Genomic DNA, 105,115 nt, shown 5'->3' on the forward strand with positions numbered 1-105,115 from the left:
CGTCAGCTAATAAGTGATTGTGAAAGAGAGTTGGAGTTGGGCTGTGTGTGTGTGTGTGTGTGTGTGTGGTGGTGGGGGGGGGTTGTTTGACCCAAAATGAGAACTGACCTCCCAACAATAAAAAAGGAATTTGGTTGAATTACGATTTTGGATTTTCTGGCAATTTACTGACATTATCATTCACTCTCCTCCGACTTAGAAAACAAATACCAGGCATTTAAATCAATGGAAATATCAGACGGGGAAATAAATGAATCGCGTTTTCAGGCCAAAGGGGGATTTCTGCCTGGTGTTTCGCTTAAGGAGCTGATATAATGAATAAAAAGCTCTGCCCGCTGTATCAGATATATCATGTTTGTAACTGAGGATTACTGGCAGCTCAGCGTATGTCGGTTTATGAGTTTAGACAGTGGCAAAGGTCAAACCGGGGTCGTGGAATAGCTGGAGCATCCGGAGCGCGTGCACGCCAACAGGCCCGCCGAATATCTGGACGGAGGCAGTTTTGTTGTAGAATCCACTTCCTGGAGAGTCAATAAGGCGATTTTTTTTTCTTCTTTCTTTTCTATTATGGGATGCATGACGACTGAGTTGAAGATGGTTGAAAACCTTCCATCTGCTCACATCTGCAAAGTGACGTAAGCAGGTTCCCATCACTTTCCCTTATTAATGTCAGCTCCATGTTGCTGCACAAACACCCGCACACATGTTCATAACGCACACACAGCAAGACTCTACGTGGGGGCCCCCCCCACCCAAGTTTGACCCGTGCGTGTTAAACCGACACACACGTAATGGGCCCGACTATCCCGCGCCGCTCGGTCCCGACTGGAAGAGGGTCATGGGGGTAGAAATGGAAGATCCACATGTCGCTTGTGACACCGCGAGCTCCCAAGTCGCCGAGACCAGAGGAGACCGGGCCGGGCCCCCACGCTGCACATTAACTGGAACAGGTGCAGCGTGCGGGGGCTTGTTTTTTCTTCATCGGCTCCTCAGGAAATCATAAAGCAAATATATTGCAGGAGGAAGGTTTTTCGGGGGTGCCCTGTGAGCAAACTGAGAGGGGAAATGGATCAACGAGCGGCCACCGGGGACGGTAAATCAACAGGCTAAAAGGAGAGTTGAATGTACTGTGGAGCCCCTGGGAGTCCGAGCCCAAGGCCGGGGCCTCTGTCAGTCAGGACCCGGTGCTAATGTCAAAGCCAGCTGGACCTGGCAGCACACGCCTATAAGGGAATGATTGAGCAGTCCGTGTCAATCGCCGGTGCACAACTAGAGGCCATCTTGTCACAATCTGGCCTTTTGGGGAACTTGTGTGGTTTTTTTTTTTTTGTTGGTTTTTTTTTTTGGTTCTCTTTCATGTCTTCCTGCAGGTTTTTACTTTCAAGAAAAAGATCCAATTTTGTTTCTTCAGTCTTACTTTTACGACTACCGACATAAAAACGACTCTTCCTTCAGAATAAAAGCTCGACTAGACGTCACGCACGAGGAGATTTATGCATTTCCAGCTCGTCTTCCAGGAGAGCGGTCGTGCGGGGAGGCTTTCCACACGCTCTTTTTTTGGAGTAATGGCTCGTCGCTAATCGATTTGTCCTGCCTGTTTAAACTCCGGCGAGATCTTTCCTGTCCAGATTTCTCAACCGGCTAGAAAACATCAACTCTCTGCTACTGCTCTTGATTCAATCATCGTCAATCAGGAACATATGGTGTTTCTGCCCGCCACCCCCCAACTCCCCAACTCCGGTATCCAGTGCCACACACACTCTTTGAGCCATTTTCTCTCGCTTAGTTTACAAATTAGAGCAGCTGAGGCTTACTGCTACTTCACACAGGCCAGTCTTGCCAATGGGCGTCCCGGTCCAGACCCGATCGCCCCGTGAAGGGTGCTTTATTACGAGCCGGACCCGCCCGATTTTCTCCGAGAGTGTTTCAACACATCGTAGAGAGAAACAGCTGTACTACAAATTAGTCGGCGCTGTGACATTGACAAATGTGCGGCTCCAAGTCGGGGCCGTTTCCCCGAGATCTCTGTTGTTTCTTGCCCACCTTCGGCGCTCAGACACCTCAACCAGGAGTCTCAAAAACCTTCTTAAACGCGATGGACTCCAGCAAAATAAGACGACTAAATAGACGTTCTGCGTGAACTCGCTCCGGTTAATCGTCCATTTGTCAATCGGCACGGGAACTCCGAGCGTCGTGCAACACAATATCTATCGTTAAGAGACGGCCGTCAAGCCATTGAGCGGCCGAATATGAGCTAACCGACACTTGGTGTGCCGAATGATTTAAAAGAACCCTGAAAGCGATCCTCGGCAGCGTTCTGCGGGAGTGTGAAAGGAATATTTGGTTACCTTTTGGGCGTGCGGCCACCAGTTTCTTCACACGTCATGAACTGGGTTTTTGAGGTATCAAACTCACACTAGTTGGAGGTTTCTGGTGTAGTGTTGGTGGAAGTGTGTTGTTTCAGTGGAAGGGAAGGTTTCTAAAAACCTCCAAGGAGGAGTGTACATTGATGGACGGTGTTGCAGTCATTTTATCTGCTGTTGATGGTGTTGCGGACGACTCCATCCTTCCTCTCCCACCACACGGTTTCGGGGTTTTATGTGTTCTTTATTTCTTCACCCGACCATCACTATTAATACCTTCATCTCTTCCTCTTCCTGCGTGTTCACTGTGGCTCATTTTATCCTCTTCCGTTTGAATTCCTTCTTTTGTTTATTGGTGATGGTAGCTTGTTTGACTCCCTGTAATTGGCCATAAAATATGTTTTCACACTCTTCTTGTCCACCTTTCTGATTTTTTTTTACCTTTGAAGACTTGATGGCAATCCCTCATTGGTCTCCACCCAGTAAAAGGAGATTTCCACATCATGCATTATACCTAATAATAATAATAATTATATGTTATACTGTGCAACCCAGGATAAACAGAACTGTTCTCGCACTGGAAGTCCTTCCCGTGCGAGACCTCTGGTGTTGATGCTTCCAGGGCAACACGTGGTTTCCAGGCGACCTGCTCTCTAGGTGTTTTGCAACTTCAACGAAGAACTTGAGCCGCAGAGAAGTGAAACTACTTTTGGGGTTTTGAGCTGCTGGAGCAGCTGGAAGGCAACGTGTTCCAAAGTTCACGCGACAGGAAAATAAAAAATGGTACTTCCCCATTTTTATACCACTGTACATATTTCAAACTAGATTCAGAAAGGTGTGAAAGGTGAAGGTATGAGGGTTTGGAAAAGGTACCTGGTCATTTTTAGATGCTTAAATACTACTTTCCTGTCTGATGATGAAATATGGTCACCTTGAGGTCATTTATTGGTCAATAACTTATAATTTCTCCAGAAAACTACATTGATACCGCAGCATCTTTACTTCCTCATTCTGACAATGACACATTTTTACTGCTTCCTGTTATATTATCACCAGCATTACAGTTAAATAACCCAGAAATTGAAATACTTTACACCCAGTATTAATAATTTATAAAAAAAATACTACAGGTTACAAACCCAAGGAATAAAAAAAAAAAAAGACTATAGACCACACGCTAACATTGAAGAAGAGAGTGATGGAGTGTTTTTGACATTTTCAGTTTGCACTCAGCAGGTTTCTGATGTGCAGCCAGGCTGGTTCCTCTGAGGGGAAACGTCACCGGCCTCAAAATAAAACCGATGAAGAGGTGAGGTGTTTTTCTTTCTGCCGCACCGAGTGGCAGAGACAAATACCTACCCATAAATTTAACCTGCGCCGGTCAGGATTGCTGACGAAGCATCAATAGGTGCGCCAGGAAGCCGAGCCCTCCTTCACCACAGGACCGCTCACGTGTCCGACCCCTCGGTTCGGTGTGATCCGCTCTCCACACACCCACAGCACCTGAAAGGGTCTTATTGTTATTTGAGTAAATGTCATTAAGAATGAGGTCGCAGCTAACGCTAGCGTAGCATCACCGGTGTGAAGTTGAGGGGAGAAACTTGTGTTTTAATAATAGAACGTCCAAATAAAATATGTAAAAGCACATTTAATCAATGGTTTTGATTGGATTTCTGTTGCTATTGCTTACGGATGTGCAAGAGAATAACAGTCAGTGAACGCAACATCTTCAATCGGCCATGTGGGAAAGTCTACGTTAGTTTAAAGTTAGTTTATCTAGCGGTGATTTGTTCTGGTTTTTTATAACTGGCGTTTTTGTTAAGGTTTTGAGACAGAAGTGTGAACGTTTTCATCGTCACGTCGGTTTAACTCAAACGGGTCGAGGTCGCGTCGAGGTCTCCGACTTCCTGCCCCTCATCCATCGAGCTTTATATGAAACGTGCTCCACTCATCAGTCGGCACATTTCCCAGATTTACGGGCTTTTCAGTTGAGCGATCGCCGTCACGACGAGGCCGCGCCACGGTTTTCTCCGCGCCAAGTTGACGAACCGTCACCGTCCTGGATTATAGACCTTTCAAAGGAAACGAGCACTCGCTGGGAACGATTTCATCCAATGCAAAACCACATATTTCATCCACGTTTCTGCCAAGGCGGTAACATAATCCCGCATCCCATTGGCAAAATTAATGTTTATGAGTATTTTTAATGGGCTACCTCAGACTGGGGCGTTTTTAAAAATTATGCCAGCTCTGCCGGAGCTCTGTGAAATGATTTCAGAGCTACAAAAGAAGCGTTATGTTCTACCACCTACACTATAATTGAGAGCAGCTCCCTTCAACAAGTCACGGGATTTATAGCGATGATGGAGAGGCCTCATTACTGAACGCCTCGGCGAGGCGGCGCTGAAGTCTCAACAAGCGAACCGGACCTCGGCGTTCACCTCGGTGTGAGTCAGTGTGTCTGCGTGGATGGAATTCCTACAAGGGTAATTAGCAATTAGCTTCATTTTAAAAGACAATAGAAGGCAATTGGTCTCAGCCGGTTGGTTCTTGAGGACAAACCTCAATCTGAATTCTACGACTTATAATAATAAATACAAAACTTTGTAGTTCCAATCGTGTTCGTGATGCTCAGTGATGTATGTTCTGGCCCTGCTTGGTCCTGCGTTCACAATGTTAGGATTAAACCTGCAGAAAATGAGGTGTTAGAACTTGGATTATTACAGTGAATTTTTAAAAAAATATGCAAATGTTACGCTTTTGTCGTGTTTCGCTCACGGCATCACCGATAGAATATCCCCGCATCTCCTTTAGAAAGGTTGTAAGTGTCTCATATATAACAGAAGTAAAGAGGAAAAGAAAGAAGCTTGTTTCGGTAACTTTGCGGCTGATCTAGACTGAAAGAACTCACATTTGTTGGTGAATAGAGGGGAAGTAAAACAGTTCTTCTAGTCACAACAGGAATTATTCCTTTTAATCACCCGTAGGAGAGACGATAGAGTTCATCTTGTTGCCGTTTGTTCTGAGACGGTTTGAGACTTTCACAGTGGAAACAGAGAAAGTCTCACTTCCTGCTCCTGCCGGCTCATAAACATCAGCTGTTCTGTTCCCCGTCCACCCAAAACTAATATCCGACTACACAAACGTTTGTTTTCACCAGAACGGAAAAATCAAGTCGCCGGCCGCATCGGCTTCACTCCTTTAAATTCACTCTTACCGCCTTCTCAGTCAATAAAAAATCACTTTCCACACTTATTCCAAAAAATTAAACGCTCAATTTAATCTGAGTTATTCTTCCTGGTGTGTTTTTTTTTTTTTTCCCCTGAAAAAACTCCAAATATCACTTAGAAATAGTCAAACATACTATAAATCTGCATAAATAATGTTATTTCATTACGGTCGATAAAAAGGAGGTTTCTCACCTCGGGGCGGTTAGTCGAACAGATGTCCAATGAGAGCTGGAGGAGGTCACATGACCACGAATGTTAGCGGCATGTAGAAATAAAGCTTTTTTTTTTTTTAATTTCACAATAGAATAAGTAAACGTAGTCTGTCATTTAGCTGATAGCATTAGCAAAACGATTCTCTCTGAGCGCCGTTTGGGTTTTTAAGGACTCCAGTATTTAAAAAATTTCCAAGAATTAGCAAAGCGACAGTAGAAATAAATGAATTTTCATGAAATCAAACAACATGTGACTGTGTGGGAATACCGAGCGGTGTCCTCCTCAGGAAAGCCCCGCTAAGCATCACAGCTGCGCTCAACGTCTCATTGCACAAATGGAAAATTCAGACAGATTGGATATTCAGTATTTTTCAAAAAAACCCACTCCAGCTGCATCTCAAGCGTTATTAGATGAAGACGTTTTTATAAGGGACGTGTCCGGGAGGCTTTTTTTTTTTTTTTTCCCCCTCCATGACCCCTGGGGGCCAGGCCTCTTTGAGGGTTTTACATACAGAGAGTCTCCTTGTAGCCGGGGAGATGAAATGTTGCGTCAACATGGCGTGGATGCGTGTTCGCCTGCTTGCACCCCTTTTGCGAGACATTCTGGGAGCCCTTTATCACCTTCCCGAGCTGTTGAGCAAAAATAATGCCCCCTCTGTTATCCTCATCAGCGGCGCAGCGAGTTAGTCTGAAGGGATATCCTGTTGGCGAAGTCGACGCATTCATCCTGCCTGCAGCGGTTTTGGTGACACAAGATTTACAAAACGTTCCACCCCACCCCCTTTTTTTTACCTCTTCACAATGCTCTGCATATAGAGTAATGGGCCATAGATCCTCTGTTAGTTCAGAAAATAACAAGAATTTTAAAAAAATTCCATGAGCAATAAAAAAAGTCTCCTAAAAAAAGAGGCTTACATTTGATTTCATGCCTCTTTTTAGGTAGAAAAAGTGTTTTTTTTCATCAAATGAAATGAAAATTTTAATTTTCACACGTGTGGCTTTTTTGGCACGTATCTTACGTCACACGTAAATACACCGCCGCCTCGAAAGAAACCAAGCGAACAGACCTTCGTACATCAGTGTGAAGGTTAGGTTTAGAAAGCAGATTACTCAACATCCAACTCAATGAGTTCTAAAACCGCTAAGAAACTGTTCTGTGGGCCGGGGGTATAAGGAGGAACCATTAAGAAGCTGGAGTAATTCAAAACATCCAGCGACCATAATGCACCGTGTGGTTTCTGATTTCTGGAAAAGTGACGTACTTAAAAACAATCGGATTTGAAAAATTCATCCTCCTCTTCATTCCTTTCTCCGCCTGTGGGAACAAACTCCACCGTGGGACCCCGAAAACCCTGATAAACAGCAGAGCGAAGAGTTCATCTTTTTCATTTTTTTATTTTTTAATTTTTTTTACCACTGTGTCTGAATTACGGTGCCGTATAATGCTATCGCAGCTTGTCCACTTTGTCTGACCCAAACCACGTTTTTGTGGTGAAGCGCCTGTCATAGCAACAAAAGCATGAACATCAGAAACCAGAGGAAGCCCGGTTTTCAGGCCACCCAGGTTTTCCAGGGTCCCGGTGAGCCGGGGAAAGTGTATCTTGGACGAGTCGCAGGACTACCCTTGCATTTCCTATTATTAATTTCACGCAGGCGACCAATCTGGCTCTGTAAATCATACCTGCGGTTTAGGAGGGGCGGTGCATCGCTCGTCTCTTCCCTCTCTAACCCACGATGCTCGACTCGTCGGCCTTCTTTCTGTGTGATAGTTTGTCTGGAGATCCCAGAGATTAAGCTTGTCACTTACGATGTAAGGCACACCTGACGCCGTCCCGATGGCCTGACGTCTGGGTTCTAAAGGCTAAAACGATGCTGACAAGGCTGAAGGTGTCTTTTATCCCTCGCTTTAAGTCCCGTCTTGTTTTTGGCACCACGGTGTTATTGCAGCATCAGAGCTACTTAGGAGAGGAAACTGTGGTGAGAACTGGCAACTCCTAACACCCTTTGCCCTTCATCTGAAGCAGGGGAGGCACACGGAGGAGTCAATCCCTCTCAAGTCAATATAACACAGACGTCTAACGGCGAGGTCAGGTCGGATTTGGTTCGCTCCTCGGCTTCTGAAGGGTTTTACAGGAAAAAGGACAAATGCAAAAATAAAAGTATATAAGGGCACTCAGTAGAGGTCGATCAAGTTAAAACCCATTAAATTACACTAGAAGTGTGCTTTTGAGAGGTTGTCCATCATAGAATGTCCATGCATCCGTCCATGAAGCTGCTTGACTTACTGTTGCTATGACGACCATTTACGTGACAAAAGCTTTAACTGACAGCTTTTTTTTCTTCGCTTTGCGTTCACTTCAAAACGTTTCCGAGGTGAACGTTGCTCGCATGGGTCAGCAAAAAAAAAAAGATTGGAGATGCTGCAGTACGTATGCCGGGCCAGCGGGTGGCGATGTAACAGCTTACAAACAGAATTCCGTTTTTTGTTCGGTCGGAATTAACGAATCAAGCACAAAGCTGGGCGCTGATGTCATCGTTTTCCGAGGAGTAGCGTGTTGACCCTTGACCTGCCAGCGGTAGAGTCGAGTTTTCACGAGATTTAGTCCCGTTTTTAAAAAGTTGTGTTTTTGGGGCCTTGAAAATGTTGTCAACCACAAAGATAAAAAGAGATGACGGAGAAAACTTAATAGAGATATTTCTGCGTGTCTTGAGAGTCCAAATGGAGACTCCCATTCCCCCAACGTTAAACAGATCGGTAGCTCGGCTTACACACGGCTAACCCTCCTTCACAAACCACACAGGGGCTATCATGTACATCTTTTGTTTAATACAGTAAGGCCATTCATTCCTCTTTTCTGTTATTGTATGTGCATTAATCCCATTTGAGAAAATTAGATTTTTATCTCCCCGGCGTGTTCAGTCCTTGGCAACGATCAGGGAAGGGGAGAAACGGGCCGTGAAAAGTCTCGCCGGATCGCCGGAGTCATTCATTCTGAAGTTTCTGGCGTGCTCGGCGTTGGGATGTGGCAGCTCCTACTGTGACACATTTACTTAACTGGAGTCCATCAGATCACAAGCGTTAAGGTTTAATAAGTGCAGATCTCCTGGGGATCGCAGAGAGGATGATGTGTTGTGCAGGAGGACCAACGTTTTAAAGTCCAGCGGTTTAAACATTTACCGCACTTGCATCTCAAAAAGTCTTTTAAACAGTCATAACAGTATTAAATCCAGATATTACGTTCTGGTTTTCACCCCGACTGCTGATGCATTCCTGCTGGATCGCTTTGTTTGTTGACGTGCAGCTGGAGGCGGATCAACGCGTCTGATTAATTACGCTGGACGAACCGGCCAATGAGGGATCAGTTTGGATGTCTGGCGTGCAGAAGATGCTTTTGTGTTTTTCGCTGGCGTGCGTTTGTCAGGATGACTCAAAACCTTCACGAAGGGATTTCTGTGAAACCTTTTGGGAGGATTTGGCACAAGACATGAATCATTTCATCTCAGTTCACGCCTTTGTGCGGTTTAAAGTCGCCAGGAAACCGGCGTACAGTCATGTGGGGTTAGAATTTAAGGCTACTTCCTGCTACTAAACACGTCTTAGCTGGATAGCTCACCAGGGCAACAACAGACTCTCATTTTCTATTTCTAAGCATCAAATTGCTGAAGTCATGCAATGTCATGAATTATTTCCATGAAGTGATGACTCATTTTGCAACAACTTGATTTTTTTGCGCCATAAAATTTGACGGGACGGCGAGCGTTCGCTGTCGGGGCCTCTGGACCGCTTCATCTTCATCATACCGATGTCACCATCCCGGTCAGGTTGACCCCGGCAGCGGCGTTCCTTCTTCCAGGTCTTATTTCCTCCTCTGTCTTTCTGATCAGCCTCATAATATCTATTTATATCTATTTTAAAATCACGTCATTCTTGAACAGAAACTACATTTTTCATGCTTTAAATAAGGTCTCCAGTGCTAAACTTTGACTTTAATTTATCCCAAACTGGGAAATTTAAATACTCAAATAAAATACTCAATACTTTAAATACTTTAAAATACTCAAAACAATAAAAATTCTTTGTTTTAACGCTCCACATTGGTCAGATCTTTGTTGACGCAGCGGCTGACAGCTAATGTTTAGATGCTAACCAGCGAGCAGCTTCGGTTCGGAGACAGCTGGACTCGTAAAAGACGGTCTTGGTTTGGAATGCGCCAGTAAAGCAGAGCGGTGGAGCGTCTGTGCGTGAATGTGTTTAGATTCAGTGTCATCTGAGTGCATTAGGATGAATGTAAACACCCAACGGCAGACATTTAGTGAAATCAGTCTGCATGCAAACCCCCGGAATCTCTCTCTCTCTCTCTTTCTCCGAAACGCGTTGATTTATAAAACCTCTCCGGACCGAGGTGAACGGACGGTGTTCAAATCATCGTCTCCTCAAGAATCCAGACAGATAGCTGGAGGAATTTTTAAACAAAGATGAAGAAATCCATCATATCAAAACCGTTTTAGGTTTTTATTTGCGCCTCTGGTATCTCTCATCTCTTTTGGAACATGACAGTAATTACAGCCATCAAGGTGCTCGTCTGGAGCCGTCAGCCAAGAGGCTGGAGGCTGCTTCTCCTCAGCCGGTCGGACACGGACTGCTGACATCACTGCGCCGTTTGTTTTAACACGAGGTGAAGTATGTAATGGAGATAATCGCAGACGGGGGCCAGATTTATTCAGAGTTGTCACCTGGGTCTAATTCATATGTTAAGTTAACTGTTTCTGGGAGGATGAGCTACTAAAAGGTAAAGTATGACAGAGGAAGGAATGTGTGGATAAAGTAATGTTGTGAAATGGGAGCGATGAGTCTGAAGTCGTATCAGTGATGCATTGATTTCACACACGAAGTGCGTGAGGAGGAGTTTGGGTAACGTCTCCAGGACGCTAATGGGGCTTTAAACTCTCATATGTCAACAGCCCGTCCTCAAGGAAGCTGATTTTATGGGATCTGATGCAAAATATTTCAAATCAACGGCTCCAAAAGTGTCAGTAATTAGATGGTGGACCCCAAAAGGAAAGGATTTCAGCTACAAGGTGGGTCCGGTTGGGGTTGGGGGTCTGGCAGTCCAGGGGCCCGAATCCATGACTGGTCTGGTGTAGGTCCAGGTAGGGCATACGTTCAGGTATGAATTGTTTAGTGTTATTTCTGGTGCCAAATTATTTACCACTAGCATATAAGGTGTAAAGTAGTACCTTGAGATACGAGCCGTTGCGCCGTCTATATTTTTGTTCAACACAAGAGAGAAAATCCGTGATACAAGTCGTGTTTCAGGACAACACAGCTAGTTGGCGGATGGATACAACATCAGTGAGACCGGATCTCGTTCTTTACCGTGTGTTGGCGGATGGATACAACATCAGTGAGACCGGATCTCGTTCTTTACCACTGGCGGATGGATATACCATCAGTGAGACCGGGTCTCGTTCTTTACCGTGTGTTGGCGGATGGATACAATATCAGCGGAGCCTGGATCTCATTTTTATTGGTGCAGTAACGACGTAGTCCTGGTGTTCTCGTGACTTTTGCGTTTCTTTTTATTCTTTATATTTGTTTACTTAATTTAAATATAATTATTCAGAGGTAAAGTCTGCATGTCTATTGGTTGAAAAAAGTGATTTTTTTAAATAAAATGTTTGGGGGTTTGGGGCTTTTTTTTTTTTACAAGCTAGAACAAATAAAAATGATTTTAGTTATTTTAAACAGGAAAATTTGAGTTACAAGCTCAGTCACAGAACAAATTAAACTCAAATCCCAAGGTACTACTGTATATGAATAAAAATAAATATCAGTTATAATATATGTGTTGTTCCACCAGCCATCAATCAAATGCAAGGCTAATTGAATGATAGCATTGTAGGCTAGAAAGTGTCATAAGCGACAAACATTTCTTTCTTTTACATCCTTGTAGTGTTATTATTCTAAGCCCTGGTGAAGCTGGTTTATCTTTAGCTGTTAGCTGCTGTTTGCTAATCTGTATCTGACTTGAATGAAGGCATAGCTAGAGCAGGAAAGTCAATAAAAAAACCTGATGAATTTACAGTTTATTTTTTTAAAACTATTTCACTACAAGAGCCAAAAAGAAGGAAAAAAAAACTACTGAGAATTTTTTTTTTTTATATGATGGATCTTACAGTTTTCCAGGAGAGGATGCGTCGAGCACGTCGGGTTGGAGTTCGGCTCGTGGGGGTCAAGTACCTTTTTGCTGCAGGGCACCCCGATGCCGACATCACAAAGTATTAGTCATCCGCTCTGCGCCGCCAGACGCTCTGAGCCACTCCAGAGCGTTCAACTGGCAACCGTCCAGCCCCACCCGTCCTGATCTACAGTAGTACGGACAGGATTTACGGTTATTTTGCTTTACAGTCGGATTCATGTGGATCGGATTGCGTCCATATGCGTTATTTACCGACCGAAGCCGCACGGATTCCAAAACACAGCTTTTATTATGTGGATGCAAGAAAAGCAATATCTTATTAATGCCTGTTTTGATCGGACAGAAATGTGGAGGAAAAAAAATAAATAAAAAAAAATCTCACACGACGTGGAAAACTTTTTGGTTTGAAGAATCTTGTGGAGGGAATAAATTTGAGTAAGTTTTCAGTTTTTCCTCTCAGATATGAAATATTAAACACAACTGCTAAAATTATAGCATTTTAACCACCTTTAAATGAAAAGGTTAATTATTTTGCTGCATGAAAAAACCAGCCTGACTGATTTGCGGAGCTACTCGTCTCGGTACCTCGGTGTCGTTTCTCATGATGTCAGCTTTTCCCTGCCATGTATTCATTCAACGTGAAATAGAGCAGCTAAATCAAGCTAAAATCTTTACAATACACACCCCCCCCCTCAATAAAAATTAAAAAAAAATTGAAAATGAAGAGGAAAACATCGCATTTGGGGAGAGAAATATAAATAACATCAACGACCGGCTGCAAAAATGGTGAAATGAAAAGTGACCTCCTGTCCCGCTCCCATTCATCAGCTCGGAGTCTCCACTAAAAGCAGCCTTTACAGCTGGTTGGCGCTCGCTTTCTTAAAATATGTTCTACTGGACGGACACGAGTGTCGATGAGGTGGTATTTCTCAGGCCCCCTTGTCTTTCCGTTATCACAGGATATGGAGTCGGGGAGCAGCGTTGGGGAGGACTGGAGCCCTAAAGCATGATTTACTTGACCTTGCAGTCCTGGAACTTGCGGCCAGAACCTCATTAATTCCCAGGGTCATTCCTTTTTGGACATAAATTGGTTAAAAAATATCGAACGACTTCCAGACAAAGAATTCTGAAATCCCTGGCCGCGCCCTTTGCCGACGCTCTTCTCCGAAAAAAGTTTCCAAAATTTGCTTGAAAAGTTTTTTTGCGCTCATTAAAGCGCAAATATGGCATTGTTTTATGTCATTATCAGCTGTGAATGATTTTTCACTCCCATTCATCCTGGATTCTTGGCCTGTCTTTTGTTTGGGGGGGTGGGAAAAAAAAAAAAAAAAGCGCTTGGAGGAACAGCAGGGCCGAGAGGAAAGCCCAATAAATTACACTAATGCACACATTTAAAGGGGCTCATATTCCCCCTGGCCTGTTATCAAGACTACTCCAGTGAGAATGTAAACTACCTCTTTCTGTCCCCCCCCCCACCTCCTCCCCAGGCCCAATATTTAATGTTATCATCCTTTAAACAACCCCACTGTTTACGTTATCACAAATAAAGGCCAGATTATTCCAACTTTTTCTCACTATTTCATTCTGGCTGCAGATTAGTCGGGACAAATAGTTGTCTAATGGTGCTGCTGGGCTCATTAATCCAAGGAGATAGACCCCGGGATTGTGTAAACACAGCAAAGCCGGGGCCTGGTGAATCACACCTTGAGTTTATAGAGGCAAGACCCGACGGGGGCGGCGGCGGCGGAGGAGGAGGAGGGTGGATGGCGGCTACTCCGGCCCACACAAGGGAAAAAAAACGTGGAAAAGGAAAACAAGTGTAATCCTGCTGATAAAAGCAAGGATTGTTTCAAAAAGTTTATTTGGACATGCGGTGCCTGGCCGAGGTCAGACCCTAATGAGACCGCGGCCCGTCCAGGAGTGGATTCATCACCGCCGGATTGGGGTTATCACCCTCCTGCCGTGCTGCACCACTTTTAATCAGGCTCCTCTCTGGTCACTCCCTATCAGCAGCAGTCCATCTATGGAAGCCGTCAGCATCCATCAGCAGATGCAGACGAGACCCGCCGCCCCCCGCCCCCTCGGAGGAGCCCCGATGAGGAGTGCATTAGTAAATTATTGCCTTTTGGTTAAGCTTCGTTGTCTGTCATGTCATGCGTAAAAAAAAAAAAAGTGAACGCTCACGTATGTTTGAGACGCCGGCGGAGCCCGCAGGACCCGTGTGACCCTGGAGCGCGTTAGAAAAGCAACACGTGTAGAATAAAAACGCAAATTTACAATAAAGACCTCAGAATAAATTCTGACTTTGGCCGAGTGCAGAATCCCAAACCGACGTCTTATTCACTCCGGGTATCAGATTATCCTCAACTGTGTGAGAAAAACACAGATGTGTATTAGATTAGCGAGGATTTCTCTGGCGTGAGCTCCAATGCACACAAACACACACACACATACTCAAGTGTCCCAGAATGCATTGCGTCTCCTCCGACTGCACGCAATTCAAGCACCACTTTATTTTATTTTGCGATCTTTACATGCAATAAAATCTTTTAAAATACGCAAACTCAAATATCGATCTTTGTACACACGAGTACCAGACCCCCCCCGCCCTCCCGCATCCCCAAAACATTTGGCTTCGACTTTATTGTGATTGTGCAGCTCGCCGCCTGCGTCTCCACCCAAAAAAGGATAAATAAAGATATTCTTCTCTAATGCCGCACCTCCCCAAGTCAGGAAAAATACACAAATGTCCACCACTGAGAGAGGGAGGGGGGCTTTAAATCAGTCATTGTTGATGTTTAGAGCAGTTAAGTCAATAATCTCCATCGTGCCACGATGATAAGTGATATTGCAGAGGGAGGCTTCGCCGTTGCTTCCTGGTGGCGGTTTGTTATCCCTAAAACCAACAAGTCGGATGGCGTGTCTGCGTTCCTGGGGGGAGAAACGACCTGGAGAAGCCAAGGATCGACGGCGAAAAATAAGGGAGACGGTGAGATTCGCGTGAGGACGTTGATAATAAAGGTGTTGTCTCCACGTCGGGGCGAGACTCGAGGCCCTGTGGGGACGTTCCGACCAACGCTCAGCGCGTCGTTCATTTCCAACAAAAAAAAATAAAAAAATCCTCCTTTTAGAAGAGTTTAAAAGTTGTAAATTGTCTTCGCTGCAGAGATGCATTTTCGACTCTCGCTATACTCAAAGCAGCTATGAAGGAAACTAAACAAGCGTTCCAACCGGAGAGGAACTCAAGAGACGACTCCAAGGCCGAAGCATCCCAAAACGTCTGAGTCTTCCTGTCCAGCTGATTAAAACGCCATTAAATCTTCTGGTCTGACATCACCGCCAAGAATATGAGAGACTGTTTGTATCTCCATTATCCCCTGAAAAAGGAAAAGTTTTTGGGTTTTTTTTAGACGCGCAGCAGCACGGGAACCGTTTCTCCAAAAGTGACTAAATTGAGTCATTCTCTCTCGAGATGAATCGAAAAGTCGAGCTTGTTTGAATGATGGAAAATCCACAACAACCTGTTTTAGCTTGGGGATGACATGCTGACCGTCCCCGTTTGGCGGTAATTACAGGCTGCAGCGCCTTGTTCGCGTCGGCTGCGTCCCGTCACTGGCGGTTTTAATGCGAGCCAGATGTCCCTTTGAGGCCTCCGTCCTCTCAAACAGCAACTTATGAAGAGGATCTGTGGCACGACTAATTGGATTACATACACACACACACACACACACACACACACACACACGAGTGTTTGCTTGAAAAAGTTAAAAAAAAAAGAAAAAAAAAAAGGAATGTGTCTCAATAAATAAACTTGAGCGGCGCTCAAAGCGGCGCAGTGCATCTCCATTTCCTGCGACCATTTCCTGCAGTCAGGAAGGATCGCCGTATGCCTCCGTCCACGAGCTCGTGCCGCGGGAAACATTATGAAGACTTTTTTTTTTTTCAGTCTGAAGGGAAATGAGGGGTTTTGAATGCAGCACAGGGTTACCGCAGGAAGAGGCAGAGGTGTGGCGATTGGAGTCCACAGGTCGTGACCCCCCCCCTCGAGTTGTAATGATCACCTGATGGATGTTGTGAGCCTGAGGTCAAATGTATGTCAGAGGAAAACGGGGAAAGAGGACGGCGAGCAGATTATGTGTGGCTGGGATTCGTCTGTGTGTCGAGAGGAAACTTTTAATCATTTTAATATTTCTTGGGACGACCGCCATGTTGGGAAAAAAAAAAGTGATTTCCTGTCTCATCAGGGGTCCTTGAAACATATCGAAGTTTTCCTGTAATCTGACAAAAAAAACCCCAAGCAAAAACAAGATTAAAACCAGATTAACGTTAGTACGCGTGTATGGATTGAAACTGGTGCAAAATGAATACATAATTCTATATGTGCGGGATGGAAACACGACGCGATTGGTCATGGCTACAGGTGCGGTCACGTGTTGCGTTCAAGTCACGTCAGATTTATCTCTTCTCCTCGCGGTTCATGCGTTCCAGGAACCAACCACAAAAACGAACAATTATGAACCCCCCCCCCATACTGATATTAAACCACCTTCTATCTGTATTACCTTTAAAACACTCTGACATTTTAAAGCACTTTTGTGTTTCACGGAGTCCAAGACTCGCGGAACGGAGCGCACTTCCGGATGTCGTCAGCCAATAGAATGCTCATACGGTATCACATGACTACTTACTAAAAATCCGCGATGAGGTGAAGCCGCACGTGTTGATGCTCGAATATGTGAGGGATTACTGTAAATTCGACAAAAAGTATTTTTTTTCTAGCTCTTTTTATGAGTTGCACATTTGTTACATCGCTAAACGCCTCGCCCCATCCCGTCCCACCCCCTCTTGTGTTTTCTCTATTTGTAGAAACATCACTTCAGAACACCTGCGATTCTTCATTGTGTCTCTGCAACATTTTAAGCACGACTGCGTTTGAGCGTGGTTTAACCGACACACGCAGGAGTACCTAAACGCACCTCAAACGCAGGTCCGAGGAGGGGGGGGGGGGGTTTGAGGCCTCCGTCCGTCCCGAGTGGGGATGACTCCATCTCCGCTGATAGAAGCAGCTGGCTCTGGTGACGCTCAGTAAAGTTTTATAGTCAGATATGCACAGACGATCCGTCCAGCTGTGGAGCGTCTTCTCTTCCAAACAAACCCCTGCAGGATCTGACCTCTCACCCCTCACACATGTGGGTGACAGGGCGTGCACTGGCGCGGTCGTTCGTGCACTTGAATACGTGCAAACATTTGCACACGCACACCAGAAAAGGACGTTTGCGCGGCGTTCTCGACTTTTGCATGAAAGCGCCGACTTTGTGACCCTCGGTAAAACGGCGTAAATCTTGCGTCGCGTTAAAAAAGTCGCAGCCGTATAAAAAAACGGCGTTCCTGCGACGGCGTCGATGCAAAGAAGGCTACTCGTGTAAACCTGACGTCCCGAATCTGGACGCCGCTTTCTATAAATCACCTGTTTGCTTTCTCGCAAAGCCTGTGGTGTCTCTCCTCTGGTTGTCGTGGCAACAGCCGTGTGGCACTTTCTCCGTCCAAATTGTTTTGATCAAAGGGTCCGGCGTTTAACGCTCGGCGGCCATGAAAGGCCCTGCAGCGCTTCTCCGCCATCGCTCCGTTTATTTTGGAACAAGAACAAGATAAACCCAAGTGACGTCTTATTTATTTTCCCGCTCTTGCCCTCTCCTCCCCGTAACGAGCGGGAGTCGTGAAGAAGAATTCCCCCATAATCCATCAGGAGAGAGTGTGTGTGTGTGTGTGTGTGTTCTGTGGAGTGTTGACGCCACAAACACATGTAGATGTAAACAACGGTGCACGACCGGGTCTGACGCCACGACGCCCGGGCAGATAATGAGCGGCGCTATCAGATAAAAGGGCGTGAGCAATGAGCCGCGTGACACGCTGGACTCTGATTGGTCCCCGGGGTGGTCGGTGGATTAAACTATTGTAATGATTGAATGATTGTCTGTCAGTGTGTGTGTGTGTGTGTGTGTGTGTGTGTGTGTGTGTGTGTGTGTGTGTGTGTCTGCTCTCTGCTGCAGAGGTTTTGTTTTACTTTAAGGGTAAAGAGAGCTTCTTCAGATGATAATAAAATCCTCTGCGAGCCGTGATGAAGGCCAAAAAGTGAACATTCGACATGCGATGCATCTAAACCAGGGGGGGGTCAAGCTCATTTTAACGGCTGTCCTCAATGGGCCAGATGTAACTAATAAAAGTAACTGAAAGTAACTCCATCTAATATATAAATGTAACTACTCCTTAATGTTAAATCTGAATTTACTACTTATTGAAGTTACAAACATTACAGTTAGACAGAAACAAATTTGCTCTGTTATAATAAATGCATTTAATTTGTTAGATTATTAAACCCACATAATCCATCAATCAAGGATCAAACTAACCAAGAAAGTAAAGAAAAATAACATCAATCACAAGTTAGGACGTTAACTTTGTTCAAAAAAACGTTTTTGTCAAAGTTCAAATGGGCTGAATTACTGCATTGTGGGAAATGTAGTTTTTGGTCAAAGCACACTTTTGACCTATTTTATTTTTAGACCTTTTCTGCTCTCGTGGGCCACATGAAATGATGTGGAGGGCCACATTTGGCCCACGGGCCTTGAGTTTGAAACATGTGATCTACAGAGAAGCCAATTTATACATTGGAGTTTATTTTTAATTTAAACTTACCTCTTTCATAATTTCAGTTGAATTTCCAACATTGTATTTTTCTTTATTTCACAGTAGGAAACTCTCTGATTGGGCCCTTTAGTGGACTCCGTTTGATGCCCCCCACCTGGTGTCCATCTTCCTTTCCTTGACCCCTGACCCTCGAACCACCTTAGACCCCTCCTGTTTGCCCTCCTTTTATTTTAACTTCAAAATGAGCCGGACGTTCGCTAGTTTACATTTTTATGGCACAAAAATCATCTTCTGGAAGAATTCCCATCAAATATTGAGCGTTAGAATAAGAGGAGAAGATGCTGAGGGTGACCTCAGGTGTTGTCTTCAGTAAGAAGAAACTGACGTTGGTCCCGTTAACACGTTTTTTATTGCAGCAGGAGAACCTGAGTTCAACCAGCTTTTGAGCGCTTGAGACCACACTTTAGAATTTATACGCGAAGCTTAAATCCTGACCATATAATACGATAGTCTCCCCTCAGAAGAGGAATAATAATTTCGCGCTTTGAGAGCCAGCTCTGAGGTTCTCTCCTTTTCACGGACATAATTTGGGCTCAGTCTGACGCTTTGGACCGAACGCCCGATTAGTCCGTAAAGCCGCAGGCGGTTTCACCCCCGGTTTGGAGGAGCGGAGTGAAAATTTGCTGCTGATGACAGGTCATTTGAAATGCAAGCGCGTTTTACATCCTCTCCTTTTTGCGTTTGCGTCTCAGCAGGCGGCTGGAGCTTGGCGGTAATCCCACCCAATCCCCCCCCCCCCCCCTCCAATCCCAGAGTGTGCATCACTCAATGAATTCAGGCCTTCGTGGAAAGGGCCAGTCTAATTAATACCAAACCTTCTGCACCCTGAACAAATTACAGCGTGCTGCCACACAGGTTCTGGCGCAAAACGACGGTCTGCAGCCTGCAATAAAACGGTTCCATCACGACCACATTAAAAACATGGCGGTAGGTCAGAGGATTCTGGGTTTAGAACTGATTACCGCTGGCCGGTGTGTTATTTAGGAGGCTTTAAGTAGTGGTGTCCAGGAGGTGGATCCTCAAAGGGATCATCCACTGTTCGAGCCATCCAAGGACGGCCAGGAGGAGACGGTTGAGACCAGGGCTCCCGTTCCGGGCCGGAGAGGGGAGGGGAGGGAGGAACCCCAGCACCCCGCTGGTTGTGGCCCGCAGCCAGAGCTGCAGTAGGTATCTCTGGAGCCAAGGTGGAGTGAGAAAGGAAGGGAGGAAACTCAGAGAGAAACCATGAAGAATGTGGAGCATGAAAATGTCTCCCTTGGTTTATGGCAGCAGGGCCAGGCTTCCAAGAGAAACACATCTTTAAATTTAACTTGAGATGTCTTTTTTTTCTCTCTCTCTTTCTTCGCTTCTTCCACTCCCAACTTGTTGGCAACGAGCTGGTTTTGAAAGCAAGTCCAAGATGCTTGGAAAACTGCGAACATGTTTAAAAAAGCACTCAATAATGTCTCTTTTCTCTCTATTTTTTTTTTCTGGGGGGGGAGATGTGGCGACAGCTCCTCTAAGAGGGAAAAGGGGGCTCGACTTTCAGCGTTGGTGAAGTTTTTGTTGTGCGTAAAGACGCACGGCGGCTCCAAGAGCGCACGGAGAGAAAAGACGCATTTATTGCAGGCGGATATGAATATTTCACATGCAATACATCAAACACAAACTCCCCGGTGGTGTTTAATGTGTGTTTCACACTTTCTCCATATCGACTTCACACTTTTTCTCCTTTCATGGGGAGAAAACAGTCCGACTGTGTTTGGAATAAAGGCCCATAAATAAAAGATTTGATACTGGTTATGACGATGGGGGCAGCTGGAAACATTTTGGCCTGCTATCAAATTAAAAAGTTTTTTACCATGTAATAATATTTTTCTAGTCTCCGGAGGAAGCCGCGTCTCACGCCGATGATTCAGAGCTCATTTAGGGGAGGAAAAAAAAAAAAAAAAAAGCATCCAGCCGATGTCGTAAATCAGCGTTTGATGGAACAAACATACCTCTGAAAGGAATCAGAGCCCCCCCCCTCCTCCTCCTCCTCCAGAGCATCGACACTCACTTGCGTAGTTTGCAGCGGCTGAATAAAACGCACCACTGATGATGAACGCGCAGTTTCGCTTTGGGGAGTAACGCGCGTCGGCCAACAGCTGAAACTTTAAAACTGGTCCTTTTATACCAAGATAAAACAAGCAGGATGTCTTTAGAAATACATGGAAAAACTGCAAAATCTAGAAGTATCTCTGCTCAGATGCTGCACATAAATACCCCTGTGAAGTTTCTGGGTATTTCCTTTTTTCTCTTTTTATCCTCTTGTCTTTTTTAATTCTGTACTTTTTTCGTAACAGAGATATAAAATCCTCTAAGCGATGACATCTGATGTACAGCAGCATCATATGAGCCTCAGAAATAGAATTACTGTGCGAATATAGCAGCAACACACACTCTGCTCCCATAGGGTAACATTAGAGGTCAAGTCGGAGCGCGTTTGATCCAGCTTTAAAGGAGCATTCCGTCTAAAAAAAAAAAGAAAAAGAAAGAAAACCCAGTCGTTCCTTTATTTATTTACATCTTTTAATCACTTTAACATCACATACATGCTTTTAATTTGGAGGATGAAAATACTTATATAGGAAAAAAGTATTTAAAGGAACATTTCTAGCTATAATTTCTGTAAAGGAATCGGAGGACTCTTCCTCCACCCTCATCATCATCACTGACGGCCTCATAATCATCTGTTTGATGGAGAAGGAGCAGATTCGCTGAAGTAAACCTTCGCTTTTATGCCGGTTGCTGATGCCAGCTGTAGTTTCCCTGAGTTATAGCCGAACATCAGTGCGCTCCTCCTCCTCCTCTTCCTCCTCCTCCTCTTCCTCGGGCCTCCTCTGATGCACGGCGACAGCAGAGGAGAAATCTCCCATCAGCCTATCAAACAACCTCACAGATAATACCTCAAAGCGGCAGAAACGTCACAGCTCTTAGTCGCATCAATCCCTCAAACCGCCTCTGAATTGGAGTAGGGGGGGGACCCCCCCCACCCCCACCCATGCCTCCCCAACTCACAGACATAATTTGTTTTACACAGTTACTTTTTCACGCCGTAAAATACTGGTGAAACCTGCAAAGGCGGGTTTTTGTTTTATGCGTTGCCTCGTCCCGGGGGTTGCCAAGAGGGACGTATGGGACGGCGTCTAATGGAAGGGGAACGTCTGACGTCTAAGAACCGGACCAGATGGACTTTCTCCTGTCCTGCTCATAAAAGTTCTGAGGACAGTTCACAAATCAGGGCCTCTCCGTATTTTTGCTAAGCATTGGGATTGTTATTGTTATTGTACATTTTGCAAATACTGGCCTAAATTTACGGCTCGTCGGCGACTCGACCCGCCCAGACATTTAATATGTGAGCGTTTAAACCGTTAATATGGGGGTTGATAAACTGCCCGGGGGTAGGGTGGTGGGTGGGTGGGGGTTTCCAGGCCTTCTATGCCGCCATTTTTTTTAAAAATTTGAATTAAAGGCGAAGATGAAGACGGCCTGTTGCCATCCACTTCATTAACTTTCACGAGGCTTCGCTTGGAGTTTGTGTCCTGTGCATGGAAAGGAAAACCCAACGCAGCAGGTATACCACACAGCCGGAGGAGAGATGGGATGCCCCCCCACCCCCCCCCCCCCACCCCCCCAACACCCCCCCCCAATCCCATGAAATGAAAAGTGAAATTCAAGATGCTAAGCTAAGACGGAAAAACTGCCTCTCTCTAGGGGTCGGTCCTCTTTCCGGAGAGGAGGAAAGCGGACCCTGGTTGTGGAGAGAGAGGCTTTGCGGTGGTCTAGGTTTTTGGGTCACTCACTATGATGTTGCTGCTAACATGACTACAGATACCAGAGGGCTTTGAGCTTCCTGGATGGGATGTAAAAGCGAGGGAGAGGAGCTTCGCGCGATGGAGAGAAGACGGGAGGACGTTTAGCTGGATGATGTGTGGAAAGTTCATCTCATCGCACTTTATTCCCATTCTGTGCTAGTTTTTAGGAGGATATTTTATTTCTCAACCCCCCCCCCTCCCTCCCCTTAAGATGTAGACATGCAAATAAATAATAATTTGATTCTGGGTTGAAACATTTTTTAGCTAAAAAAAAATAATAAAATAATGGAAATGTTGGGGGATAAATCATATTTTTGCAGCAGAATATCCAGTTTGTTCTTTTGTAAGCTTAAAGATGTCGACTGTGGAGAAACTTATAATGGTGATGTATTAATCTGGTGCTAAACAGAAGTTTTATGAGGTATTTTCAGGTTGAAAAATTGATTTGAATACTTTAAAATATGATTCCGTTTCTTTGTCTCTCCTGTTTTCCCCCCTTCTTCTTCTTTTTTTTTAACCATTAGGGACAAAATTGGGGGAAGTTGTCAAATTATCCTGCAAGAAATTGATTTAATAGTCAAATAGGAGGACTTTTAAAGATGCATTTGAGATCTAATTATTTCCCCTGTTTTATTTTCCGCTCCAGCTGAAAGAACTGGATTTAGCATCAAATTAGCACCTAATCTATTTTAAAGAGGCCTGAATGTGTTTTCTCACTTCAGAGCAACATGAAAAACTACTTTTAAACCTTTATAAGTCATTCGTAATATCGAGCTAACCGCCAGGAGGACTGGAACCCCTCCCAGGTAGAACTGGGGCGAGAGGTTTTCAGGATGGAGAACCCTCAGATCATTCACACCTCCCGTCAGATTAGAGCCACCAAATTAGATGAAGGTGAACATTCAACCCCCCCCCCCCCTCTCTCTCCAGCCCAGATGGGGTGACCCCAGTGGTGCCCTTCATTCTGTACTGGTAGATGATGAGCGACTGTGATTTCGTTGACCCCCGTCCGGCCCCCTCGCCCGCCTGGGGCGGCCTCCATTACCCCCCTCCCTGTGGTTACAGATGGATTGATAGTCATAAGAATTAACCTGAAACTTGGAGAAAGTGTTCCAGATTTATAGTCTCTTATATAATATAATTACTCTGACAGACACGGGGTGACTTAATAGAGGTTTAAATGGAGGGAGGGGGTCATTACATCATGGCAGTGAATGTCCTCAAACAGCTTTATGATGCTGCGCAGTTGGAGGCCGATGCAGGAATCACGCCGCTCTCTTTCAGGTCTTTGGGGTGAGGTCGGTTCTGGATGGACGTTTCTTCTTCTTCTTCTTCTTCTCCTCCTCCTAACGGCCCGATGCTCTCTGAGGTGCTGCTGGCTGCACAGGGAGTAGTGAGGGGCGCTATAAATGGAGGAGATGTTGATGCTATCTGTGTCTGGACACATAAAATATACTCATCCGGGTCGCCGCTGCTATCTGGAGTCAGTTAATGTATACAAACTATAAATTCCCCTCTTCCTCTCTCTCTCTCTCGCTCCCAGAACCTCGACGGTGCTGGAGACATTTACTCGACTGGGTTACATTAAGGCGCTCGCAGGAGGAGATGATGTATAAGTTTATAAGAGGGAGGGATGATCTGGTCCACTCAGCCATTTAAACTCTTTGTCTGCGGATCCAAATAAAGAAGAAGCTCAGTTTTCTACTCCTTTTAGTTCTCATTAGATTGATTCCAAATGTATTAGTGAGGTGATAGTGTTCATTATCACAGCCAGGCTGTTAGATTTTATTTTAATAGAATAAAAAACAACCCAGATTGCTCAATTTATTTATCTTTAAAAGTGGCCCACTTGCAGTTTCCTGTTTATAATAAAGCATTTTATTTATTTAGTTGCATATTTTAGAGCAAAAGACAATTTCTTCTTGCTGCTCAGACTTTTATCTATTTAATTAAATGCAAAAGCAAAAAAACAAAAAACAAAAACAATTTTAAATGTTGAATTAACATTAAATTTTATATTTTATTATGAACTTAATTTAAAATTAAACAGACAAAAAATATCTGACGCCTGATTTACCAGAAACTTCAACGGTTTAATAATAATAATAATAATAAAAATAATATTAATAATAATGATAATAATAATAATAATCTGATAGTAAGAAACATTTTATTTACAATATTTTCAGTGCAAATTATTAACAAAATATCACAATATATCCACAAAAAAAAGAATCCATGAACACGTGAGACGAGTGGTTCATAACCTATAATTAAAAATTCACAACCCCATATTTCCTCCAGATGAGGAGAAACATGATTCATGCCAAAAGCTCTTGAGAGGAAAACGACAGTAAAGGAAACACTGGAGGTGGCAGGAAGTCCCGTTTTATAAGCTGTGCTTTTATCATTTATTATAAGACGAGAACGAGGTGTGTGTGTGTTTGTGTGTGTGGGGGGGGGGGTCATAAAAGCCACGAATTGAGTGGGAACTGCGCTCCTCGTGTCCGGGGCTAAAACCGGAGGTCAGACCCGACGAATTAAGTCGCTCCGCGGCTTCCCAGGAATTAAACGGGGCCTGGAATCGGCCGCTGCGTAAAAAAAAAAAAAAAAGCCGCTCCGGGTGCCTTTAAACATCACTGCCGTTCTTCTGCCAAGATATTAAAAATACGCGCTGTTACAGTTCAGACACTCACGCTCCAGGCTGCTCTCGGATCAGATCAGTATCTGTGAGGGCGGTGTGTCCGGGGCCGAGGCCGGCGCCTGCGCGCTGCTGGCAGGCGCGCCTCCGCTCATGATCACGCTGGTTTTGTTGAGCTCAGAAACGTCCAAACGTCCGTCCGGGTTCTCCTCCGGAACCTCGTCCGACTCGCACTCGCTCCCGCCCTCCTCGCTCTCGCACTCGGACTCCGGCGGCTCCTTGGACTCCCTGCCTCCGGCCTCTGACGCGCTCTTCTCCGGCTGCTCCTTCTCCTTGTCCTTCTGAGCCTGGGCCTCCTTGGAGTGTCTCCACTTCATGCGTCTGTTCTGGAACCAGACTTTCACCTGGAAATAAACACGCAGCCACTGTTTATTACACGCATTCTGTGCGTCATTCACGTCAACCGCAGACTTTTACGCATTTAATCTCCTGCGTTTTTTCCTTAAATATTCAGATAAAATATAAGAGTGATAATAAATTATTTGTGAACATATGTAATATGATATAAATCATATTATTTTATATATTTGTTATGCACAAAAACACATTTTATATCTAATTCTTCTTTCTTGTAAAAGAAGAAAAACAGACGCTCGACCCAAAACATCAGCATACAAAAATAAAAAAATCAAATACTGTTTAAAGTTTATAAAACATGACAGAACTGTGAAAGTAGCCATAAAATATTCCATCTGCAGTGACACTTGAAGGTTGGCTGATGCAATGCTAAGTGTGATGAAATGCCATCAAGAGGAGTGAGTGTTGCTCAAGTTTGGTGGGACTTGTCACTCAATGGGGCGCCTCAGGTTGCACCAAAGTCATGATGCTGCTGGCAAGTGTAGTTAGAGGTCTGGATCTGCAGCCAGTTGTTCAGAATTCACTGTAAATGTGTTTTCTTTGAGTGTGAGGAGGGAACCCAGGATGAAAACACACTGGTGTGTTTTATTAGTTGATGTAACACGGATAAAGGTGCCATTTTTTTCTCTTTAACGTTGCAAAATAAGGGTTTTTAAACACGATCTCCTTAATTCTAAGAGACTGATGCACAACTGATGGAAATTCAGGCATATTTCAGGAGTTGGTGTGTGTTTGGAGCCAAATAACAATCCTGATCCAACCAGATTTCAAATGTTTGGCTGCTGCAAATCCTGAATCATTGAATCATTGATTGATTGAATTAAATGGGACTGCAGAGCCTCAAAGGAGGCGTGCAGAACTATCGGAAAACATCGTAAAGACATCACATCGATGTGTGCATTAAAACAGGATCTAATTCCTAATATTAGAAGTGTGAAGGAATTAAGTGTGAAGGAATTTAAAGAAAAATGTTTTGCATGAGGAACATCCTCGTCCAGCCTCTCTGGAATTTTTTTGAAAATGCACCATAAATGACGTGAAGGAGACCTTCATCCCTCCGGATCTACGTCTCACCTGAGCGTCCGTCAGCCCGAGCATGGCAGCCAGCTGCTTCCTGTCCGGCTTGGTGACATATTTCTGGATCTCGAATCTCTTCTCCAGACCTTTCCTCTGCAGGTTTGAGAACACCGCCCTCGACCACGAGCGTTTCCTCTTGTACGTCTGCGGCATGGTGTCTTTGGTGAGCACGGCGTAAGGGCCTGGAAGACACGAAGGGGAGGTGAGGTTTTTAGAAGCCAAAAATGAAGAAAAAAAAAGAAGAACAGAAAGCATGGAGGAGCACATTTTCACTGCAGGTGCCTCCAGATGGACCCCCCCCCCCCTGCAGCTTCCTGTCTGCTGCAGGGCCTAAACATGGTGGCTACCTGGGAAGGTGTCCTGAAACTGATGCTGGCCTGATTGCCTGCTGCTGCTGCTGCTGCCTAGTGAACTCATCATGGAGGGCGCGTCGCTCATCCCGGGGTCTATGGAGAAGTACTGGCTGGCCGCAGGCTGAACGGGGATATGGATCCCTGACTGACGGTTCGAGCTAACGATGGACGTGAGATCTGTTACAGAGCGAGAGATGAGTTATCGCAGTGACACAACCTCAGGAGGAGGAGAAGGGGGGACATAAATGGTCTGGTATTTAGAAACATCAACCAGCCTGTGCCTGGAAAGCGTCCTCCAGCTGATCCTGACCCCTGACCTCTCTGGTTTGGGGGGCAAAAGCTTTAAGGAGTCCCCACAGGGCTCCTTAAAGTGCATATTAAGAGGCTATTTGCGTTCTCACTGCTCTATAAATAAGTTTCTGAGTGTTATAAACTGACTTTTCACATGAGAGATGTGCGGTTTTAATTTGTTGTTTCAAGCTGGGACATTCTTACTTGATTATAGCATTTAAAAATAACTCCAAGGCCGTAAAAACACACTCCTTTTATTTGTATTCTTCGCTTAGAAGCGTCACTGGTCTTTTTTGGGGTAATAAAATATCTCCTCTCACCTCTTAGTGACGACTTTTCTCTGCCTTTTGGATCAAAATCTGTCGACAATATCCGATCAATTCCGAATTTGAGGTCTTTGCTTGAAGGCGGAGGAGCTTGTTGGGAGTTGAACGCAGTCCTGGAGACTGATGTCAGCTGTAGTCCGTGTCTGTGGTAGGGGGACGCCGGGCTCACCCTGGCGCCGTACACCGAGGGCTCCGCCGCCACGGGAGCGGGGCGCAGCGGCGAGGAGCCGGAGTGGCCCTGCTGCGCGCGGTGGTGGTGCTGCTGGTGGTGATGGTGGGGGGGTCCCATATGCACCATGAGGGCCGACGAACCCTGGATGTTCTCCGCATCTCCAGCTTGCAAAATGTCTGCGATGCAAAACGAAGGTTTCTTCATCGAATCCACAGCGAAGCCCCCCGCGCAGTACGCGGACCAGAGGCTAAAATTGGATGCGTAAAACGGGTTGAGCCCGGCCGTATACATCCCGATCACCTCGAATGCGTCTTAGTGCGTGTCAGAAGAAGGCATCAACGGACAGGGCATGTAGGAAAAAAAAAAAAAAAAAAAGGGAGAGTGAGCGCGTTTTTACGGGGGATAGATGACCGTCCGCTGCGCGCCAGTGCCAAAAACTCTCTCCCGACTCTGAAATACAAACCCTACAGTTCCACTGTGAAGTTCCTCCGCTGACACTGATTGGTTGCTTCAAGAACCAATGGCTGTTGCGCTTTGGCTCATATCACGCCCTTGTAAGCGAGGACGATGTGTAACACACATGATCGGGACACTTGGACCAATTTTGAGCCGGAGATGATGGATTGATCACTTAAAGAGAACCTCCGCCCATCAGCGCGCACAGAAAAAAAAAACATTATCTCCACTGACACCCGCCTTCATTTTGGTGTGTATTATTTTTTTTAATTTTATTTTGGGATGTAAATAAATTAAATCTCACACGCACCAGACTACAAACCACTTCGAGGAAAGTTTTGGAACAGTTTACTGCTTTTTGGAAAGAAACCGAAGAAACGAGGAACAGGTTGTAAAAAAAAACAAACAAATAACATATTTAATGATTAAACGTGAGGGGGGGGGGGAACGCGCAATCACAAAAGCCCGGAGGGGGGGGGGTCTATTAAGCTGCAGCTCATCCTGTTTTTGATGGGCTGTGATTCGCGTTAAATGAGCGGATATTCCTGCTAGATTTACCCCCGAAATAGAAGCTATTTTAGTATTTTTAGGATACAGAAGAAATCCTTATTTCTTCCGGAGAGGAGGAGGGGGGGTATTTTATAATGACTGTTAGAACTTCCCTTTTTCAATATTTGTGCTACTTTATCTCGACCTGCAAGTCGCACGGTGACGCAAATCCGTCCCCGCGCTCATAATAAACAGAGGAAACCTATTCCCCTCCGAAACGAAAACACAATTAACTTCAGAGACTTCATCCCCCCCCCCGCCCTCCCGTGGGGGGGAGCCCGGGACGACGACGTTTAGGAATGGAGAAAACTTATTTTCCATGCAGGGAAATTAGTTTTGATAGATTCTGGAGGAATATTTTAAATTCCCGAAAAAGAGCGTTTCTTTTTTTAAAATTTTTTATTTATTCATTTATTTTATCGGTTTCTATTATTTAAAAAAAAAGCCGGTGTTAGTTCATTTTAACTTTGATTTTAAACTTCTCCTCGCCTTCACACTGATCGGACACCTCCCCCCCCCTCTCTCCTGCTCCGTCTCCTCCTGTTTCTCCTGCATCTGCAGGAACAATGGCTTCAGAGGCCGCGTTCATTTGGTCTCGATGCGGGCGGATGGGCCGTGACCCTGACTGCCTCCTATCATGCTGTTTTCGAGTGACACTTTTCCGGGTTAAATTTAGAAATGAGATTTTCACGTTTTGCCCTCCGTCATGCAGTCAAAACAATCCAGGGAAGAGGATGCAGCAGCCGCAGCACGCCTGGAGTTATTTCAGGTGCTGATGGGCTCTTCAGTGGGAAGAGAGCCTCGGTGCGTAAAGCGGACTTTACGCACCGACGAGCCGGGGGTGGGAGGTTTGTTTGTTTGTAAAAACGAATACAAGGGAAATTATTGCTTTTCTTTAATGTAGAAATTGGCGTCATTAAAAGAGATTTTTTTTTTTTTAAAAGGGGTGCATGGACTGAGAATTAAATATTTATTACGCATTTAGTACCTTTCAAAAACAAGAACCGGTGATGGTGCACAGCTCACATCTATTTCAGCTTACAGTTATGACAAAAAAATAAATACAATTTTTTTTTGAGTGGACTAAAAATCGATGATGTTTTTAGATTGTAAGCTCCTAAACTGTGGAACAAACTAAAACACAGGTCTGAAAATCACTCCTATAAATCAGTCTCTGGCTGTTTTTTTATTTTATCTTCTTTAGAATATTACCTGATTCTAGTCTTTTAACTTTAACCCCCTCCCCATGCTGTTAATGTTTTTTTATTTAATTCATTTCAAGCCTTTAAAGATATTATTATTACAGTTAAACAAACCGGCAGCAGTTCTCTGAGTCAAAGAAGCAACTTGTTTTCCCCTCCTTTAATGCGTCCCGGGCTGCTGAAAGCCTCTTAAGGCCGGCCTGTCAGTGTGTCCCAGTCTGCCAGACGTCAAACCAGCAGCCTGCACCAGTAACGTGACTCTGACGTCACATCCAGCGGTGGTTGGTTGGTGCTCGATAACCTTCAGCAAACAACGTCTGAATTATTGGCAGAAAGGTTGGAAAAATGATCAGAAATAGTGTCACAGGGATGGAACGTGGAGAAAGCTTGTTCATTCTCTCACTGAGAGTGGAGAACACACACACACACACACACACACACACACACACACACACACACACACACACACACACACACACACACACACACACACAGTTGACTTTGGACTGCAGTTTGGACACTTGACACTCGTTCAGGGCGTCAGGCAGTAAACTGTGCACATCAGAATTCGTGCCATCGACTGCAGACAGAAATCCTGCAACCAGAAAGTGTCAAACATTCATGCAGAGGTCCGGGTCTGAAACCTGGTCCGTGCACAAATCACCCGGAACAAATGAAATATGACTTTTTCAGCCAGAGCTGTGCTGGATACTATTTTCACCTGTTTTCTCATTTCCAACGCCCGTCGTCTGTGGAGCTGTGTAAATGATGGCAGGTAGGATTACTGCCATTTCAGCGAGGCCCAGGTCCACGTTCAACACCAGAACCTTCACCAAGTCTGAGTCTAGCTGCTTCTGATGAAGATGAAGTTCAGCTGATGCTTCATAATCCGTCAGCGGACGTTTATTTGACCTCTGTGACTCTTCAGCTCCAAAGTTTAAATAAAAACATGAGAAGTTTATGAATGGCAATGAAAGGAGGAGAAATATTTCATCACATCCATATTTTCCAGCTCAACAGTGAAAAAGTTTTATTGAAGTTGTTAAATTTTGAGCACATCAGTAACAAAAAATGTTTTGCAGACAACTTGAGAACCAGAAAACTTAACTTTTTTCCCCCCTGACCTCTGAGGTTCATGCTGTGACCTCTTAGACTGACCTCTTAGACTTTCAGTGCTGCAGATGAAACTTCCGTGCATTTAAATGCACGACTGCATGAAAACTTTTACCTGCAAGAGAAGAATTACACACCCAGAATCCAGTTCTTATTCAAACCGCGCCATAGTTGAGAGCATTTTTGTTCTGATTGTTATTTCCCCTCCTGTTTAAAGCTGATAAAAACGACCGATCAGATATAACCACCCCAGCAGAGGCCTCAGCTCTGCTCACCCAGCAGCTCAAACAAAGCCGAGCCGCCGGCCTGGAGCTGAAAGCATCTGGCGGAGACTGCTGCTGGGGTCTGATTGCCCGCTGAGTGTTTTCCAGGAAACCTTATCAACCAGAGGAGGAAAACCGAACAAGCACCTCGGACCGTGAGCCCGCCTGGATCAGAAGCAGTAGAACCAAACGATTTCCATTATTACTCTGAGAATTATTGTTGCCCCCCCCCCCCACCACCACCTCCTCCTCCTCCTCCTCGGTGAGACTCCAGCTCCAGGCCAAGATGACTATTTCTGGCAATGTTTGCCTCAGGAAGGAACTTTCGCAGATTTAATGGGACCTGGGCCATTGTACACAGCCTTCTGTATGGCACGGTGCCATCGCTCCAACAGAGGAGGGGGGGGGACTGATGTGTGAAGTCAATCCAAAACAACACTGCCTTGTTTATGGGATCCTGGATGCAGCCAGTAGCTTTCAGATGCTGAACCTTCTCTCTGATTGGACCTGGAATCTGAATTTTACGTATTTTATGAACCTGTTGCAAAATTAAATCAAATTATTTGATCAAATTATTTTTCCTATACATTAAAAATGTAAAAATAGATCATTATTATCCTGATAGATCTTAATGCAGGATCTTGTTTTAGTACTGAATGCACTGTTATAATGGAACCATATTATAAGCATGTTTAATCTAACAAGGATTATTTTATAGATTTTAAGTCAAGATAAAAATTGTTTATATGACTGTAGAGTTTTTTTTTTTAAAAGAAAGTTTTATTACCATTTTAAAAGATTACAGTATTACATTAAAATACACCAGAGTGTGTAATGGGACACTTTGTGTAAAAGAAGAAAAATATGATTAAAAAATGTAAATATTTTTTAAAATTCTGTCTTAAATTGAACAAATTATAACAAACACACTCCAAATTTAGCTTCACTAAAAAGGAAAGTCAAACTATCAGTTAAAGTAAAAATAAGTACTTTGTTGCAAAATATAAATTAATATAATTAGATAAAAGTTTGTCGATTTAATGCTTATATTTATTTATACTTGATAATTGTGGAATCTAGAGATGAATCTGATTGGCTGCTTGTCTTTGCACACTACTCATCTCTAAATAGGTCTTTTTAAAAATTTGAATAGAAATAAAAAAGTCGATATGAGGGACCGAGGGAGGAAAATATTTCCATTTGTGGTCTTCGGGCTTCTGCAGACGGTTTAAAACATTAAGTGGTCATTAACCGGACACTGGAGTGCCAGACTAATCACACTCACCCCGGCCTGCCCCCAGCTGTAAACAGCCTAAAGGGGCTGCTTTAATGGAAGCTTTTAAATATGATGGTGACTCTATCTGCGCGCAGAGCCACGTGTTTACATTACAACAGATTAAAGCCGCCTCTTGTGCGGCAGGTTCGGGGCCCCTCCGCAGCTCCATGCGCGTAAATGCGCGCTTGAATCCCACGCTGGAAGCCGAATGCTGCAGGGGGGGGGGGACTAATGGAAACGCAAAAGGTCATAATAACAAACCATTAGGCCGGCCGCTGTTTTCTCCTGCAGGGTGGCGAGTTGGCATCCGAGGAGCGCAGAGCTGCTCAAAACCAAGTCATCCAGAAGAGGGGTTGGGTTGGAAACGTCATTTTTAATTAAGGGAAACATCCAGCATCAGCTCGGGCTAACCGGTTCGGTCATGGAGACGGAGAAGTGAGCGGCTGGATCATCAATTTAATGTGTTTAAGGGAGAAACTGCAATAAAAGCATTGGTTTTACTTTGAAAACCTGCATCAACATGCTTTTATTTCGAAGTAATCAGCACAGCTGTAGGACTTTTAATGACTTTGAATATTTCTGGCCATCCATCCATCCATCCATCCATCCATGGGGGAGGACCGGTCACTTCGGGACACTCTTGTTTGCTACCGGACATGTTTTCCGTCTGGCTCCCAGGAGCCTCTTCTGCTCCTCGGGTTTGTTTTGATTTGATTTTTCACGTCACGATCCACGGATTCCGGATCAGCCCAGCTGCTCCACGATCACGTCTCCCCCAAACTAAACGTGCTTCACCATCTGTAGAAAAATTGTTTGTAAAAGTGTCCCGAATTAATCAAGTTTCTATCCGATTTTGGTGCGCATCCTTACGTTGCCATGACGACAGCATATGTATATTTGTTATATAATTTCTAATCCCGCTTCACACCCGTAATGTTACTGCAGAGAACATAATTGATGTTTCCTCAGGACAGCAGCCAATCAGGAACTGGGCTGTATTTATATTAGAACACCGCCACCTAGCGGTCAGATTGTTTTACTGCCGTGACAAACGGACGTTAAATAGAGCTAAATAAAGACATAAATATCGACCTTAAATCAATACACTGCTACGATTAGTAAGAAATCAATGTGTGCTTCCTCAGTTAACACATTTCCCTCCCTCCCGCTTCTGTTCCTGGACGGGGGTCGTGTGTGCACGTCTCTGGGGATGCCTACGTTTAACCTTTGACCTCCGGTGAAGCCTGAGGCCGGTCTTCAGGGAGGATGTTGGGTTTAATCAGGAAGTCAGGGCAGGTGTCAGCTGCTGGTGTCGGGATCGGTGACACTGGACCCTTCACTGGTTGTTCAGAGATACCAGAACTGTTTTTGACAGAGAAATAACTTCATTTATCAGGCCACACCTTCTGCTTTTATTCTGTGAGATGAATTAAACAGAAATTTGTGTGACAGTTGCTTTGTAGGATTAATTTACAGAATAATACAGAATACTGTAATACAGCATGACAAAAAAAAAGACAGTGATGGCATTTTAAAATGTATTAATGTAAAAAAAAATCTTACATCTATTGATTCTGTGTCAACACAGGTTGGAGTAAATCTCTTTACATTGTTCAACAGGTGTGATTTAGTGACAGTTCCCTTTTCTTTTCTAACATGCTCCCCAAAAACCCTAAACTATTAAACAGATTTATAACGAGTGCAAATCTCAGTTTCGTCGATGGGTGTCCATCTGTGCAAGAATCAGAAAAAAAAAAAGAAGTACCGTCTATCAACAGTTTTTGCAATCAGCTTGATCCGGTTAATCAATGAGAGAATTACTGTCGTCACCATCGATTCCAAATAGTTTGGCGCAAACATGAGATCCAAATCTTAAAACAGACAATAAACGTGACCGTTCTATCGGTCATATTACCAGAAACGGCACATCGAGACAAAAGCTTTTGACGGCAGAATCAATGCGCCTCAAAATGTAAACGCAAGCAACATGAAGAAACAAGTTATGAGATGTAGTTTAAAAAGTTCCCATAAAACACAAGTAAAATAGATTTTTGTCCAGCTTTTAAAATTTTAAAATGCAACAATGATCTATTCTATTTAAGAATCTGCATAGAATTGAAAGCAACATGATCATTTTAAATTTGTGTGTCAGTAATTTCAATAAACATGTGCTTTTACTGTTTTCCTCTTCTGAGTCCTTTCAAAATAAGAGTCAGGGATAGTTTTTTTTTTATCACTCTCAGAGAGAAAAAAACTAAACTATAAGTTCATCATAATCCCTTTAAAAAAAACAAAAAAAAACCCCCAGCTGCTTCCTGTAAGGAACGTGACAGTTTAGGAATGATTCCTTTCCGGGATCTTATTCCTTGTCTCTAGTGTGTGAGGTCCTTAAAATCAGGCACGAATTAAGAATAATTAAAAGAGACTGGCAACAAACGTAAAAAGGGTGCGTTGTCATGGAGACGGTCCCAGGACTCCCCTCTGTTCAGCTTTAGCTCTGGTCGTCCGTCTGCACCCGGCCGTCACCCAGAAGTCTCTCCCTCTCCTCGGGGCTGTGCTCCTCCTCCCTCTCCACCAGAGCGGCGCAGCAGGGTATCCTGGCCAGCAGGGGGCGGTGCAGCCCGTTGTAGAGCACCGCCCCGGTCAGCAAGACGAGGAAGCCCAGAACCTGCAGGCCGTGGAAGTCCTCCCATCCCAGCGCCAGGCTGACCACCCAGATGACCAGCGTGCGCAGGCTGTCCAGGACCATGCGGGTGGTGGCGCTGATCTCCTTGGTGACGCTGATCCCGGCAAAGTTGAAGAAGGCGATGCTGGCGACGGTGCCCAGCAGAGCCACCACGATCAGAGGCTGGTGGCCCATCTGACAGAAGGCTTCCAGCACGTCTTCTAGGACCTGGCGGGGGTTGTCGCTGAAGTCGCCGACGGGGATGAAGTACATCGGGATGAGGAGCAGCGACAGAACGACGAAGCCGAACAAACCTGGAAAGAGCAGAAGTGGATTTGAAGCAGCCTTTATGTGGATGTGGTGAAATAGCTGACAACGCATCGAGGGAAACGGCGCCGTACCTTCAGTACCAACAGCCCGTAGAGGATGCACGTCGTGTTTGTAGATAAACTTCTCCTCCAGGACCATCTGCACCGACCCGATGATCTGCGCCATGATGATCAGCAGGTCTCCTGCAGGACGAAGCAGAACAGCGGCGTTCAGTTCACCGCTTTCACCCCCCGAGGAGTTACTGCGAGAAAGAAATAAAACGCTACCCGACCTGTGATGACTTCGCTGAGTTTATGCTTCTTGTCCTCGTTGCTGTTCTTGCTGAAGAAGTCGGCGAGGCCCACGATCACCAAGCCCAGCGTGGTGACCAGGATGCCGATCCACTGGCTGACGATCAGGCGACGGCCCAGGAACGCCACCGAGAGCAGACCGGTGAAGATGATGATGGCCCCGCGCAGCATCTGGAAGCTGGAGGCGCTGGTCATATTGAGAGCTGGAAAACAGAGAATTTCATTACATTTCTACACTTTTCAGAGATACTTAAAGGCTGCATGAGAAGAAAAAACACATCCGACTCTTTTTTGTCTTTAAACAGGAGTTAATCTCTTCATCCCGGTGGCAATGAGGTGAACGAACTCATTGAATGTGGCCTTTAAGGGGCAGAATTGACCTCAACTTTCAAACACCGCAGATACTTACTTGCTTTTTCTGATGAGGTCAAAGGTCACTTACCAACATACATGAGGGAGGTGGCCAACATGTCACACATGGCAGGCGGAAAGAAGATGACGGGGTTGAAGCTCCGGCCGGGGTTCACGCTCGGCTCCGGCCTCCGTCGGTCGTGGCAAAGTAGGATGTAGAAGGCAGCAAGGCAGCTCAGCTCACCCAGAAACATCCCCACGGCCTGGAGGGGGGGCAGGTCAGGTTAATCCAAGTTTATTAAAAGATTACTGAGCTAAAATCTGATAAATTTAGATCTAGAAGTAGCTGATGGAAGGAAACAACACGAAGTCCCGCCGCTAGCGGTTTAAAAGCTCACCTGTACAAACGGGTGAGAGAAGGAACGCTCCTTGTGGTCATGGCAACCCTCCGCTGATAACTTGTCAGCCCATCTGTCAGAGAATAAGAGGTTAGGGGCATTTAATGAATAATAAACAAAGTGAACAACAAAATGAGAATTTGAAACACTAAGATTAGATAATCTGAAATTATTTTGATATTAAAATCAATATTTTGATCATTTTTTAAAGCTAAACCTTCATCAAACACACATTTCTTAATAAAAAGGAACAAGTCTTAGTTTTATTTTGACCACACCTCATTCTTTTCCACTTGTTGTCAACGGAGTCAAGACGTAGCTCGTGTGCTCTCGTGACATTTCATTTCATTACCATAATTTATGTAACTTCTATGTAGTTAATTATGCACAGGAAGAGTATGCATGTCTGTTGGTTGATAATTCCCCCCCCCATAATTTAGAAAGATTTGTGACTTAAAATGATGTTAGTTATTTTAAATAGGGAACATTCATTTGAGACATGAATACTTTCGAGCTCAGTCACGGAATAGATTAAACTTGCATCTCAAGGTACGACTGTACTGTATTTATTCATTCTACAAGTAACTCAGGGGAAAAGGGATTACTGGCTAATAAAAGAATTTAAATAATTCGACTCTACTGATCACAAATCTGCTTTGGATCAACAATTTTCATCCCTAAAATGGGGATTTGGAGCCAGTCAGACCTGCTTCACATTATGGGATTGTATTTTAAAGGTGTGGAGGAACAGAGGCCTCTATAGTCACATGATTTTATGGAGGCGTGTGTGAAGAAGTCAGTGGGTACTACAGTCAGCACTGTCATTTAATCAGACATTGATGGATGGGCATGTGACCCAGTCATGTGAATGTGGTTGTGAAAGATGATGACGCAGCACTTCAGCAATGCAAAACATGTCGGCTCATGAATACGAGAATGAAACTAAAGCTCTGCCGGTTGATTGAATCAAAGCTGCCATGTTTTCCCTTCTTGGCTGCAACTGGTGTCAGATGTTATAATCAAGGCGTCGCTGCAGAGAAACTTGATCTGTTAGTTGCTCTTCACAACGCTCAGCTCACAAAACCCACAACAGGATGTAGAGAGAAGTGTGTCTGGTAGTAAAGAGCTGACATCACAGATTATTGGAGAAGTACAAAAAAGATGACTCTTCTTCTTGTGATAATAAAAGACATATGACATCAGATAGAGAAAAAAAACCAACCTAAAATAAATGATCTTAACCTTAATTCTAAAATGTTTAGACTCTCCCAGTTTTCTAAATATTCTTTTATTTTTGGATAATCTGATTGCACAAAAAAACAAGCCATTTAAAGACACTTTAGGGCAATTGTTTCACATCAAAAACCACCATCTGTTGTTTTAAAGTCCACATGATGAGCAGCCTTAAAATAAACTGTTTGATTTTTAATTAAAAGTCCTAAAAATAAAACTAAACTCAAAATACTGCTTCCTATTATTCTAACGGGACGTCCCATTCATACAACTTTCCAAGAAAACTTAGCTCGTTAGCTTTCGTCACAATTCCTGTTTACTCTATTGAGATAACTCTAGCCTTTGACTTTTGAATTTAACTGTCTAAATATTTCTTTACTTACCAAAATACCTCCTAAAAGAAGTTTATTCTTGTAAATAAGATTAAACTATTATTAAATTAGCTTTGAGACGAGCAGGAAACCTAGCTTCCCATCACACTAGCTGGATAAGGATGCTAGTCGGGAAGCTAACATTAGCTTGTTATGTAGCTAAATAGTGTCATTAGCTAGCAGTTGGAGTAGCTTACAGTTTAGTTATTGTCAATATTTTACAAAAAAAATCCCCAAAAGTCACTCAGCTCGTTAAATAAACCCAATATTTAGCGAAGAAGTAAAACGTTCAGCTGACCCAGATTTATTTGCGCAAAGAGCAGCTGTCATTCACCCATCTTACTCGTAAAAAACATAAAATCCGGATACTCACTTCGCTGCTAACGTGTTGATGGAGCCGGTGATGAGCATCAGCCCCGCCAGGAACAGCTGATATCTCGTCCAATTCATTCTTGTACGTGTGGAGGGGAGACCGGCCGAGAGCAGACCACCGCCGCCGACCCAGCGCTCTTATTTACGCTCTCGTTTTCTCCGCCTTGAACACCACATGACAGCTCCGGTCAGCGACACGTGCTGCGTTCAAGACAATCAGAAATGATAGGATTAGTCAATCTGAAAGGAGAGATAAACATACATGTACTTAATCAACACGTCATTAAAACATCAAACACAGGAAATGTAATTGATTGTGCTGTATTTAAGGTTTTCACTCACATTTTTTTATTGCTGTACTTCCTATATTGACAGATATTTGTTATATATGATAATGTAAAATGAAATGTTATGAAGTTAAAAAAGCACATGAAGTATGAGGATGAAACATTAAACCAATACTTTACAATTAATGTGATTTTAATCACACATTTCCACAGAGTGCATTTTTAGCAAAATAAAGTATATTCCTGAGCGTGAAATTAGTAAGGTTGTTTTGTTAATTTTGCACTTTTTAAAAAAAACATGAGGTAGAACAGTAGTGCAGCGAAATCTAAACTAAGACCTTTGTGTTCTTTTGTTTTTGCTAACTTTCATTAAAACAGTGATTGATTGCAGAGTTGTCATGGAAATGTAGTGAGGTATTGAATGTAGATTTATTCAAATCTAAACTGAGTTCTTCACATTATTATGTGGAAATTGGATGTGTTTAAGCGCTATATAAATGAACATTGATTGATTGATTGATTGATTGATAAATGATCTGGCATATCTTATCTGCATACACACAATCAAAAGAAATGATGGGCCTCATCAAGGACAACAAAGCCCGACTTTCGGGTGGGTCATTAAAGGCAGCATGACATGATAAACTAACAGACAGGGGTCAGAGATCAGGTTGTTTTTTAGGGGGTTTATTACTCCACAATTAACTTTCTGCTGCATTCTCAATGACAATATTAGCTTTTTAAAGCATAAAGTCAAAGAATAAAAAAAAAAAATCCTTGGTTGACTGACAGCAGATACTTATCCATGAGTTTACGTCACATCACGTGACAATATGGATCCATTAAAACACTTGAGTAAAGACATTTTCACTCTGTGTTTGTGTAGCAGCTCCAAATGTTATGACAGGATTGTGTTTAGCATCATTCCCAGTGGACATATTTATATATAAAGTGACTTTAATCATATTCAAGTGTAAACCTGTTGCTGCAATAATCTTTATGACTGGTATGGAAAACAGAAATATCTATTACATCATCTGACCTTATCATGCTTTTAAACACTGCAGGTGTTTATTTTTGTCACTACTACCAATCCAGGTCACTTAAATAACATTGTCCCTGATTAAAACCAGGAAAAAGAATATACAATATAAAGAATATTAAGAATATATTAAGAATATGTATGTTATGTTTCAAGTAGTTACCCTTTACTTAAAAAATATGCAACAAATGAGGGAATATGCAACACAAATCTTTACAAAAACGAATATTTCAATTGTATAGCGTGTTTATTTCTAGAGAAAATAAAATCCGACTCTGACAAGGACTGACATTAACGTACATGAACAACAGGGGGCGTTAAAGACCATAAAGAATGTGAAATTCAACATGGGACCGCAGTTATGTATAATAGTAGAGAAATGTACAGTGTTCTCTCTCCTGATGCCTCAAAGTTTATTTCCTGTATACTGTACTGCAGAGAACCCATGGTAATAATAAAACTGGTGATGGTTATCTAACTATAGATCCTTTTAACAAGTTATGGCGGAACCTTTTTGTGACGATGTCCATGACATTTAAAAAGCTTTTCATTGTGAAGAATCTGGGAAACAATCTCCTAGCTCTTGGTCTTCTGGGATTATAGTCTGTTTTTTCACTCCGTGCCATTTTCCAAGAAGTTCTAGTTGTCCTGTGATTTAAGGTCTCCATCGGATGTGGCTTGTTTTCAGTTCAAGTCCTCACAGACGTCATTTGACATTTAATCCAAGTTGCTTTCGATGGATTGGCGGGCTGTGGAGTCGATACTGTTGCCTGGAGAAACCTCTTCAAATGAAGTTATAGTGGTCTGAAACGACACTGGTCTGTGGTCCTGCTCCTTTGATTTCCATTGTTGACCTTTAAACTCATGGTTCCCATGGCTGATGGATAGGCAAATATTCCTGTAAGCGCTGTGTTGTTTGTCTACTTGATAAGTGTGTTTGAATATTTGCAACTACCCCCACAATCTGTGCTACAAAGGCACTTGCACCAAATTCCATCCAGTATGTTGGATATACTGGTACTGTACAGGTATTTTACTTTTATTACAGTATGAATGACAGCACCCCCTGCTGGAAACAGGAAGTATGCCTTGATTTTAAAGTTTGGGAAAAAAATTAGGGAAAAAGCCATTTGTGTAAAAGAGTAAATGTAAAACATTTAGTTCCAACAATCTTACCCTTTATTTTTCCACTTGGATTTAACATTCTTTGGATTTAAAGTTCATTGTAAATACTATGATTGAACCAGAACTGGGAAAAAACATGTGACACAGAAATGTATTCGCCAAGGATATCACAAGAATGTCCTGAGAATAATTCAAAGTACTGCAAAAATATTTGCCAAACTTCATCTATACCCATACTGCAGTTCTTTAAGTGCAGTATGGGTATAGATGAGAGTCTCAGCATCTGTGGCCACCATAAAAAAATCATGAGCGCTCATGTGCATCATCATCATTTCATGCTGAATGGCCTGGAAACATTTGATTGACAACCTGCAGTGATGTGAGGCTGGACCTGCAGGAGAGGAGATGTGACAGGGGAGCACTTTATGGCACGCACCTCATCTTAGAGGAGTCACATGGTCAGCTGTGCAAATCGGTCGCAGCTTGTTAAAGAAGCCCTCCAACTCCCCCAGCTCCGGGTCGACTGTCCAAACCGACCCGACCGTAGAATTATTCATGATCGCTCAGCCGTGCTCACCTGTACTGTACACACATATCCCAGCTGAACGTGTGACTCTTATATAAGGTGTTCCTGTAGAATTCCAGCCTGGTAAAGGCTTCCTCTCTCTGCCGTGGTTTGATTGTCTTCAAGTGAAGGAAATGATGATGATGGGAATGATTTGAAATCTACAAGATATCTGTTTTTATTTCTTTATGCTTTAAGTGCTCCATGTATATTAAAAAACCCCACCTCCCATTGTGTCTTATTGTATCACCTTATTTTATCATCTTATTGTATCGTGTCATGGTATCAGATCATTGTATCACATAATATCCCGTCATATATCGTATCTCATCATTGTAATGTGTCTCACCGTCGTCTTGTATTGCATTGTATCGTAACGTATTGTGTCATTTTATCATATCATGGTATCGTATCATATTGTATCCCATCATGGTAATGTATCGTATCTTTTATCGTAGCATCTTATCATATATAGTATTGTATCGTATCGTACAGTATCGTATTATAATGTATTTTATTGTATCGTATCATATTCGTCCTATTTGTCAAAACTAACATCTAAGATGTAAATCTGACATGATTGCTCCATTCCATTTTTTTGCTGACATCAGACTTTGACCAGTTAGCTGTCTGCAGCTCTGACGCAAGCAAGTCTTCTGAAAAAATAGTAATGGCAAAAACAAAAACAAAAAAAAATCCGTGACAAAGGTCAGTTCATTTTTAGAACTTTAAATTTTGTGCTATATCTTGAAACTTTACTTGTTGCGCTTTTCGACCTGTGAATTCCTGCGTCTGTAAATTTTAGCTAATCCTGGGTGGGGTGACCTGTCCCTTTAAGAAAGGGTGGCTTTAACCTAATCATCTCTGTTGCTAAGCGACCGCTCATCTTGCCAAGCCTCCTTTGATGACTGCTGGTGCCTCTGTAATCAATATTACTGCATTCTGCCATATATTTAATTTAAGTTTTAATGACTTTTATTGACTGCTCACAGATACATGAACACTCCCAAAGCAGCACGACTGAACATGTTGATTATTGTTATTACAATTACACCACAAAGCTCCACTAAAGACATTCTATTTTATCTGAAAGTCCACTTCTAAACAATAAATTACTGTACTTGTTAGCTGCTCTTGAACGCACCACCACCCTGAGACACTTAATCATAGTGAGATTTCCATTTTTTCCTCTGTCAACTTGGAACTGAATTGAACGTGATGCTGTCATTAGGTGTGTTCATTCTTCACTGCTATTGATGAGCTTACCAGGACTTCAGTGGGGAGCTGCAGTCCTATTGATTCAGAGCAAACAAGTTAATCAAGCATGTTTGTGCGGTGTTTATCCAATCGACAGTCATGATGGCTTCTAGCTTTCAGTAAATGACAATGACGTCTATCTTTTTTTTTTTAAGCTTTAAATGAACTTTCCCAGTTTAGGGCCCCGGTTGTAAAGTCTCTGTCATCTTTCATCTACCGCCGTGACTTCAATCCAGCCAACGTGTTGAGAAAGTGTCACTTTTTCCAGCACTGTTCTTGGCATTGTTTGGATAACATTTTACAGGACTGAAATTTACTGCGCCAGCTGTAAATACCAGCATAGAATAAACACGAACTCGCAGCAACACAAGCAAAGTCAGAAGCCCAATCCATATTTGGCAACGAGGTTGGTTAATTATTGTTTAAGGGTCGAGTTAAAGACAAAATAAAAAAATAATTTAAAAAAATCCATTCCTGGGGATGAATACGAAGGTATTTAATTCACTAACTGAAGACACGGCAGCGCTCGAGGAAATCAGGATTCAAGCCCAATTAAAAGAAAACCACCAGATGAAAAAAGTAGAAATTTAGTAGTAATGAGGAGAATGAGTAAAGATGACAACTTAGGGTTTAGATGGGAATTGATATAGAACTGATATTTGGTAAGATAAACCATGATTTTTTAATTATCCTAAGAATTCCTGCAGGGGAATCAAGTGATGACTAAATGGATTCTGTTGCATCAATTGGAAACAAGTTATAATGCAAAAATTTCTTGCAGGATGTGCAGAACAGTCAGCCTCTGCTGCTTTAAATAACCTTTTACTCGGCGCGGCAGCGTCACTGATGTCTTTACATAAAGGGAATAAAAGGCTGTGACAAGCTTTGCTTTTTGAAATATCATCAAGAGTCTGACATGTAGTTAACCAACCTGTGACCCCCCCACCCCACCCCCTGTATTCCCTGTCCAGCCATCTCCTCTGTTATCTACTGTATCAGCAGCACCAGGACAGTTGTCCTGATTATGCATCAGCTGCTGAGGCCTGTCATTGGTTATGCAATCGCTCTCCATGGTGCTCAGTGTGCTAGCAGCTAAAACCAGTGTGTGTGTGGTCTGCAGAGGCCAGAGAACGAACACACACACACACACACACACACACACACACACACACACACACACACACACACACACACACACACACACACACACACACACACACACAAAAGGATTCAGACCAACCACAAAGCAGATTGAGCGCCAAAAGTCATGTTAAGTGTTTCCTTCATGTTTGATTGTTGGGACCAAAATGCTGCGATACATAATGAGGTCGTTTAGCAAAAGAACATTTCTTTTTTTCTTTTTTTTTTTTACTTCTCCGCACTCATAATTTAACACCCCTCTGAACACATAATCCAAATAGTCAGATATAAAAAGGTCAGGGCTTGAATCTCTGCACATTTTCAGTCCTCGGATGATTTGAACACTTTATGCTTCTTTTTTTTTTATTCTAGCAGCCAAGACACTTAATGTTCTGTTTACATCTCGTACATTAAATCAAAATCGCTGAAGCGTAACTTAAGAGCTACTCGGGTCGAGTCGTCTTCTTCTCAGCGTTAAGAGTGGCTGCAATAATTTGCGAACACAATAAAAGTTTCCAAAAAGAGGAAGGATTTCACTGGCGTTCGTCTTTTACCAGGAACACCAGATCTTTCTTCTTTCTTTAACACAAGAAGGGAGGGTTTTTTTTACATTTCTGTGTATTATACAGAAACTACTGATGGATTTTGATTAAATTTGGTAGTTAGTAATGAAAAAAAAAAAGAGCTTTAAACTAATAATCAAACCAATGTGGTTCCAAAGCCTGGGGGAGGGTATTCGTAGTTAAAAAGTCATTTAAATCAGGAAAAACAATCAAACGTCTTATTGGTGGTGGCGGTGGTGGCTGATAACTCCGCTGAGACTGTTTATTTTTATTTATTTATTGCCATTTGCGGTTTTGCCCTCGGCAACTGAGTGATATAACATTTACTAAGGCGAGTTACGACTTTGGGAGGATTTTATACTTAAGACATAAATCAATTTTTCCAGGTTGTGTGAACAAAGAGTGTTACATGTGGAATCTTTAGAGTGCTTTTGTTCTGTTCTTTGAGGAATAATTTATTTTTTCATCCGCCTAGGCGGCATGAACACATCATGGCGGTCTCCTCCACGAGCTTTTGTGTATGGATTTCACCACAATCGCTTCGCCTCACGTCTGTGATGATTATCTAACCTTCGAGGAGCACGGGCGACTATACAGAGGGTACAGAGGCGCTGGCAAATTTTCCAGCAGATCTTCTTGGAGGACATCTAATCATAAGTGACACGGGGGGCAGCGCTGCAGATTTGATGTTAATCCACACTGAAGTCAGAAATATTTCTGAAGCTCTCAGCGGTTCTTCCTAGATAACAGGCCGGGGTTTGAAACTGTGCCGTTTTGGCTGTGATGTGACACCTATTCCCATCATTTACACACACCTAAGGACTAAACTGGACTGTACACATCCAATAAATGTCCTGCCAAGCTTTAAAGTCTGCAGCCACACAGTTTGCGTCCAGGAGCTGATTTGAGATGAGCTGTTTTTTTTCTTTAATCGGGTCTTCTTGTTTAAATGCATTCCAGATCTACTGCAGGATCTAACATTTGTATGTCTGTAACAGCGAGACATGGGAGGTTGAGAATGTTAAAAAAATAAATAGATGAAACAAAAACACTAATTTTTTTTTGGGGGGGGCTGTCAAAACAGATTAGAAGCTGCAAGGTTAATATCTTTCTGATGTAGGTGTTACTTATAAAAACGCTCTGACATGGAGAAAGAAAAAGGGTTTTGCGATGGAGACGGTGCGGCAAAAGGTGAAATATATTAAAGCTGCATATGAATAAATAATAGCTATGCTCATATATTGAATTTACAGATGAAAATTCCATCCAATATATTAAATTTTATGACATAAATCGATCATAATGGGTCCAGTTAAAGTCACAGCTAAGCTGAGTCACTGAAAATTAATTATAAATACATTATAAGTTGAGTACATTACAGAGGGGAAGAATCATTTCAAATTCATTACTTTAATTTTAGCTTGATGATGGATGATATGCTATATGCAGGATATAAATGTTGTTAATATACTGTATTTGTGCTCTATATACATGTAAAGTAGATGTAGCTGATTGGTTGAATTCAACAGCTTTCTGCTCTCTGGAGCTGATTCTGCGCTCCTGTTCTATCATAACAACCCCACAGATTCCCTCTTTAGTCACATACGGGTTCGGACCCCGCCCAGGCCCGCCGGTGATCCAACACCAGACGCCGCGATCACTATTTTATCAGCTGCTGGTTATTAAGTTTGGAGTGTTGAGACGAGGGATGTCTCACTCTGCTGAGCACATTCACAGACAGAAAAACCCACTTTTGGTATAAATAAAAGATGATTGGACCTCAGCAGGGAGAGAGCGCCTCACACACACACACACACACACACACACACACACACACACACACACACACACACACACACACACACACACACACACTGAAGCTCTTGTTCATGCTGTGTTCATGTTTTTTGTCTATTAAGAAATTCATAGCTTTTTGTAGTTGCATTGATTTGTGGTTTTCTCAGTCGCTTTGCTGCATAGAGGATGTCTGCTTAGATATCGATTTAAATAGAATTCAACTTAGTTCAAACACGTTTTTAAAACCAGTGCACATCCAGTCTCATACGGGAACAGGTTCCATGATTTAACCGCAACAATAATACACGTATTTTTTTCACATCACTAGATATTTAATCGTTGTTTGTTGTTGTTTGTTTGAATTTGCGTTGAAAGCATCATTAGAAGAATAATATAGAGCCTTCTGAGAGTTAGGAATAGTTTTTTTTATTCTTTGTTTAAGTTAATTAAAGATAAAGTTTGAATAATCCATCAGATGGAAGGGAGAAATTGGTCAAAGCTGTGAAAATTTGAGCATCAACATTTCTCCTGCGTCATCTTGAGTGACTTCCAATTAAGGTTAGGAAACACTCCTGACGCTGACGCCCCGCTCTCCTTTTGGGGGTTACATTTGGGAATAATTAGCAGCAGCTGTAGTTCAGGAAGTTTCGTGGGTCATTGATTTGTCACAGTTTCCTGGTTCAGTCCCAGCTCCTCCTGTGAGCTGGAGCTCCCACTTCCTCCCAGTGTCGGGGCCCAGGGGCGATGGTGGACATACTGGGTCGGGGGACTGGATCCCATGACTCACATCCCATGAGTAATGATTACAGTATTAGAGGAAAGTTTCCATGTTCTTTAACAACTTCCCTCAATTCATTTTTTTTTACATTAAAAAATTATTCATAATAAATTCAGGTATCTGATAAAATTGATCTCAACACGCCTAAAGTCTAATCTTACAATCGGAGATGGTAATAAATCCCGATAAATCACTGAAATACTGTAAATTTCTGCATTCTACAATGATAGTCAATAAAAATTATTTACTGAATAAAAACTTTCGTTATAATGGGAATGCATGACTTTACTGGACCATCCACACCAGACCCGGTTCCCTCTGAAATTCCATCTGAGTGGTAAATTTTTCGACTTGTTGAAGCCGTCAGTCTTCCTGTGTAGAAACACAAGTGAGTGGAATTGTATGATGATTTCTGGTGACCTCATGGGATCGGGGGGCCGGGGTCCTCCCATCCTTCTGGGCCACCTGCTGCTGCTGCTGCACATCGATGGAAACGGAATCGGTAACGCGGCCACTGGACCGCATCCTCCAGCATCAGAGCTCCGTCTGACAGCATCAACCCACGTGAGGAACATCTCAGCAAGAGTCGACAGCCTGTTTGGCCATGAAGCCAGGCGAGCAGAATGATTATAGGGGAGATGGGAGTTGGGGGCATGGGGGGCAGGATGGGGTGGGATAGGGGGGGGGGGGTTCTTAGGAGGCGGCAGAGCCTGCCTGAGGTCACAGTTATGTAACACCACAAATGTCAGACCATCAGATAAGACGAGAGCCACTCCAGCATCTCTGTCACTTGATGCCATTTTCTCTTTACATCAGTTGAGATAATCAGATTACAGCCAGATTACAGCGTGTCCCGGTGGAGTCAGGTGTAGCATGAAGGAATAGGGTGGATGTGTTCCTAATCCATGGAAAACTGCACCATTTTCTCCCATCGAACCTGTTTCCCGCTGAGAGCGCCTCAAACGTTCGCTGGGTTTTGTCTCGCCGCGTAAAAATATCTCCATCGCACCAAAACATCCTGATTTTAGTTTTAAAGAGAGCGTTTTATGGCCTGCATGCATGTTTTTAGGTGACTGTATTATATTACAGGTTGACATTATCACCAAACAATTATTTGAAAACATGGTTTGGCAGTTTGTTTGCCATGGCGACGCAGTGGTTAACTCGGTCGCGTCGCAACGAGAAGGTTTCTGGATTCCAGACGATCTGAACTGAATAGAAATTGAAATTTAGAGACAAAATAGAAAGCAAAAACCAAGTGTCGGAGAAAGTTTTAAAAAATTTTTTTTGGCATTTTGGGAGCAGCTTTGGAAACCGTCCTGCGCTGATATCAGGGACAGGAGACGTTCACGCCTCCATTCCAACAATTTATTGGAGTGTATATCGTCCCAATTTTGAGTTTCTCTATTTATCCTGGCGTCTAGTGTTAATGAGAGTCGGTGTTGTATCAGCATCTGGACATCATCAAAATGCTGTCGCCATGCCAACATGAGTCAACTGTCTGAGCTTGCAGTCAGACAGTAAAAACAGTGAAGCTGAGCCGTAATCACGTAGATGGGATAGAGATCCGCATTTTGGGATGAACGCGTATCTGCTTTCTCATATCCATCCAGTAAGCATGAAACAGCCTCAAGTAGGCTAGGCTAGTTTAGCATAAATACAGGTAACAGGACAAAGAGCCAGCCTGGTTGTGAACACAGAATAATTTGTCGCTTGACAAATATATTCTCGACACCAGATGTTCCTGCTGCTTCATGTGGGTTTCTTGTTGTCATGGAGACAGTTTTGGGCATCACGACTATAAATGTGTCTTAATTCAATGGTTGGATCATTGGTAGGAGTTGGTTCAGAGGTCGCTGAGGTCATTCTTAGCGTTAAGGTGGAGGAAACTCAAGGCTGGAACCAGGACTTCCAGGAAGGATTAAGTATCCGACCTGGGATCCTCCAAGATGAGCTGGAAGACGTTGCTGGGAAGCTGGACACATGGACTATCCCGCCGCCACCACGACCCAACCTCGGGGGTAAATCCAAGAAAAAACGGAAAAACGGGACATTTCCCAAGAAGACACACGTCTCCTTTTGATGGCTGACATCTCGTTGACAGTTCAATGGTTTGATTTCTGCTGTCAACTTCAAGAAAACACATAAAGCGCCTGTGACGGAAATACTAATCACCGATTGACGCCAATACGGAAGGACGAAAGGGAAAAACACGCCATTTTGCAACGCCGACAATGACATGTCAGATTGTGATGCAGAACATCTTGTTTCCTTCCCCAGGAGAGATGGAGTTTCAGCACATAAAAGACATTTCCTCCCCCCTTTGATTAACACCAAAGGGAAGAGAGAAGACCATTAATGGATTTCTGTGCTCCTGAGATAAAGGTCCTGCAATGGCAGACGGGCGGATTTTCAGTTTCCTGTGAAAAATGACTTCCAGTGGTAGCGAGACGTGACAGGACTCGACGCTGGACGTTCAGAGGTGGAGGCTGTGGAAAGATTAGAAAACCCATCAACTGCTAAACAACAACCGCAATCCTCCACACTTCCATTTATTCCTGTGAATATTACTCATTTTCCCTCTGAATTGGGGTTTATCTGGGAATTATTCCTTTGGAATGATGACAAGCTGTTCGTAATCTGAGCCGACAAATGAGCTCCAGGAAATGCATGAAGGGAAAGAAGAAGAAGAAGACGGAGGTGGAGGTGGAGGAGGAGGTTGTCTGTTTTCAAAATGTTGAGAAAAATAAATGAAATGAGTGGAAAAATTCACACATTTCTTTTACCTCAGGCACTTCAGATGTTTTGAGAAATGGCCTCATTAATGACGGGATGTAGTGTGTTTTCTCCTGCCAGCCCCCCCCCCCTACACACACACACACACACACACACACACACACACACACACACACACACACACACACACACACACACACACACACACACACACACACACACACACACACACACACACACACACACACACACCTTAAAGCCTTTCTTGTTAAGTTACAAACACTTGGTGCTGCTTCCTCTCTGGAAATCAGTCCCTTGATTTGACAGCATGCTGATTAGGCAGCGCTCCATTTTAACACGATGAGGTAAAGAATACCCCCCTCCCAGCTGGTTTTTCGTCTTCTGGAGTCTGATTTATAGCTGTGGCAGAAGCAGCGCTTCGTATTGATTAGCTACTGTCCAATTACAAAGCAGATTAGCGATTTGGCAGGCATTGGACATGGCCTTTAAATATTATTTCTTCCCTCTTTTTGTAAAAGTCATTTTGATTTAATGAGAGGAAAAGCCTTTTAAATCAGGTATGAAGTTAAAAGCAGGACAAAAAAGTAGCATCACGTTTTGCTCCACGTGTAATTTGTCTTATAAAACTCAATGATCCGTATATTTGGAGTCAATCGATCCCTGCAAAAGCATTCAAAACGACTACAACAGATATCTGAACAGTACGGAAATAGATTTGACCCAGTACCTCAGAGAACAACGTGATAATGATCAGGGAGAACCAGCGTTGTTCCTCTTTACTGGAATAAGCAACACATTAAGTCAGCGGGTGATAAATAAATCCGACAGATATTACTACAAAAATATATGTTTTTACTGTGGAAATGTACCTAACATGATCATGTCAGAATAAAAGTGCATCAGGTTCGTTCGCATCGGGCCGACAGTTTGTAAAGTCAGCAGCATCCAAGTGTGTTTCTATGCCGATGCATAGGAAGGATAGCACTGCGCATCGATATGTTATTACCATTGAGATCGTCTCATCAGCCTAAATGACCTCATATGTCCCCATAACAGCGGCAAATCATTATTTGATCTATCATTTTCCCGGGAAAATAAAGGGCCAAGAACACTCCCCTGAGGAACGCCGTCATCACTGTAAAGTGCTGGTAATGCTTAATTAGAATGGTTTTCCATGGGTTATACCTCAAGCAAGGTAGAGTTTGTACAGACTAAGTGTCATGTAGAATCTAACGTGTTCTGTCCACCAATTTTTGGAAATAGATTCCTGCAAATATCAACCAGCAAGCAGTTATTAATTTGGGAAGTTCGAATAGATCCCCTCCTTAGTCTGAATAAAATCTCAAGGCATATTCTGGTGGATCATAATCCCACCAGTTTTCATGGAAATGTAGTTTTTACTTCAGGCTGTCCACAAACCAACCTAGCAAGCAGATAATAATGAAATCATAACGGACCATAAACCCCTTCATCATAAAAGTAAACTGTTAAAATGCCAATCAAGTCAAGTCCAGTCAATCAATTATGTGTGTTTAAAGGTTAAGTCTGTAAGGGTTTGGTTTCATATTATATAAGCCAGTCGTATAAATCAGAGCGACAGGTGATGTAACCATGGAGATGAGCCATAGACGAACGACGTGGATCTGAGAGTAGCGACACGTCGAGCCTCGCGGGGCGAATGACAAAAGCTAACGTACATCACCGTCTAATAGTTCGGGAACTTTCTCCTTGGAAGTGAAGCGGAAGACTTTATGGTTTGCAGCTATACAGGTGACAGTGACAGTTATATAATACATATCACAATGGAAGGGGGTAAACTTAGTCACCCCCATCCTAATTTTGGTTATGTAACAGGACATGGAGACCTCCGTGAAAAGTTAGCGGTGATGAAAGCAGCGGTGACATAGACGTGTCAAACAGGCCCGGTCATGTAGTCGGTGTATGTTTTACTTCACATAGGAGATGGTTTTCAGAAGGGGAGAAAAGCATTTCCTGTTTTTTTTTATTATTATTTTTTTATAGCAGCATATGTCAGAAATCGAGTGAAAATGGAAAGCAGAAACCTCTCTGGCAGACACAAAAGGAAACGTCCTTCTAGTAAAATTATGAAGTGATGACTTCCAGGTTTTGGGATCTTGTTCTGAACTGTTCCACTCTGAGAAATCTGCACACCTTTATGAGATTCTATGTTTGAAATGTTTGAAAGTGGTACCATGGTTTCTTCCCCCTGTCCAAAAACATTCATTCATTTTCTTTTGACTGGTCGTATGTAGGTTCGCCAGGGGTGCTGGAGTCGATCCAGAAATGGCCACATTGACAGACCAACAACTATTCTAATGCGTATTCCTGCCTACGGTCAATTTAGAGTCACCTATTCACCTGTATTTTGTGTTTTTATTGGTGGGAGGAAGCTGGAGGCAACGTTACTAACAGCTATGTCGCTCACATGACATACAGCTACATCTACACCATAAGAGTGTCTTTGAGGGCAATGTGACCCTTGACTTGCACGTGGCCCATCATGATCTCCATTGGGATGAGCTCAACCCTTCGATGGGCTCTCATCCAAACGAGTGGACGGTTTGCAAAATGACTTTTCTATGAAATCCTGAGATCCAGTTTCCATCTGATGGGTCCAGCTTGAAGGTGATGATCCCACGTTGGCGCAGAGATTGCTCACTTCAACCTGCAATCTCGTGCTCGATGTTCGCCAACCGCCCCGCTGAGTGGTCTTACTAGATGATTGTGAAGACTTTATGTGCAAACAAGGGAATGAATCTGAAGCCTAGAGGGAGGAGAGCCAGACACGTGCAGCTGGATGACTGTTTATACAATACGAAACACCTGGTTTCTGCGAAGATCCTCTCTCGCCGAGGGAGTTTACACGAGAACCAGGACCCCGGTTTGGAGATCTAAACGAATTGGGGAGAAGAGTAATCTGGTGATACATTATCCGTGTGCAGTCGGAGGGTACGGAGCGCGGTGTGTGATTGATTCACGACATTATTTTAGCCACTGTTAGGACTGATTGCTGTGTGGAAGATTGATTTATACAAGAATGAGTGTGAATTCAGTGGATTAAGACTAATTTCAAACCCTTATGAGACGAGCAAATACTAAAAATACTCAACCTGGTCGACACTCTGATAAAGAAACAAGCGTTTTAAATTAAATAATATTTTATTATGATGAAAGAAAAGACATACTCTAAATGTATAGCCGCACACAGAGTCAACTGCAGTCTCAATGTCAACAAGGCAGTTCATCAGAATGTTCCAGTAGGAAAAAAAAAGGATGAACATCTAAACCGACATGAATGTTCTAGGACTCAAATGTTGAGACGTTGTAAGATAAAGCTAGAAAAATCAAATAAACATAAGAGCAATCCAACGTTGGTCTGAAACGAGCAAAAAACACTGCATAAAGACCCCTGTTGGCTAAATCAAGTGTGTTTAGGTGGGGATGGAGCAAAGACCCCCCATAAGTGCATGAGGTGCAAACTCTGAGGCCATTTATTTGTGAGGTGTACCGCTATTATTCTCAGTCATTTATTACACAAACATCCCAGACTGATGACACAAGAAAAGAATTATTCATTGACAAACCATAAAGTGATTCCGTTAAATAAAAAATAAAACAAATAAAGTCGCGCACTGAATTCCAGTGTCCTAAAGCATAAACACCAGTCTTCTAAAGGTGCAGCAGTGAATAAGATATGAGTCTCTATGACGCACAACATGCGCTAATTTATCAGAATATAGTGGTGCTGTGAGAAAACAAGTAAATGACAGTTTGAGAGACAGGAGGGAAAGACAAAGATTAAATTCAAAGTGATTTGTAGGAAATAGGACGGCGAGGTCTAAATAGTCTGCTTCCCTTTGTCCCGTCCCTAAACAAGACTTTAATTAAAACCTGTTTAATGAACATCAATTCAAACAATCAGTCATTCAGTTCAAAGACAGAACGAGTTCTCCCATGGACAGAAAAAAACAAAACAAAACCTGATGGAACAAACCAGAGTTTGGCTGAACTTCAGCAACACACACATTTTTGAAAATGTTTCCTGAAAAAAAAAAAAGAAAAAAAAAAGGAAAGCTTCCCCTTTAGAACTCCGCTTAAAGTCCAAATATATACAGATTTAATATGTCTGACATGAGTTTAACACTTACAACCGAGGGTTCACTTCTGAATGTCCCTTAAAGTGGATTTAAGACTATTCCATAAAACATTTCTCAGACTTTATTTACAGCTTTCACCCCTTCTGACCCTCTTAAAAACATGTCACAGTGTACTTCGTCCCTTTTCGTATTAGAAATAGAAACGGAACAGACGTGAAATTCTACCTCGTGATCGGAGAAAATGCTAAGTGTTATGTTAACGGAGATTCAGCGAGAGCGACACCCCCGTCTTTATCTGAATGGGGATGTAGCATTAGCCGTAGCGCTCGCCTCCATCTGTAAGGATGTCAGTCCTGAACCGGTTGTGCTTCGCTAACTGTGGTAGAACGCCCAGCGTCTTCCGTACCGGAGGAGCTAACGTACCGCACCTCTTGAGGAGAGGGCGTTTGGGCGACCTTGTGGGCCACACCTTTACGCGCCTGAAGTCCTGCTGGTTTTAAATGGAGCTCCTGCGTTTGCTGAGTCTCCTGTAGGTGTTGATGCTGTGCAGACCGGTGGAAACGGAGCTGATGCCCGAGTGGTGCTGCAGGCCGCAGACGCACCCGTTGGAGTGGAGGGGGTTGGAGAAGGCCTCCCCCTGCTCCACGTAGGTGTCCGAGGTGGAGAGGTCACGCGGGATGATCATGGGTATGGAGTATTGCAGCTTCTCTCGACTCTTGTACCAAAGGCAGGAGCACATGGACTGGAAGTGGAGCACCTCGGCGTAGACGTTACGGAGACCCCGACTCGCCGCTCCTCCTCCCCCGTTGCTTCCGACCACACCCCCTCCGCCGCAACCAGACGGCGTGGAGGATGAGGACGCGGGATCCACGGAACAGTGGATGTGTCCGCCCGCCTGGCCGTTGTGCGCCAGGAGAGCCCGCTGCTCGGCGTCGCGCTTCTCGTCCTCGGCGTTCATGGTCATGAACCTCAGCACCGCCAAGTTGAGGAAGGCGCCGATCACGGCCAGGCCCGTCAGGATGTAGATGAAGCTGAAGGCCACGTACTCCAGCTCCGTCTGGAGGGCGTTCTCGTTCTGCAGCGCCACGTAGTCCCCGAAGCCGATGGTGGTGAGCGTGATGAAGCAGTAGTAGAAGGCGTGGTAGAAGCTCCAGCCCTCAAAGTGTGAGAAGGCCATCGCCCCCACACACAGCGTACTCATGCAGGATATGAAGCCAAAGGTCACCATGTTGACCATGGACACCTCGGTGCGCCTCAAGCCAAGGCACTTCTTCAGCCGGTGGAGCAGACACCTGACGAAGGTATTGATCCGCTCGCCCACGCTCTGAAACATGACCAAGGTGAGCGGGATGCCGAGGAGGGCGTAGAGCATGCAGAACACCTTCCCTCCGTCTGTGCTGGGGGCTGCGTGGCCATATCCTGGGGGATAAGAGGGAGATAGGGGGAAGGTTACCGGGGCAGAATTAATTAAATCTACAGAGCAGAGGACAAGGGTCTGAGAACAGGAGGCTGAGATAGTCGGACCTGGACCGGAGGCGATTTTGCATTCTTTGAGCGGGACTTCTGATAAACTCAAAGACTTTGTCATTTCACGGCCGCAGAATGAAACCGAAGAGGAGAATGCACATCAGCGCGCTGGCAGGAATCACCAAGTATTGATGTCATGTATTCGAGGGAGAGAGCTTGAATAATTCATTGATAGTCGGCCTCTGCAGAGAGGCTCGACTAATGAGTACATTTGCACCTTATTACTTCTCTACATTCGACCAGAGTACAGAAACAGCACAGTAGAGGGTGTGTCGCAAGCAAACAAACAAACAAACAAACAAACAAAAAGGTATTTTGTACGTCTGTCTTTCTCCTGCAGCCCTTTGGGTAAAAAAATCCTAAAAGGAAAGTAAATGTTGTAAAGTCGATATCCTTTTCTCCAACAGAAAAGGCAAAATAAGTGAGAGATAAAATAGATTCATTATTAAAGGTCATAAGTTCTGAGACGTGAGGTAAAAGCTTCCAGTTTTTTCTGGTAAGCTGTTCTAGAACGTTTGGGATGGAACTCAGCAGAAACTCATGCCAGGAGTAATAATTTTGAATCGATCAATGATGCAGGGAAAGGGATAAAATAGGAGACATGATCATGCTTTCGTGATCCGGATTAAATTCTCTAAAAGTCTGCAATTTGAACACCTCGACGGCGTGCAATCGCGTTTTGGAACGTCGACGCTGCGTTACAACGTTCCAGATGGAAAGTAGTAAAAGCGCGAATCATTCTTTGACGATCAAATAAAAGCAGACAGTCCGATCCAAGATATAACTCTCAGGTGGAATAAACACGACTGAGCTGTCCTGTCAACACGAGGCCCGGGAGCGAGGTTCTGGTTCAAAACCAGTCTGAGGGACTCCAAAGGTGGGCGTCGCAGGTTCAGCTGGAGGTCAAAGGGCAAGATCCATACTCCATATGTTTATTTCCTTTAAAGCTTGAACTTCTTAGCCAACTTTTGCTAATAGTTTGTCTGTCAGGTTACTTTTAGCACTTTCAACAACCTTAACTTTTAGCTAATAGTTTAAAACAAGGATGTCAAATGGTTGACCTCTAAGGGCCAGATGTAACTAATAAATGTAACTAGATGTAATGTAAATAAATGTAACTACTCCTTAATGTTAAATAACTCTGAATTTATTACACACAGAAAAAATATGTGTGTTTGTTTCTCTGTTCTAACATGAATCCTTTTAATCTGTCAGGTTATTAAACCCACAGAACTCCATCAATCAAGGATCAAACAATCAATCAATAAAGAAAAATAACATCAAACACAAGTTAGGACGTTAACTTTGTTCAAAACATTTTTGTCAGTGTTAAAATGGTCTGAATTACTGCATTGTGGGAAATGTAGTTTTACTAAAAGCACACTTTTGACTTATTTATCTTTAGACACTCTGACCCATTATGCTCTCGTGGGCCACATAAAATGATGTGGAGGGCCACATTTGGCCCCCGGGCCTTGAGTTTGACACATGTGGTTTAAAGTGGGTTTTTTTCTGACTGTGATCAATAAATACTTTAAGCTAAATGATTACATGATACCCAATAATTAGCTTTTTGTTGCTGTACCTTTTGATGATTAGCACAATTTATACCATAAGAATCAGCTCAGTGATGTTACTGCAGGGGTCATGTGACGCAATCCCTGTTCGGCGAAAGCTTTTAAGTACTTTTATCATGTTTGCATTCGACTACTCGCGATCTATAGGACTCGCCGTCCATCACAGAGACGCAGCGTTCAGGTTAGAATAAAGGCTGAGCTGTTAGCCTGTCAGGAGCTGTCAGCCGTTTATCCAGACGAGGGAACGGCCGGAGTGACAGCGTCACTCGTCAACAATAGACGCAGGAACCGGAGGCGACAAGAGGTCAGACGAGAGCTCGCCCACTCCCACTCCCACACCCCCCAAACAGGGATGACAAAGTTATGGTGAGACAGGACGTCGCCACTGCCGTCTCCGCACACGTGGGGTACAATCATCGCCGGTGGCGGAGGAAAAGTGCAGCCTCACTGCTTTGAAAGGTGACAGAAACAACAGACCGGGTGAGGTTTGATTGACACCTGGAGGTCCACCCCCCCCTCCCCCAGCATTGATGAGCACGTGCAGCTGTAGCTGCGTGTTTAAGGCGAGATGGGGGGGAAAACGCTAAAGATCACCAGGGAAATTTGCAAAGGATCCTCTAAAATTAACTCATTTTCTCAATTTGTTTAAGGCTTAGTGTACACATAAAAGGAGTATCAAAGATTTTTGCTGCGACTCCCAGGGGCTCATTGTCTCTTAACCTAATTCCTGTAATTATCATGTGAAAGAAAATATGAAAATTGCATAACATCGAATAGCAATAAGAGCCTTTAAAAAGGCTTATTAGGCAAAACTAACAAGCAGGGGAAGGCTTGTAAATGTCAGCAGAACACAGGTGCAGCACACTCTAAACTCTCATCCCCTCCACTGCTGCCTCTCATTAAGGGATCATAATTTACCGCCAATCATTTAAAACCACAGCTTTTAGCAACAGGCTAGCTCTGATTCCAAAGTCATTTCACGTGGGTGAGAAGTATTCCCTTGAGGTGTCTTATTTGTTTGCATTTTATTCTCTAATTTGGAGATTTAATATCATTACCATCTATTTTTTTTTTTTTTTGTGCAGTTTTCCTTTTCCATATTCATCTTTAACAGTCTGGTATCTTCCAGCGCTGCTGCTCGTCTGGATAAATAGAAATAATGCAAATAAAAATCAGCGACCGCTGGCGTGTCTCTCTAATGATGGTGTGTATGCATTTCCTTTCACCTGCTGCATCCCAAAGTTTTCATTAAGCTGATTAATTAGGCGGCGGGGAGGGAGGGAGGGAGGGGGGGGGGATTAAATCAGGCTTTTGAAAATACATCAAAGAAAGTCACAGTGTGCCGTTTAGGCCTCCAGCTCTCCGTCGATTAAATTTGCAACGGTTACCAGACACACTTTCACCAGTTAGACGAGGTTTAAACCAATCAGTCAAGAGCATCACCTCACCTCATGAAGGCACGGTTACCTTGCATTTATCACAGGCTGCTTCACCATAAATACATTAAAGGAGATGCCATTGGGAATTTAAAAAAAAAAAAAAGCTCTCAAGTGTACAAAATATGCAAACGAGAGCACAAAAGGTGAAATATGTGTTTTCATATGTCAGCGCGTACGCGACAGCGGGGGCCGGGGTTATGAAACATGGCATGTTATTTATACATGCAAGTGCATCTAACAAGATGGGAAGTCTCTGCAGAGTCTCTGGAGAGGAAACACTCAGGATGTGGACTCTGCAACGGGAACGCTGGTGGCAGCTTTGCTCTCTGTTGTGCAGCAGTAACAGATGATTTCCTCAGACATCTCTGCACCCTGGAGGAAAAGGCCGCGCCGCGACGTATCATACCGTCATTGGTGTGTGTGTGTGTGTGTGTGTGAGCAATCGCAAGGTTTTTCACTGCAGACTGAGCGTTGCACAGTCACACAGGTTTAGTGAATGCATTTCCAACTTAAATCTCTTGTGTGGAGCATAAATGACCACCCTATGTCACAAAAAATAACACGTCTGTGCAGAGGATTTATATGAATGTAAACACATTTAGATCCTTAGATTGTATCAACAACAATAATTATAATGAAGCTTCACCTTCTGCTTTTCTACTTTAACGCTCTGGCTGCATGGTGGTATCTGGATCCGGATCATGGTAATTATTTTGAGTGATTTATTTAATTTAAAAACGACTTAAGCCTGATTTGTTCTAAATTAAAAACATATCAAATTATAAATGTTCCTTCGACTTATTTCCACTTCAAAGTAAAGATTTTCACGTCACGTGACCGTGTGACATCATCGTCCTCTTTCGTCCACCAAATCTATTTTTGAGAACAGAGGGGTAAAAAATAAGAATATATATAAACTGGAAAAACAAACAACTGCAAGGCTCTTTGTGGAAATGCAGAATTCACTTTTGATGAAAGGAAAAACAAAAGTTGAAGTTTGACATTCAAGCAGATAATTTCTGCACATCAGCAGTTCTTTAGAACCTCCTATTGGAGCACTGATGATTCACCGTTCCAGTAAGAAGACGTGATGTTTGTGTCGCTCCAGTGGTTCGTAAACATATTCAGAGGTATTGGGCGGAAACACGGCGTTCAGCCCAAACATGGCCGGTCTGCTTCCATCATCATACAGGTGGTCCGAGCGGCGTGACGTCACGTTTGCGTGCATTCGCTGCTCTCGCTTGGAAATTCCCCGTAAATCCAGGAATGTCCCGTGCACCAGTGCAAATAAACACCGGTCGTATAATTCGTTTGGTACAGTCTGTCTCTGAACGGCGGCCCCATCCGCTTCCCAGCATGCCTTTTGCCATCGCTTGCTTTCATCTCTGACTGCGTCGGGCCCAAGATGTCATCAGGCGACCCCGACAAACTGTAATTCTTGTCTGCTTGCAAGCACCGATTATTTCCAGGGACGACACCCAAAAGTCGACGACCATCCCGTATTTTTCCCACGAATTAATGTCTCGTCTTTATCCGCGACGACGTGGACCCGCGGACCCCCATCAATCCCCAGTCACAGACACCTCAAACTCCAGACGACCCCGCGGTTTGTTTATTCAGGCTCTCAAACACAGCTCTGGTCCTCTCCCGCCCCCCCCCCCGCCCCCACCCCCCTCCTTCCGTCCGACTTTTTTGTCCACATGGCCTGGCTGACGGCCGCTGTACAATGTCCAAGTGTGTGAAAGCAAAGGACTCTAGCACTGATGCGCTGGAGGAGCGCCAGCATTTAAAGTCACGTGTTTCCGGAGCACACTTCTGCAGGCTAAGCTAAATAAAAATCATCTGTAATTTTGCTTGTACAATGCATAGATTTTAAGTTATATCTACTTAGTTCAAACGTCAGTCACGCCCCCCCCCCCCCCTGAGAGTGAAACCCAGAGAAAAATACAAGAAGACGTAAAACGAATTCATCAAATCAGAATTTGGTGTCACGCCAGAGGAGACAGCTAATGGGCAAAGCATCCGTCTGGGTTCGCTTTAACTCGGTTACCCCACCCCCCCACCCCTTTTGTTGTTGGCTCCGACTCGGCCCCCGAGAGCGTGTGTGTGTGTGTGTGTGTGTGTGTGTGTGTGTATGCTCTCATCCAGCTCACAGCTGAGGCCCTGAAAGCATCAGAAGCTTGAAAAACCAAAAGGGGACCGGTGGTCAGATGAGAGCGCTGAGATGACTTGTGTTGCTATAAAACCCTCCTGTCAGCAGGCGATACACCCACCGCACCGCCATGTTCCCCCTGCAGAAGCACTTTCCATCAGGAGACTACTCCAAGCCTGTGTTGAGTCCACCCGTCTAAGTCATATGTTTTGCTTTGCGTTGTGAAAAAAAAAAAAACCCCATCAGGGTCTATTTCCAAAAGTGCTCCTCGTGTTCCTTTTTAGGGGATGTGAAAAGAAACCTTGGCAGGCCGGAGTTTTCCATGAGGTCAGCGAGCGAGGCATTCCAAGCGGAGTGTGAGATCTCTGGGAGGGCTGGCTAATTAGATAAATCACGTGATTTATGTAGCTGATGTACAGTTGATAACCGACCCGGTTTTAAAACAGCTGGAGAAAAAAAACGGGGTTCACGTGTTCGGGTGATGTACACAATGTGGGGGGGGGGGGGAGGAAGAGGAGGGAGGGAGGAAAGGGTCGAAGAGGATGGGAGGATTGAAATATGATGGGAAATAAAGAGGATGAAAGGATAGGAAATGGAACTGACGGGAATCTCTGAACTTAAATACGACTTATGCTTCACACTTTATGTCGAGGGTGCTGCTAATGTGGGAACGCCAACAGCAAAATTTATTTCCAGGCCTTTTAGGAGGTCAACTTGAAAATCAAAGACCTATCTGCTTCAGGAGCGCTCGTATGGGAAAAGAGAGAGAGAGAATGGGGGAAAACGGTTGTTTTATGGTTTGAGACCGGAATTTCTAAAAGGGAAAATGTGTTTATTTACATTATTATTTGATGTAAACAACAGGAGCGTGAATTATTCCTTCCTTTCACTGTCAATGAAAGGAAATCACTGTTTTGTGTAACCTTTAAAAATGCACCAAGAATTAAGCAACACTTGTTCGTGTTAAGATCCTGTGATGAAGATTGTGGACGTTTGTTTCCATGTTTAACAGTGAGCCAATGTAAATATGGAGCTAAGCTATTGAAATTATAAAGGCAAACTCTAATGTTCAATTTAAGAGGGCATGAAAAGGAAAATTGAGTCAGGCTGAGTGTTTTGAGTAAGAATTGTTGAGGTAAAAAAGGTGACAAAAAGAAGTGCATCATCTGCGTATATAGAGATATCTTATTTAATCTATAAGAAGGAGGCAGTTGGTTTAAGCATCTTCCTCTTCCTGCTGATTTTTTCTTAATAGAAGCAGGTACGTGAAATAGATATAGTGGAGACAATGCTAATAGCTACACATATTAAAGCTGCTAAAGGTAACAACTGGGTGAACGGTAATCAGGATGGGCTTATATAAGCAATTTGTTTCAGCGCAGTCCTTTTTTGGTCATTATCAATACAATCGAAATATGCATTGTTTTTAAATGTGGGGAAAAAAATATGAATTACCAAAATAAATTTCATTCATTCATTCATTCATTCACCGATTCATTCACTCAAGGTATTCTAACGACAAGTTCGTGTATCATGTAGCTGCGACGGCTAAAAGTAGCGGTTAAATGTTTGATATTGTGAGCTAACAGCCGGTGGATGAGTAAATAGCTCACATGAGCAATTGGATAAACAGTTTAAAAATGGCTTAAAGTAAAGCATAAATGTTTGAAACAGATAGCTGAATTTAATGGATGAATGATGTCATGCCTAAAAGCAGTTTATAAACAGCTGAATGCGTTTCGGCTACTTTAAAGGCTTTTACATCCGTGCTAATTTCGCCAAATGACACCATTAAGGCTCCAGCTGGAAAATGTTTGCCTCTGTCCAGGTGTTCTGTCTTCTGATTGGTTCGGCCTTTCAGCACAGTCATAGAGTTTTTAAGTCTATGTTTATGTCTCAGTTGATTGTTTGTAAATCTCACGGCATTCCCTCCGTCCATCCGTGTTTGAATCGGACCCCCCCAAAAAAAACGAGCGCATGGAGGACGCGACGTAGCATCGATGGAGGAGCTGTGGGGTCTAATTGCATCAGACAAAAAAAAAAAGAAGAAGAAGAAGTGTGATTAGTCACGGAAGCCTCTGATGATGATGATGATGATGATGATGATGATGATGATGATGGCGGCGAGGATGATGAGGGGTAATCTTCTGTTGGAATATAAAAAAGGCGGAGACACACGCTTACATCTAAGCTGGGAACCGAGTCAGGGCGTGAATCGGTCGACTCTGAAACATTTACACTTCAAACAGTAAATATTTAAAAAAAAAAAAATAATAATAAAAATAATAATTATATATATATATATATATATATATTAAAAAAATGTCCCTCTCACCCTTGTGGGGTGGTATCTGTGTGTCATCCTCAAGCTCGGGTCCTCTACCAGAGGCCTGGGAGTCTAGCTCTCAAAACTGCTGTCACAGCTAGAGATCGATATATATATATATATAAAATTATATATATATATATATATATATATATATATATATATAATTATAATTATTTTTTATCCCACGTGACAGAAGCATAGACGGCTAATTCTCCACAAACACAAACAACAATTTTATGCTTGTTAATCCTGAAGCATTTGGAGGAGAGATCTCGTCCACCAGAAACTGTCAAAACGCTCCAGCTCGGCGGCGTTAAAAAAACAAAACAAAAAACAAAAACCCCCCCATATGTGACAAGTCTGCTATAACTCGACAAGGCTGTTTCACACCTCCGCCTTGTGATTCGTGTGGCGATAACTGCGATGGCGTCATGTTTTATTCAGGTGAATGCTCCTTTTTATAAATAGCCGCCCCGCTCGTCGTTTCTCTTGCCTGCCGTTTGTTTCCTCTTCTCCCTCTATTCATCCGCCCGTCTGGGCCTCTAATTGAAAGAGATTTATAATTATTTGCTCTCTTCTTTTGAAGCCTGCGCGGCGCCGTCACCTGCATCCGTCACCTGATGCCACGTGCCCTCGTTCTAGACCGCTGCCCGTGCAGCAGATGTCGGGCGAAAAGAGGGGAAGGGCCCTCACGCGATTTTGACGCCAAAACGCACACGGAACGGTGCACAATTTAGACGAAGAACAAAAAAAAATAGAGCTCGGGGTAAAATAGGCCGAACACGTGTCTCCAAATCCTGAGACGGTTTAGTAGATTTTAGGATACGATGACGAGACAATGGAGGGTCATCTTTGTGTCTGAGCTGTTCGACTGTAACGCTATCATGTGTCGTGTGACCTTTCGTCATGACCTGATGCCATTCAAAGCAAGTAACGGATCTTACCGAGGTGTTACGTGAAACTGTAGCCGTCAACAAAAAAACTGTCTGTTTTGTTATTTATCGAGAAAAAAAAACAACCCAACAGGAATCTGCGAAAAAAACAACAAAAAAAAGGGACGTTTGACAAAAGTTTGCGGCGCCGTCGACTGTCTGTCGCAGCTGGCGATAAAACTGGAACGTTAGAATAAAAATTTGTCTACATCTATTATTTATTTATCTTCCACAGATGCATGAAACCCATTTGAATTCATCTGCATCATTTCAGCGATGTTTTAATGAGTATCACATCTGTGACTAAATAATTATTTCCTCTCCTCTTCTTTTTCCTTTTGGCTTTTCCCCTCAGGGGTCGCCACAGCCAATCAGCGTCCTCCATCTAACCCTGTCTTCTGCATCCTCTTCTCTCACCTTTTAAAAACGGCTTTTTTCCTGCATCGACGTCTGATTTCTCCTTCTGCTTCACGCAAATTAGAAGCATGACTTTGTCAAAAAACTGAACGACCATCCGTTCTCCGCTCTGCGTCCTCCGTGAGGTAACCGTCGCCTCGGGCCGCCCATATGGCGGACAGGTGCCACTGCATCAGCAGCACCTCCACGCAATCTGCAGGCTGACCTCAGCGGACGCCATCCCATAGTACCTGCTTTACATTTATAGGCTTTGTGCATCAACCTTCTTTAGGTTTAATTGTCCAGTATTTAAATTTTAAAGATTATTCTGGTGCAAATAATTTCAACACTTCTTGCAGGAATGCGTCTTGGACCAATCAGATCGCTTCAAAAGTCGTTTATATTGCCAGGAAGCATAAATACCCTTCACCGTTTCCCCACCCTCACACATGATGCATGCGTCTGGTGGGGGCTGACACCCCCCCCCCCCTTACTGACAGCTGCGATATTAAGATGATTTCAGATAAAATAGGTTAGCAGGCTGTTGTTTTAGCCCCAGGTTGTAGACAAATTTTGTTGGTTTTTTTTGGGGGGGGGGGTTGTTTTGTTTTTTTGTATGGATATTAAATGCATAGTCATGAGCTGGAGCTCTGATGGCGGCCCTCGGGGCAGGGGGGTGGGGTAAACACAACTCACCTATCACTATTATTGTTATTATCATTAGCTTCCGCTGTGTGACAGCACACTTCATCCAGGTTGGGCTCGCTGAGAGATTAAACAGATGCTGAGAACAAATTGGGGAACAAATTCCCACCCGGGGGGGGGGGAAGAGCCACAGTTGCTCGCTGCTGTCGGGCCGCATCATGCCAGCACTCTGAGCCAGTTTGGGGTGAAGCGGGGGTGACGTGGACAAAGCTTCCCTTTCTGGAATCTCGAGAAAAATCACGATAACGAATAAGTCTCACCTCGGCGTGAGGAGGCTTTCAACATGGAATGGTTTTTACTTTACTTTTTCCTTCCTTTTTTTTTTGGTTGGGGGGGGGGGGCACATGTGGGTCCCCAAGCGGAAAGCCTTCTGACGGCTCAGTGCACAGCGAACTCATGATCAGCAAACCCCCACCGCCTCATCCCAAGAGAAATGTGTGGGATATCTGTTCCTCAGGGAGAATCTCCATTCATGTGATCGCATAGAATAGCTGCATGTTGGCTTGGGATTTTATTATTTTATGCATTAAATAAGGCTTTAAACAGAATTTAGAAGTTGTTTACGTCAAATATTCTAAATCCAACTTACTTCAGTTCCTCTGACAAATATTATCTTTCCTTGCAGACGGATCTCCTCCTCAATTTCAGTTTATTTCTTCAATTTTAGCTGCTATCTTTCTTATTTTTTTTGGCACGCACACACATCAACTGACATGGAAGTATGAAATGTGTTCTCATACGTCAGATAAATCCTTCCAGACAAGCAGGAAACAGGGATCCCAATAACAAAATAAAAAAAGGGGGGGGGGGGACTTGAAACTGTCAGACCTCCTTACTTTTAGGGGAATTTAAAACATATCCGCTTTTAAATTTATCATGGAATAATTTCTTGAATTTGCCCTTGGTTTTATTCTATTTATTGATTTTTTTTTTATTTGGTGAGTAAAAGTTGTTTGATCGCACCGTCTGCTCATTGTTGTCGTCCTGCTTCCTGTGCTGCTCAATGAGGATTTCACCTTCAGATCTGTTTTACGTCATTTTGTCGTGTTCTCGTCTTTGCGACACTGGGAGAATAATTTAGGTGTGCATTCTGGGATGTTTTGTGCTGTGGGATTATAATGCTCTACTTTACATCACCACTGTGCTTCTGCATGGAGTAAAAGCAGATGGAAATAGAGTGAATGTCTCATAGCGTTGTGCACAAAGTGAAAATTTCCCATCACCATTCTTTTTTTTTTGTTGTTGCTTGGAGCGAGCTACAACGCGTCTAATGCATCATTTAAGAAAATGCTTTTTTTCGCCACCTTCTCCCGCATTTATATAATTTGCTAAACACAATGGGAACAATGTCCTTTCAGTCTGTTTGCGTGAAACGGATCATAATGCCTGAGCTGCAGCGGCGTGGACGACAAAAGCATTACATCACCCCACAGATTAAATCTGTGGGGTGATGGTCCAATCAGAGCCTCAGACCTCAGCCTGTGTTTGTATTTGAAAGACTCCAGTCAGGTGTGGTGATATTCTGTCGTAATGACACACAGAATGAAGAACATGCCTGCATGAGACATGAGGAATTCAACAGTTTGATGCCTCCATCTTGGCAAAACATTGGAGAAGGAAGAGAGTTAGGAAAACACGAACATGGTCGATGATCACGGCGGGTTTTAAGTTTGGATTTTAGCGGTTTTCAACTGGATCCATGCAGGTTATTTAATAAACCTGAATAAAAACAAACATTTTTCTATGATTGGATATCATTTGTCGGGTTCGGATCCAGAAAGATCTCCAGCTTGACTTCCAAATAAGTCCGTCCTTTCAGAATGCCAAGAGATCTCATGCGTGTAAAATTTCAATATATTCCCTTTGGGAAATAAAGGAGCCAAAACGAGTCACACAAGCTGTTGTAACGGTCCACTTCAGACATACGTATTACTATTAACATCTATAGGGGGTCAATTAGACTAAAGTCTGACTTTCATGGTGCATCCGTACCCCAAAGTTCTTCTATTCACCTTATTAAGTAAAAATGGAAAAAGCTCCATTCTGGCAGCAGCGCCTGTACTTTCCTTTCAAAGCTTTCCTCTCCTCAGCAACCTCCAAAAACAAAGCAGCAGTGGCCCACAGTCCGATTACCAGCATTGTTCCTGGAATCACGTCCCAGCTGAAGCGTCTCCACACGTTCCCTAATACCTTTCCTTTTCAGGTCAGGAGAGGAGAGGAACCCGGCGACACGCATTTATTCAGGAGACGGACTCGAGACGCTTCAGAGGCCCGATTTGCAGACGTCTGTTTCCTCTGCGACGCATCAGCGATCCGTGATGCTGCTCGGACGATTTAGACCATAACTAATTCACATGATATACATGTGTACGATAAAGAAGAGGAGGAAGAAGAGGAGGAGGGATGCTGTGTGTCTGCATCTGGCAAGATGAAGATGGAATGGGAAATAACAGGCGGCTTTTATTATAGTTAAAATCACCTGCAGGGGGAAATGAATAATCTACTAATTCCATTGATTATTTAAATTTCCCCAATATGCCTGGAGGATCGATCAAGATCTAAAGTTAATTAATGTTTTTTCGACGCACCCGAGATAAAAGTTATCTCAATGTTCCATTTACACTCCACGTCCTGCAGTGACATCACAACAGGCGTGGTAAAGATCAGTGTGTTCCAGCGTCTAAATAATAGAAGGACAAATAGATGGATGTACCATCGATTGCAAACAATGTGCCCAAAAAAAATCCCCTCCAACAAAAACCCGGTGGAGCTAAACACGACAGCTGAAATGACAATTACGTCAGTCAGGAAGCAGAGGTCTGCGCACGGGTTACGCAAATAAAATATGACACCAAATTAGGGTTAATCCGCTGCTAAAAATAGTCCCAGGAAGAACATGACTGTGCTGTAAGCTGGGATGTTCGGATGCCTGATAAAACAGTCTGGATTTGACATTTTTAATTCTTCATTAGAAGCCTTGAGGTGAAGATTGTTTGGGGTGTTGGTTTTCTTCTTTAATCATGCCACTCCGTCCTCGTGCAAAACCGAACCACCGGCGCCGACGGACTTCGTGATTTCACGTCCGAAACGTGGCGACACGTCTCAGTTAATCTCGAATTTCCACTGGAAGGATTAGGACATTAATCAAGCGGCTGCTGCGCTCAGCCCCCCACCCCCCACCCCCCACCCCTTTACTAAAAGCTCCAGGTTGTAGAGAGCCTCATAATTAAATATCCCCCAGAACATGAGAGGCATTCTTCCATCAGAAGAAGAGGAGGGGAGGAAAAAAGCTCTTATTTCTAATCAAATAAATCTGACACAAGTCACCGCGTCGCGATACAGCTGAGATCTGATGCGGCCTGCGATGTCTATTTATACCCAGGAGGAAACTTCAAGCGAAAAGAGATTGCGATCTCACTACTGTGTACTATTTTATTTGGTTAAACTCCAGCCAGCCTCCGGCGGTTGAGAAAGTCTAATAAATATAAAAGTCGTGTTTTGTTTAGTGAGTCAAGCGGGGACTCAACTTTCCATTGAGGCAAGCGGAGCATTAAGCAGACGCAACTCGAGGTAAACATTGGCCGACCATGTGAACGGAGCAGCGAGCGGCGGCGAGAGTCAACTTTCTCAGACGTTACCGCTTCAGATCCAGAACAGAAACGAGCTCCCCCAGCCAATAATAACTGTTGATGTTTCCCTTCCATGTGCACTCAGCTAATTCCTCCGATTCACTTGTTCAGTGATGCTGAACATGTTCAGCCTTATTGTTTAAGTGCTTTTAAATGAAAGGCTGCTGTAATACGTCTGGCTTGGTTTGCTTTGGGCCTGATTATGTATATACACCCGTTGAGTTATGGCGTGTTTACATTCCCTGGTGGCTGTGTAATATTTACCCTGCTGAATATCTGTTGTAATTGCTAAATAAGATTCTATTCAAATGCATTCATTTTGGGGCCCGACTTCAGCTCATTCCTGCAGAATTAGTTAGCTTTTGACATAATTAGCCTTTATAATGACAAGGATGGTAATAGTTCCTCCTCTAATGTAAAGAGAAACAGAATGAGATCGTTAGCAAAACATTAAAACCCCTTTTTAATAGAAAACAGCCCAAAGGCAACACATCAAATGAGATAGTAAAATTTTTAACTTTTTATTTTATTTTTTATTTTTTTAAAAAAAAAGCTAAAATAAAAGACCCTGTGGAGCTCTTCAAGATTAATTAGGTTGCCTGGCAACAGGTTGAAAGGAGCCTCCTAGTCCTTCTAAATACAACCTGATCACTCCATTGATCCGCTGTACTGCAATCAGCTGCTGTTCCCCTAGGGGGCGCTCACGAGCGAGCCTCAATGAATGTGGAGCTAGCAGTTATATCTGGACAAGATGACCTAAAATTTATTTTATTTTAGACAAATTAAGCATTGATTATACGACACAAGTGAAATTAAGGCATGCTAATACTGTTTTATCTTCATTTTATTTTCTGCTTTTCCTTAAAAATCGTTAGAATTCTGTTAATGGACGCGATTGGCCGGTTATTTATGATCGATTGGGTCAGAACATCCTTCCTCCGGTTTTTGAAATGAAGCTGAATGAAGATCTAAAGGAAAACTTTAAATAGGAGATATTCAACTGATTATTAATGCTGTAAAGAACTATAAAGACATTTGTGGTGTGTGATGTCACAAACTATTTAAATGAAGGTATTTCACAACAATAGAAAAATGCAAATTTACCGACTACAGACGATGACCAAACTCTGAGCTCATGTCTATCGAATCATCGAGAGGCAAACATCCAAATGATCACTGAAGAAAACGTATTTAACAAGAGCTGATTCACAATAATAAAAATACAAACAGAGCAGGTGATCTTGACGTGATATTTCTCTAACTGCAACCATATGGAGACTCGAAACAGGCTGATCTGAAAAAGAATTCTGTTTTCACACCCGCGGAGGAAATTTAATGACTTCAGAGATGAAACATGAGACAGACGTTCAGAAGTCACTTTTAAAGAACTCAGTTTGCTTTAAAAAAATTAAAAATTAAAAAAAAAGCATCAAAAGTACAAAATTCATACTTAAAGGGTAACTTCAACCAAATTAGAAAATAAAATAAAATGATGTAAGTTAATTTTATTGATAAATAACTTCATGAATTCAACTTGTCATTCATTCATTCTGGTGCATGTAAAGTCCATGTAGATTCATCATTGCTTGTGACGCCTAGAGTCACCTGTGTAAACCGCTATTAGCTGCAGTGGGTACCATCAGAGCCAATCAGAGGGTCTGATTTAGATGTTTAGCTGTGTTGCTTGGCAACAGAGACTCACACATGCTCCTTCAAACAAATGTGTGCAACTTCATTTTTTTAAGCAGCAAAATGTGTCAAAATTTGAGTGCATTTTTTGTTTATTTTTAATTTATGGTAATAACAATGCATTGACGTGCTCTCCAGAGACTTATATTAAAGCGGTTTTGTGTTATTCTTGATGATACTGTAAAAAAAACTCCAACTTAATGAAGACGGCAGACGAGTAAAACCTGGAAAAGGATTCCATTTCATCTCCGTTCCCGCACTGCAACCCAACAGGTACAGTCTGGGTGTCTGTGTAATATGAGATCTATTAATTCAGCTTGTATAAACATACCGTGATGACATATTGCGTGTCACGCTAACACTGTGTGTGTGTGTGTGTGTGTGTGTGTGTGTGTCAAGAAGAAGAAGAACACACACACAGGCCATCTGGCTGAGGGGGGGAACAATACGTTCCCGGATTGGTGTGTTATCGCGTCGTTCGGATGTCACACGTCTGATAACGCGCAGAGAGTCGTATCTGTATGAAAGCGGAGGTGACCTTGAACGCAGCACGAATGGAGCCCCCCCCCACCCCCCCACGGAGGTGGGTGATACTGTTTGTACCCAAAGGGAGACTTATGACACCCATTCCAGTGGGAGCTCCCCGCCCAATCTCCACCATCTTGACAACATTTTCTCGCCCAAAGCTCATTTTTTTTCTCCTCTTGCGATGTTCCTACATTCCTTCATCCACCCCCTGGCCTCCTCATCCTCCTCCTCCTCTTCCTCCTCCTCCTCCTCCCCTTTGTTCCATGAAAATTGACGACTGATTGCTGATTGCAGCTGCTCCTCCCTCCTTCACTTATTTTTAATTATTAGAGCAGCGCTGGAACCCTGGTCTTATCACGTGTTCACCGGTTTTCCATTAGAAAATGTGAATCTAAATGTATATTTATTCATAGCTCTGCAGCGTGTTGCTTGTTCTCATGCGTGTTGCTCATAACATGGTCGTTTTCAGCCTCTTCTTTGAGTCTGGTCGTACGTTTGTCACTCGACAAACTGCTTTTGGATCAGTTATAGCATTCCATCATCAGGGTGGTCAACACTCCTAAAACTGTTATAATAAAATAAAAAAAAACAGGAAGTAAAGCAATCACACCTATTTTAATTTTTTTACATGACAGTTTTAACTCCAACCTGACCTCATTTGTGTAATTAGATGTTCTGACCTCGGTCACATGACACATGCTGTACAGTTTGTACAGTGTTACTGCTTTGTGCCAAGAGGCCGGTGGAACCAGGAGGCTCTGGTGTTGTCATCAATACTTAATGGCAGGCTGAAACTCCAATCACTGTATTTGTGGCGGCCTCTGGACTCACAATTACAGCCGGCAGATACAGAAACCCGGGGCTGACTCAGTGTGCAATTAGCTGCCGCCGCGCGATAGAGTTACAAGTCACAAGTCACGACTGACAACTGTCCGAGTCGCTCAGTACACCGGAGGAGGAATCAGATAGGACGTGGCGGTGAGGACGGCTTCCAGGGAGATGAGTGGAAACATTTTCAAAGAGAAATGAAAGAAGTTATAATAATATTCACATTCACATACTGTAAAGCGGATCCACCTGTAGCTAATGCGGCTACCGTTAGCGCTCTAGTGACCAGATGTCACCTGTGGGTCAACATTACATAGATTTTATAAATTATTAAGGTTAATAATTCTTCTGTTTTGTTTCATTTTCACTTCATTTGACCTCTTATCCTTGAATTCCAAGTGATTATTTCCACACCGTTGGCGCAACCAGACCACTTCCTGTTCTCATCAAAGTAAATTTCCCAGTTTGGGATCAATGAAGTCTATCTTATCTTATCTTATCTTATCTTATCTTATCTTATCTTATCTTATCTTATCTTATCTTATCTTATCTTATCTTACTGTATCTTAACTTAACTTATCTTCAGTAGAAGCGTCTGAAAATTTGAGTTTATTTCTAAAAAAAAAATTTCTACAGCATCCTGATTGGATGGAAGATTTCATACATTTCTAAGAATGTAATAACATTTTTAAATTTAAGGGTTAGCCTATAGGCTAACACCGAGCTAACTTTGAAGGTGTTGTGTTGCTGCAGAGCAGGACTAATGAGCAAGAATGAAAACAAACGAATGCAGATTATACTTGGAAACGTCTCTTAACTCTTCCTGGAGCTCCTTTTCTTATTACGAGGAGCAGAATTTCACAGATGGAAAGAAGTTTGTCCTTCAGTCGAACTTCAGTGGAGCTCTGAAGATCTGACTTTAAGGCAAATTAAATTCAACTAAAAATATGAATATTTGGATGACGATGACGTGAGATCATTTAATTTATGGCATGGTGATAATATGCATTATCTGTATAGCACTTTACCTACAAATTCACCAAGACTTAAATAAATCAAATGCAGCCGACGTTTATTTTTGTAATTTTTCTACCTATACCTTCTTATCTTTACTTCATTTACATTTTTGCTGCTGGACTTTACTTGTAATACTTAACACCTAATTATGAATTACTTTCATATCCATCTAATAATTCTGAACTGAATGAATATGGATTTAAAGAAGCACCACCTGTTATTCTTAATGTTTTTGTTTTTGTTTTCGGCAACAATGTGAGAAAGAATTTTGGTTTCCCCACATAAAATCAAACCTAGGAGGTCACATCAACTTCTTCTGTAAGTCCTGACTTTAAAAATACAGATTATATTTGGAAACGGCTCCAAAGCTTCTGTCACGCTAATCCCAAAGGACGATTTGTGCGTTAAAATGACCCACAGCTATAAAAAGGCATGAAGATTTTGGGACAAAACGACATCTGGAAAAACGCCACGGCTGGGCCAACATGACTGGGATTGTGCCGTTGGCATGCTGGAGGCGGGGCGGTCCTCCAGACGAGTTGCCAAGGGTTGTGGATGCTCGCCATTCCACAATAGTGAGTCCACGCCAGTTTTTGCGTAGCCGGAGGAATGACAGACTGCCTGCCCTGAGGTCGACCACGTGAAGCGACCCACAATCGGGTTTTCGTGCCAGAACTACAACATCTGAGGCTCACCGGAGCCTGATGACATCACGCCGGCGCTGATCCGATGGGTCACCCAGTTTCTGGATGAGAATGACCTCATTATTCGACCCAGGTCTGCGGTGAACCCGGTGAAAACCTAAATGGCTGCAGCTCCGACATCAGATGATGACATCATCAGGAGGTTGTGCCAGTCAATGAGGAGGAGGATTACTAATCAATACTGAGGCAAATTATTGATCGTGAAAAATGTTTTAGTCTTGTCCCTTCAGTTTATTGGATGTTTTTGCTCTCTTGTGAATCTTTCTGGTTAAACTAGACAATCAATAAAAGGTCATCATGAATATTCTTGAAAATAATTTTCAAGAGGTTTTCACCTTTACATTTCTTTTTTAAACCCAAACACTTTCCCTGCAGCCTCGGTTCGAATTTAAACATTTACGCGTAAAACGGCGCGTAAAATCCGACGCATCAACTTCATTTGCGCGTTATAAAAGGCAAAAGTTTCCAAGAGCGGCTCTCCTACCTACCTATGGTCGTGATCACAGTGATGGCGAAGTAAAAGGAGCCGGTGAACCTCCACTGCACCCCGGCTTTGTGCGGCTTGAGCTGCAGCACCACCTTCTCCAGCTCGTCAAACTCCTCCGCGGACAAGTTGAACGTCTGGAGCAGCTCCTTTTTCCTCAGGTCCAGGTTCGTCCGGTGGGTCGTCTCCTTCTGGGACTCCAGAGCACCGAAGATCGCGGCACCGACGATCAGGTAGGTGAAGGTGCAGACGATGAGGGCGAGCGTCCTCACGTTTTGCCGCTTCATGGTGACGCGTCAGGGCGACGGGCGGAGAGTCAGCGCGGGTCTGGAGGACGGAGAACTCGGCTGGCTCATGGCTGTCGCTGCTCTGACGGAGCGGAGATGCTGTCTGATTACTTTATGAGGCGAGGAGCTGTTCATTCAGCACCACCCCTCCCTCCTTCCCTCCCTCCCTCCCTCCCAAGAGAGGAACCCCCTCCCCTCCCCCGTCCATCAATCCACCTCTATCTCCCCCCTTCTCCTCCCATCTCACTGTAAAACATCCCCAAGTGCAGATTTCATCTTTCTTCTTCCCAGGTGAACTATTCCTTTTGTTTTACACTAAGATACAGTTCAGAAATTTAAATTCCTTCATTACCCCCCACCCCCCACCCCACCCCCCCTGGGAATGAGGGAGTCAGGGAAAGTTTGTTATTTTGCGCAAAACTTTTTGGGAACATTAAATTACTGAATACAACCACTGGAATTTATTCAGAAACTACGGAAGCCCCGCAGCTCCAAATAGCTCGAAAGACATGTTATTTAACTTATTTAACTTATAATTATTCACAACGTACAATTAATAAAAGCACAAAAGTACCATTTTCTCCCCTGAGATTAAGTGGAAAATTAATTAAATCGCAATATTTATTTGATTCCTAAGGGGGGAAATTGCTTTTTGTACAGTGAATCATAATTAACTTGAATTTTTGAGTAACTTAAGTAAATTGTAAAAAGTTTAATTCCATTACTACATATCATGGAATTATGTTTTAACTTCTGTTTCACATTTATCAGTCATTTAAAGGCTGTAATTTTGCAGTTATATGTACAGTGCAACCGATTTAAAAAGGGTTGGCAGTTAAAATACTATCCTGAAAAGTAAATACAGTTTTTTTGAATGATTATATTCCAGCATTGATCTTAGAAATAAGAATCGCAGCACTTTTGCAGCAATTTTATCCTATTTCCAATAAAATAATCAATCGTAATCATTTTCCACTCACTAAATCAGTTTTTAACTACACGCGTGTTCGGTAGCCGTTACGTAAACCTGTTTATGGTCGACGTCACGTCGGGCCCCACTGGACGGGATGAACCGCAGCAGCCTGGTCCCTGTGACCCCTGAGCTGCTTTAAAGTAAACGTCTCCATTAATGAGCGATGCTCTCAACAAGACTTCCAAGAAACTTCTGCAGGGAATCCAACTGCTTCTCCGACTCCAAGACAAACATGAATGCCTGAACTTTGACCTTCCCCTTCATAACAAACTCCAGAGTAAATAAACACGTGAATCTCCTTAACTTATCGTGCTTGCGTTGACCTCGCAGTGTCGCTGTTGGAGCGGCGAGCGAGGAGTGAATGTGACATGTTTTTGAGAAGTCATTCGATCATGAGATGATGGCGATTGGACACAGGAGGCAAAATGTCAAGTGAAAATCTAACTGGGGCCAAATTTGATGACCTTCAGTGTCACTGGTTTCCATTCAGCGGTTCCCCGATGTGTTCGTCGACATTTCGGAGATGGAGACTCTGTTTATGATGCTCCAAAGAGATTTTAATCGTTTTGTCGTGCGTGAATTTTCCTGAAAAATAAAAGCTTTTTTCTTTTTTTAGAAAGATATTTTTTAAAATAGCTTTTCCTAGTTTAGTTTGAGTATTTAACATTTTCATCTACCGACGACCTGGGTTTAGTTCCTGACGTCTCTTCTGAGGGATCCTGGCTGATCTTAAGTTCCAGACTGTGAGCCGGACCAAAAATAACCCCGGCTTCAATAACCAGGTCGGTCAAGTCAGGCGTGACTGAGCCTTTATAAATCCTCCTTTCACAGGCTGCATGCCTCAAACCGATCAATAGGTCCATTAATCCGTGATCCTGTGATGAAAAATGTGACAAATGACATCATACATGGTGGCGACGGCCTGTTTGTGTCCAAACATGTGTCCTGTGCTGTAAAGATAGAAAACCAGAACCAGACTAAGAACCGCTGAGAGAACCAGAACCACTGACCCTGAAAGAGCAAAGATAGACCCAGAACACCTGAGGGAACCAGATCCAGATCACCTGGGACAACCAGAACCAGAAAGAACTGGTTCTCTCAGGAGGTCTGGGTTTGGGTCTTGAACAAACCCAGATCTCCTGAGAGAACCAGACCCAGAGCCAGATCCACAAATAGACCCGGAGACAGTTGCCGTGGCAGCTGCTGGTACATGTCACTGTTTAGGGCGGGGCTCCCCGAGGCATCCCCACAAGCCTGGGAGATGCCCCCTGAGCAGGTTACCGTAGCGATAGAGTCGCTTCATCTAAAAACAACAACTTTTTGAGACGTTTGGATCACGTTAGTAGAGTTTCGTCTGACGATCTGAGGTGTGCTGACTGGGGGGGTTTTAAAGTGTATGACATCAAAGCTTTTCCTTTGTGTGTGTGTGTGTGTGTGTGTGTGTGTGTGTGTGTGTGTGTGTGTGTGTGTGTGTGTGTGTGTGTGTGTGTGTGTGTGTGTGTGTGTCAGTGTTTGTGAGGAGCGCTGAATGGAACGCGGCCGTTGCAGAACGATGGAGGTGTGGAAGGACGAGCAACTTTTTCTAATTATTTTTTTTATTTTCAAGACCCCTCCCAGGAGGAAATAAGTCCTATCCCATAATAAACATTCCACATATTCACAACTGAAGCCCTTCACAAGCAAACAGCTTGTACGTTAGCTCCACATGCTTGCTCCAGAGCTCATTAGCAGGCCTGAAGCTAACTCATCAACACCGGAGAACATTACATAATGATAGGAGGACATCGTTACGGCAACGCCACGGAGACAGGAGCTGACCCCCCCACCGGAACAGCAAAGTATCCTGGGAGCGCCCTTCAGCTGCCTCTCATTACGTGATGCTCGACGCGTCCTGCAGCTTCCCGCTGACATTCAATTAAAGTCTTTCTTTTTCCGATCATTTTCTCCGCCTCTGTGACTCCGCCTCTCCCCTGCTGTCATTGGATAATTATTCCAAACAGCTCTCCAATTATAGGCGAATCTATTTATTAGCCTCGGTGTGTCTGTGTGTGTGTGTGTGTATGACACACACCTGGGCCTCTCTTTAGAGCGAGGACAGCGATGTGCTGGAATGTAGATGTGGCGGGCGCGACTGGTGGGGAGGGGTTCTGGTTCACGATGCCTGACCTTTGACCTGAAGATCTCTCCAGTGCTTAATGGACCGTGTTGTTTCTACATGGGTGAAAGCTACAGTCAGCAACCATGAAATTGGTTGATTTCAGAAACGATCGCTTCATTTGAGAGGTTCCACCCCAAGACAAAACATCATTTAGGACGCCGGTGATTTCATGGGAAACAATTCCGGTCCCGTCGTGTCGGTAAATAAAATATTTGATGGAGACCAACGTCCACGTCCCTCTGCGGCGGATCGGAACCGCTGGGAAAGTTTCGGGAGGCTGACCTGTCACCCCTTTGTCTTTCTCCTCTCTACTCATCTTCACATCATCGCCATCCGCCCTAACGAACCCGGTCATTACATTACATAAGGATAAATGTGAATATTTCATCAGAGATTATCTCCCATCGATCAACAGCTGGCAGCGCGACCCTCATTAAAACCGCGAAAGGTCACGTATTGGTTAATGATGCAGCGGGAAATGGATCGATAACTATAAATATCAGGGATATGTTTAGGATATGAGTGACGCTAAGAGCTGTGATCAAGGTGAAGATTAAACTACCTTCAAGTAGATAATTAGACGGGTGTCACTGAATGTCGATGCTATGACTAAAAAGCGCTTTCTTTTCACGACCATTAAGACTTGATTTCTGACAGAAATGTCTGGACTGTCGAGACGCCGCTTCTAATAATTCCTGCAGTCAAAAAAAAACCCCAAAACTATATATAGCTTGATTTTGTCCACCTCCTCAGGTTCTCTGAGGCGACAGCGTTTGATTGGCTGTCCGTCCTTCAGAACTGATGTTGTGAGCGACACGTTTGACACGTTAATGAGACGTGTTCCCAGTTTAGCTTCCTGTCAGCTAAATGTTGACGCTCCTTAGACACTGTTGTGTTTTTGTTGAGGGAAAAAAATGAAAAAAATTGGGAAGAAATGTGAGACAAACTGGTGAAAAATGTGAGATTTTCAAGGTAATTTAAGAACATATTTGAGGGAATATACCAACAATAATTAAATATGTTACATTGTTTAATCTTATGTTAATTTATGTTACATTATTTTACATTATTTTACACTATGTTTACATTTACATTACGTTACGTTATTTTACTTTATTTTAAATATTTAATTTTAATTTAATTTTTTTAAACGTTATTTAAATTTTTTAAAATTCAATTTTAATTTAATTTTACTTTATTTTAAATATTGCCTTACTTTTGCATTCGTCTATAAGTACATTCTTCTTTTAACATCTAGCAGAGTAAAAATCATTCATTTTTTTCTTTATTTATTTTCCCAAATGGAATCAGATTTGTTAAAAAAAAAATTTTTTAAATAGATTATTGTTATTCCAGCCTTGAAATCCTCATACAACCAGAGAGAGATGACGAAAGAAGTTTGTTGAGAACGCGACTCTGAACTGGAACGTGTTCCTGATTGGGTCTGGCAGGACGTACGATGGAATTTAATCCCGGGTATGAAGATGTTTACAGCTGAAGACACTGGCTGTAAATCCTCCACAGATATATTTATGTGTCTGCATGGACGTGATGTTCCCCTCTGCACCGGGGGAACATTTCCACTTACATCCATCAGATGCCGCCTCAGCATTTTACAGCACCATTAGCAGAAAATAGTGGTTCATCATCTGTAAACAGCACACACCAGAATTCACCCTGTGTTGTGATTCTGATGTACAGGTGGGCGTCAGTAAGCTTTTTTGGTGGGACATATACTCCCATTATTTAGTTCAATAACTATGTGGATTATATTTATAGGATATACAGGTTTAATTTCAAATTAACAGACATGGAACAAACTTTCTTCGTGTTTTGATGTCACATGCTGTCAATCCTAAATCAAGCCTGCACTAGGTGTCAAAAACTGAGTGCACAAAGTCAGGAGGTGGGTGGAATTATTCTGTTTTTACGGTCGTGGGTGAGTGTTTATCAGGAGCTTTTGAGAGATGCTCATTATTTCAGGACAACAACAAAAGCAAACAGGCGACCAAAAGACGTCAAGCTCCACGGTGAATCCTGGCTGACAGGTCGGTGACAGATGCATCTGAGAAGATGGAAGCTTTCAGCTTGGTGTGCTCAGGATTGGTTCATGTCGAATGAATAATTCATGGAAAAATTTATAGGCGCCTACAGGAGGTCTCGTGGGAAAGATGTCCCCAGAACTGTCAGCTGATGGCTTCTTTAAGTACGCATAGCGCTGCTTCTCCTCGATGCGTTATTCATGTCTCGGTTTGAGTTTGATACGCTGAACTTCAGTTTGGGTGTCGCCAGAGGCTTTGAGAAGGTCCAGCAGAGATGTCCATGTGGGTTTAGAGCGCTGACATGGTGGAGACGACGCAGCTGAATAACCAGCAAGACCTGTGGCTGAAGAACAAACGTTCACTTGGTGGTTTGGTTGAAAATCAGACTTTGGGTTGTTTGATCCATCAGGTGACCTCCAGACAGGAGGTTCCATTTGTATCAGGGGTGGCTGGTTGGTTGGTTGATTAGTTGGTTGGTTGGTTGGTTGATTGGTTGGTTGGTTAATTGGTTGGTTGGTTGGTTGGATGGTTGGTTGGTTGGATGGTTGGTTGATTGTTGGCTGGTTGGTTGGTTGAATGGTTAATTAGTTGGTTGGTTGGTTGATTGTTGGATGGTTGGTTAGTTGGTTGGTTGGTTGGTTGGTTGGTTGATTGGTTGGTTTTTGGGTTGGTTGGTTGGTTGGTTGATTAGTTGGTTGGTTGATTGATTGATTAGTTGGTTGGTGGGTTGATTGGTTAGTTGGTTGGTTGGTTGGTTGGTTGATTGTTGGCTGGTTGGTTGGTTGGTTTGTTTGTTGGCTGGTTGAATAGTTAGTTGGTTGGTTGGTTGTTTGCTTGGCTGGCTGGTTGGTTGGTTGGTCAGTTGGTCACTCAGTTCTGGATCTTTATTTTTAAATTCGCTATCTAGTCCAGCATTTTAAAATCACATTTAGCATTAGCCGTGTTAAAGGCCAACATAAGAACCTATCGTGCTGTAAATTGTGTAAAATTTGTGTAGAATTGTAAACATATTTTCAGAATTGTAATAATGAAACTGTATATTTGACATTTTCTAGCAGAACTGATAAAAGTTTTTTTAAAATGTTTGTAACTACAGACACGGTGTGATGGTTTGAACAAACAACTCCTTTTCTGTGATAAAAGAAACCAACTGAGTTCATGTTTCAAACCCAAAAAGACAAAAAAGAAAATTTTTTGTCTTTTATCATGATTTTGACTAGAATTAAAAAATTAAATTCCGAGACCAGTGCGTGTTTTTTGACATTCAAAGGTCAGACGAAACGCGATAAGGACAGCGAGTGCTACACGTTAAGGTCAACATTAGCGCCCGTGTTATCCGGCCCAGATGGGTTTGGGTTCGCTGCAGGCAGACAGTCTGCATGCAGTTCACTGAGCAGGACACACACAGTCCGACGCTCACGGGCGATTACAACATGAAACCATGTTAGTGTACACAAACACACGCAGACGCAGAGACAAACATGCAGTGAGCACATTTAGCTCCAGGCTGAACGCGGGACAAGACAGAGGTCAGAGGTCAGAATTTCATCCCTTGTGGGATTCTTATTATCACACCACAGGATGCAACTGGATCTGAAGGAACTCTGGACCCCTGGGCCCCAGAGGTCTCGGGATGTCATGCTAGTGGGGTAACATCACCATCTTGTGGAGGGTTCATAAAGTCACTTGTGGACTTCCACTCTGGCTGACCCCCAAACCAGCTTCATAAACGGTCTCCAGCAGCTTCTGGTGAGGCTCAGGCTGAGTTAAATACACTTTGGCATCACTTAGATTTTAGAGAATAGGTATTCTAAAATCTCCATTTGTGCATTTTAATCCTATCAGTGTCAGATCGGCGACAGGAAAAGAAGTAACGTCATGAATATTTATGATAGTCTGTCTTTTAAAACTTAGTTTTAGAATTAATTCCCAAATCAACCTTCAGATTGAATCCACTTTTCCTAAGCACAGTTTAATCACAATTTAATTTTGAGATATCTTGCAGACACACAAGAAAAGGCCTTCCCATTTGGAAGAGACTGTGGAGGAGGGTTTATCAAAAGAGTTTTGAAAACCTTTAAATAAATAATCTTTTAGTTTTTGTGTAAACCTGCTGTGGAAGTAAAGTGAGCACACAACCTCCTGCAGGTGAGGAGAGGACACACAAAGGGAGGATTGTTGTGTTTGTCAGCCGATAGTCTCACATTGTTCCAGATGAGCGATAGAGAAAGAAACTACATCTGTTCTGGTCTGTTTTATTCTCAGGCTGGATCGTATCAGCTGCCCAGTGAGGCCTTGTGTTGTGTTGTTGTGTTGTTGTGTTGTGGAAACGTCACAAATATTGTTTAAGCAACGTCAGGTGTTAAAGGACGTTTTATTGTGTGTGGGGGGGTATTGTAGAACTCATCGGAGAGGAAGTACTCGGATTGATAGGGATCTGTATTGATGAGAAAGGAAGTGAAACAATTAACAACAACAAACAAACAACAACAACAAACAGTATTTGGGGATTTGTTGAAATGCGTCATTACGCACCGCTCCGGTTCGATCACAAGGTGGTGCCGCGCAACCGGCGCCTCCAGGGACCCCCGGAGTTCCACCGAGCCAGGAAACGTCATAAACAAAAATGACACGACTTCAGCGTGTTTCAAAGAAACTTTACTACAGTTTCAGTCAAGCTCCAGTTGCGTCCGTCGTTTGTTTTGTTTGTTTGTTTGTTTGTTAGTTTAGATTTGCGGGCGGACGGAGTCGCTCCTCCACCGTCTCCATTCGCGCGTCGCCCCCTCGTAAACTTGGAGCCGCCGATCGGAACAAGGCGGTGCCGCACATGAGCAGAGGGAGCTCGCCTTCCTCCTCCTCCTCCTCCTCCTCCTCCTCCTGACTCTCCTGGAGAACTCCAGCAGGAGTTAGAAAGCGGACAGCGGCATGGACGCATCCAAAGGAGAGGACGGCGCGAACGAACAGCCCACCTCCCCGTTCGTGGCACCGGAGGCGGAGGCGCAAATTAGTTACTCCGGCGGGGGGAAGAAGAGGATCAAGTGTTTGGTCATTACGGGGGTAAGTTTCTAACTGTAGTTGCGGGACACAGGAGAGACCAGGATGGGTTCGCATGTCTGGCATTCCAGCTGTCAGATTGCGCGACATTATTGGTGCGTTATTTTCTGCAATCCGGACAGAGACGCACACTTTGGTCCTAAATACAAGTGACCTCAGAGTCCGGGTAGGGGAATGCGGCTGTGAACCTACTTTATAGAAACTTTTTATTCATTAACACAACTCAGAAGTTTGTAATTCCACAGGTTGTGTTCAAACCAAATTATTTTCCAGCTTCCACTTCTGTTTGTTCCATTGACCTGAAATCCATTGATCGTTTCCAATCAGATGATATTTAGTCTGGACCTCTATGGAACACAGGATGAAGGAAGTTTTCTCCATTAATGGTCCATTCAGACCTCCATTCATTTAGGGCGACCTCGTGAGCGCCCCCTACAGCCCCAGGACCTCTGGAGGGGGGCGTATCTACACAGTTAAAATATTTCTGTAACCGAGCTCCTCTTCTTCATCATTTTCTTCATCTTCTTGTAGAGTCAGTCAGCTCACACATTTTCCCACCTATCCCATTTCCCCCCGTCCCTCTTGTTCTTTGATGAAGACTATCTGACTTCCTTCAAACTCCCCCAGTTTTTCTTTGACTCCTCTCCCTCTTCGTTCCTAACTTTACATGAAGACTCCTCTCTTGGTTCCTCCCTTGATGCACCTCAAACTCCAGGCCGGGACAGTTGGAGGTTCTGGATTCTGGGTTGCATTTGGGTCAGGGGGGCAACTGGTGGGCGGAGCATGCTAGGCCACATGGGTTGGTAGTTGTGGCGTGGTTTGGTTAGTGATGGATAAAGAAGGCCTTTAGTTAATCAACACCCTGATAATAGGTAGGTGGGTACAGTAATCCCTTGTGAATTTGTGCTTCAAGATGGTGAAGAAGAAGAAGATGAACAAGAAATGTACTATATTAGGTTGGTAGGTAGGTGGGTAGGTATGTATATGTGGGTATATGTGGGTAAGTAGGCCTAACTGACAGGTTTGTTTTAGTGAAATGAGATGAGTTAGTGTTTTATTGATCCCTGACGGGATAGAAATGTAATCGTATCCATAGAGATTGTTTGTGTTTGCTCAGAAAGCAGACGCTGCAGCCGCCATCCGGCCGGTCTTTATTAAACACACGTGTCGTGTCAAAGTCCAGACAACAGTGTGTTCCTGCCTGTTTGTCATACATCAGCGAATACACGGCTCGTGCTGGGATATTAATACGCGTCATTCAAGGTCTGGCATGAGGATGATTGCGACATCATTGGAGCAAAGAGTAGGTTTATTTCTATTCTCTACTAAGTTATGTATTTTTGACATTTTTCCTGCCTGTTTCAGCTTGATTTGACTCAGCAGTCTAAATATACTGTGCGCAGTTTACGGTTAACAACCCACAAAAACTCAAGGTCCCAGGTCAGTCCAGGTCTGTCCTCTTTCCAAGTGTGTCTGAATTAAATGAAGTGGATTACCTGTGGTTGTTGATTCCCAACATTCTTTTCTGAGACTTACAGCACACAACAGCTTCAGTGGAATTGTAGAAATTAAAGGACGACAGTATAAAAATATAGTCCAGATTATAAGGCTTTTATTTGTCCATGCTTGTGCACACTTTCTGAAAGCTTAGGACATGGATAAACAAACTATTGGCAACAGAAACGTTGGAGAAAGTTTCGTCATAACTCAAACAAGATGCAAAAAAAATTCTGTGGACGTTTTCGTTGCCGTTTGGCTCTTCGCCGCCCCCTACTGGATGTATGATGCCAACATATAGCGCCTGTCTGAAATGGACCTCTACCTGGACGTGGCTCACCTTTAAATTAGGCTCGACTTTTTAAAAAACTTTTATGCTATATCCCTTGAAGTTTTGTGTAACTCATCCGGTTGTATTTGATTAAAAAAAACAACCTGCTAATAAATAAAACAAACAAACAAATGGACACTTTTTAGAATGTAAACTCTTTGGTTTCCTATTACCATCACTTCACACTTCGGTCAAGCGAAAACGCAACTCTTTAGTGACTCAAAGCTTCGACCTTTGTGCACCAATGAGATGGAAATTCTAAAATGATGACAGCACTAGAGGAGAAGTCAGAAGATCAAGCAAACAGTAACTGTTCATCCTCTGAGGACCATGAATGCCTGCAAAAAGATTAAGCTTAAACCATCGACTGAATCTAAAAATACTTCCGTTAACAAGGGGAAAGTAAAATGTAAAAATGCACACCCGTGTTTGTCGACAGCTGCATGCGAGGTGAGAACTGCCATCTACTCCCCCTTTGAGAAACATCCTGACTCTTCTTCTCTGGGTTTTAGGTTCTCCTGCTGTGTCTGCTGGCGCTCACCTTGGCTTTGGTGCTTCCGCAGAAGAAGTACGAGGATGAGAACGGTAGGCGCCGAAGATCGTTCCGATGCTTCGATTATTTAACTGATGTATCTTTGCCAAACACATTGGAGATAAGATCCTTCTTCTTCTTCTTCTTTGGTTTGCTGGATTTTGTGAAGTAGTCTATCTCCAGAGTGAAGGAGGGTGAAAGTTAGAGGTCTTATTCTTGTTCATCTTTTTCTTCTTTAACATCATTCCATAATTGAAAATATAGATGTGTAACAAGACCTTCAGCAAGAGGACATCTCGGGTTACTTTTGCTTATTTTCTTAGAAACTTCTATTCCCATCATTTAATTCTACTGCCAAGACTCTCCTCCACAATGTCACCCGTGACTTCATCATCATCATCCAGAACGCTTAAATCAGGAAGGGGAAGCCTTGAAAAGAGTTGTCCCAGATTGAAAACAGTCACTGAATGAAGATAGAGGAACAAAGACGTCAGGTTTCATTATATAGCCTGGTGTTGGTGGATAAAAGCAACTGTCAGTGGGAACAACCGAGACTACTGTCAGGCTACCAACACGCTGTTTGGGCTACCGGAGAGAGACAGCGTCCCTAAAGCAAACGCCTGCTAAACATTCCGATCCCTCAGAAACTCTAAACTGCCTGTATTTAGACCAGCGGTGCTGGGGGGGTCGAGTTACCGACCGGCCAGGGAAAAAAGAGATGCGGAGGTGAAGCTCGTGATTCCTTCCTGTCGGGGTTGTGCGATCAGGCTGTTTTTAACCGAACGCACCATAAACACACATCTCAGCGAGACAGGAATGTTCACCCCGCCGCTATAGATTCCCGTGCACAGCGGGTCTTTGTTGCAAAACGCCATACCAAAAACACCCCTCTTCCATTTTGGGGCAGCGGTGGCGGCTGTGGGTAGCTGTCCCCAGGCTGGGCGGGGTGCTCTCTCTGCTGTGGCCTTTCCCTCTACTTATACTTCCTACCCAACTAATATGACTTCTCGCTCACCCTGACTCAGATTTTGTTTTTCACATCTGCTTTGTGGGTGAAACTGATGAACAGAAATAAAAATAACCAGGACGGAGCTTCTACACCTTCAGCTTTCTCAGAGATGTGCAAAGTCTCCCTGTCTCGACAGATTTATCTGGAAGTCAGGTGAAAAGCTCTGATCCGAAGCTTCCCGTTTTTCGTCGTCTTATCTAGAGGAACGTCCTTGTGGAGACTTTAATTCTGGAAGCTGCTCAGGAGGAAACAATAGAAACATGGATCATCGCGATGTTGAGAAGATATTTTAGGATTTCCATCTCACATTTCATTGCAACGCCAGTGAGTTTTTGCCTTGCAGACGTTCCGTTCGAAAGTTTGTGCACAAACTACCAGGCGGATGCCAAACATGTTGGAAGGAGGAAGCGTGGGTCAGAATTGAAGTCATAAATTTTAGGGCTAAGCCAAACAGACAAGAGTGGGATGGTTTAGCCTTCAAGGAGGTTCCTTCCTTTATTCTTGTATTCCTAATTTTAGATTCTTTATTTTCCATCATCCCTGTTTTGATGCATCTCTTCTTTTGTTGTTGTTATTATTAAGTTTCTATATATTTTCTCTTCCTGTTTTTAGTTTCTTCTGTCTTTTTTAGCACTTTGTGGACATAGTCTTTGGTATAAAGCGCTTTGAGCTGTCTCATCTGAAAAGAGATGAGAGAGAGTAAGAGATTTTCTTTAATTCCATTTGACTTTTGCTCGCTGATCAATAGGTTTTTAGGAGTGAATGACGACGACATCATCAAACTCACTGAGTGACAATGACTCTCTTGTCCAATCAGGAGGGGACCTGTGGCTGCAGCAGGCCGGCGGTGAGATCCAGCAGCAACGATGTCCCCCCGGGTAATAAAACCCTCCTGTTCCTGCTGGTTGTAGTTGGGATCACATCCTAATGCTTTGTTTAATGCATCGTTTTAAGACTGAGAATGACTCTCCGCCCACGGTTGTGCTACTGAGTTGAGCCCATTGTCTCCAGTAAGGAGTTCTCAGTGGACTACAGAGAAAAAAGAAGGACTCACATGTCACATTTTCTCAGATGTTTAAGAAGTGTGTAAACAACCCAAACACGACAATCATATTTTATTACGGTGCTGGCTAAAAGAAATAACTGTCTCTATGGAAACCAGGCTAATGACTAACCAGGCGTGTGTTTGTGAGTGATGTGTGTGACCACAAGTGTGTGTGTGTGTTTCTGCTTTGGAAGGGAGGAACCCCAGACAGACTCGATAGGCTATGAAAAAAGTCTCCCCCTCCAAAGTGAAGCTATTTTTAGTCTGAAAATGTCTTTATACAAATTAATGCCGTCTGTATTTTTAAATTAATATCACTCATTGCCTTTGGTTTGTTTATGTTGATTCTGGCAGGCCTTTTATTGAAAGTGTCATTTCTTCTTGGAACATTTCGTAATTAAACTTTGAATCTCAGTTCAATGTTTAACTTTCTGGAGATTATTCCACCTCCTCTATATCAGTCACTGTTTTAAGACAATTCAAGGTGAAATGTCAGGAAATTTCCTAAAGTAATCCTTTTTTTTTAGGAGATTTTGTAGAAGAACATCTAAAAGATCTTAATAAATTGCTCTCAATCCTGTGATTGTTGACATTGAAGCAAACAGACTCGTGGTTTGGGTTTCATTGGACGTGGAGCACCGACAAACTTCCCAATGTTAGGTTTGCTATGGGGAAAAAAAGGGATTTCCTGACATCTTTTTATAACTGAAGCATTTTCTCTCCCTGTCTGTGAAATCAAAGAGCTGCTTGTGTCTGCATTGACCTACTCTACTCACCTCACTTACCCCTTAAGACTTCCTGTCTGTGTTCCCGTCCAGTTTTTCCAGACCCCCTCTCATCCTGGTCTCCTTGGATGGATTCAGGGCGAAGTACCTGACGGACCACAGCCACCACATTCCTGTCATCAACAAGTTGCGTAAGTTGCCCACGCTGTTGACTCCGTGGCGCTTCGTGGTTGGCGTGGATGACTGACCGTTTCTTTGCTGCCTTACAGGAGCATGTGGGACGACAGCTCCAAGCATGAGGCCGGTCTATCCTACTAAGACCTTTCCCAACCACTACAGTATTGTCACTGTGAGTTTTCTGGTCACAGGGTGTGACTTATTGGTCAGACTGGAGTGTAAAGGTGCATAAAACCCAAGTCTAATTACTAAAAACTGAACAGTAAACCTCCAGTAGGCTAAATGGACTTACTTAGTTCCACCAACGATGTTCAAGAACCCCAGTTCAGCAGTAAATTTGAAGGCTTTCCCAGCAAGAGGCCGGTCTTTTCAGCAGCAGTGACGTTACCATTGAGGCATAATAGCTTTCATATGTCTGTGGAGAAGCAACGTAACTGGGCGGGCCTCCAGAAGCTGAAACCAGACGCTGCAGTTCCCATAAACCACCTCCAGGGGTACAGAAGTCACGTACTGTAGAAGAGGAGGGAATCGCTTCAAGACCCTACGGAATCAAACAACTCTTTGATTGTGCTTTGTCATGTGATTCCTTCAGGGCCTTTACCCCGAGTCTCACGGGATTGTGGGTAACAAGATGTACGATGTGACCCGAGACGCTTTCTTCAGCTTGAAAACCCAAGAGAAGTTCAACCCAAAGTGGTACCTAGGAGAACCGGTGAGTGAGTCTGTCCGAACACGAACAGATAGACTTTTTGTCTCCGTCGCTCACCTGATGGAGGAAAGCATGATGTGAGTCAGGAACACACAATTTCACACACAGTTTAGTTTAATTAGTGGGAATCATCTCTCGCTGTGAGTCTGTATGTAATTATGGATTCTGTCTGTGGAGACCGGCAGCTCTTGAAAGCACAGCAACAGACCGATGCGACTAAGTACGCCCGACAAATGAGGCTAGGCAGCATAAATAAGATCAGTCTGTAGATTAGGTATTGATTCAGTGTAAATACAGTCAGAATTCCGTCGCCTACTTATGGGGAGACTGATGCTTCTGTCCTGATGGACCTGACACCGCTGTGACGGACTGAGATGAATTGACGAATTGATCAAGAACTGAGACACCAAACTCGTCCTTTTTCTCTCCTGTCTTCATTTCCCTTCCTTTATTTTACTTGCCGTCTCCTCTCCTTCTTCCTCTGTTGTCTGCTCACCTCCTCCTCACCTTCAGGTCTGGCTCACTGCCATGCGTCAGAAACTGAAGGCCGGAACTTACTTCTGGCCCGCCACAGAAGTAGCCGTCAACGGCACCTATCCCAACTTCTACAAAACCTATAACAGGTGAGAGTAAAGCCATAGCATTCCAATGAGGACTTAATACCTGTGGTAAATTAAAGATGGAGAAAGCAGAGTTAAGCAGAATTAGTTTTTAGTTTAAATTGCTGTAATTTTGCCCTTTTGGTGCGCAGGAGTGTCCCTTTTGAGGAGAGGGTGTCGACAGTAATGCAGTGGCTCAGTTTACCTCAGGGAGAAAGGTATCACACGTTTTTAATTTCACATCAGTGGTCACCATCGAAAAACACTTGGCTGACTGTTGCTATGGTGATTTCAGACCCGATTTCTACACCTTGTACCTGGAAGAACCCGACTCATCAGGACATCATCACGGGCCGGCGAGCGAGGAGGTCAGCCATACGTTAAATTAAACTTATTTGATCAATCGGCCAACAGTCCAGGTTCCATATATGAACAGCTGATATTATGACACTCTCAGAGGTTATGAATCACGCTGACGTTTTTTCTTCAGGTTGTTCAGGCCTTGGAAAAGGTCGACAGGATCTTGGGCCTGCTGATGGACGGACTGATGCAGAGAGACCTGCACCACTGCGTGAACGTGATAATCGTATCGGATCACGGTGAGAAATCCACGTGGGATAAAGTGAAGAAAGATTCAGCCTGGAGGAATCCTAGATCTCTTCCTTCACAGGGATGGAGGCGGCTTCCTGCGACAAGGCGGAGTTTGTGTCGGACTACCAGAACGAAACGGACGACTTCAAGGTCATCCAGGGTCCGGCTGCTTGCATCAGACCCAGTAACCTCCCAGGGAATTTCTTCTCTTGTGAGTTCCTGTTGATAAAACTCCACCATCCGGCCATCGGCTCCTCCTCATGGCCCGGTTTTATTCGTACCCGGCCTGGCTGACCTTGTCCTGCGTTTCTTTTCCCAGTCGATTACGAGGGCCTGGTGAAGAACCTGTCGGTATGCAAAGCATTCCAGATTATCTGCCCGATCGGCTCCACTTTAAACAATCCCATCACCCACCCCCACCCCCCTCCTGCCGCGTGTTGATTCTCTTCTTCTCCGTCTAAAGTGCCGGTCTTCTGACCAGAGGATGAAGCCATACCTGAAGGAACACCTCCCCAAGAGGTTGCATTTCGCCAGCAACGTCCGCATCGAGAGAGGACACCTGTACATGAAGGAGGGGTGGCAGGCCGCGCTGTGAGTCACCCACCGTTAAAATAAAACCAAAAAAAAAGGAGGCGATGTCGCCAAAATCCCGCAAGCTGATTGGCTGATTCAACTCCGGGCACTAGATAGCCTCTTTTCGTGGTCTTAATGTTGATGATGAGAAGTTTCTTTCACCGTATGTCAAAGATGGAAAGGGAAAATTTGATTTGCATGAAGGGATGCTGTTGAAATTAATTTTTTGGGGGGGAATAAAAACGAAGATTCAACATTTAACAGTGTTATTTTCTGTCTTTGATAGTAACATCAAGGAGATGAAGTACTGCACCGGAGGATTCCACGGATCAGACAACCTCTTCAACAACATGCAGGTTAGAATTCTGTCGTAAATCCTTATGTTCTTTTCATGTGGGGTCATTAGCGGGATATGCTAACAAACAGTACCTAATTAGAAAGCGAATGTCCTGAATGTAGCTCGACTAAAAGCCGAGCCTTCTGAGCGCGTCGTGTGATTCATGCTTCGCCGTCGGAGCGCCGCCCGTTGGCTCAGCGGTTCCTCTTGAGGTTAAACGTTTCTGCTAAAAGCGGCTCGTCTGCAGCTGCTTCTGAAAGGAGGCCGGCGTCACACATGATGCAAAGAGTCAGGATGTCGTTTTTTTGGGGGGGTGGGGGGGTGGGGGGTGAGAGGCCTTTGCAGCCGACGGGGTTTGAAACGATGTCCAGGAAATACTAGGAGAGCGGGGGAAATGTTTTACTGTCACTCTTTCGTACAGTCTCGGGCCAAAACGTTGAGGAAGAACGACAAACACTCCTTCAGTAGAGAGCGTTCATCCACCAAGACGACGTTCCATTTATTCACACTAATGTTTAATTTATCTCAATAACCTCGAGCTTTTTAATTACCTTACAAGGCAAAACCGTGTGCAAGGCTAATGAAAAGTAAACTAAAACAGACTTTCGCTGGTCGCACGAAGGCCGGCAGCGTGTTTGAATTTGTTTACTCACCTGCAAATGTCTTTTATAACCAACAAACGTCTTCTTTAGAAAAAACACTAGCGTGCGTTTCAAGGTCACATGAGGTCATTTTTTTTTAAAAACCTTTATTTACCATATATGCTGTTTTATCTCCTTCCAGGCGATCTTCATCGGCTACGGTCCGTCGTTCAAGTCCAACACGATGGTGCCGCCTTTTGAGAATATTGAATTATACAACCTCATGTGTGGTGAGTGTGTGTGTGTGTGTGTGTGTGTGTGTGAACGTCCTGTCCTGTAGGTGTGTTCAGACATGTGTGTTCAGAGATCGTTTTGTTCAAACAGAACGTTTTTGAAATTTAGAAACGCATCATTTCTCCTGAACTGAATCCGGATTTGGTGACTTATGACCTCAGAAAGAGGAACTGCAGGAAGTGATGCGTGAACCACGCCGACCGCGTTTCAGATGGAAAGAGCAACTTATGCAAAAAAAAGAAAAAGAAAAAAGATGAACAGAAGAGTTATAGAACACTCTCAGGTTAACCGACGCGTGACATCTAACATGCCTGGTCGACAAAAACAACAGGAACAAACTGACGACTCATGAAATGGAGCAACAGTCGGGGGTGGAAACGGAATGACGATGTCATGGTCTCATGATCCATGAATTATTGAATCATCACACGTAATAAAAAAAAGCGTAGAAAGTAAAATGGATCGTAAAAATGAGACGTGGCGTTGACTCTCTTCTCCTTGTCCTATAGATCTGCTGAACATCCGTCCGGCTCCCAACAACGGGACCCACGGGAGCCTCAACCACCTCCTGAGGCGTCCCCTCCACCTGCCGGTTCACCCGGCGCAGCTCTCCCACGACACCCCCTGTGACGCCGCCGACCCCGTCCCCGCCGATGACCTCGGATGTAACTGCGGATCACAAACCCAGACGATGGTACATCAGGGGTGGGCGATTCATTTGTACGAGGGGGCCACATGAGAAACGTGAACTGTGTCAGAGTAAAATAGATCGATAGATAGATAGATACTTGATTAATCCCGAAGGAAATTGCACAAAATTAAATAAATTAAATAAAATAAAAATTAAATTAAATTAAATTAAATTAAATAATTAAATAATAAAATAAAATAAAAAACTTTAAATGAAAAATGCACTAAATTAAATATTTTGAATAGGTGGTAGTGATAATCAGAAGAATAAAACTCTAAATATGTAAATAAGGCCATTTGAAATTGCAGCGTTTAATTTATACAATTTATGGAATTTCTGTGTATGTAATTTATGATTGGCCTCGAGGGCCGGATAGGGACATACAAAGGGCCGGATGTGGCCCCCCCTGGGCCACATGTTTGCTTGCTAACAAGTGTGATTCTCTCTCCAGGAGGCCGACATGAACAGACGTCTTCTCTCCGTCAACGCCAGTGAGTTCTATTTCTGGAAGCTTTTACATCGACTTGAGGGAAAACCTTTTCGTCCAATCATCCTGGATCTCTCCCCGCCCCCCCCACAGGTGTTAAATCCACCTTACGCCGCCTCCACCATCCTTTCGGGACCCCTCGGGTCGTCCAACCAGAGGCCGACTTCTGCGTCCTCCACCACCTCAGCTACCTCAACGGCTACAGCAAAGACCGGCGGATGCCCCTGTGGGTGTCGTACACCCTCCAGCCTCTGGTGAGTCTGAGGCGTCCCGGCTTCATTCCTCCGGGGGTCGGGGTTTGGCAGCAGATGGCGTTTAGCATCTGAATCCTTTCTCTAAACAGCTGTTGCTCGTCCTTCCACACAACTCTTGACTTTCTCGCTTTTGCGGCGGAGCGTTTCGGCGTAAACTCATGACTTCAGCCGTAGTCGTTTCTACCCAGGAGGCTTTTCAACTGCGCCGTCTGGATTGGTGGAGCAACTCGAGGATCACATTTGGCCGGCGTTATGTTTGGCTTGGAAGAATCGCGGCTTGGACGATTCATCCACCGTCGTATGAGTCAGATTCATCCTTCATGTTTGTTTGGATCAGGGAGAAACTAGCAGACGGGTTTTGGAAAACTTTTACAGAACAAAGGAATCATTGTTAAGGAGAGGAACATTTTGTTGTGTATCCGTGAGTTTTCTTTTTTTTTCTTTCTTTTTTTAAATGTCTATTTCCAACATGTGAATGTTGATCTGATCCCAGGTTAATTTTTAGAATATTCTCACTTTTTTTTTTTTAATAAAAAAAATAAGAGATTGTAACCCAAATATTTTGAAAGCGCTGCGCAAACAGAAAGAGTGCAACGTCCTCGCTGACCGCAGCGCAAACAGAACCAAACATAGCCGCTGTCGTCCTCTCTCCCCCAGGCCGGAGTCCAGCCCCTGAACCCGGCGGTGGAGGCGTGCGTTCGAGCTGATGTTCGCGTCCCGCCGTCCGCCAGCCAGCTGTGTGAGCGCTCCAGCGGCGACCCCGCGCTGACCTCCGGCCTGCTGCACCCCCCCAGTGAGTACGCTCGTTCAGCCTGTGGTGGAGGAGGTCAGGACAGGACGCCTCCAACCGAGTGTCGGAATTCCAGCTGTCAGAGACGCGTTTTCATGTTAAAATGCTCCGTTACGCGCCGCCACCAACGGAGACGCTGCAGATGTAACGTCTTCTGAATGGAATTCAGCTTCCAGGTAGCTCCACACAAGGAAAGTTTCCCAGGATGCAAATGCAAACATTCCACTGCTGCTGTGGAGGAAAAAGATCCCAGACATCCATTTAAATTCAGTTGTATATTATTTCAAAGCATAATTTACTCTTAAATTGTTCATTTTTTTCCAGGCAGGAAATGAAATTTTTCCTTTTTTGTTGCATTTTAAGTCACATCTCGAGAGAAATTCACAGGTGTTATTATTTATTATGACACCAGGATTATAATTAAAGCCTTTCTAAGTGTTGACAACCAGACATTTGTCTCTAGTTTTAACCCAAACTGCAGACCTTCACAGTAATCCTATCATCTGGTCCCATTTCAGATCTGAATACCGCCGGACCGGAGTCAGACTCTCTCATCACGACCAACATGGCTCCAATGTTCCCCGCATTTAAAGGTGAGTCCGGCTCACAGGCCTTTAGTTTTTAAGTTTTATGCGATGGAAAAAGTAATTCCCAGAGATGGGTTTGAATTCTGGATGAGAGCTGGAGAGAAACCAAATCACATCCAGACATGATGTCATTTTCTGTTTGGTTAAATTGTTTTCTGAGAGTAGCTGTTGTGGTTTATATTCGTTTTTTATTCACAATATACATTTAAAAGCCGATGTTTATAAAGATGTAATAAAGGCTGTACTTTTTGGTTTCTAAAATGACATAAAAGAAGCCCACGGATCCGACTGATGTGATAATATGGCTCTCCTGTTCAGACACGGAATTCTTCCACACTTAATCCTCATGCTGTCCCGCTGGAGACACCGGAAGTCTTTTCAAAATAAGAATTACTATTAAAGTCTTTTAATTTGTAATGTAACGGAAAATATGGGAGAAGTTCCGCTTAGTTAGCGGATGCCGCCCCCTAGTGGGGAGTCCTTGTACCTGCAGCGGAGAGGATTAAATGTTAAGATTGTTTACTTAAATATCACAATATAAACATGTAAAATAGCTTCATATTCGCAAACAAAAAGTTTATATTGGTGTGAATAAAGCAAATAATAAAAATAATAAACCAGCACCAGCCTAGCTGACATTTGCGTTAATATATTTGCTGAGTAGAAACACACTGGCAACAGCGTCACCACATCATCCATCAGGAATCATTGTTGTAAAATGTTAGATATTGAACGTTTAATTAGCGCAAACCGTCAACTTTATCAATTTCAGTCTTTTTTTGTTGTTGCGAGAAATAGATTCAGACTTTGCAGACAGAAAAAAAAAGTAAATAAATATGTAGGAAGTAAGTAAGCAGTGGGAACGGCAACATGAGGGAATCACTGATTTGTTATTTTTACTTTTTCGTAATTCTATATGATTTTTAAATTTTATTTTTTTTCAACTTTTCTAATTTTGATAAGAGATATTTTTATAAATAGCTAAATATATTACATTATATAAAATTTATTTTGTGTGAAATAATATTCCTGTCTGTTTTTATTTCTTTTCATGGTCAAAGAACCGTTGACTTTTAGTGCTTGTGTTGAAGAACGATGGCCGACTGACAGGTTTTGTGTGTGTGTGTGTGTGTGTGTTTCTGAAACACAGACGTCTGGACCCACATCCACGACAAGCTGCTTCCAGGATATTCACAACAGCTGAACGGCGTCAACGTCATGACCGGGCCGATATTCGATGGAGACTTCGACGGAAACGTCGACGCCCTGAAAGCAACTTCAGAGTAAGTCACGTACGAATCACTATATTTACATCTGCTCACATTTGGGATTGCTTCATTTCTCTGCTTTGTTGTTAAAATTGCCAAAATATTTCAGGTTATTGTCATTGGATTTATTTCTGACCTGCATAAAAAGGAGGAAGCACAATGGCTTCCTCTGTCTTGATGAATAACCTGCGGCTGAAACTGAAACTTCCCTTTTACATTTCTGCTTCTCGTGAAAAAAAGTAAACATTTGATCCAAAACTACATTCACGTTAAATCTAACCGGTGATATTATAGAATAATGACGTCTTTTCTGGCCTTTAAAATCACCTCAAATGAATGATTATTAGCTGAATGAGTTAAAATGAGATTTTTGGGGTCTGAAACTCTTTTCTCCAGGAACGAGGCTCCCATCCCGACGCATTTCTTCCTGATCCTGACCAGCTGTGGGAATTCCACCTTAAGCCCGGTGAGATGCGAGGGTCCCCTGCAGGCCAAGTCCTTCATCCTTCCTCACAGACCGGACCACATGGAGAGCTGTGCTGTGAGTGTCACCCCTGACTCACCCCTGACTCACCCACCAAACGTCTACCCTATAGGTTGGAAGAAAAAAAAAAAAAAAGACCAAAGATGTGATTTTAAAACAAATGTTTCTGTTTTCCATCAGATCGGGTCCGACTTGTCGTGGGTGGAGGATTGGCTTCAGTTTCACAAGTCTCGCGTCCGAGACATCGAGCTCCTGACCGGACTGAGCTTCTACCAGGACCGGCTATCGGTGGAAGAGACGTTACGGCTAAAGACGTTTCTACAGACTGTTTGAAATCAGAGCCGTTAGTCTGAATTAGCTTTAACGTCCGGCGGGGGGGGGGGGGGGACACGTCACGTCTCCGCCCACGTGGACGCCACAAAGTTCAGGTCAAACTGATTCCGTTTTGTCCATCCAGGTTTCTTTTGTTGTACTTTAAGTCACGATTCAATGTGTGGAAGTCTTGTGTATTTGTGTGTTGTTGTTGTTTGTTTGTTTTTTATCACGTTTCTATGAATGGTTTGAAAAGTCAGAGCACGTATTTATAAATGAGATTCTGTAGCTCCCAAACAAAGACGACGATCCGTTGAGTATTTCCTACGCTGGGAATGTTGACAATTTGCTGTGTCTTCAAAAACTATTGAGTTTTTGGGGTTTTTTTAAATTCTTGAATGTCTTGAGTCATTTTTATTGCTTCTCATTGAGCTGGAAAACGTGTTTCTGTGTCGTTTATTTCGTCGACGGGGTTGAAACCGTTTCATAAAAACCTTTTTGACACTGATCTTGTGACTTATGCATCTTTTTTTTTTTTTGACACCTTGAGCCGCTGCAGCGTCGGCCGTTCTCTCGCATTTGTGATTGCGTAAAGGAAGGAAGCCGAGCTCTTTGACGTTTCCTGGTGAGTATGACAATCTGACACTTCTTCAGGTTGACCACTCCGGCGGTCCCAGCCTGAAGGTAAGATCTCACCCCCTTTTTTGTCTTCTCTTCAGCCTGAACCTGAACTCTTTTCACATTTGGTTCCTCCTGATGGTTCTCCTCAGTTGAGATGTTGATGTTTCATAATCACTGCTGGCTTCTAAACGCTATCATTGAAGGAAAGGATGGGGGGGGGGGAGGAATCCAGATTTCTACTACAATAAACATCTATTCCTCTTCTTAGTGGAGTAATGCCGGTTCTGGTCGATCCGTTTGGCTCTGACACATGAATCGTTTTCTTCTTCTTCTTCTTCTTTTTTTCCACTTAAATTTCACGTGAATGTTTGCAAAACCAGTTGTATAAAGATGACGTGCAAACCGTTTTGGTTTCCCACCGCCTGCATCTTAAATTCCTGCTCAACGCTTCGTGGTTCTTGCAGGTCCATGCAGATTGTGAGGTTTACAGACTGTGTGTGGTTTTTTTTGGGTTTTTTTCGTTTGGTCTGCAGTCACTCACAAGGTCTCATGGAAACTGCTCATGTGAGGTCTTCTCGGTCTTTCTCACGCAAGTCAGACTCCGTATTTGGTCCTGATGTCATCAGTCAGGTTTCTTTTACTGTCACAGCTGTGGGGTGGGGGTGGGGGGTGCATCCACACCTCCTCTTCTCGGATGTGAACTCAGTCCCTGATGCGTTACAGCTCCCTGCATGGTGGTGGTGGTGAGGTGGAAATGAGTGTGCAAGCGTCTACGTGAGGAAGATCAGCCGTTCAAACTGAGAGATCTTCAAATGAGGAATCAGATCCCAGGGTGAAGAAATGTTGGCCTTCCTCTTGTAACATATTGAACATGTTGCCTCACTGATATTTACAACTGGAGAGAATCCCTTTGGGCTTCAGATAACAGCTGTGTGTGGTCCGGCCTCCTGGACGCTCTGGATAATAACAGCTCTTATCTGGAAGGCTGGCATCCAGTCATCCAACGCCCCCACGCTTCTCCTGCTGCTAACGCCTGATAAATGAAGGCTTAAAGGAATAATTCACACCAAGGAAGTCACGGTACATTATGTTCAATTGTGTCAAGAGTAGGACAAGAACATTTACAGGGGGGGGGGGGGACATCAGAAAAAAATCATTTGCAGAGATTTCCAATAGTTTTTGCTCATGTTGCGTTCAAGACACGTCGGAAATTAGAAACTTAACTCAGACTGCATTTGGAGTTTGATTTTTTTGTGTGTGTTATATTAGCTCACTAGCCAGTCATCAGGGCATCCATACTGTAAGAGTCAATCATGTGATCATCATCACCATGAATGCAGCATTAAATAAATCCAGGTTAACATAAATACTGGGAACTGGGCCTGTTCAAATACTACAGAAGTACAAAAAAGAACTCTTAAAGGTCACTTGATTTTCTATAGAATCTTCTTCCTAGATGTTGGAGACTGTGTGGAAACTAAAGGTTCTGTTGGGTTCTGATGCATTTGTTGAATGATGTGGGAAAAACAGGGGGAAAACCCTGGGGAATTGAAGTGAATATATTCCTCCTGCTAGAATACATCTTAAAGTTGGAAAGACATCTAAAGCGTGTTTGTCTTAGTTCACAAACCTGCACCTGGTCAAGCAAATCGTTTGGCTTCAAGGAGACAACGGAAGATTTTTGTTCGGATCAAGAAAGATCAAGAAAAAATGAGTTTATGGATGTGGAAACAGAAGAAACGACCGCAGACACTCAGGAACCATCAATAATTCAAGTCACCACTTGAATTATTGATGGTTGAATTATTAGTTTGTGCAGCCCTGTCATCAGTGAAGCATCAGGAGATAGATTCAGGGCTGATATACACAGATGATATACACAGATGGGGGCAACAGTCTAGTTGGAGATCTGCAGGATAAAATATCAACCAAATGTTGTGTTTTAATTTGTCAGTTGTGGTTTTACTCCAGCTGAGTTTCGATTTGCGTCATCAGGTAGCAGATAGAAGCAGATAATGAAACGAGGTTATTTTCACACTCTTCAGCACAGAGTGAAGTTTATTTCTCCATCAGGAAGGACAACATTCAGATTCATCTGGCTCGGATGCAGAAGGAAAACCTTGTTGACGTCATAATCTCAGCAAATAATACGCAATAATGTCTGACCTTTCTCTTGTCAGATCGTCCAGAAGATTCAAGAGGAGGTGTGTGTCCGGTGAAGGGGAGGGTTAAGGAAGAGGAGGAGGAGGAATAACAGACAAGTGAAGCAGAGAGGAGGGTATATAAAGAGAACAGGGTCGGCGACAGATGATCAGAGACAGCAGTTTGAAGATGGATTTAAGTTTGCTTCAGGTTCTGGAGAGAGAACGAGTGCTGGAGGTTCTCCGGAGGGATAAACACCTGCGCACCATAGAAGAAGACAGGATAAGGTGAGTCTTTTTTAAGCGCTGTCAAAGATGCTGAAATGAGGCTTTGTGCATTTTTCTAGTCTTGAAATCTGAAAAAAAAAATCTTATAAATTGTTCATAAAAGTTTCTGGTGTGTATTTATTTAATAAATAAGAAAGAATGGAAGATAAAATTTCTTCTTCTTTTTTTTTTCTTCTCAGGAGGATGAAGTTTGAGCTCCAGGAGCTCCGGAGGAGAGGAGCGAAGAGCTTCAGCCAGCAGTACGGCGAGCGGACCTGCGCCCGCTGCCAGAGGCCGCTGTGGAAATGCTGGAACTCGGGTGAGATCTGCCGCGGCTGCAGCCACCGCGTCTGCTGCAGATGCCGCGTAGGCGGCGGAGCGGTGAACTGGAAGTGCACGGTCTGCCACGCCTACAGGTGCGGCGAATGTTTATGTTGGATTACAACACAAAATTGTTTTTGAAAGTCGTTTTCAGAGTTTTATTTTGCTTCAATATATATTTTTGTCTATTTTCGTTTTATCCCTTTAAACTTTTAATTTGAGGAATTTTACCTTTAGTTTTAATAAATAAGCAGTTTGACGTACATCCGGGTAACTACGCTGCTGTTCTCATCTCCCTACACTAGGTGGCAGCAGAGATCCAAATCGAATTTAGCCTCATTAAAACCTGTCTTTGTACTCAGTCACTTACAACATTTCATCACGCTTCAATGGTAAATAACCTCAATTTTTTTTGTATATTTATATAGCCGAAATATGCCTTTAAAATGACTAGTTTAAGTAGGAGAGATCACAAACACCTGACTTACTAGAGCTCCACAGTGTGTCACACTAATTAGTGTCCCTGTGCAACAACGATCATCCAGGAACAATAACAAGCAAAATAAATGCCCTCATGAGCAATTAAAACGTTAAATACCAACATCTAGAATATTGCAGATATTCAGAGTGTTTATTTCAGCAATTTGACATTGAAAAATTATGATTAACGCATTAGCGAGGAGAACAGTCCGTAAATGGGGAACGTAGCAGAACATTAGCTGTAGCTACCGAACAGAAGCAGCGATAGATTCACCAGATTCAAGTTTAAATGGATAATAATTTATATTTATTTTATGAAGCGACATCTTTTTTGAAACCCCCCCCCACCTTTTTTTTTAAAAAAAAAAAGCAAAAAAAATGTATTTAATATTTTAATTTATTTAATAATGTATTGTGTTTTCTTCCTCACAGAGAGGTGAAGGTCAGGTCTGGAGAATGGTTCTTTGAGCGGAGAGCAAAGACATATCCGGTCATCACAGGTTTGTTGTCAAATTTACCTTTATTATAAATCAAAAACTATTTATTTTGTGTTGCCTTATCTTACTGCCCTTGACCAAAACCAAACTGGTGAAGTTTACAACTTATTTTCATGTTCTTCACAGACAAATATGAGACGGCTGGAGAGAAACTGTTAAAGATCTACAACATGCTGAGGTAAAGGAATCTCAACATGTTTCCTCTGACAGTTTCAGTGAAGGAGCTATTTTTCCATTTTCTTGATTTTTTTTCAACAGTCATATCTCAGTTGTGCCTCCGACTCCTCCGCCACACTTGGATGATCAATTTCTGAGCAAATCAGGGGTAAATTCTTAGAGTATTTCCAGCTTTAATTCCCAGTTTAAGTTGAAAATGTGTGAACCGAGAGCTCAAAATGTTATGTTTTGATCTGCAGGATTTTAACTCGAAGCCTTTCGCCAAATCTGTGGAAGATCTGATGGCTTCCTTCACCAGTCAAATCAAGAGTGAGTTGCTATCAGTACATGTTCTCTGATCAGTTAAAGAATTTCTTAGAAAATCTATCAGATCTGCAGTGAGCATCCTTCCTCTGGATGCCATCAGGATATAATCTAGTATGCAGAAAACGACACTCCTGGTGTGTCATAATCTACCATACGACATCAGTGACAGCTTGACATGCATTACAAAAAGAAAAGTTATCAAAATTTGTCCAGGAAGTGGATGAATCTACATTTTTATGCACGTCACAATCAAACCAAGTCTTTTTTTCCTCATGAGATGTGACGCGTTCGGCTTCCCTTATCTCGCCTCAGAGATGTCGACGTCTCAGATTGACGTGCAAGGCGCTCTGCTCAGCGTCGACAGCGGAAGGAGAGCGTCGAGCTACGATTACAGCACCCAGAAGAGCCTTTCTGAAAGCGACATCAGCAAGTCCAGCCATGTAAGTCACCTGCAACACCTCCTGGAGTCGGCGTGGAGTCAAAGGTCATGGAGCTCCAGGTCCAGATGTCCTCCTATATGATGTATGAATAGCTGCGTACTCACTTCACCCTTCTCTTTATTTCCCTTCTTATTTTTCCAGCTCTTGAAAGGCACCAGCCTTTCCAACCTGTTCAGGAAACCCAAGGACAGCGATCAGGAGGGCTCGTCCACCGGGCCGGAGGAGGACACCTCCTTAGGTTCTGAGTATTCTGGAGGAAACCGGGTGAGTAGAAGCAGCAGAATCGATGTTCTGTCTCACGGCAGCATCGCGCTACCTAACTTTACTGAGACACACGGCTGGTACTTTCAGGGCAGCATCAGCAGCATCAGCACCGACTGCGGCCTTTTCGAGGGCGGTGTCGTGAGGGGGGAGCTGGAGTTGGCCTTCACTTACAACGCCAGCGACTCCTGTCTGGAGATCACGGTCGGCGGATGCAGAAATCTCACTTACGGCAACGCCAAGAGGAGGAAGTGTCGACCGTGAGGAGAATATGAACACCACACACAGTGGGATTTCATACTTTTGTGCAGTTCTCCTTTCAATCTTTGGCGTCCTGTAACCATAGATACATCAAACTCAAGGTGCTGCCGGAGAAGAGCGTCAAAATGAAGACGGCTGTGAAGAAAAACACGACCGATCCTGTTTATAATGAAGTTTTAAAGGTAGAAATAAAGTTGTTTTAACTTTTTGGATGATATGAAAATTTGGTGCATCAGTTAAAGCTCCTTTTCTTGGGCTTTAAACAGTATTACGTAGAGCGCCACATGCTGATTGGAAAAAAACTGCAAGCCATCGTGTGGCATTCAGGGACCCTGAGAAGGAAGAGATTTCTCGGCGAGGTTCTCATCCCGTTGGACGGATGGAGGTTCGATTTCCTGGCCTTCCAGTCCTGCAACTGGTACCCGCTTTGTCCCAAGGTAAACGGAGCTTCAGACAGGAAGGGAAGATGTTTGGCACTCGAGCAGCAGATTGTTAGATCAGAAAATGGACTCTTTTTGCTTGTCGCAACCAGTTGACATGAAAGAAAACCATTAATAATAGTTATGAACATGACTCTGAATAAAACAGTAATTGTAGGTTTTCAAGTTTTCTTGGAAAGAAACCAGATACGACGTGTAAATAATGTGACAAGATGATAGAGCCTGACACAAACATGATGTCAACCTTTTAAATCAATTCTCAGTTAAAGTAAAAAAGCAAATTTATGGTTTGTTCCTTCAAAATAAAAACATTCAAACATGAATTTAAAAAGCAGTTAAAGCACACAGCATAACACTGGGGTGATGAGAAAATGAAGTACATTATCAAACCTCTGCAAAAAGATAAGGGTTTAAATTTATTTTCACCCACAATGTTTACCAGGGCCATGAAAAATAAAGCATTTAAATATGTTTATTTTTTTTAACAAAATTAAAATATTTAAATAGACAACTGATTAAAAAAAATTCTTGCATTACTTTGTAATTTCAAGTTTTATATTTTTATTTGCATTAATTCATATCTATGTCGTCCTCAGACTAAGTGTCCAGACGGGGGCGCTGTGGAGCAGAACGGAGGAGACCCTGCAGGAAAACGACGTGCAGCCTCTTTTTCAGTTCACCAAATCACCCAGTATTAACTCTTTGTGACGAACTAAAAACATATCTGCTCGTTCATCTGAAGGGAAAAAACAGATAATACTGAGGATGTTGGCTTGAACAAAAACACTATATAATGTCAGCGTTTAGAAAGCAGCTTTGTATTTAATTGTTTTTTATTTATTTTTTTTACTCTTTAAGTGAGACCCAAACTCAGGTGATACAGATTAAATGTTTACATCTAAATATTCACACTGATTGCTGATTTTATTGTTGGGACCAGAACTCAAATTATTTGTCTTCACAGATTTTTATTGAGAAATCTATTTTTTTTCTACTCTGGTAGGCTTCATATATTCTGAAAACATCCTGACACAGGGAACAGATGATGTTGTGTGCGGTGCAAACAGCGCACCTACAAGCAACTGTAATGTTGAATTAAACGCTTTACCATTTCATCTACGTCGGAAACAAGTGTGCAGGCAAACAGAAATAGAGTGTGTAGAAGTGAACGGATGAATGGAAAAACATGAAATGGGCCCAAACCCACAGCAAACATTGAGTTTCTGAACCCCGATCGGTCGGTCGCCATGCCAACCAGGAAGTCCGTCTGTCCGTGGACGCGCCATGCGTCTTCATAGAGTCTTTAATTAATACTAAAATTCTCTGTTTAATAAAACACCCTTTTATTTACCTGAGTAATTTGCTGTTGCTGCCCTGATGAGAGGACGCTTCCAACATCCTCTAAAATCCAAAACTTTTTTTTTTACTAGTTGCACTATTTCACTACTAAATTCTGCTTTATTTGAAAATGCTTAAACCTTCTTCTTGGTTTTCACCAGTAGATTTAACCCACAGTTTTAACACTTTTATACAAGAATCTAACAAATGTTGACACTTTATGAATCCTTTCACTTAAAACTCCCTAAACGTCTTTGTTTGGACGGTAACAATCATTTAAAAAATGACGTAAAACATTAAAAATTCGTCTCCAGTTTTTGGTCGTACTTTTCTCGTGAAATTGAATGATATATATTTATTTCCGGTTCATTTGATGCTTTTATTTTGAGCCCCACCGGATATGAACATATACTGGTGACACTGCCCTCTTGTGGTCAGCGGCCGTATTACACATTTTAGTTTTACAGTCTTGGTGTCCGAACCCAGACGAACAATCATCTACTTTACCTTTAGGAAACTAACGAGAAGGGAGAGGGGACATTCAGTTCACTATATACAATTGTCGGAAATAAGTGTGCAAGCAAACAAAAATAAAAGGGTGTACAAATGAATAAACATGAAATGGGCCCCGACCCACAGCTTGATCCTCATGGCTTATTAGGTAAAAACTTTTACTTTCTTACATGGCAGCACCAGATCAACACATTTATAAGTCACTCCGTCACAAATGTCCCTTACTGTATATGGTTGTGTTCACTGTCCTGCGGGCCTCTGCACATCAGGTGTACACCTAGACTGTACAAGGACAGGATTGTGATCAGATTGTCCGATTGGAGGAGTGGAGGAAACAAAACTGTCCTTAATATTCGTGTAAAAGAGGTCAGTTGTGTTTGTCCCCCCGTGTGGGACATTTAACTATTTGTCTGAAGGACGGCAGCGTCAGAGAAAGAGAGCACTGATTAAAGTTACCATGGTGATAAAGAGCGCGTCTGGGGAAAGACGCTGCAGCTCTGGACGGAGGGTTTTCTGTTTCTTCAGTCATCACGGTTGCTGACCTGTGATTGGTGTACTGCTGGACTCCTGGCCACGCCCTCTCTGTTTGCTCTGATGATTGGTGC

At 43.3% G+C, this 105,115-nt stretch overlaps 5 protein-coding genes across 12 annotated transcripts; 2 read left to right on the plus strand and 3 right to left on the minus strand.

Moving 5' to 3' along the window:
• Positions 1-23,714: 23,714 nt before the first annotated feature.
• Positions 23,715-28,488, minus strand: hlx1 (H2.0-like homeo box 1 (Drosophila)). Of its 4 annotated transcripts, none has more exons than XM_068342615.1 (5): positions 27,649-28,488; positions 27,032-27,214; positions 26,682-26,866; positions 25,246-25,594; positions 23,715-23,928 (listed from the first exon to the last, which is right to left on the minus strand). In XM_068342615.1, the coding sequence occupies exons 1-4, from the start codon at positions 28,115-28,117 to the stop codon at positions 25,265-25,267; spliced, it is 1,167 nt and encodes a 388-aa protein (XP_068198716.1). In that variant the 5' UTR covers positions 28,118-28,488; the 3' UTR covers positions 23,715-23,928; positions 25,246-25,264. The 4 variants fall into 4 exon arrangements, with proteins under 4 accessions (XP_068198716.1, XP_068198715.1, XP_068198717.1 ...); XM_068342614.1 differs by having other exon boundaries at positions 23,715-23,952; XM_068342613.1 differs by lacking the exon at positions 23,715-23,928 and having other exon boundaries at positions 24,696-25,594.
• A 4,473-nt stretch (positions 28,489-32,961) lies between these two features.
• slc35f6 (solute carrier family 35 member F6) lies at positions 32,962-38,834 on the minus strand. Its single transcript, XM_068342422.1, has 7 exons — positions 38,697-38,834; positions 36,720-36,792; positions 36,413-36,584; positions 35,952-36,173; positions 35,752-35,862; positions 33,904-35,664; positions 32,962-33,483 (listed from the first exon to the last, which is right to left on the minus strand). Exons 1-6 carry the CDS (start codon positions 38,771-38,773, stop codon positions 35,177-35,179), a joined length of 1,143 nt encoding a protein of 380 aa, XP_068198523.1. The 5' UTR covers positions 38,774-38,834; the 3' UTR covers positions 32,962-33,483; positions 33,904-35,176.
• A 14,361-nt stretch (positions 38,835-53,195) lies between these two features.
• On the minus strand, positions 53,196-74,415 carry kcnk3a (potassium channel, subfamily K, member 3a). The gene is made up of 2 exons (XM_068342529.1): positions 74,065-74,415; positions 53,196-55,543 (listed from the first exon to the last, which is right to left on the minus strand). Exons 1-2 carry the CDS (start codon positions 74,345-74,347, stop codon positions 54,621-54,623), a joined length of 1,206 nt encoding a protein of 401 aa, XP_068198630.1. The 5' UTR covers positions 74,348-74,415; the 3' UTR covers positions 53,196-54,620.
• A 7,813-nt stretch (positions 74,416-82,228) lies between these two features.
• Positions 82,229-96,956, plus strand: enpp1 (ectonucleotide pyrophosphatase/phosphodiesterase 1). 3 transcript variants are annotated; one of them, XM_068341783.1, is made up of 23 exons: positions 82,229-82,577; positions 84,915-84,987; positions 86,761-86,821; positions 87,807-87,904; positions 87,983-88,062; positions 88,483-88,602; positions 89,113-89,222; positions 89,351-89,416; positions 89,494-89,566; positions 89,689-89,797; positions 89,869-90,000; positions 90,109-90,140; positions 90,253-90,380; positions 90,649-90,718; positions 91,483-91,570; positions 92,084-92,268; positions 92,717-92,756; positions 92,846-93,006; positions 93,664-93,799; positions 94,315-94,389; positions 95,534-95,666; positions 96,048-96,192; positions 96,316-96,956. In XM_068341783.1, the coding sequence occupies exons 1-23, from the start codon at positions 82,446-82,448 to the stop codon at positions 96,466-96,468; spliced, it is 2,400 nt and encodes a 799-aa protein (XP_068197884.1). In that variant the 5' UTR covers positions 82,229-82,445; the 3' UTR covers positions 96,469-96,956. The 3 variants fall into 3 exon arrangements, with proteins under 3 accessions (XP_068197884.1, XP_068197885.1, XP_068197886.1); XM_068341784.1 differs by lacking the exon at positions 82,229-82,577 and adding an exon at positions 83,548-83,877; XM_068341785.1 differs by lacking the exons at positions 82,229-82,577; positions 84,915-84,987 and adding an exon at positions 86,001-86,267.
• Positions 96,957-97,169: 213 nt separating this feature from the next.
• sytl3 (synaptotagmin-like 3) lies at positions 97,170-104,009 on the plus strand. Of its 3 annotated transcripts, none has more exons than XM_068341788.1 (13): positions 97,170-98,148; positions 99,249-99,497; positions 99,677-99,892; positions 100,710-100,777; positions 100,901-100,952; positions 101,033-101,099; positions 101,191-101,260; positions 101,570-101,697; positions 101,839-101,961; positions 102,049-102,218; positions 102,305-102,401; positions 102,486-102,656; positions 103,256-104,009. In XM_068341788.1, the coding sequence occupies exons 2-13, from the start codon at positions 99,376-99,378 to the stop codon at positions 103,355-103,357; spliced, it is 1,386 nt and encodes a 461-aa protein (XP_068197889.1). In that variant the 5' UTR covers positions 97,170-98,148; positions 99,249-99,375; the 3' UTR covers positions 103,358-104,009. The 3 variants fall into 3 exon arrangements, with proteins under 3 accessions (XP_068197889.1, XP_068197888.1, XP_068197887.1); XM_068341787.1 differs by having other exon boundaries at positions 97,170-97,900; positions 97,990-99,497; XM_068341786.1 differs by having other exon boundaries at positions 97,170-99,497.
• Positions 104,010-105,115: the final 1,106 nt, after the last annotated feature.

Source organism: Antennarius striatus, chromosome 19 (genome assembly GCF_040054535.1).
Source record: "Antennarius striatus isolate MH-2024 chromosome 19, ASM4005453v1, whole genome shotgun sequence".
Classification (NCBI taxonomy): domain Eukaryota; kingdom Metazoa; phylum Chordata; class Actinopteri; order Lophiiformes; family Antennariidae; genus Antennarius; species Antennarius striatus.

What these genes read in the sequence shown, in the direction of transcription:
- sytl3 (XM_068341786.1), top strand. Translation starts at nt 99,376, where the DNA reads ATGATCAGAGACAGCAGTTTGAAGATGGATTTAAGTTTGCTTCAGGTT. An exon ending in GACATATCCGGTCATCACAG is followed by an intron (nt 100,778 to 100,900) that starts GTTTGTTGTCAA and finishes TGTTCTTCACAG; the next exon opens with ACAAATATGAGACGGCTGGA. An exon ending in AGTATTCTGGAGGAAACCGG is followed by an intron (nt 101,962 to 102,048) that starts GTGAGTAGAAGC and finishes TGGTACTTTCAG; the next exon opens with GGCAGCATCAGCAGCATCAG.
- slc35f6 (XM_068342422.1), bottom strand. Translation starts at nt 38,773, where the DNA reads ATGAATTGGACGAGATATCAGCTGTTCCTGGCGGGGCTGATGCTCATC. An exon ending in ATCAACACGTTAGCAGCGAA is followed by an intron (nt 36,793 to 38,696) that starts GTGAGTATCCGG and finishes ATTCTCTGACAG; the next exon opens with ATGGGCTGACAAGTTATCAG. An exon ending in CACCTCCCTCATGTATGTTG is followed by an intron (nt 36,174 to 36,412) that starts GTAAGTGACCTT and finishes TCTGTTTTCCAG; the next exon opens with CTCTCAATATGACCAGCGCC.
- kcnk3a (XM_068342529.1), bottom strand. Translation starts at nt 74,347, where the DNA reads ATGAAGCGGCAAAACGTGAGGACGCTCGCCCTCATCGTCTGCACCTTC. An exon ending in CACTGTGATCACGACCATAG is followed by an intron (nt 55,544 to 74,064) that starts GTAGGTAGGAGA and finishes CTTATCCCCCAG; the next exon opens with GATATGGCCACGCAGCCCCC.
- hlx1 (XM_068342615.1), bottom strand. Translation starts at nt 28,117, where the DNA reads ATGTATACGGCCGGGCTCAACCCGTTTTACGCATCCAATTTTAGCCTC. An exon ending in GTTTCAGGACACCTTCCCAG is followed by an intron (nt 26,867 to 27,031) that starts GTAGCCACCATG and finishes CGTGTCTTCCAG; the next exon opens with GCCCTTACGCCGTGCTCACC. An exon ending in TCGGGCTGACGGACGCTCAG is followed by an intron (nt 25,595 to 26,681) that starts GTGAGACGTAGA and finishes GTTTATTTCCAG; the next exon opens with GTGAAAGTCTGGTTCCAGAA.
- enpp1 (XM_068341783.1), top strand. Translation starts at nt 82,446, where the DNA reads ATGGACGCATCCAAAGGAGAGGACGGCGCGAACGAACAGCCCACCTCC. An exon ending in AGTTTACCTCAGGGAGAAAG is followed by an intron (nt 89,417 to 89,493) that starts GTATCACACGTT and finishes TGGTGATTTCAG; the next exon opens with ACCCGATTTCTACACCTTGT. An exon ending in ATTATACAACCTCATGTGTG is followed by an intron (nt 91,571 to 92,083) that starts GTGAGTGTGTGT and finishes CTTGTCCTATAG; the next exon opens with ATCTGCTGAACATCCGTCCG.